Raw genomic sequence first — 144179 nt, forward strand, 5'->3', positions numbered from 1 at the left:
AAATTGGTACCTTTTGGTACTTTCTTTAAAGATGGAGCTAGAGTTTTGAAATTTGGCATGTATTTAGATTGTGAGAAATATGTGAGGGGTGACCAAATGTCTTATTCACAATTCGTAAATTTTTGTAGCAAAATTAGTATCATTTGGTACATTCTCTTCAGATGGAGCTAAAGGTCTGAAATTTGGTAGGTGCGTCATAGAAATATATGATGGTTGACTAAATGATTTTTTCACAATTCGTTAATTTTGGTACCAAAATTGGTAGTATTTGGTACTTTCTTTAAAGATGGAGCTAGAGGTCTGAAATTTGGCATGTAGGTACAAGAAGGAAATAAAAATGAGTGACTAATTGATCTTTTCCAAAATAGTAAATTTTGGTACCAAAATTGGTGCCATTTAGTATTTTCTGTTAAGATGGAGCTTGAGAAATTTGGCATGTAGGTACAACTAAGAAATATATGACGGATGATTTATTATTTTAGTAACACTTTCTGTTCAGATGGAGCAAGAGGTCTGAATTTTGGCATGTAGGTTCAACTGAAAAATATATGAATGGTGACTCAATGATCTATTCAAAATTCGTAATTTTTGGTACCAAAATTGGTACTATTTGGTACTTTCTTTACAAATGGAGCTAGAGGTCTGAAATTGGGAATACAGGTAGAACTAGGAAAAACCTAATGGGTGACTAAGAGCTTTTTACAATTCGTACATTTTGGTACCAAATTTGGTACAATTTTGTACTTTCTTTACATTTGGAGCTAGAGGTCTGAAAATTGGCATGTAGGTACAAGTGGGAAATACATAATGGGTGACTAAATGATCCATTCAAAATTCGTACATTTCGGTACCAAAAAGTGCAAAATAGTACGAAAAAGCTTATCTTCACCTACAGCGAACAGACACTGCTAAAATTTAGGAATTTGACAAACATTATCGCAGTCTTGACAAAAATACGACATGTGGAAGAAAAGGTACTTATTTTGGTGTAGTTAGTGACTTGAGAGAATATATTGGGCAACAAGAAAATATTTTTTATTCGAATATTTAGGTACCCAAACGTATTAAATTGTGCTTTCTAAACGGAGTGAGATAAAGCTCTGAAAATTGGAATACAATTACAAATATAAATTTTGGGTGACCAGAAGATTATTGAAAATCGTACATTTAGGTAATAAAACGTACAAAATGGTACATTCTTTACGAATTGAGCAAAAGCACTCAAAATTAAGATACAGTTACAACTCGACAGTAAATATTGGGCGGTAAGAAGGTATGTTTTTAATTCGTGCCATTAGATACTAAAATAACTTTCTTTACAGAGTGATCTTAAGCTCTCAAAATTGGGATACAGCTACGCCTTGACTATAAATTTTGAGCAACCAGAAGTTTTTTTTTTCAAAATCCTACATTTAGGTACTTAAACATACAAAATGGTACTTTCTTTATGAATTGAGCAAATGCGCTCAAAATTGGGATTCATTTATACCTTGACAATATATATTGGGCGTCTTAGTGATTTTTCGGATATATTGCTATTGTTGGTACTATTTGGTACTTTCTTTACAGAAGGAGACAGATTTCTGAAATTTTATACACAATTATTACAAAACTTCATAATTTTATAAATCGAGTGACTACCTAGGTTTTTGGATATTCATTCAAAAACGGCAGCAGCGAAGCGGATCACCGGGATGCTAGTAGTATATATATTTGAACAACACATAGATAAACCAATAAAGTAAAAAAGTTGCGAAGAGGATATATGGCTCTGGGCACCAGCTTCACAACATTTAAAGCACCATTCAATTCTAAATTACCACTTTAGAGTGTAGCGAAGCGCACCGTGCCAGTTAGTATTTTATAAAAACCCAAATCGTAGATATTGACAATGCAATTTTCTAACATATCTCCTCATATGTCAACTTTTCAAGATATGTATATATTTTTGGATTTTGATAATAAGCATTTTGAAAAAAGTGTCAATACATTACTAAAAAAAATTAAATTGATTTGCTTTCATGAGACATACTAATAGTATCATATACCAGAAGGCATCTGCGTAATAAAGTAAAATTTTTTTCTTCAAATCTATAATTGAGATAGTGAAAAGAAGTCTTGTGATTTATGAAGTCATATGACGCACAGTGGGAATGAATCGAAAAAAACTAGTAAAAAATATGTCATTTGAGAAATTTGAAGGCCCTTCGTGGTATGGGGGCTCTTGGCGGAACCCACTAGGGCCTTGAGCGTAAACTATTTCAAATTTTAAAGTGTTATCTCCATCCGTTTGCAAATGGCATATATTTTACTATTTTTTTGATTCTATCCCACTGTGTGAGATAATCTAAAAAACAGTAACTCTTGAGACGTATGAGTATTTCGATGAACTTCAACCGATTTTCAAATAAAATCAAATGTTGACGAAATTTTGTAACAAATACAAAATTCCACAGACTATGCAGAGCGAGTGCAAATAGGGCGCGTGCTTTTTGCACTCCAACCAAAGCTAGCACCTAAAAACGTCAATTTGATGGTAACCGATTAGGTACAATGGATTGATCTAATGGAAAGTTTAATCTATTTGTTCGTATAACTATTTTGCATTGGAAGAGGCAAGGGGAATAATATCTGCTCGGTGAAGGGTGGAGGAAACATTGGTCGCTGGTTCTGCTTATCGAAACCAAATACATCATTGGTCAGTTTCTATAAGGTGAAATCGATATGTTTTTTCGGTCCAAAAGGTCTCAAATGTGGTAATACACAGCAAAAAAAATTAGTTTCAGTTTCGTAATTGAATTCAAAGTTCAGTTTCAATTAAAAAATGGTTGAACCAATTAAATTTTTAACTGAACATTTCCTAAATTTCAATCACGATCGTAATGCAAAAATTCGCCGGTTCAATGAAAAAATGATTGAATCAATTATATTTTTGAATGAAAACATTTTTATTTTCAATTAAATTTTTGATTGATAAAATTTCAATGATATTTTTTTCTGTGTAGTACATTCGTCAGTGTGTATACTGCACATCCTCTGTAAAGAGTTTGAACTTTCCCGCTGTCAAAACGCAAATCACGATCCAACTATGATTTATATTAGATAGCTCGACATTCATACCGAATGTGGTCCAGATCGGCCCATATTTAGATATATGTAGGTACGATATAGACCAATATTCCGATTAAGGGTCTTGAAGGATTGACATTTAAAACGAAAATGACCCAGAACAGACTATATATACCATCTCCTGATTAATGGTCTTACGTTCATTAAATGTATGCCTTAGTATTGTATTTTCTCAAAAGGTTTGCATGCTAAGGCCCTTTTTATTTTCAATTAAATTTTTAATTGACAAAATTTTAATGATATTTTTTTTTTTGTGTAGTACATTCGCCAGTGCGTATACTGCACATCCTCTGTAGAGAGTTTGAACTTTCCAGCTGCCAACCCGAAAATCACGATCCAACTATGATTTATATTTGATCGGTCGACATTTATAACGAACTAGCCGAACAGGGCCCGCTCCGCTTCGCCTTCTTTAACTCTCTAAAGCGTTCGAATCCTGAACGCTTTCGAATCCTGAATATTGGGTCAAATAACCCATTTGACGTTTCTTTAGGGGGAAAAGCGCCACCTAGAGTTGAACGCAAATTTTAATGTCATATTCGTAATCTTCTCCCTAATAACTTTTATTTGAGTCCCATATAGACATTGTCCGCTAATATGTCCATTTGGGGGTATTTGGGAGTGGGCGACCTCCTATTACATGAACCTAATGTTTTATGCCATATTTCTAATCTACTTCCTAATACTTTTCATTTAAGTCCCATATTGACATGATCTTTGAATATATCAGTTTTGGGGTTGGAGGGCGCTGGTTACTTGGACCCAGATTTTAATACCATATTCGTTTTCTGGTCTCCAATACCTTTCATTTGATATCCTTTTTGCACCCATCGCACCACTTTCGGATATGGGTAGCGTTTTTGGGTATTTACCGATATGTAAAAATTATATAGCCTATGTTTCCTTCCAGAAAAACGTACACAATCTATGAAAATTTTAAAAAAATCGATTCAGCCAAGTATTATATAGACATAATTGGTCTAATGGCGTTTTTGAGGGGTGGCATGACCCCCTATACTTCAAACAGATTTTGTATGCCAGATTCGAAATCCACTCCCGAATACCTTTCATTTGAGCCCCATATTGAAATTAACTTTCAATATGTCTGTTTGGGGGAGTTTTGGTGTTGGGGCGGCCCGATGGGTACCTAGACTCAAATTTCAATACCATACTCGTATTCTACTTTCCAATACCTTTCATTTGATACCTATATTGTTCACTTTTGATTTTGGGTTGTGTTTTTGGTATAATGGGGAGGGTTCGTTCCCCTTCCGTAACCGAAAAATTATATAGCCTATGTTTATTTCCAGACCAACCTACACATTATGCGAACATTTCGAGAAAATCAATTCTGCCGTTTTTCAGTCTATACGGAACAAACAAACCGAGTCCCATATATCCGTGATTGGCTAATGTGCCCATTTTGGGCGTTTTTTGTGAGGTTGGGGTGATCCCCTATACTTCGACATGAATTTGTGTGCCAGATTCGTTATCTATCGGTCCACTTTTGATTTTGGGTGGTTTTTTTGGGGTAACGGTGTAGGGTCCGCCCTCTTCCGTTATCAATAAATTGTTAAGCCTATTCCTACCTCCTGATCATATACGTTATCTACTCCCGAATACCTTTCATTTGAGTCCCATATAGTCATGCTCGTCAAATAAACCTATTTTAATGGGTTTTGGGGCTGAGGCGGCCACCCACGTACTTGGACCCAATTTTTATTATGGAATTCGTACTCTACTCTTGAATACCTTTCATTTGAATCACATATTGTCCCGATCGGTTCACTTTTATTTTTGGGTTGTACTTTTAGGGTAAGGGGGAGGGTCCGCCCGCCTCTCGATATCAAAAAATTATATAGCCTATGTTTCCTTCCAGACCAACCTACACAATCTGGGAAAATTTCAAGGTAATCGGTTCAGCCGTTTTTAAGTCTATACGGAACAAACACAAATTGAATTTTATATATAAGATGTGGTCCAGATCAGCTCATATTTAGGTGTAGCTACGATATAGACCACTATGCCTATGCAGGGTCTTGAAGGGTTGGCATGTATACCGAAAATGGCCCATATCGAACTATTGTAGGATCTACTGATTAAGGGTCTTACGTTAATTAAATGTATGTCTTAGTATTGCATTTATTTAAAAAGTTTGCATGGTAAAACCCTTTTGTTTCTTCAATTTGGCAACCCTTGTCACACAGGTAGTTGTTTTTCGTTACATTTCAAATGTTAGCGTCACTCAAAAAAGGCACGAAATTAAACAAACCCAAAACAAAAGATTAAAGAGTTGTAATCGTCAGCCGTTCACTCTCTCTCTCTCTCTCTCTTCTGGCTCTCCCAATAGCAACTCACACACACATATGCAAATGCTAGACTGACTATCTCATAGATTCACAGATAGTGTCAAGATATTCATTTGGCCATTGTTCATGGCTCTCTATATAGACGACCACTTTAGTTGCGGGCAAACTAGTCCCAAGAAAACAGTTTGCATTTAAACGTAAACGGAAACAGTTCGCTGGGTGTCTCGATACAATAGCGACGGTTGAAATTTTACGCGCGGGCAAAATTATTTTTTAAAGCAAGAAAACAAAAGTGTCAAAACACACAAAAATAGTGGCGTTTCTTGGTGGATTATAATTTGCATCGCAAATCAAAAAAAATAAAAACAAGAGAAATAAATCTCATCGAATCATAAAAAGTAGGTGCTATTAATGGTGGATGTCTAGAAAAAACCAAACAAATTTAAATAAATATTTACATATATAAATATTTATTTTAATGAATTTTTTTTTAAATATCGTTCTCCTTCAAGAAGATGGCATATAGCAGCAACAAAAATATAGCATAACTGCTGCCACTATTTTACAAAAACAATCATCTGGCTCTGTTAAATAAATGAATGGTTGGATGGATGGATGGATTAGATTTATAGCAAGTGTTAAGTAGATTTAGATCTTCAAAGTTTTGTTAGCCATATTAACATAAATGTCACAAAATCCTCATAAAAAACTACGATATTCACGATTTGTTTTTTAAATTATCAACAATTTGTTTTCGTAATAGGCAAACTTTGAAAATGGGGACAGTGTTTCTTCGTTTTTTTAAATCAAAGAAAGAAAGACTCGTCTTAGGGTTAAGCGATATTTTTTTAGCTTATATTGTTGAAGTTGAACTCTATGACCTTAAGAAAGTCTATGTGAAAATTTAATGGAAATCAAGTAATAAATACAGCCGCATCCGAACCATGCATATTCACCACCTTGGATTTTTCAAATGATTTGTAGATCTGAATGAGGCTTATTTCGTGTTTTGGGTATTATCTTCATCTTCTTATATATAAAAATCAATTTGTGTTTGTTTGTGTGTTCCTTATAGACTCAAAAACGGCTGAACCGATTTTCTTGAAATTTTCACAGATGGTGCACAATGATCCCGTGGTGAAAATAGGATACTACATTTTTTTTTGATATATGAAGGGGGGACGGACCCTCCCCCTTACCCTAATTTTCAGAAACGCCAGATCTTGGAAATGGGTGGTGCGATTTAAGCCAAATTTTGTGCGCTTTCTTATGCAAATTTGCCCATGAACATTCCATAAAGGGACAAGTCCGATTCAATTTTAAGCTCAATGATAAGGGACCTCCTTTTTATAGTCGAGTCCGAAAGGCGTGCCGCAGTGCGACATCTCTTTGGAGAGAAGTTTTACATGGCATAGTGCCTCACAAATGTCGCCAGCATTAGGAGGGGATAACCACTGCTGAAAAATTTTCTGATGTTCCCTTCAGTATTCGAACCCAGGCGTTCAGAGTCATAGGCGGACATGCTACCCTCGTGTGCTTTCTTATAGTAACCTAAAAATCCAAAATTTAGTATCCACATTTCGGATGGGATACCTAGGGGGTCAGCCCCACCCCCAAAATTTACCAAAGATATATATAGACCAATCACGACAATATGGGACTCAAATGAAAGGTATTTAACATTAGAAAATGTATTTGATATTCAATTGTCGGACCAAGAGATTGGGGGACCACCCCAACCCCCAAAACATCCCTAAATCGGGCATATTTACCGACCATGGCAATATGGGAATCAAATGAAAGGTATTGGGTTGCCCAAAAAGTATTTGCGGATTTTTCATATAGTCGGCGTAGACAAATTTTTTCACAGCTTGTGACTCTGTAATTGCATTCTTTCTTCTGTCAGTTATCAGCTGTTACTTTTAGCTTGCTTTAGAAAAAAAGTGTTAAAAGAGTATATTTGATTAAAGTTCATTCTAAGTTTTATTAAAAATGCATTTACTTTCTTTTAAAAAATCCGCAATTACTTTTTGGGCAACCCAATATTTACGAGTAGAACACGAATTTGATATCCAAATGTGGGACCAAGTTTCTGGGCGTCCAATCCTTCCCCAAACATGACTTATTTACTGACCATGGCAATATGGGGCTTAAATAAAAGTAATTTGAGCGTAAAATACGAATATGATATCCAAATGTGTAACCAAGTGTTTTGGGGGTCGCCCCACCCCAACAACACCCCCCAAAGAGCACAAATTCAAAAGCATAGCAATTTGGGGCTCAAATGAAAGGTCTTTGGAAGTACCCAACGAATCTGATATCAATATTCGGGAAAAATGGTCTCTATGGGCCCAACCCACCCCATAACACCACCCAAATAGGAAATATTTGCTGACCATTGCGATATGCGGTTCCAATAAGAGGTACTTTAGAGTAGAATACAAAGCTGATATATATTTTCAGAGAAAGTCATTGAATGGCCATCCGCAGAATACTCCCCAAACCGGACATGTTTGCCGTATGGGGCGCAAGTGAAAGGTATTTTGGAGTAGACCACAAATCTGATATCAACATTCGGGACCAACTGTGTAGAAGACGCCCCCATAACAACCCCCAAGTAGGACGTATTTGCTCACCAAGACACTTTGGGTCTTAAAGATTATCCAATTATCATTGCTGACTTTTGCAATGATAATTGGAGATTAGAAAACGAATTTAATATGCAACTTTGAGTCAATGGGCAAAATGGGGTTCAAAATAATGATATTGAGAGTAGAGTGTTTGGGGGACAACCCCATTCCCCAAAACACACCTAAATCGGTCATATTTACCGACCAGGTCAATGTGCGGCTCCAATGAAAAGTATTGGGGAGTAGAGCACAAAATTGATACCCATTTTCGGGACAAATGTTCTGGGGGTCTATGCCTTCCCAAAAACACCCCACAAACAGCAATTATTTATAGACCATCGTAATATGGGGCTCAAGTAAAGGTATTTGGGAGTGTACCTTTTATTTGTTAGGAAACCGAAAGCTTCTCACATGTAAAGTCTTAAAGTGATTATACCACAAGAAGGCGTAGTGGTCTGAAATGGGTTAATATCCATGTTAAGTAAAAATATGTAAAGCATATGTCTGAAAAAACATATTCAATTCCATCCTAAATATTTGCTAAATTCAAGGTTTATTGTTCTAATTTAAAGTTTCTATAGGATTCTGGGCCACCTGCTTTTATGTCCCTCCATCTAACAAGGCACACAAATTAACGCAATAAAATACAAAACATATGGTTTACTTTTCATTTGATTTTAATTTTTCCTAATTCTATGCGTATGGTCCCAATTTCAAGAAATATTAAATCCGCCATAATGCTTTGGCTTTGATGATTTATAGCTCACAGAGCGTCAAAACACTGTGCGTTTACAATGTTGAGTCACATATATTTCCCATGGTGGACAAATTATTTGAAAGCTGCGTCTAGAAAAGCATGAATATAAATGGCTAAAACTTTAAATAAATTTGCTTATGAATAGTTTTTCGAAAAGCATATCTTCCTCTTCTTCTTCTTTTTATATAGAAAAATCAATTTGTGTTAGTTTGTCGGTTTGTTTCTTTATTCCGTATAGACTCAAAAACGGCTGAAGTGATTACCTTGAAATTTTCACAGATTGTGTGAGTTGGTCTGGAAGGAAACATAGGCTATATAATGTTTTAATATCGGAGGGGGGGGGGGGGGGGGGGGGGCGGACCCTCCCCCTTATGTCAAAAACACCACCCAAAATCAAAAGTGGACCGATTGGGACAATATGGGTATCAAATTAAAGGTATTGGGGAGTAGAATACGAATATGGTATTAACACTTGAGTCTAAGTTCCCAATTGGGCCGCCAGAACCCCAAAACTCCTCCAAACAGACATATTGGACGTTCATGTCAATCTGGGGCTCAAATGAAAGTTATTCTGGAGTCACGAATCTGGCATACAAAATCAGATCGAATAAAGAGGATCACCCCATACCCTAAAAACTCTTCAAATGGTCATATGAATCAATCATGACTATATGGGACTTTGTTCCTTAGAATCAAAAACGGCTGAATCGATTTTCTTAATATTTTCACACATATAATTTTTTCATATCGCATGAGGAGGCATTCAGAAATGATGACGTTCAAACAAAAATGCCAGTAATGAATTGCTGCGCAAACAGACAAGAACTTCGTGTGCCAGATTTATTTAGGCGCTAAAAGTTTCTGCACGAACAGCGTCGTCTTGCCACAGTTCTTGCTTCTCCAAGGGGAAGTACAAGTTTTTGGCCGTGTGTTAAAAGAGTGAAGGGCAACTCATCGGCAATCCCGACTCTCATTAAAGACGACCAGATATTTACTGACCCGGCTGAAAAGGCTGACATTTTTGCGGGAAATTCTGAAAAGTAAACCATCCTTGGGGCTGTTTGAGCGTGTCCAGAGGCAGGCGTTGGTGTTGATTGGAGATGGTAGGGTATCCAACTCTATTGTTTCCCCTGAACATCGTCGAAATGTGGCTTGTTTGGCGCTGTTCTATAGATTCCTCCACGGTGGGTGTTCTTCGGAAATCAGTCTTCTGCTTCCTGACTTGAGGTTGTTTTTCAGAAATACAAGATTTTCTATAAGCGCGCACCGGTTTGTAATCGAATGGCCAGCTCATCGGACCATGCACTACCGAGAGAATTCTTTTTTCGCAAGGACGGTTCGTATGTGGAATCGACTTCCGGCAGATGTTTTTCCCGCTAATTATGACATCCGGAAATTCAAAGCAAGTGTTAATAAACACTTCTCCCTCTTTCCCCTCCTATCCATAACTATCCTCTCCAACGCAATGCACTGCATATATAGGGGACATTCCCTGCGTGTAGGGCGATTGAAAAAAACAGAACGAATATGATGCAATTTTTCAGGGTAAAGTGCCGGTGGCGGCCCCAGGCCCAAAACACTCTTCAAACCGTTCATATTTATAATGAAAGGGATTTGGGAGTGGAGCAGGAATTTGATATCCTTTTTTAAATCGAAATGTCTGAGGTAAAATCGAGCTTAAACGAAAGGTGCTTGAGAGAGAAAAAAAGAGTTTGACATCCAATTGCCATGTGTTTGAAGAGCCGCCCACCCCAAAATACCTCCCTAATAGGAGGTATCTGCCAACCATGGTAATATGTGACCTATAACAAGTAAAAGCGTGCTAAGTTCGGCCGGGCCGAATCTTGTATACCCTCCACCATGGATCGCATTTGTCGAGTTCTTTTCCCGGCATCTCTTCTAAGGCAAAAAAGGATATAAGAAAAGAGTTGCTCTGCTATTAAAACGATATCAAGATATGGTCCGGTTCGGGCCACAATTAAATTATATTTTGGAGACCTGTGGAAAATGTCAGCCAATTCGTATAAGAATTGCGCCCATTGGGGCTCACGAAGTAAAATAGAGAAAACGATTTATATGGGATCTGTATCGGGCTATAGACCGATTCAGACTATAATAAACACCTTTGTTGGTGGTCATGAGAGGATCCGTCGTACAAAATTTCTGGCATATCGGATAATAATTGCGACCTCTAGGGGTCAAGAAGTCAAGATCCCAGATCGGTTTATATGGCAGCTATATCAGGTTATGAACCGATTTGAACCTTATTTGACACAGTTGTTGAAAGTAAAAATAAAATACCTCATGCAAAATTTCAGCCAAATCGGATAGGAATTGCGCCCTCTAGAAGCTCAAGAAGTCAAATCCCCAGATCTGTTTATATGACAGCTATATTAGGTTATGGACCGATTTCAACCATGCTTGGCACAGTTGTTGGGTGTCATAACAAAACACGTCGTGCGAAATTCCATTCCATTCGGATAAGAATTGCGCACTCTAGAGGCTCAAGAAGTCAAGACCCAAGATCGGTTTATATGGCAGCTATATCAGGTTATGGACCGATGTGAACCATACTTGGCACAGTTGTTGGATATCATAACAAAACACGTCGTGCAAAATTTGATTTCAATCGGATAAGAATTGCGCACTCTAGAGGCTCAAGATGTCAAGACCCAAGAACGGTTTATATGGCAGCTATATCAAAACATGGACCGATATGGCCCATTTACAATACCAACCGACCTACACCAATAAGATGTATTGGTGCAAAATTTCAAGCGGCTAGCTTTACTCCTTCGGAAGTTAGCGTGCTTTCGACAGACAGACGGACGGACGGACGGACAGACGGACGGACATGGCTAGATCGACATAAAATGTCACGACGATCAAGAATATATATACTTTATGGGGTCTCAGACGAATATTTCGAGTAGTTACAAACAGAATGACGAAGTTAGTATACCCCCATCTTATGGTGGAGGGTATAAAAAATTTATTTGGGAGTAGAATACGAAATTGATACTCATTTTCGGGACAAAGGCGTGGACCCCACCTTCGAACAGAACTTATTTACCGATCATGCCAATATGGGGCTCATATAAAATCTATTTTAAAGTAGAGCACGAAGCTTATATTTACTTTAAGGGCCAAGTGTCTAAACGAAAATATTTATCAATACGGTAATAGAGGACTCAAAAGAAAGGCATTTGGGAGTAGAGTAAAAACTTGCCGATTAACCAAGAAGGGCAAACTCCTCACACATCAATGAGTGTTTTCCGATTCAAGTTTAAATTCAATGATAAGCGACCTCTTTTTATAGCCGAGTCTGAATGGAGTGCCGCAGTGCGACAACTCTTTGGGGAGAATTTTTTACACGACCATGCTTGACATGGTACGTCGCTTATTAAGAGGGGATAGCCACCTCTGAAATTTTTTTCTGATGGTCTCGCCAGGAGTTCAGCTTTATAGTCGGACATGAAAATCTCTGCGCTACGGTGGCCTCCATGATTCAGAGATGCTGACCTCAATATAAGAAATATACAATTTTGGTCGGCCAGTTGGGGATTTGGTAGGTTTTATGAAAATTTTTGTTAGAAAAAAGTTTTCTTCAGTGCCAACACTGCTCACAATCTCTTTTTGAACAGTCTGTCGATCAGTCTTCAGTATGAAAACATTTCTATCCCATCAAACATAGGTACAAAAATAAACAAATTTTAATACTTAAGCAAATTTTTGCAAATAATTTTATTAAATAATACATTTTAAATTAATTTTAATCGGTTATTGCATGTTTGTTTACACATGTGCAAAATTAGTTTGCACTTTGAACCCCCCAAACCCACCATAACATACCAGCACACCACAGATTTCTGTTAATTAATTTCATTGCAAGGAATTTTTTTTTGGTTGGCGCAAAAGAAGCAAAAAAACCTAACAATTTTAGCACACAGCCACACGCACATACAAATGTGTGCGACAACAACAACATTCATATATTTTTAACAACGTGATCTTGACAATGAATATTGGAATTCTACAATAATTACACCACCACACACCAAAAACAAAAAAAAAAAGATTATACGAACATCATCTTACCTAATAACTGACATCAGCACAACGAAGAAGGCAGAAAGCAGAAATAAGAAATAAAAGAGAAAAAGAAAACGAAAAAACTATTTTATTTGTTTATAAACAAAAGAAAAAATAAAATATTTAATCAGTTTGAATTCGGTAGATACAAACAATACAAGACCGGTTTCAAACGGTGGCTAATAATCACTTTATAGCACTTGGGCTCTCTGAGACAAATTGAAACTGTTATAAATGCCATGTGTTATATGTGTGTATTGAAAGCACAATGACTTGTTGTTGATTTCTCACTCTCGCTCTCTTACTCTCATAGGTGTCGGGCAAGTGAGGTTAGTGCAAATTAAAACTACCTCCGTAATTGTTCTCAACAGGTGTTAATTACTATGAAATGTCGAAATATGATCAAATAAACAAACAGAATGAAACACTCAAATCGATAGCCTACGATTTATACTCTTGTATGGCATAGTCAAACGTTGATTTTGTTTTTGAATTTAGAGTTTCTTTCAGCTGATTTGTTGAGGCACAATGGGGGGAGTACTTCCAAAAAAAAAAAAAAAACATTGGTAATGTTAAAATACTCACAAATTTTGACTAAAGAAGACTTTTCAACCATATTAGGTGTGATGGCTTCAAGGGCTGTGAGTTGGTATGTTGTATTTGAATCGTATTAAAAGCGAAAACGAATCTATGATATAATTACCACATAACCAAGCTCGACAACCCTGCTAATTAGCTGTACTTTTCCCAATGCATGTCTTTTTGTGTAATGACACATTCTATCGGTGGCAAATTACACTTCTTCCGTACTACACATGATTTTGTGCATCTGTTGGAAGTTGTATTGATGTCTTCGAACGCCAATGGCTTTCGCTGTTGTTCCGTGTGCCCAGGTTCGAATTCTGGCCGGGCTCTGCCGAATTTTTCATCTTTCAAGTTTTTTGCCTGTTAGGGCGAGATCCTTAAATTTTCACAATTTTTGTTTGTTTCTCTTTCGAGACGAGCTCAATGATCGGAATTTCACCCATCTGATTTTATATCTGATTTCCTTTAGTTGGGAAACGGATCGATGGACAAAATATTATTTGTTTGAGTGGTAAATATTGACATAAATCTGTAAACAAATTTTAACGAAATTTTAAATAAAATTCAATTACTACTAAGTTTTTCCAGTTTTAAAATTTGTTTTTTATGAAAATATGTACAACAGTCAATACCGCATTTTGAAGAAAATTTCTATCACATCATGTTTGTACGACATTATTTGTAAAAATTAAAATTGGAACTAATTTTCTATGAAAAAAAAATGTATAAAATATTTTCATAAAAATTAAATTTCAAAAATATTTTTCAAAAAAATTTAAAAAGCTTTTTCAAGTTTTGTTTTCCTGTTAAGGCGAAGATCATTGTAATTTTAAAATTTTCGTTTCTTTCTCTTTTGAGACGAGTTCAATGATCGGAGATTTTTTTTGCAATGGAATAGGAAAGCCAGAGATAACCACACACACCAACCACTATGGCATGCGTTTCGTCATTTGTTTAGAATAACTCATCGGCCATATTAGGTGCAAAGGCTTCAAGGGCCGTACGTTGGTATGTTGTACTTATATGGTATTTTATTACGAAATATGATAAAAAATTTCGCAGATATGTTAAGATCAGTAACAAAACAATCCGTGTCAAATTCTGTGCAGATCGGTTGAAAATTGTAGCTACTACAGCCATTTAAGTGCAAATCGGACGATACATATACATGGGAGCTATATCCAAATATGAACCGATTTTGATGAAATCTTGCTAGTATGTTAAAATCAGTAACAAAACAATCCGTGTCAAATTTTGTGCAGATCGGTTGAAAATTGTAGCTACTACAGCCATTTAAGTGGAAATCGGGCGACTCATATACATGGGAGCTATATTTAAATCTGAACCGATTTTGATGAAATTTGGCAGATATGTTAAGATCAGCAACAAAACAATTTGTGCCAAATTTTGTGCAGATTGGTTGAAAATTGTAGCTGCTACGGCCATTTAAGTGCAAATCGGGCCATACATATATATGGGAGCTATATCTAATTCTGAACCGATTCTGATAAAATCCTGCACATATGTTAAGATCAGTAAAATCCGCACCTTATGTTGTGCAGATCGGTTGAAAATTGTAGCTACTACAGCCATTTAAGTGGAAATCGGGCGATACATAGATATGAGACCTATATCTAAATCTGAACCGATTTTTACCAATTTTTTTACCGATTTTTTGTGATATGTGCAAAATTTCGTGATGATTGGACAACCAATACGACCTGCACTTTGATTGCAAGAATACATGGACTCACAGACGAAGGGACGGACGGACATGTCTAAATCGTATCAGAAAGTAATTCTGAGTCGATCGGTATACTTATCAATGTCTAGCTCTTCTTCTTCCTTGCGTTGCTGTATAATCGAGGCCACTATAGGAAACCTAGATGGAATAGAAGAGGTTGAGGTGATCCTTGAGGTCGAGTGCGAGACACAGTTTTGGATTGACCGAACTCTGGTATTACCATCTGGGAGATCATGCTACACAGATGGAGGAGATGGGCCGGAGGGCTCGACTGCCTGACCATAATACGGTCTTGTAGGCGGTGATCCGGGCGATTACGGAATGCGTGAGGTGGTGTAGTGTTAACGCGAGGACGTCGAGTGTGAACATCTTTAAGAACTGTAAACTGGCCCTCAGGGCTATAACAAAAGCAAGACGATAAGGTCACAAATAGTCTTAAAGTGTAAGAAAAAGATTAACGCCTTCACTGAGGATCGCACGATACGCATTGTTTGGATGCCGGGCCGCAGAGGAGAAAGGGGGAATGAAAAAGCAGACAATTTGGCAGTGAAGGCCAGAGGACTGCAACAAACTTGGTTAACCCAAAGCCTTTCTGGTTGACGAAGTCCAAGTTAAGGTGGTTTAACACTGTGGAACAGCGAAACGGTCAGTAGGATGACGAAAATACTATGGGGAGATCCGGATTGTGAAAAGACGATGCTATTACTAAAAGGAAGTAAGAAGGAAGTCAATATAGCTTTTGGTATGCTAACGGGACATATAAGACTACGAGCTCACTTATGCAAAATCGGTGCGGCAAGTGATAGCATGTGTAGGGCATGTGGAGAAGATGATGAGACGTTGGGGCATTTCCTATGTCATTGCCTGGCTTTCGCGGCTAACAGACACCCGCACTTATGTGGGTACACAATACCAGATATGAACCATCTAAGGGGCGTGGTATGGAAAACAATTAAGAATTTTGTGAGTAACATGGAATACTTGACTTAGATTTTCTTTTCGAGGTTTCTTTTTAGTATTTAGAGAGCGCAACAACCCGATTACTGGCTTAGGTGTATGTCCATAGTGGCATGGGGTGGATTAATATCTGCACCCTCTATTCAACCTAACCGAACGGTTTTTTCATCAAGATACACATAGGCGGAATTTTTCACTAAAGCGTATATCAGTTAAGAGGTTTCGACTGTATATAAGGGTTGTAAATAAGTCTCTGACGCGTTTCGTTTTTTTCTTTTCAATTTCTTTGAAAATCTTCCACTGTATCGCAGAGGAAAAGGGTGTCAGGTTAACGAACGACCAACAATCTGTTGTCTGTCCATAAAAAGAAATTCACAAACATGATTTGGTCTTGAGACCCAGATAGCATGTTCCTACTACTCAGGTATGTACGAGTATGTAGGTGCAGCATAGACAATTTAGCGTCTACTTGTTTAAAGACCAATTCAAATGGAAACAGAAATTCAAAAACAACAAATCAAAGTTTCGCTTGAATTGAGGTGACCAAGAGAATTGGAACTTGGTAATAGGAGAATAGTTGTTGCGAATGCTTTCAATCACATTTTGATTTGGTTTTCATTTAAACCTTGTAAACCATTAAAATGGGATATGGGAAAAACTTGTTATCGACTAATTAAGATACTCATGAGTTTGATGGGAAAATAAGGAGGGGGATAGTATAAAAAGCCTCCTATAAAAATAAATAAGTAAAAATCTATGTATTGGGTTGCCCAAAAAGTAATTGCGGATTTTTCATATAGTCGGAACACAGAACACAGTTATTACTTGTATAAGTGGGCCAAATTTGAAAAATCCTTTTCAAAGGTGAAATCAGATGATGGCCTTAATTTTTAAGATTGCAATGCAAATTCTCCCATAAACTATCCAATGGGGATACTTCTTTCAAATCATTGAGTGCTGTCCGATTCAAGTTCAAGTTCAATGGTAAGGCATCTTCTTTTTATTGTCCGAGATGGGGACAGCTCACATTCAAGACGGCACTTCTGGTAGTCCCGGCAGATTGGAGGAAGGAAGACAAGTATCGACACATACGAAACAAACCAAGATCGAGCTAAAAGGAGAGGGTTTCATTTGGCTTGGGGCTCGAGAGATGGGGCGTGGGTATGGTGCGGAGTGTTGCGATTGGTCCCGGAGGGGCATCAATCATATCGATATAACCAAAGGAACTAAATCCCTCTTTGCACATCTGTGCAGGTGAACCGTGAAGATGGAATCGGTGGATGGCCGAGTCAGGATGCCATATGCCCTGGAATGCTGCGGCCGATCAGCTATCGATCTCGATGCACAATTAGATCGACGGACAAGCTCAGCTACATCGTTAATCCCACCCGTAGAGAACCTATTATACAACAATCTTATGTATACCTGCTTACCCCCATTTTCAAAAACGCCAGATCTCCGGGATGGGTGGTGTGACTTAATCGAAATTTTTTGTTTTCTTATATAACCCTAAAACAAAAAAAAAAATTTATATCCAAATTTTGAGTGGGTTGCCTAGGGGAGGCGCCCTACCTAAAACCCATCAAATATATATGTAGACCAATCATGACAATATGGGATTCAAATGAAAGGTATTTGAGAGTAGAAAGCGTATTTGTTATCCAATTTTGGAAATAAGTGTTGGGAGACCGCCCCACCCCCACAAAAACCCCCCAAATCGGACGTATTTACTGACCATAGCAATATGGGGCTCAAATGAAAGGTATTTGGGAATAGAGCATGAAATTGCTATCCACTTTTGGAAATATGTCTCTGAGAGTTCCCCCCACCCCAAACAGGACTTTTTCACTGACCATGCTAATGTGGGGCTTAAATGAAAGATATTTCAGAGTAGAGCACGAATCTGACTTTTTTCAGGGCCAAGACTCTATTTGGCTGCCCACCCCTTAAACACCCCCTCCGAAACCAGCATATTTGCCGAATATGGCAATATTGAGTTAAATGAACGATATTTGGGAGTATGAATGTGATATCAATATTTGTGACTAAGTCCCTAGAGGCATCTCCACTAGCATAATACCCACCAAATTGGATGTATTTTATGGCCATAACATTATGGGGCTTCAGCAATAGGTATTCAAGATTAAAGCATGATGCTGATATTTTTTGCAGTGCTAAGTGAGTGGGAGCCCTTTTGCCTCCCCACCCCTTACATGCCTCTCAAACCGGACATATTTCTCGACTGTGGCAATGCGGCTTCCAGTTGCTCACGAAGTTAAACCGGGAGATGGGTTTATATGTGAGCTATATCAGGTTCTTGACCGTTGTTGGAAATCATAGCATAACACCATGTGCAAAATTTCAGCCAAATCAGACAAAAACTGCGGCTTCTAGGGCTCAAGAAGTCAAATCGGCAGATCGGTTTAATGGAAGCTATATTAGGTTCTCGACCGATTTGAACCTTACTTAGCAAAGTTGTTGAAAGTCTTAAAAGAACACCGCATGCAAAATTTCAGCCAAATCGAACAAAAATTGAGGCTCTCAGAGGCTTAAGAAGTCAAATCGGAAGATCGGTATATATGGGAGCTATATCAGGTTATAGACCGATTTGAACCATATTTAGCAAAGTTGTTGGAAGTCATAGCAGAATACTATGTGCAAAGTTTCAGTTAAATCGGACAAAAATTACGGCTTTCAAGGGCTCAAGAAGTCAAATCGGAAGATCGGTTTACATGGGAACTATATCAGGTTCCTGACCGATTTGGACCGTATTTTTTTTCAACCAAATCGAACAAAAATTGCGGCTTCCAGAGGCTCAAGAAATCAAGTCGGGAGATCGGTTTATTTGGGGAGCTATATCTAAAACTTAAACTTAAACTTGAATCGGACTGCATTTAATGATATGTGAGAAGTTTGCCCCTGTTCTCTAGTTGTAAATAAAGGCGCCGTGGAGCGGGCCCGTTTCAGCTAATCTTATATATAAAATTCAGTTTGTGTGTGTTTTGTTTTTGTTCCGTATGTACCCAAAACCGCTGAACCGATTATATTGAAATTTTCACAGATTGTGTACGTTGATCTGGAATGAAACTTTGGGGCGGACCCTCCCCTTTAGGCCAAAAACACAACCAAAAATCAAAAGTGGACCGATCGAGACAATATATGTATCAAATGAAAGGTATTGGAAAGTTGAATACCAATATGGTATTAAAATTTATGTCTAAGTACCCATTGGGCCGCCCCAACCCCAAAACTCTCCCAAACAGACATATTGAACGTTCATTTCAATATTGGGCTCAAATGAAAGGTATTCGGGAGTAGATTTCGAATCTAGAATACAAAATCATATCGATATATATTGGGGGTAACGTCACCCTCAAAACCGCCATTAGATCCATTATGACTATATGATACTTGGGTGAAGTGATTTTCTTAAAATTTTCATAGATTGTGTACGGTTGTCTGAAATGAAACCTGGGCTATATAATTTTTAGATATCGGGTGGAGGCGGACCCTGCCCCTTATCCCAAAAACGCCACCCATATCCGAAAGTGGTTCGATAGGCACAATAAGGGTATCAAATGAAAGGTATTGGAGACCAGAAAACGAATATGGTATTAAAATTTGGTTCAAAGTACCCAGCGGGCCCCCCAACCCCAAAACTCCTCTAAACAGCTATATTCGAAGTTCATGTCAATATGGGACTCAAATGAAAAGTATTAGGCATTAGATTACAAATATGGCATATAACATTAGGTCCAAGTAATGGGAGGTCCCCCACCCCCAAATGCGTATATTAGCCGACTAGGCTATATGGGACTCAAATGAAAGGTATTTGGGAGTAGATTACGAATATGACATTAAAATTTGCGTTCAAGTCTAGCTGGCGCTTTTCCTCTTAAAGATATGTAAAATGGGTTATTTGACCCATTATGACAATGTGGGACTCAAATAAAAGGTATTTGAGAGTAGAAAACGAATTTGATATCCAATTCTGGAGCCAAGTGTTTTGGGGTACGCTCTAAAGCACCCCCCAAACTTGACTTCATTTCCGTTGGGATTAAAGAACGAATTTGATATCTATTTACAGTGCAAAGTGCTGGTGGCCGCCCCAGCCCCAAAACACCCTCCAAATGGTTCATATTTAATGGCCATTGCATTATGGGGGTCAACTTAAAGGGATTTGGAAATGCAGCACGAAATATCGAAATGTCGGAGGTGCCATCCCTTCCCTAAAAAGCACTTCTCATTACCCTAATTTTTAAAAACACCAGGAACCGTGCAGGGGCAAACTTCTCACACATCCATGAGTGCATTCCGATTCAAGTTTAAACTCAATGATAAGGGACCTTTTTTCTATAGCCGAGTCCGAACGGCGTCCCGCAGCGCGACACCTCTTTGGGGAAAATTTTTTAAACGACCATGCATGGCATTGTACCTCGCGAAAGGTCGACAACCACCGCTTTATCCGATGTTCTCACCAAGATTCGAATGCATTCAGCGTCATAGGCTACAATGGCACGAATTCAATATCCGCATTCAGGGCAAAGTGTCCCCATCCCTAAAAGATATTCGAGGGTTAAAGAAGGCGCAGCGGAGCGGGCCCGGTTCGGCTAGTTTAACATAAAAATTTCTTAATATCATGGAAAAGATTTCTACAAATTTGGAAAGTTATTCATCTTGAAATTCAGTTTAAAAAATCTTTGAAGAAAGCCAAAATTATTTTGCAGTGTGGGTTAAACCTCCCCCTTCTATGGAAGTGCTAACATAACAATGCTGCCAAAATTCAAATATCTAGCATTCCAAAAGTTTTATGATAATTAGGGAATGAGTGAGATATATTTCACTCCACACAATTAGAACCACATTCTTTGCTCTTTATTTCATGCGGTATGGACATTAGTTATGCCCAATAATTTCGAGTGTTGAAGCGGAAAAACTATTTTTTTTCACCAATTTACATGTGTCAATAGCTATTTCAATTAGTTCTGCGGCAAGGGAACGTGCCCTTCCCCAAAATAAATAAAAAAAACACTTGTTTGCTTGTTAGGTATGGCTTTACTTTACGTTCCATTCAATAATAAATTATTTAGAAATTTATTCAACAGTTTGATGGGAATAATTTAAGTGTTAGTTTCACCTATTTTTGTTTTAATGTTTGCAATTAGAATATATTTTTTTTTATAAAATGTAAGCTAAAATCACCTTAACTCAAATTTTCCCCACAGATTAGCTAAATTATAATATTTTTTGTCATGTTCGGTGGTTGTAAAATTTACATTTCGTTTTTGGTTTGTTTGTTGGTAATGTCAACAAACTTTAAATGGGTCATGCGTTTGGCAAATGTGTAAAACTATCACGTGTGGCTAGTTTTAATAGATTTTAATGGCTAATTTTATGAAACTTACCTTAAGGGCAATGCTTTTGTTTTTAGCAACACCGACCTAGAAAACAAAAAAAAATGTAATTCGCATAAGTTCATTGGCATGACCAAAATATTTTTATGATGAAAGACATGTTTCACAAAATACCCATTTTATGGTGCACAGTGGGCCATTGTATAATATTGGGTTGCCCAAAAAGTAATTGCGGATTTTTTAAAAGAAAGTAAATGCATTTTTAATAAAACTTAGAATGAACTTCAATCAAATATACTTTTTTTACACTTTTTTTTCTAAAGCAAGCTAAAAGTAACAGCTGATAACTGACAGAAGAAAGAATGCAATTACAGAGTCACAAGCTGTGAAAAAATTTGTCAAAGCCGACTATATGAAAAATCCGCAATTACTTTTTGGGCAACAATAGATATTAGAATAATTTTGGTATGTAAATTTAAAATGTTTACAACTTCGTGGGACCTATGCGACCAATTGTAACAAGGATGACATTATTTTTATACCCACCACCATAGGATGGGGGGTATACTAATCTAGTCATTTGATCTGCGATACCCTAGAGTACATATATTCTTAATCGTCTTGACATTCTATGTCCGTCCCACAATGGAATGAAAAAAACAAAACAAGTAAAAGCGTGCTAAGTTCGGCCGGGCCGAATCTTATATACCCTCCACCATGGATCGCATTTGTCGAGTTCTTTTCCCGGCATCTCTTCTTAGGCAAAAAAGGATATAAGAAAAGATTTGCTCTGCTATTAGAGCGATATCAAGATTTGGTCCGGTTTGGACCACAATTAAATTACACGTTGAAGAACTGTGTAAAATGTCAGCCAATTCGAAAAAGAATTGCGCCCTTTGGGGGCTCAAGAAGTAAAATAGAGAGATCAATTTATATGGGAGCTGTATCGGGCTATAGACCGATTCAGATCATAATAAACACGTATGTTGATGGTCATGAGAGGATCCGTTGTACAAAATTTCAGGCAAATCAGATAATAATTGCGACCTTTAGTGACTCAAGAATTCAATATCCCAGATCGGTTTATATGGCAGCTATATCAGGTTATGAACCGATTTGAAACATGTTTGGCACATTTGTTGGATATCATAATAAAATACTACGTGCAAAATTTCATTCCAATCGGATAATAATTGCGACCTCTAGAGGTTCAAGAAGTCAAGACCCAAGATCGGTTTATATGGCAGCTATATCAAAGCATGGACCGATATGGCCCATTTACAATCCCAATCGACCTACACTAATAAGAAGTATTTGTGCAAAATTTCAAACGGCTAGCTTTACTCCTTCGGAAGTTAGCGTGCTTTCGACAGACAGACGGACGGCGGACGGACGGACAGACGGACGGAAATGGCTAGATCGACATAAAATGTCGCGACGATCAAGAATATATATACTTTATGGGGTCTCAGACGAATATTTCGAGTAGTTACAAACAGAATGACGAAATTAGTATACCCCCATCCTATGGTGGAGGGTATAAAAAATGAAATGAAAATAAGTCTGCCATTTTCGAACGGATAAAGACATCTTCATGAAAGTGTACATGGTTATAGCTGAGATGTTAACCTGTTTATGTGCCCTCGAGCGCTCTAGGGCCCCGAAAATTTGCACGTAAAGAGGTTAACACCTCAGCTATAACCATGTAACATTTCATGAAGATGTCTTCATCCGTTCGAAAGTGCCAAACATATTTCCACCTATTTTTGTCTCCATCCCTCCGTGCGTCCGTCGGTCAAACGAATAAAGGTATATTCTTACGGTTCAGATTTGGCCATTGCGGTACAGATTTGGATATACATATGTATATTGGTCCTTCGACCTGACTTCATGGGTCTCTAGAAGTTGCAATTATTATCCGATTAGGCTAAAATTTTGTACATAGTGCTCTGTTATGACTTAAAACCATCTATGTCCAAATCGGTGTATAAACTCATATATCCCCCATATAAACCGATCCACGAATTTGACTTCTTGAGCCCTTAGAAGTCACAATTTTCATCCGATTTAGCTGAAACTTGGAACAAAAACTTGAGTTATAACTTCCAACATTCATGCCAAGTATGATCCGAATGGATCTATATCCTGATATAGCTCCCATATAAACCAATCCCCCGATTTGGATTCTTGAACCCTTAGAAGCCTGAATTTTCATTCGATTTTGTTCAAATTTCGAACAAAGACTTATGTTATGACTTCACACATCCATGCTGAGTAAGATCTGAATCGGTATATGTGCTGATATAGCTCCTATATAAACTGTTCCCACGATTTGACTTCCTGAGCTCTTAGAAGCCTCAATTTTCATTCCATTTGGCTGAAATTTAAAACAAAGACTTGCGTTATGACTTCCAACATCCATGCTGAGTATGATTCGATGATTCGTCTATATGCTGATATAGCTCCCATATAAACCGAACCCTGGATTTGACTTCCATTTGGCTGAAATTTGGCTTAAAACTAAGAATTGAGTTATGACTTAAAACATCCTTGCCAAGTATGATCCAAATCGGTCTATAAACAGATATAGGCCCCATATAAACCGATCCCCGGATTTCATTTCTTAAGCCCTTAGAAGGCTCAATTTTCATCCGATTTGGCTGAAATTTAAAACAAAGAAATAGTCAGAGTGTCAAATTTCAGCGAAATCGGATAATAATCAAGAGATCGAACTATATGCCAGCTATATCTAAATCTGGAGCGATCTGGGACAAATGAAAAGGATGTCGAAGGGCCTAACACAACTCACTGTCCCACATCGGATAATAAATGTGGCCTTTATGGGCCTAAGACCCTAAATCGGCGAATCGGTCTATATGGCAGCTATATCCAAATCAGAACCGATCTGGGCTAAATTGAAAAGGATGTCAGAGGGCCTAACGCAAGAAATTTGGGACAGTAAGTTGTGTTGAGCTTTTCGACATCCCTCTTCAATTTGGCCCAGATCGGTTCAGATTTGGTTATAGCTGCCATATAGACCGATCTCTCGTTTTAAAGTCTTGGTGCCATAAAAGCCACATTTATAATAAGATTTCGTTGAAATTTGGCACAGTGACTTAGGTTAGTCTTTTCGACATCCATATGGTGTATGGTTCAGATCGGTCTATATTTGGATATGGCTACCAAAAATACCAATATTTGTTCTACATAACATTGACTTGTACTTATTAGACTACTCAATATCCGTGTCGAATTTGGTCTAATGCAGACCATATTTCGTATAGCTGCTATGGGGGCATAAATTATGGATTTATCACCGGATTATGACGTACGGTGGTTTACATATATACCCGAAGTGGTGGATATCTAAAGTTCGGCCCGGCCGAACTTAACGCCTTTTTACTTGTTGGGGAGTAAAAATCTAAGGCGGAGAGTAAGTGAGAATATTGCTCTTGAACACTCTACTAAGGAACAAGGGCGAACTTCTCACTTATCAATGAGTGCAGTGCGATTCAAGTTTAAGCTCAATGAGAGGCCTGCTTTTATTGTTGAGTCCAAACGGCGTGCCGCAGTGCGACACCTCTTTGGAAATAAGTTTTGACATAGAATAGTATCTAACAAAAGTTGCCAGCAGTACGAGGGGAAAACCTCGCTGAAATTTTTTTTCTTCTGATGGTCCTGCCAGGAATCGAGCTCAGGCGTTCAGCATCACAGGCGGACATGCTAACCTCTGCGCTACGGTGGCTTCCAAGGGCGGAGAGTGCCCTACTTTGTTTAGAGAAAAGTTTATGTCTATGTAATAGAGCGGCGGACCATCAATGGGTATTTTTTTTGTTATTTTCCAGTAAAGTTAACATCGGGTGATATAAGCTCTTGGTAAGTACTTACAATTGTAGGTATCGCAATGGACGAAAACGTCTAAGTGAGTCCGATGACAGATTGCCACTAAAACCTAACCTACAACAAAGCCCTGCACAAAACGCTTCATTGGTGACTGTTTATGCTCACTGTGAACACTGAACCTTCATGATGTTGTATTTCAAGACTACTGAAGAGCGAGACACTGAAGATAAATACATAAAATAGAATAAAACGAACAAGTTGCTGTTCAGTAGATAATCTTGAAAAACAACCACTATTCAGTACTTGGGAGTATTTTGATCTCGAATTCATAGCCGCTGCAGTGAGTAATGAGAAATTACTCGCTGTCATTTTCAAAATATGAACTGATCACACAAATCGTTTGCAAACTGTGTGTTTTTACCCATGATTTTGCCAAAACAACCACATTGCCTTCGTACTACTAAAGCAAACGACAAGAAAAATAGTACTTTATCTGAAGCAAAATGTACCAAAATACATGCATTGTACATCGTGCACTCACTGAAATCCAAATCAATCATTCTTTTTGCTGAAAGGCTCATTTTATGCATTCACTCATCTCGTTGCTTGGTGTCTTATTTATCAGTTTTACTCAGTTCTCAATTGTCTCATACAATGCGGTATGCTTAAACGAAGAGTTCAGTTCTTGAAATACTCTATGAATGTTACAATGAATGTGTATTGAAGGCAGAAATGAATTGTCTTGCTCAGGTCTTTGACCTACAATTTAAGATAACTGAAATGTATCCAAGGAGGACACAAACATTTGGTAACATCAGGAGAACCAAGTGCGGGACTTTGAGGTTTCAATTATAACAGCGATTTATTAAGATCTAGTTGAGATTTACAGTATAGATTATATTGATTCAAAACTGGGAGAATCGGATGCTTGTTCTGTTAGGAAAAAGAAGGTTGAACCTAATATAACATATGAACTTGGGAAAGATTCCAGACGGGCATTCAATGAAAGTATTTAGGCACAAGAAGAACTTATAGTCGTTAATCCAATCGAAAAGTTGTACGAAAAACAAAGTTGACGTCCGGTTTTTATCGGGCTTGTATTGTATGGTGGAGAGAAAAAGAAGAATACATAAGAAACACAAGAGAGTTTTCATTGTGATAACAATGAATGATAGAATATTGTAGTCCATAAGTTTGGTACAAATAAGGGCGAAGTCCACTGACTCATAGCTAGTTTATTTATTCCATAATATTTCCATATAAGGTTACCAAATTTTCCACCAAGAACCTTGAATTATGCAACTCATATATCCCAAAATGGAATCAAGGTTAAAACGATTAATTTTCCTAGGCCAAGAAAGGCATGACGCCGACTGACAGCGATTTGTTTGCGACTTAAAAGTGCTGTCAGTTTTAAGCATGACATATTTATGATTTAAAAAGTCATTTTTTATTTGGACCATCCTTTTTAGCCTTGAAGCTGAATATTCGGTCACGCAACACAACAAATTAAAAGCTCATCAATTAGGTTTTTTTTTTTTTTGAAAAGGCAACTCGAACCTTTGCCAAAAACCTAAAAATGCCGAGAAAAAGATAGTATTTTTGCAACGCATTTTCCAAGAAGTAAAATTTAATAATTTCCTGTAATTAAAGTTTACGATTATGTTGTGGGCCATTGGGTGCTGAGGAATCACTGTGACACACGCAATTTTTTCATTTATAAGGATTTGAATATTTCGATTTTTTTTTTGATGTCTGCAGAGTGTCATTTGCGGCCTAGGGCAGGACAACCCTGATAATCATGTGAAGACAACATAGCAATCACTAAAAAAACGCCTAGGAAGCCTTTAAGTCTTCCAAGCCCATACCATTTGCCTTAGTTTTTTGCATGTTTATTACGCTCATTATGGGTTGGAGAAAGAACACCTTTAGCCTGCCAAACTAGCCCTGGTGGTCATGCAATATATTAATTCATATGGATATTGAACCTTAGCCATATGGAGGGAGATAAGTGCTGATTCGAAAACAGACCTACTCCATCTAGAGATGGCCCACTGTATGTTCTCATAATTATTTTAAACCAATTTTATTTTTATTTGATTACAACATGTTTTTTGTTCACAAAACGGACTAAGGCCCCCACGCCTAGCAGAAGAAGGAAAGGGGAAAAGAAAATTTGCGTGTAAAAATCTCATATCATTTAAATAAAGATTTAAAACGCACCAACCGCCAATGCCAGTGAGTTGGGCCCAATACCTCTCTCTGCACTAATTGAGGGTGGGCCACCAAGAAGATTATGGACAATTTCATCGGAGAATCACAAGCCCCACTGAAAGTCAACATCGACCATTAGGAAAACTTTGTGCGGGGAAAAATGTAATGTCTTGTACTTAACTTAATTGTCTTTGTCACTGAAATTCCACAATAAACCCAATACCATAGGCCATTGTTTAAATTGTCTATGAGTACATGAACCTCTGAATAGCGGTAGCTTCGAATGACACATCATAAACTTGTTTTGGATAATTTTTTGTTTGTTTCTTTTTTTTGCTTGTTTACCCCATCAGCGAACCCCATCAGTGAATTTCATTATTAATGTTTGAGCCCACCTTAACAAACTGAAGAATGAATAAATCTTTTTTGGTGATTTTGTGGTTTTGGTCAAATAATCAGGTAAAAAGGAAATATGAGTAACTAACAAAATTCGCTATGTATAAAAAAAGTTCCGAACAACGATGATCGAGAGACCGGTTTACATGGAGCTATACCAGGTTATAGACCGATTTGGACCGTACAGTTGGTTGTCATAACAGAACATCGCATGCAAAATTTCAGCCAAATCGGACAAAAATTGCGGCTTGTAAGGGCTCAAGAAGTCAAACAGGGAGATCGGTTTATATGGGAGCTATGTCAGGTTATAGACCGATTTGGACCGTACTTGAAACAGTTGTTGTCATAACAGAACGCTACGTGGAAAATTTCAGCCAAACCGGACCAAAATTGCGGCTTGTAAGGGCTCAAGAAGTCAAATTGGGAGATCGGTTCATATGGGAGCTATATCAGGTCATACACCGATTTGAACCGTACTTGAAAGAGTTGTTGAAAGTCATAACGGAATACCATATGCGAAATTTCAGATAAATCGGACAAAAATTACGGCTTCCAGAGGCTCAAGAAGTCAAATCGGGAGATCGGTTCATATGGGAGCTATATCAGGTTCTTGACCGTTTTGAACCGTACTAGGCACAGTTGTTGGAAGTTATAACAGAACACTACGTGGAAAATTTCAGCTAAACCTGACTAAAATTGCGGCTTGTAAGGGCTCAAGAAGTAAAATCGCGAGATAGGTTTATATGGGAGCTATATCTGGTTATAGACCAATTTGGACCGTACTAGACACAGTTATTGGAAGTCACAACATAAAACAATCTGGAAAATTTCAGCCAAATCGGATGAAAATTACGGCTTCCAGGGGCTCAAGAAGTCAAATCGGGAGATCGGTTTATATGGGAGCTATATCAGGTTCTTGACCGTTTTGGACCGTACTAGGCACAGTTGTTTGAAGTTATTACAGAACACTTTGTGAAAAATTTCAGGCAAATCTGACAAAAATTAAGGCTTCCAGGGGCTCAAGAAGTCAAATTGGGAGATCGGTTCATATGGGAGCTACATCAGGTTCTTGACCGTTTTGGACCGTACTTGACACAGTTGTTGGAAGTCAAAAAAAAACGCTACGTGGAAAATTTGAGCCAAATCGGATGAAAATTGCGACTTCCAGGGGCTCAAGAAGTCAAATCAAGAGATCCGTTTATATGGGAGCTATATCTTAATTTGAACCGATGTGGCGAATTTGCAATCTCCACCGACCTACATCAATATTAAACATCTGTATAAAATTCCAAGCTGCTAGCTTTACGCGTTCGACCGCTATCGTGATTTCGACAGACGGACGGACATGGCTAGATCCACTCAGAACGTCGAGACGATCAAGAATATATACTTTACGGGATCTTAGACGAATATTTCGAGGTGTTACAAACGCAATGACTAGATTAGTATTTCTCTATCCTATGGTATCGGATATAAAAAGGTGAGAATTTTAAAAATAGGATATTTCAAACAAAAAGAAAACAGGTAAAGAGGGATTAAGTTTGGCCGGACCGAACTTTGGATCCTCACCACCTCCAGTATATACGCAAACCACCTTTCGGCATAATCCGGTAAAAAATGCATTATTTATGCACCCACAGCAGCTTTATCGAAATAAAGTCTGATTTGGACCGAATTCGGCACGGATGTTGAGTGGTCTAATAAATACAAGTCACTGTTCAATTTTGGTTCATTATTGGTCTTTTTGGCAGCTATATCCAAATATAGACCGTTCTGAACCATATAGGATACGGATCTCGAAAAGCCTTAAATAAGTCCCTGTGTCAAATTTCAGCTATATCGGATAATAATTGCGCCTTTTTTGGGGGCCAAGACCTTAATTCGAGAGATCGGTCTATATGGCAGGTATACCCAAACTTGGACCGATTTGGGCCGTCTTCAAGAAAGATGTTGAAGGGCCTAACACAACTCACTGTCCCCAATTTCAACAAAATTGATAAGAAATGCGCCTTTTATGGTACCAAGACCTTAAATCGAGAGATCGGACTATATGACAGCTATATCCAAATCTGGACCGATCTGGGTCAAAATGAAAAAAGATGTCGAAGGGCCTTTCTTAACTCACTGTCCCAAATTTCAGCAAAATCGGAGAATAAAGGTGCCTTTTATGGGCCAAAGGCCTTAAATCGAGAGATCGGTCTATATGGCAGCTATATGCAAATCTGAACCGATCTAAAGTAGAAAATCTTGTGGCCCAACACAACTTACTGTGTCAAATTTCAGCAAAATCGGATAATAAATGTGGGTTTTATGGGTCTTAGACCTTATTTCGGCAGATCGGTCTGCCGAATTAATAAAACCTATGGGCCTATATCGAGATATAGTCCGATATAGCCCATCTTCGAACTTAGCCTGCCTTTGGACAAAAAGAGAATCTGCGCCAAGTTTCAGCGCAATATCTTTCTTTTTAAAGACTGTAGTGTGATTTCAACAGACTGAGGGACGCACGGACATAGCTAGATCGTCTATGATTTCTAGGACGATCAAGAATTTTTATATATTATAGATTCGGAAATGGACATTTCGATGTGTTGTAAACGGAATGACAAAATGGGTGGTGGGTATTAAAAGAAATTAGGAGTAATTTTCAAAATGATAATCACTCAACTATAGGAATCTAAAAAACGCAAGCTTCTGTCCGTTAGTATATAGGGTCTTAAATTGAAAAATAATATCGTTATTCCGAAGTTTCGCTTCTTTGGTTCGCAATCAATACCAAAGTTCTTCGAAGAACGAAAAATCCTTAATTTTTTTTCCTAAAAGGACATTGTAAGTTAAGGCTTTTCACATTGTTGCTTGCCACCTTGTACATGTAAATAATTGTTAACATGGTGAGTAGTTAAACACATCACTTTCTAGTGTTTACTCTTTAGTTTAATTCTTTGTTTACTATGGCTAAATTTATAGACCACTTGGGAGCAATTCGTTATTACCATATTTACTGGAGGGAATTTGCATTAGAATACGGTGATTGAATTCTAATGAGAACATGGATAAACTTGTAAATATTTTTTATACGCACCACCCTAGGACGGGGGTATACTAACCAGTTTATAAGACCTTGAAACACTGATCTGCGACCCCATAAAGTGTGTATATTCGGTATCGTCTTGACATTTTTAGTCATTCTAGTCCTGTCCGTCCGTCCGTACCTCCGTCTGTCGAAATCACTCTCGGGTAGAACGAATTAAGATATCCCCTTCAAATTTTGAACTTCAATCCAACATTTTAGAAAGGGCAAGAAAGTCAACTCTTGCCCTATACACCTGCAAGAGAGCCATTGGCAAAAGTTGGGGGTTTCCACCGCATGTTATGCACTGGGTATATACTGCAGTTGTCAGACCTGTAATGCTATATCGTGTTGTGGTCTGGTGGACGACGCTTCAAAAGTCCATCTACTGTTCAATACTCAACCTGATCCAAAGGATGCCTTGTTTGTGCATCACAGCCGCTCTGAGGACGACACCATCTAATGCACTGCAGTTAATGCTACATCCTGCCTGAACAGCTTTTTGATAAAAAGTACTGCACAACTAATCCTGATAGAACCGATTGGAACTACGAGATCCCTGGTAAAAGAAGTTACTTACACTTCTATGCGGAGGGTTTCATACTAGACGCCCTTGTGGGTTCTGGCGTCTGCTCTAAAAATCTAGAACTGGTCATATCGAAGAGGCTACCCGACCAATGCAGTGTGTATCAAGCTGAATTCATTGTAATTAAGAAAGTGGTGCAATGGTAACGATATGATGTCATAACGAAGATTGGCATAAATATCTTCTCAGACAGCCAGACAGCTGTCGACAATTTATATGAGCCTTTTATTGCGCGCGATCTTCTGACCTGCGAAACGGTAGGACGTGACCCAGATACTTGAATCCTATTATACCAGCATATATTGTCATAGACCTTTCTTCTAATTGACATATTATTCCGATCGAACTATACGTCCTATTGAAGGGTATTTAATGGGTGGGCTGGTGCCAGACTCTGTTCTAATTGTGCATACCAAATTCATAGTCAACTCGCAAAGACCTTTTATTCGTTACCCATTTTGTGACGTTGGACTTTTTTGCCCGTTTTGAGGGTTTTTGGGGTTGGAGAGGCCCCGTAGACACCTTGGACCAAATTCTTATAACAGATTTGTATTTAGCTTCCAAATATCTTTCGTTTGATGGGCATATTGTCCCAATTGGTAAATTTGTCCTGCTGGGGGGTTTTGGGCCCTCAGACACCAAAAAATAAATTTTTTTGTCCGATTTGTATTCGACTTTTAAATACTTTTCATTTGATACCCATATTGCTCAAAGAGGTTAAAGTGCCCTGTTCGGTGGTGATTTTGGGGGCCCCCGACACTTAGGGTAACATTTTAATGCCAAGTTCGTACTCTACTCTTAAACACTTTTAATTTGATACCTATATTACCCAAAGCGGTGAAAGTGTCCTCTTGGGGCTTTTTTTGGGGTGGAGGACCCCAAATTCGTACTCTACTCTTAAATACCTTTCATTTGATACCCATATTGTCCCAATCGGTACACATGTCCGTTCGGGTGGGTTTTGGGATGGGGCGTCCCCCCATGTTATACAAAATTTCGCTTAAATCGGTGCACACATCTCCGAAACAAACAAACAAAGCGCAACAATTTAATTTTTTATATAATAGATGTTCAAATCTGAACCTATATGGCCCATTTACAGTCCCCAACGACGTACATCAATATAAAGTATCGTAACATTGACCAAACGCAAACATTTTATAATTAATTAAAGGGAGTGATATGTGTTAAAACGACCTTCAAATCAATAGGTTCAAGTGATTTTTATACCCTCCACCGTAGGATGGGGGGTATACTAATTTTGTCATTCTGTTTGTAACTACTCGAAATATTCGCCTGAGACCCCATAAAGTATATATATTCTTGATCGTCGCGACATTTTATGTCGATCTAGCCATGTCCGTCCGTCCGTCTGTCTGTCGAAAGCACGCTAACTTCCGAAGGAGTAAAGCTAGCCGCTTGAAATTTTGCACAAATAACTTATATTAGTGTAGGTCGGTTGGTATTGTAAATGGGCCATATCGGTCCATGTTTTGATATAGCTGCCATATAAACCGATCTTTGGTCTTGACTTTTTGAGCCTCTAGAGGGTGCAATTCTCATCCGATTTGACTGAAATTTTGCACATAGTGTTTTAGTATCACTTCTAACAACTGTGTTAAGTATGGTTAAAATCGGTCCATAAACTGGTATATCTGCCATATAAACCGATGTGGGGTCTTGACTTCTTGAGCCTTTTGAGAGTGCAATTCTTATCCGATTGGAATGAAATTTTGCACGACGTGTTTTGTTATGATATCCAACAATTGTGCTAAGTATGATTCAATTCGGTTCATAACCTGATATAGCTGCCATATAAACCGATCTGGAATCTTGACTTCTTGAGCCTCTAGAGGTCGCAACTATTATCCGATTTGCCGGAAATTTTGTACAACGGATCCTCTCATGACCATCAACATACGTGTTTATTATGGTCTGAATCGGTCTATAGCCCGATACAGCTCCCATATAAATCGATCTCTCTATTTTACTTCTTGACCCCCCAAAGGGCGCAATTCTTATTCGAATTGGCTGACATTTTACACAGGTCTCCAACATATAATTTAATGGTGGTCTAAACCGGATCATATCTTAATATCGCTCTAATAGCGGAGCAAATCTTTTCTTATATCATTTTTTGCCAAAGAAGAGAAGTCGGGAAGAGAACTCAACAAATGCGCTCCATGGTGGAGGGTATATAAGATTCGGCCCGGCCGAACTTAGCACGCTTTTACTTGTTTTCAATAAACCGATTTTTACAATAAAAACGTTTTCAATTAAGCGAATTCGACTGTAGCTGCTATGGGCTCAAAATAATGCATTTTTCATCGTATTAAATGGAAGGTGGTTTTTATATAAATCCAATGTTGAAGGTATCCCAACATAGGCCTGGACCAACTTAACAAGTTTTCACTTGTTTTTTGTTATCTATTTCCATGCTGCCGATATTAACACCCTGTTTAATTTCAATTCTTAGACAGATGTTTTGAAGGCGACACACTTTGTTGCAAGTTTATTTAAATTTTCCTTCGAAAGATATATAAATCTTATCACCACCTGCGATGGCCACCAACGTTTTGATCATAATTTTTATATTTGTTTGGAATGCCACAAAAAAAAAATGGATTTCATATGTTTGCATATCAAAGGAATAAAATCATTTGATGAGACACACTCTTAGAACGCACTCACACCAAAGCCGCAATTGAAGATACATTTGTATGTTGCAGCTCGTGTGTCATTAGCTAGCTGGAATCTGTTATTTTCAGAATTCCCAACACGTTCCTCATTCCTCACATATTATCATAGCTCACGCCCACGGTAACAGCGTTTTGCTGCCGAAGGGAACAAGACACTGGAATTTGTTGGTGCATACAAAACACACAAAAAATGCATTGACACCCAAGAACCAAATGCATGGTGAGGATGAGGATGACAAACAATTGTGGGCAGCTCCTCCATAACAGTTTTGATGGCTTGACGTAGAACTACTACTTGGAGGAAATGCATAAATTAGTGTTCAAATACATGAGTGTTTGGTATTCGAATGATGTTTGGATACCATTTTGTCCATGACAATACAAAGGGGCAATTAACCGTAGCACATTTAATAGCATTGACATTGTGTTCTTGTTATTATTGTGGTTGGTATTGGTGTTGGAGATTGTCGATTATCTAGCGGGCAGCAGGGTCTTGGGGATCTGGAAAACTATTTTCATACCAAATGATTTTTTTTGGGTCTAAGGCAAGTATGGCCCCAGTTGTACGTGTGTGTGTGTGTGTGTGTGTGAGTGTTTGTTTGTTAACACATGTCGGCATTATAAAATCTGTTATTTATTGTCGTATATTTTGATGGTGTCAATCTATCCATCCCTAGTGGAATAATTATTAAATCAGATTTGTGTTGATTTCAATTTCAATTTGATGTGAAATGAAAATACAAACGTTTCTCTTTTCCATAGTAGTCGGTTACCCATTAAAGGTCATTTGTCAATCAATTATGATTACATTAGAACTGGGCATCAGATCTTCATGCCTTGGATATCACATCAAAAGAATATCACATGTGGCCCACTCACTCACTCACTCACTTCCTAATGGTTGAGATAAGACATTGGTTAACTATTAGAAACATATCGCTTTTGTGTAACCGGTTACAATGCCAGTGATGAGTAAGGAATTCTAAGAACAATTTGATTTTACTCCAAACTTTTGAATGACATAAGAGCTAGATACAAAACACAGATTAGTTGCTGTTACTGAATCGTTGTGTCATCAACATAAAGGGTGATTTTTTTGAGGTTAGGATTTTCATGCATTAGTATTTGACAGATCACGTGGGATTTCAGACATGGTGTCAAAGAGAAAGATGCTCAGTATGCTTTGACATTTCATCATGAATAGACTTACTAACGAGCAACGCTTGCAAATCATTGAATTTTATTACCAAAATCAGTGTTCGGTTCGAAATGTGTTCAAATTTTGACAAATTTTGTTCAGCGATGAGGCTCATTTCTGGTTGAATGGCTACGTAAATAAGCAAAATTGCCGCATTTGGAGTGAAGAGCAACCAGAAGCCGTTCAAGAACTGCCCATGCATCCCGAAAAATGCACTGTTTGGTGTGGTTTGTACGCTGGTGGAATCATTGGACCGTATTTTTTCAAAGATGCTGTTGGACGCAACGTTACGGTGAATGAACACATTTCGAACCGAACACTGATTTTGGTAATAAAATTCAATGATTTGCAAGCGTTGCTCGTTAGTAAGTCTATTCATGATGAAATGTCAAAGCATACTGAGCATCTTTCTCTTTGACACCATGTCTGAAATCCCACGTGATCTGTCAAATACTAATGCATGAAAATCCTAACCTCAAAAAAATCACCCTTTATATACATCATTATACAAAAATACAGTAACAAATATTTTGTTAAATGATTGTATTGGGTTGCCCAAAAAGTAATTGCGGATTTTTTAAAAGAAAGTAAATGCATTTTTAATAAAACTTAGAATGAACTTTAATCAAATATACTTTTTTGCACTTTTTTTCTAAAGCAAGCTAAAAGTAACAGCTGATAACTGACAGAAGAAAGAATGCAATTACAGAGTCACAAGCTGTGAAAAAATTTGTCAACGCCGACTATATGAAAAATCCGCAATTACTTTTTGGGCAACCCAATATAAAAGATATACTCTTTGGAAAGCAAAATGTTTTAACCTTTTGGCATAATGGCGATTTTGTGGTACATACTCGAAATTTCATCAAAATCGAATAAAAAATGCTCCATTTATGGGCTCAATACTCCGTATTGGGAGACCGTCTATATAGCAGCTATATCCAAATATGGTCCGATCTGGACAATATTCAACAAAAAGATTTAAAGGGGTACCGGTACCCGCTGTGCCAAATTTCATCGAAATAGGATAAACAAGCAAGAGCGTGCTAAGTTGGGCCGGGCCGAAACTTATATACGCTCCACCATGAATCGCACTTGCCGAGTTGTATGCGCGGTATCTCTTTTTAGGCAAACAAAGAATATTGAATAAGAACTGTTATGGGAGCTATATCAAGTTAGAGTTCGATTCGGATCATAAGTAAACTGAATGTTGAAGACCATAGTTAAAGTCATTGTGTAATATTTGAGTTTATTCGAATAAGAATTGTGACTTGTAGGGGATCAAATAGCAAAATCGGGAGATCGGTTTATATGAGAGCTGTCTCAAATTATTGAACGATTCAGACCATATTAGACACGTATGTTGAAGATCATGAGAGAAGCCGTTGAACAAAATGTCTGCCAAATCGGATGAGAATAGCGCCCTCTAGAGGCTCAAGAAGTCAAGATCCCAGATCGGTTTATATGGCAGCTATATCAGGTTCTATACCGATTTACACCATACTTAGCACAGTTATTGGAAGTCATAACAAAACACCTCATGCAAAATTTCAGCCAAATCGGATGACAATTGCGCGCTTAATTGGCTCAAGAAATCAAGATCCCAGATCGGTTTATATGACAGCTATATCAGATAATGAACCGGTTTGAATCATACCTAACACAGGTGTTGGAAGTGATACCAAAGCACCATGTGCAAAATTTCAGTCAAATCGGACGAGATTTGAGCCCTCTAGAGGCTCAAGAAGTCAAGACCCAAGATCGGTTTATATGGCAGCTATATCAAAAAATTAACCGATTTGAACCATACTTAGCGCAATTGTTGGAAGTGATACCAGAACACCACTTGCAAAATTTCAGTTAAATCGGACGAGAATTGGGCCCTCTAGAGGCTAAAGAAGTCAAGACCCAAGATCCGTTTATATGGCAGCTATATCAAAAGGCCACCGTAAGGTAGAGGTTAGCATGTCCGCCTATGACGCTGAACGCCTGGGTTCGAATCCTGGCGAGACCATCAGAAAAAATTTTCAGCGGTGGTTTTCCCCTCCTAATGCTGGTAACATTTGTGAGGTACTATGCCTTCTCTCCAAAGAGGCACGCCGTTCGGACTAGGCTATAAAAAGGAGGCCCCTTATCATTGAGCATAAGCTTGAATCGGACTGAACTGATTGATGCGTGAGAAGTTAGCCCCTGTTCCTTTGCATTTATATCAAAACATGGACTGATTTGGCCCATTTACAATCCCAACCGACCTATACTAATGAGAAGTATTTGTGCGAAATTTCAAGCGGCCAGCTTTACTCCTTCGAAAGTTAGAGTGGTTTCGACAGACAGACGGACGGACGGACAGGGCTAATAGACTTAAAATGACATGACGATCAAGAATATATGTACTTTATGGGGTCTCAGACCCATATTTCGAGGTGTTACAAACAAAATGACGAAATTAGTATACCCCCATCCTTTGGTGGAGGGTATAAAAATGCTCCTTTTATGGGCTCATTGCACAATATCGGGAGATCGGTATATATGGCAGCTATATCCAAATATGGTCCGATCTGTGTCACATTTGGCAGGAATCGGTAGGGGTTTACCAGAACACACTGTATGAAATTTCATTGATTTCGGAGAATAAATGAATCTTTTATGGCCTCAATACCCTATATCGGGAGATAGGGTGGTCCGTCTAAGGGCAGCTATATCCAAATATAGTCTGATCTGAACCGCACTGCACAGAAATGAATAGGGAGGCCCCTATACCAGAACTCACTGTGCCAAATTTCATCGAAATCACATGAATAATTACCAATTTATTGCCCCAAGGCTTTAAGTCTGGAGATCGGTCTATATAGCGGCTATATATAACTAAAATCCGGTTTTATGAGATCAGAAGTTTAGGTTTATATACAAAGAATATGAAATCATCAAAAATAGTTTGGAAAATTTTTTTATATCCAAGATATCTGCAAAATTATAAATGCCAACATAAATACCCAAAAAAGGTTTTTATTGGGTATTTGCCCAATAAATACCCAAGCGTTAGGTATTTACCCGGTAGAAACCCATCTCTATAAATGACCTATTACGGATGCTGACTGAGGAGGAATTTGAGCTCGTCTGCTATGCAGACGATGTTAGAATACTTTTAAGGGGTAAAGATCCGAACCAGCTATGCAGAAGGGCCGAAAGGGTCGTGCATATGGCACATGACTGGGCTAGACCCAAAGGTCTCAATGTTAACCCAGAGAAGACCAAAATATGCCTGTTCACGGGGAAGACGAGGGTGGGCCAATTTAACGCACCACGTTTCCTCAATAAGACGATTTCGGTCATTTAAAGTCTTGGCCCCATAAAATGCACATTTATAATCCAATTTCGCTGAAATTTGAGACAGTGACTTATGTTAGGCTTTTCGACATCCGTGGCTTTAGTAGTAGAGGCATCAATACACGCTAGTTATCCATGACGAGGTGTTGCTGTACTGGCGCTACCGTGTGATTTGGTGGTGTGCATGCCTGGCACCTGCCTTGCCCATGTTGATCCTGCAGTGTATGCTCTTTGTTGTTTCCCGTTGTGTTTTCGGTTCTCATCTGTGAGGATGGCCGCGTTGAGTGTTGAGTCCCTTGTTGGAGCTGATATATGAGGCGTAGCCCGTGAGGGCTGCCGTGTCCTGTATATCGTTCTGTTATATGTTGTTTTTATGCATACACATGAATGCTGGCTGTTAGGTGGGCTTAGGGCGGTTCTTTTTCACAGGTGACCAGTGTCAGGGGTTCAACTGGTAGTAGTCTTTTAAATCTGGGTCGACGGGTATCAGGAGCCCCCTATGGGGAGTAACGAGGTGGCTGTGTTTTGCACCCGAATCGCAGGTAGAGCATAGGCTCGGCGTGGAGTTGCGTTTTCAACCGGGTGCCGTGACCCATAGATCGAAAGGAGTTTTAGGAAGCGCTCCGCTCACCTAACCAAGGAGGCGAATACGTTCAAACACGTGGGATCAAATTGGTACTCATGTGTAGGTTACTACATGTGCGGGCATTGGTAGACGCATTGTATTCACCCTTGGGCCTCACAGGCTTGCGCCATGATGCCAGGCATCTGCGTTAAACGGGACATTAGTGTGTTCCCTTTGAAGTTTTGAAGGGCTAAAGCAAACTTAAAATCAACAATTCTTCTCTATCACACTAATGACATGTTTAACTATGATGTTGAACAACATTTAGCGGTTTATTCAAACAAACAACAAACACTTAATACTTAAAGGGAAGATTATACAAAATTGATACGAACAACACCCAAAAACCACAAAATACATATGAGAAATAAATAAAAATATTTTCATTCATACGCACTCTTAGAAATATTTAAAAAAAAAAAAAAAAACATCACGACTAAACGCCACATGAAAAGCTAGACAAATGGCTGGGCCATTATAAATTAATTTCATAGCTTTTCGTATGCTGCAAAATTTTAACATGAAATTGGGTGAAAATAGTGCTTGGACTAATTCAACATGACTTAGCAAACTAAAATCATGAAATTCCTCCTCGTTATTTATGAAGAGGCGACATACATACCAAGAGAATGGTACGTCGTCTGCCTCTAGTCTTCATATCTACTATGTTTAAATGCCCACACATAAAAAGAAATTTATGCTTGAATTTTTTCCTTCATTATGAGAATCGAGTTTTTTTCTGTACCCACTCACCACATGGGTATTAATGCAGCCGCCCCAAAGAGTTATGTTTTGTTTATTTTTTTTTTTTTTTTTTTTCAATTTAAATTAAGAATTTTTCTAAAAGCAAAAGTTGCTGCGTCTATTTCAAGGTCTTCAACATTAGCCATGACCAAATGGGCAGACGACAAATGTCAGACAGCAACCAGCAGCAGCAGCAGCAGACATGTTGAGTCGTCTTGCTTGCATTGCTTGTCTGGAGAATAGGTTACAAACTTCTTTTTCCCAGGAAACTCATTAAGTTTTCAACTCACAAGCACATATGCCAAGAGTTGGTTATCTTTAATTTCCTTTGGTAGGGATTTTTCCTTTATTTACATCGAAATCGAATAAAAGAGAAAAATATTTGAAAATTTCGTTAATCGTCAATTGAGTTTCGATACAAAGCATTGTGTCCATGTTTGTATGTTTAGCTACATTAACCGGAAACAGCAAAGTTTGATAAGTATTCAAACATTACAGAAACTTTATGTTTTTTTTTTTTGCCTAGAATATAATTAAAGGTGGAAACTACCATGAGTTTATGCACCTCTTCGAGGAAGAAAGGAAGACAGTTTGTCGTGAAGAATAAAAATAAATTCATTTTGTTAAACGGCTATAGTAGGCGCCTCTTTTCTATGATATACTCTTTATGAGTAAAGGAATCATACTGAAATTTATGTTTTAATGTAGCATTTTTATAGCCCCATTACATAAACGGACCACCAACGGGCATTGTTTAGCAAGCCTACTTATTGCTCTAAATTGAAACTTTTTTTTGGCTATATTTAGCCCTACCTCACAAGTGATGAAAATAGGTTGGGTTAGGTTAGGTCGAACAAGTAAAAGCGTGCTAAGTTCGGCCAGGCCGTAGATCGCATTCGTCGAGTTCTTTTCCCGATATCTCTTTTAGGCAAAGAAAGGATAAAAGAAAAGAATTGTTATAATATTGGAGCCATATCAAATTATGGTCCGATTCGGACCATAACTGAATTGAATGTTGGAGACCATAGTAAAAGTCATTGTGTAAAATTTTAGTCCATTCGGATAAGAATTGCGCCCTTTAGGGGCTTAAGAAGTGAAATAGGCTGATCGGTTTATATGGGAGCTGCATTAGGCTATAGATCGTTTCAGACCATATTTGACACGTATGTTGAAGGTCATGGGAGAAGCCGTTGTACAAAATTTCTGCCAAATAGGATGATAATTACGCTCACTGGAGGCTCAAGAAGTCAAGAGCCCAGATAGGTTTATAAGAGAGCTATATCAGGTTATGGACCGATTTCAACCATACTCAACACAGTTGTTAGAAGTCATAACAAAACACCTCATGCTAAATTTCAGTCAAATCGGATGAGAATTGTGCCCTCTAGTGGTTCAAAAAGCCAAGATTCAAGTTCGGTTTATATGGAGGCTTCATCAGATTATGGACCAATTTAAACCATACGTATTACTCAAGAAGTCAAGACCCCAGATAGGTTTATATGACAGATATATCATGTTATGGACCGATTCCAACCATTCTCAACACAGTTGTTAGAAGTCATAACAAAACACCTCATGCTAAATTTCAGTCAAATCGGATGAGAATTGTGCCCTCAAGTGGGCCAAGAAGTCAAGATTCAAGATCGGTTTATATGGCGGCTATATCAGATTATGGACCGATTTAAAACATACTTGGCACATTATTGGAAGTCCTAACCTAAGCCATCGTTCAAAATTTCAGCCAAATTGGATTAGAATTGCGCCCTCTAGTGGTTCAACAATCAAGAGTCAAGATCGTTTTATATGGCGGCTATATCAGGTTATGGACCGATTCCAGCCATACTCAACACGGTTGTTGGAAGTGATAACAAAACACGTCATGCAAAATTTCAGCCAAATCGGATTAGAATTGCGCCCTCTAGTGGCTCAAGAAGTCAAGATTCAAGATCAGTTTAAATGGCGGCTTCATCAGATTATGGACCGATTTAAACCATACTTGGCACAGTTGTTGGAAGTCATAACTTAACCCGTTGTGCAAAAATTCAGCCAAATCGGATTAGAATTGCGCCCTTTAGTGGTTCAAGAAGTCAAGATCGGTTTATATGACGGTTATATCAGATTATGGACCGATTTAAACCATACTTAGCACAGTTGTTGGAAGTGAAAATCCAACACCTCATGCAAAATTTCAGCCAAATCGGATGAGAATTGTGCCCTCGAGTGGCTCAAGAAGTCATGATCCAAGATCGGCTTATATGGCAGCTATATCAAAACATGAACCGATATAGCCCATTTACAATCCCAACCGACCTACACTAATAAGAAGTGTTTGTGCAAAATTTCAAGCGGCTAGCTTTACTCCTTCGAAGCTTAGTGTCCAGTGACTTTTATTTGGTCCAAAATCAGACCATATTTGGATATAGCTGCTATGGGTGCATAAATAATGCATTTTCACTGGATTATGACGGAAGATTGTTGTTGTTGTTGTTGTAGAAGTGTGTTATACACTGAGGCGCCAGCCCTTGCCGATGAAGATCTTTCTCGGGTCAATCCGGTACGTGCAACCGGCTGCCATGGGATTGATGACGAAAGGTGGTTTACATATGTACCCGAGGTGCTGGGTATCCAACGTTCGGCCCTGACGAACGTTTAGCCTTTATACCTGGTGGTACTGGCTTACCTGTGCGCTTCAATTGAGAGTAAAAGCTTGCTAAGATCGGCCGGGCCCAAAATAAGTTCGCCCGAAACGAAATTTATACAAAATAAATTAAGCTGTAGGGCATAATGTTATTCTACATACCGAACTTCTGTCAAACCAGCAAAAATTTAACCTTCTAGGAACCGAACCAGGACGATCGAAAGACCGGTTTACATGGGAGCTATATCAGGTTATAGACCGATAATCGAACAAAAATTGCGGCTTCCAGGGGCTCACGAATTCAAATCGGGAGATCGGTTTATATGGGGGCTATAACCAAATCTGAACCGATATGCTCCATTTGCAATCCTCAATGACCTACATCAATATTAAGTATCTGAGTAAAATTTCAAGTGGGTATCTTTACGCGTTTGACCTCTTTCGTGATTTCGACAGACGGATGGACGGATGGACGGACGGACGGACGTAGCTAGATCGACTCAGAACGTCGAGACGATCAAGAATATGTATGCTTTATGGGGTCTTAGACGAATATATTCGATGCGTTACGGAATGACTAGATTAGTATACCCCCAACCTCTATGGTGATGGGCATAAAAACGGATTTAGTTAAGCTTCATGTACTCCAACCGCACATATAGGACTACGGGCGCACTTAGTTGTTGCAAGTGGGAAAGATGGCAAGTATAGGCACAAATTAGTAATCCTTCTAATAAACCAAATGGTCACGAGCCAGAATTCATGATGTACTACGCTACTGTACTCAAAGTGGACAATCAGAAAACCTTGATGTTCAAATTTACATGGGGTTCTTTTTATACCCACCACTATTGTATACTAATCTAGTCATTGCATTTGTAACACCTCGAAATATTGATCTGCGACCCCATAAAGGATAAATACTCTCGGCATTCTGAGTCGATCTAGCCATGTACGTCGAACTCACGATAGTTTCGACAGACGGAAGGACGAAGGGACGGACAGACGAACATGGCTAGATCAATATTTCGAGGTGTTACAAACGGAATGGCTAGATTAGTAGGAGGCGCAGAGATCAGCATGTTCGCCTATGACGTTGAACGCCTGGGTTCGAATCCTGGCGAGACCATCAGAAAAAAATTTCAGCGGTGGTGCTCTACTAATGCTGGCAACATTTGTGAGGTACTATGCCATGTAAAAACTACTCCCCAAAGAGGTATCGCACTGCGGCACACCGTTCGGACTCGGCTATTAAAAAGGAGGCCCCTTATCATTGAGCTTAAACTTGATTCGGACTGCACTCATTGATATGTGAGAAGTTTGCCCCTGTTCCTTGGTGGAATGTTCATGGGGAAACTTTGAATTTACTTCTTATTGATGAAGGTCGTTGGGGATGGACCATATTCAGTTCAGATTTGGATACAGCTCCCTTATATTTTGCTTTTTTCCTTGGCATCTAGAGTGTGCAGTTTTTTAAAGATATTGATCATATTGTTCTTTGTGAAGGTTCTTTTTCGTGAATTGCACCATTAGCTGTGAAGTGCTTTGAAAGTCTCAATTTTTTGACAAAAATAAGTGTGCGAAAAATCGAACAAATAAATAGAAAAGTGACCAAGTAAACAATGTACATATACCGAATTTGTTTTAGCTTTTTAATAACAACAGCAACGCATGTTTGCAGAAATTGATAGTTTTGTGGCATACTCCTAAAAATCGAAAATTCTCTAAACATTGCTAAATAAATAGAGAAATTATAAAAAAAAAAACCTATTCACTCTGCCCATCCCAAAATTTGCCAAACAGCCTTGCAAACACATTTTTTCAGAAATTTTTTTTTTTGAAAAAAAAAAAATATAAATAATTTGCAACAAAGATTCTCTGATTGAAAATCATAGCAAATATGGTTTCCTTTTTTGCAAAATCTATTTGAATTTTACAAAATTTTCATTATGAATGTTAAGGTTAAGTGGTGGTGGTGGTCACCGCCTTAGATTCCAATGATTTAAAGTTATTTATTTTTTATTTTCATTATAGTTTTTGTGTATGCTGCTGTTGTTGTTGTTGTTGCTATTTTTGACGACACAACAAATGGTTTTTGTGAATTTGTGCCAAAAAGTAGCGATTTCAAATGAGGCAAAAACTAGAAATGCTGAACATTCTGCAAATGAAGCCACACAGCCAGCCCGCCAACCAGCCAGTCAGCCATCCATGAAGGAATTATCTGCTTTAATTGTATTTTTATGATTAGACATTAGTTTTTTCTTCTTCCTACTTTTTTTTTTTGGGTCGGATCAATTCCATTGAACGTGCGCTTTCTTCTGTTTATACCAATTGAGGCAACATTTAAGGAATGTGCCTATTTTTGCTGAAAGCCAAAAATGCACACAAAGCCATTAACCCAAATGGGGGGGCGGCGAACGAACACTTGTTCTATTTCAAATCTTTGCGTTATTAAATGTGCACTTTTAATTAAAATTTACAACAATGTTCTTCTTTTCTAAATCTTTTTTAAGAACATGTATTTATATTTACATATGAGAGAGTATTGCCATAAATTTCAAATATTTCTATTGTCTCTTTCAGATATCCGTCAGTTTTTGTTCTTTGTGCGAGAGATCATAATTTAAATGTAAGTATGAATGCATCATGTCCCACTTCCAATATTCTTTTTGATTGCTTGGGATCATAGATGGAGGTGTTTGCTATATTTATACGTTCATACAGTGGCTGGGAGTAACATAACTTTTGAAGAAAATCTTGTAAAAATTTAATTTCTAAAGAAAATAGTTCCAACTGTTTAAAATTCACACTTTATTCTTAAATACCTATCAATGGATATCAATATTGTCCCAAATCCCAATTTGGGGTGGAGCGTCAGATTCCAGGGATCAGTCCAATGTTGCCCCGATCGACCCATATATAGTATTGAAGGGTATTTAGTGGATGGGCGGTCCCCAGACTCTTCTAAGATTGTACACTAGATTCATAGTCTACTCCCTAAGACCTTTTATTTGATACCCATTTTGTGATTTTGGTCATACATGCCCGTTTTTAGGGGCTTTGGGATTGGGGAGATCTCGTAGATACCTTGGACCAAATTCTCATACCAGATTCGTACCCTACTTCCAATTACATTTCATTTGAAGCCCACCCATATTTCCACAATCGCAAGATATGCGTCAGATTCCAGGGATCAGATTCGTACTTTACTATCCTAGACCTTCACTTTAAGTCCAATATTGTCCCGATCGACCCATATGTCGTATTGAAGGGTATTTAGTGGATGGGGGTTCCCCAGACTCTTCTAAGATTGTATACCAGATTCATAGTCTACTCCCTAAGACCTTTTATTTTATATCCATTTTGTGATTTTGGTCTTACGTGCCCGTTTTGAGGGGCTTTGGGATTGGGGAGGTCTAGTAGACACCTTGGACCAAATTCTCATACCAGATTCGTACTCTACTTCCAATTACATTTCATTTGAAGCCCACCCATATTTCCCCAATCGATAGATATGCCATTTTTGGGATTTTTTTTGGTATAATAGAGGCGACGATAGGAGGTTTCCGTCCGGATACCTGAGATGAACCTTGAAGTCGAGTGCGAGTCACTGCTGCCATCGGCACAGTCTTGGATTGACGGAACCCTAGTATTGCCATCAGGAAGATCATGTTACACGGATGGATCAAAGCTATAGGGCAGAGTGGGTCTGGGGGTTTACATTGAGAACCCAGGGACTGAGATCTGTTTTAGACTGCCTGACCATAATACGGTCCTGCAGACAGATATCCGGGCGATCATTGGTGCTAACGCGAGACGTCGAGTGGGAACATCTTTATCGACAGTAAAATTGCCATAAGGGCAATAACAACCAGGATGGTAAGGTCACAAACAGTCTTGCAGTGTAAGAAGGAGATTAACGCCTTCTCTGAGGATGGCGAAATCCGCATCGTTTGAGTGCCGGGCCATAACGGAGTAAGGGGAAATGAAAGGGCAGACGATTTGGCGGTGAAGGCCAGAGGACTACCGTCAATAAAATAACCCGACACAACAAGCCGATTACTGGGGCGGATTAACATCTGCACCCTCTTTTCAACCTAACCTAACCCAAGTTTTAGTCTACTCTTAAATACCTTTCATTTGGTACCCGTATTGTCGCAATCGGCAAACATGTCTGTTTGGATGGGTTTTTAGGTGGGGCGTCCCCCCAGATTATAAGACCCCAAAGTTGTATATCAATTTTGTGTTACCATAAGGCGGCATACAAAATGTTTGTTTAAATCGGTGCAAACATCTCCGACATCTGGTGTTTTCGAAAATTGGGGTAAGGAGAAAAGTGCGCCCTGTTTTCACCAGTGAGGTCAATCTCTATCATTTGTGAAAATTTCTTGAAAATCGGTTCAGCCGTTTTTATACCCACCACCATAGGACGGGGGTATACTAACCTAATCATTCCGTTGGTAACAACTCGAAATATTGATCTAGAAACCCATAAAGTATATATATTTTTGATCGTCTCGACATTCTGAGTTGATCTAGCCATGTCGGGCCGTCCGCCCGTCTGTAAAAATCATGTTAGCGGTCGAACGCGTAAAGCTAGCAGCTTGTAATTTTGCACAGATACTTAGTATTGATGTAGGTCGTTGGGGATTGCAAATAGGTCATATCGGTTCAGATGTGGATATAACTCCCATATAAACAGATCCCCCGATTTGACTTCTTGAGTCCCTGGAAGCCGCAATATTCATCCGATTTAGGTGAAATTTTGCACATGACTTCATTATGACTTTCAACAATTGTGCCACGTACGGTCCGAATCGGTCCATAAGCTGTTATAGTTCCCATATAAACCGATCTTCCTAAAAGCCGCAATTTTTCGTTCGATTGGGCTGAAAATTTCCACATAGTGTTCTGTCATGGCTTCCAACAACTGTGCCAAGTACGGTTCAAATCGGTCAAGAACCTGATATATTGTAGGTTCCATATAAACCGATCTTCCGATTTGACTTCTTGAGCCCCTGGAAGCCTCCATTTTCATCCGATTTGGCTGAAATTTGGCACATAGTGTTCTGTTATGACTTCCAACAGCTGTGCCAAGTACGGTCCAAATCGGTCAAGAACATGATATAGCTCTCATATAAACCGATCTCCCAATTTGAATTCTTGAGTCCCTCGAAGCCTTAATTTTCATCCGATTTGTCTGAAATTTTGCAGATAGTGTTCTGTTATGACTTCCAACAACTGTGCCAAGTACGCTTCAAATCGGTCAAGAACCTGATATAGCTCTCATATAAACCGTTCTCCCGATTTGATTTCTTGAGCCTGTGGAAGTTTAAATTTTCACTCGATTGGGCTGAAATTTTGCACGTAGTTATGACTTCCAACAACCGTGACAAGTACGGTCCGAATTGGTCTATAATATGATATAGCTTCCTATTAAACCGATCTCCCGATTTGACTTCTAGAGCTCCTGGAAGCCGCAATTTTCATCCAATTTGACTGAAATTTTGCAGATAGTGTTCTGTTATGTCTTTCAACAACTGTGCGAAGTATGGTCCAAATCGGTCAAGCACATGATATAGCTCCCGTTAAAACCGATCTCCCGATTTGACTTCTTGAGCTCCTGGAAGCTTTAACTTTCATCCGATTTTGCTGAAATTGTGCATGTAGTGTTCTATTATGACTTTCAACAATGGTACAAAATATGGTCTAAATTTGTCAAGAACCTGATATAGCTCCCATATAAACCGATCTCCCGATTTGACTTCTTGAGCCCTGGGCCCTAGAAGCCTCATTTTTCATCCGATTTCGCCGAAATTTTGCACATAGCGTTCTGTTATGACTCTCAACAACTGTGCCAAGTACGGTCCAAATGGGTCTATAACCAGATGTAGCTTCCATATTTTAGCAGAATCCATGGTGGTGAGTTCCTAAGATTCGGCCCGCCCGAACTTAGCACGCTTTTCCTAGTTGTATAAGTTAAATATATTTTTTTTATAGAAATTTGTAAAAAAATGTTTTTTATCATTTGGAATTGTATTTCAGAATTTGTTCTTTTTCACAAAATGTTTAAAATGAAAATAATTTTCAAAAACAAATGCTTGAACACCCGATTCTCACAGGGCCGTTCAGTATTTCACCAGTGTATTGAAACTATATTCAAAATCTATACCCATTATTTATCTTCAATGCTGAGTTTCTTCTCCATTTTGCTTTGCAGTAAAATTGACCAGATCCCCCATTGAATTTATGTATTCTTTTAAAATTATGGACACACAAATCCTAAACATAATTCGATTTCTCCCCCTCTTAAAAATATATTCCCAATGAAATTCCCAAGGAATTAGAAATGAAATAATAAATAACAAACAAATTTATGTATGCTGTAACCACTGTTCTTTTGTGTTTTTGGGTTTTTTTTTTAAATTTGTTATTCCTCCATTTACCATCAATAGCATACACTTATGTTACCATAGAGAAAATAAAGTGTCTGTCTGTTGGGGCCATCAGTTTCAAAATCATTTTTAAAACAATCCATCTGTCACTGTGGGGCTACAGTTTTGCACTAACAAAACCAAAAAAAAAAAAAAACGAGAGCTCTTTATACCACACACGCATAATTTCTATGACCGATCATATCAGAATTACGCTCGATGATCAGTCGCAAGTCCGTCAGCCAGTGATGAGTGGCATACAGCCACACACTGTAAGCGAGCGAGGGCGGTCATGTGTGGATCTGGGGTGACTAAATTATTCATAGAATTGACATTAATTTTGTTGACCCCAAGTCCATCAATTTATATCAATCTGCCACGGATACATAATTGTGACGAAATGTTTTGTGGTGGTAAACGTATGCTTTATTTCAGCTGAGAAGTCTTCAAAAGGGAAGGTGAACGATTAGAAAAGGTGGCTCCAGAAAATGTTTTAAGGACCCTAATCATTTTAAATAGCAGTAGCTGAACCAAAAAGTAGGCAAAATCAAAGTTTGACAAATTTGTGTAGAAACTTAAATATTCTCTAAATATGAATTTGAATAAAATTTTCTTTAATGTTTTCTTCAAAAACAATATTTTGACAAAATTTTTATATAGAATTAAAATGGTGATAAAACGTCTTTAAAACTAAAATATTCTTTTATTATTGTCTATAATAGAAAATGAAATTGTTCCGCTTTGTTTGTCTGTTCCGTAAAACGGTTGAACCGAGTTTCATGAAATTTTCACAGAGTTTGTAGAGTTTGAGCCTAAGATGCAAACAGAGTACTAAATTTTTTGATATTCGAAGGGGGGCGGACCCTCCCCCTTACACAATTTTCAAAAACGTCTGATCTAGGAAAAGGGGGCAGCGATTTAAGCGAAATTTTGTATGTCACCCTAGGGTACCCCAAAACACTATATTGGTATACAATTTTTGGGTTAGAAAATCTGGGGGGGACGCCCTATCCCAAACCCCACCCAAACGGACATGTTTACCTATTGGGACAATATGGGTATTAAATGAAAGGTATTTAAGAGTAGAGTACGAACTTGGCATAAAAATGTTTACTATTGATGTAGGTCGTTAGCGATTGCAAATGGGCCATATCGGTTCAGATTTGGATATAGCTCCCATACTGCCGATTTGTCTTCTTGAGCCCCGGGAATCCGCAAATTTTGTCCGATTTAGCTAAAATTTTGCACAATGTGTTTCGTTATGACATCCAACAACTGTGCCAAGTGCGGTCCAAATCGGTCTATAACCTAATATAGCTCCCATATAAACCGATCTTCCGATTTTACTTCTTGAGCCCCTGGAAGTCGTAATTTTTGTCCGAGTTAGCTTTTGTAAAATGTTGCGCATAGTATACGGTCCAAATTGGTCTATAACCTGATATAGCACCATATAAACCGATCTCCCGATTTGTTTTCTTGAGTTTCTGGAAGCCACAATTTTTGTCCGATTTGGGTGAAATTTTGCATGCGGTGTTCTGTTACGACTTCCAAGAACTCTGCATATAGCTGGAGCCCCTGGATGCCACAATTTTATTCCGATTTGGCTAAGATTTTGCTCTAGCATTTTGTAATAATTTCCAACAACTGTGCCAAGTACGGTCTAAATCGGTCTTTAACCTGATATAGCTCCCATATAAAACGATCTCCTAATTTGATTTCTTGAGCCCTTAAAGCCGCAATTTTTGTCCGATTTGGCTGGAATTGAGCATGTAGTGTTTCGTTATGACTTCCAACAACTGGGCTAAGTACAGTCCATATCGGCCTATAACCTGATATAGCTCCCATGTAAACCGATCGCCCGATTTGACTTTTTGAGACCTTCAAAGCCGCAATTTTTTGCCGATTTGGCTGAAATTGAGCATATAGTGTTTTGTTATGACTTCCTACAACTGTGCCAAATAAGGTCCAAAATAAATTGATATAGGTCATATGTTAACCGGTCTCTCGATCATCCTTGCTCGGTTCCTAGAAGCTTAAATGTTTGCTGGTTTGACAGAAGTCCTTTAGGTAGAATAAAATAATGCCCTTGAACTAAATTTATTTTGTATACACTTTTAGCAGAATCCATGGTGGTGGGTCCCAAGATTCGGTCCGGCCGAACTTAACTCACTTTTATTTGTTTCCTGTTAAAGAGGTTTTAACGATTCTTCAAAAAAAAAAAAAAAAAAAATCGGGAACTCTCTTTTTCTGGTGTTGGTGTCTGAACTACCACAATGGACGTGGTGAGCATTAGGGTCACGTACCTTTCCTACAAATCAATTCACATTTGACGTCCTCAAGCCACTGGATCAATGTCACGTCTATCTCATTCTTGTTTAAATGAGGAATAATGTGGTTCGTACCCACTACGCAGTGATGATGATTAATCTGAATAAAACTAATCATCATAAACATACAGTGGCGCTGCCTCGATTCTACATAACCAAAAATAAGTGTAAGATTGAACTAATAACATTCAAACCACGATTCGCAAACACCAGTACCGATTCGTCAAAAACTGGACGGCAATGCTAAGTGCGTGGTCCAGGCAAAATGATCCCACCACCATCCGAATCTCTATTCCAACGAGAACTCTCATAATTTCGGTTAGTCTTGCCCGGCCGTCTCTTGAAAATTACCATTAGGCTGGCAAATTGTCATTAGGCTGGACTCCCATATATGGGGTGGAGTTTCCAAATCATCTTTGGAACTTTGGGACCGCTTTTATTGGCGACGGACGTGGATTCAACTCTATTTTTTCCCTTGAGCAAGGGTTGTTTGACACCATTCTATCGATACTTCCATGGTATGCGCTTCCCAGCTTTCAAACATCTTTTATCAGATGTAAGGATGCTCGTCGGAAATACAAGTCCATCTAGTTGTGTTTGATTGGCCAGTTGACCAGACGGAGAGAATTCGTTTTTTGCCAAACTGTGCGTTTGTGGAATCAACATCCTGGCAATGTTTTTCTACCTGAGATAAACTTTTCCAAGCTTTCATGTTATAAAGCACTAAACCTCTGGTAAATACAATGCGTTTACCAACACCAGTCGGACTCACATGCCACTGAAGAATTTGTCAATCCAGGTTCGAGTCCCCCGGCCTATATTGAAATTTTATGTAATTTTACACCCACAAACTTTAATTCTTGTTAGAGACGGCATATTCTTAGGAATCTCAAGAAAGTCTTTACCATAAAGGATGACCAATAAATAGGACGAAAGTTTTTATTGTCATCTGATACGGGTGTCCTTTTCCTGCTTTTAGGATAGAATGTTTGTGTCAATCCATCCCACAGGTATACATGACATGCTGATAAAAGTTGAGTTTATCTCCCTAAACTGGATAGCTGGTCTTGGGTCATAGCTTGTAAGTAAACTGGTGATACGTCATCTAGATTTGGCGATTTATTTGCCCCAATCGCCCCAATGATTTTTGAATCACACACAATTTCCTCAACAATCCCCGACGAACCCAAAAACAATTTATTCCACAGCCACGTTATTCGTTGGAAAGTATACCGCGAAGTGGATTTATAGTATTTCCTCATTATAGTATACAGATAAAAATAATTTTGAAAAACAACAACTTTGGTCGAAAAAACAACTACGAAAGTTGTTAATTTTCCTGCAACAATTTATTTTGAATCTCGACGAACCACAGTACAAATTTGTTGTTGAAAGGCATTCTTTGCAAGCCGACATATAACAACAACAACAATATATACATAAGCAAGGTAAAAAAACCATCTAACCAGCTAACGCATGTGCTTTGCTTCGGGTGGTGGTGTTTTTGTTTTCTTTGTTCGGCTCGCGCTGCATTGGCTCGTTCGTTTTACTGCTGCTCTCCGATTTTCCTCCGTCACTCTCAACTATTACCCTTAAAAACAAATTTTAATAATTTTGGTGCCGCCGAATATTGAACTCATGATCTCATGTTTGGTAGTCTTGCACGCAAAAATAAAAAAAATTATTGACCGACCGGGGGAATCGAACCTGGGTTAGCAAGTCATGAACGGTTTGGGAGTTTTGTGCGCTACATAGTAGTACGCCTATTTGAACAACTATCTTAACTAATGAATTTGTTGAAAGTCCAAAAAAATTCAATAATTTTGACTGTCAAGTCTCTTGTAGAGATTTACTTACGTACTTCAACAAGAAATGTCTTCGATTCAATGCAAATATTCGTTGGGAATTTCACATACTAATTTGGAAGTGGGTTTTTGCTAAGAGTTATTTTTTTCTGTGTAGTGTGGAGGCTAGAATCTTCAATGAACCACAGATCTCGGATGTATCTTCCAAAAAGCTGCAGAACGCCATTTAGGATTTTTCGAGCCTTTTTGGTATCACCACCACCTATCGTCTTATTGAGAAGTCTTTTGCAACCCTAACTCAGGCCAACCAGTTCAACCCTGGAGGTCGCTGTTTGTCGCTTGACCATCATTTCAATGGGAGTAAAATTCCTTTTCAGGTCCAAACGGTATAGCACTCTCGAATGTGTACCGAAACTTAGCACTAGCAATATCGGTACAAGCAGTGTTTTTCAAAATCAGTTGGATCAAACAATTAGATTAAGCTGTTGCTGCTCTAGCAAAATTTACTAAAAACATTAAATTTCAATCTCCACGAAAATTTTGTAGAAAACTAAAATTTCTACGAAATCTAGTATTTGCTGATTATTTAGCTTGTTTTACAACTAAGGCATAAAATCGACAAAAAAGTAAGACATAAATTCTTTGTTTTGTTATAACAACCACAGTCGTCATAAAAACTTTTCCGTTTGTTAATAAAAATGTTGCCTTCAAACCAAATAAAAAAAAAAACTTTGTAGTTTTTGCAAAAAATTTTGTTTTCCCTAGTTTCTGAATATGGTAACATAGACACAGAAAGTTTTCCAATTTTTTTTCGATTGGTGATACTTTTTGATGACGTGGGTAGTGTGTTGGTGGCCACGCTCATGGATGGGGGATGTTGACGGCGACCTAGAAATATCAAAAATAGTTTTTCTTATGTTTGGTTTTCCTAAACAAAACACAACATTTGTCCGCAATTATTTCTAAAATAATTTTTCCTCTCGTGGTTTTCATTTCATTTCGATCACAATTCAAGTGTATGATGGTATGAATTATACATTCGTTTCTGAATTGGCGGAGGGAGAATTATGGGTTCAATGCTGAACGCCTAGGAATTATAGACCATATTTTGTAAGAATTAATGGAATTTTAAATTGTTGCATCAAGGAAAGAGTTTGTAATTTAAATCATATGACTGACAGTGGTATGACGTTTGGAGGTTTGTTTTTTTGGAAAGAAAAGTATTGAAGTCTTGAGAAGAAAACTAAGAGAACTACAGATTGGGGGTAAAAAGGTGAGGTTAGGTTAAAAAGAGGGTACATATTGGGTTGCCCAAAAAGTAATTGCCGATTTTTCATATAGTCGGCGTTGACAAATTTTTTCACAGCTTGTGACTCTGTAATTGCATTCTTTCTTCTGTCAGTTATCAGCTGTTACTTTTAGCTTGCTTTAGAAAAAAAGTGTAAAAAAGTATATTTGATTAAAGTTCATTCTAAGTTTTATTAAAAAGGCATTTACTTTCTTTTAAAAAATCCGCAATTACTTTTTGGGCAACCCAATATATTAATCCGCCCTATGCCACTATGGATATACACCTAAGCCAGTAATTGGCTTGTTATGCGCTCTAATTACTAAACCTCCAAAAAGAAAATCAAAGTAAGGAATTCGGTGCTTATTTATTATCCATGCCACGCCCCCAAGTTGGTTCATGTCTGGTATTGTGTCCTCACCAAAGTACCGGTGTCTTTTAGCCGCAAAAGCCGTGCAATGACAAAGGAAATGCAAATGCAAATACAATACAATGTCTCATCATCTTCCCCGTTATGACACCAAAAGCTATACTGACCTCCTTCTTACTTCATTTCAGTAATAACCTCGTCCTCTCACGTTCCGGATCACCCCATAGGATTTTCGTCGTCCTACTACCGACTGTTTCGCTGTTCCACAGTGTTACATGAGCGTTCGTCGCCCACGCCCTTAACTCGGACTGCGTCGACACGAAAGGCTTTGGGTTAACCAAGTTTATCGACGACAGTTCTCTGACCTTCACCACTAAATCGTCTGCCCTTTCATTCCCCCTTAAACCGTTAAGACACGGCACCCAAACAAAGCGGATTGTGCCATCCTCAGAGAAGTCGGTTAATCTGCTTCTCACACTGCAAGACTGTTCGTGCCTTACCCTCGTGGTTGTTATTGTCCTTATGGCAATTTTACTATCGATAAAGATGGTTACATTCGACTTCCTCGCGTGAACTCCACACCACCTTACGCACTCAGTAATCGCCCGGATCTCCGCCTGCAGGACCTTATTATGGTCAGGCAGTCTAAAACAGATCTCAGTCCATGGGTTCTCAATGCAGACGCCCAGGCCCACTCTGTCCTCTAGCTTTGATCCATCCGTGTAACATGATCTTGCAGACGGCAGTACTAGGGTTCCGTTAGTCCAAGACTGTGCCGCTAGCCTCGCACTCGACCTCAAGTGTCGTCTCAGGTATTCTATCGGAAACTTCTTCCCTTCCTTCCAGGTTTCCTATCGTCGCCTCGATTATACCGCGATGTTAAGAGCTGTTCCTATCCTCAATCCATTATCCCATCGCCTTAAGTCTAATAGCTGCAGTGGCTGCCTCACACTTAATCAGTATTTTGATGGGTCGGATATCTAGAATAGTCTACAGGGCCCTAGTGGGCGCCATCCTATGCCAAGACAACTTGTTCTCTGAACCTGTTGTATGGACCTTATGTTGCTCTTTTTCTCCATAGCAGTCCACCGAACTACTGAGGTGTAAGTAAGTATTGGTCAAATCACGCTCCTGTAGGGTCAGTGGACTATCCTAGGATTCAGGCCCCATTTCCAGCCAACGGCCCGTCTACATAGTGGCCAACATCTATGAGCCGTCTCAGTACGCTCCTGAATGAGACACATCCAATTCAGTTTCCTGACCGAGATCACTCCGAAGTATTGGACCTTATCAGATATCGATATCGTTTTTTGAGGAAACATGTGACGTCAAATTGGCCTACCTTCGTCTTCGTCGTGAACAGGCATATTTTAGTCTTCTCTGGGTTAACATTGAGACCCCTGGGTTTGGCCCAGTCATATGCCATATGCAAGACCCTCTCGGCCCTTCGGCATAGCTGGTTCGGATTGTTACCCCTTAGAAGTACCATAACATCGTCCAAATCCCTCCTCAGTCAGCATCCGTAATAGGTCATTTATGGTGGTCACCCAAAGAAGTGGCGATAAAATGCCTCCTTGTGACGTGCCTTGTGTCACTTTCCCCCTAATATTTATGTCATGGGACCCGCAATTTATCCACCTGTTCTAGGCACGCTGTGAAAGTAGTGGCCAGATGAGGCGCCAGATAGACGGCCTCCTTTTGTAGTAACGCCGGAAATATTCCATCAGGTCCGGCAGACTTAAATGGTTTAAAGCTCCTTTGACCATAAATTCAGTTATGATAAACCTTCGATCAACCTCATTATTCTAAGATTCCGGTGTCTCTGTGAGTCCCGTCGTATTCTGTGGAAAATGCGTTTTCATCAATGTCCTCCGTTATCTCTGCTCTCAATCCCATGTCGCCTACTAACGTTTCAGTTTGGACATGGGTTTTTGAGAGAAACTTTTTCATCTTGGCGGCGTCATAAATGCTATCGACCTGGTCGCAGAAAAGCTTGCAGGAGGCACGTTTTGCCGCTCTGGTAATCTTTTTGTATTCCTTGAGTCGTGTGTAATACTCTGTTACAAAGACTGTGGGCTTCTTTCCCAATATTGCAAATCTCCTCGGTCTTATAGGGATTTTTTGTGCTGTTTTCCTGTCACGAAGAGGACAACTATATTCGAAAGAATCCACTAGTGCGGTCGTAATCCTATTGACATTGTCGTTAATGTCTTTTAAGTTTGGAAAATCTATATTATTTTGCCCAAGTCTTCTTGTGAGTAGTCTTCCGAATTTTTGTCAGTTGGTTTTCAACATATTACGGAAGCTTATCGGTGCTGGCCGTGCTATTTTAAAACTTAACCTGGAGAAGTAATGCTCCATATAGACCCTCCAATCCTGAACCTCATTGATTAGATTTTCTGAACATATCGTCACATCTAATACCTCCTCCCTAATCCTATTAAAAAATGTAGCGGAGTTATCAATATCGAGTGTTATTAGGTCGCAAAGAATAATTGGTAGTTGATATGGTTTAGTCCAGAAACTTTGTTCCGGGTCTACCATGGCTCCTGAATTAAGGCAATATGAATATTGCACTTGCGGATTTTCTCCATCAGAGCCTGGGTAGCTGTCTCGCTCCGGTGGAGATTTATATGGACGACCTAAATCATTGGTCCTCCATTTGATGGGCTTCTTGGGAGTGGGTGATGGTCTCAATGTCTGCTCCCTGTTCTTTAGGTTGCGTTGAGTACCCCATCACTGCACTGCCTGATGTTCCAATATTAGGATCTTTGCCTATACTAGTCTTTCAAATCTAGAGTAAATGGGCTTCTTGGGAGTAGGTTATGGTCTCATCGTCAGCTCCTTGTGCGTTAGGCGGTATTGAGTTCTAAATGGGTTACTATTCAATATTGCCTAACGAGATGCCTATACATTATTAGACAATATTCAATTGTATTGGTATGCTGACTTCTAATAAGGTTGCAGAGACACTGATGATGCAAACAGCAGAAATCAACCAAATGAATTGGTAATATCAATAAACAAAGAAAATGTCCTCAAAAAGAGTTTGAATGAAAGAATAGTCTAATGAAATGAACACTTGATTATTAGAAATCTTAGCTGAGGGTAGGTATTTGGACAAAAATTGCGGTTTGTAAGGACTCAAGAAATCAAATCGAGAGATCGGTTTATATGGGAGCTATATCAGGTTTTAGTCTGATTTAAGTTGTACTTGGCACAGTTGTTGAGAGTCATAACAGAACACTATTTGGAAAATTTCAGCCGAATCGGATGAAAATTGAGGCATTCAGGGGCTCAAGAAGTCAGATCTGGAGATCGATTAATAAGGGAGCTATATATCGGTTTCTTGACCGATTTAAATCGTATTTGGCACAGTTGTTGGAAGTCATAACAGAATACCACATGCAAAATTTCAAGCGGCTTTACGCGTTCGACCGATGTCGTGATTTCGACAGACGGACGGACGAACATGGCTAGTTCGACTCAGAATGTCGAAACGATGAAGAATATATGTAGTTTATAGGGGTTCAAGATCAATATTTCGAGGTGTTGCAAATGGAATGACTAGACAAGTATACCCCCATTCTATGGTGGTGAGTATAAAAATACTAAAAATCAATTTCAAATGATTTTTAGTAGATTTTTGTCAGTGCACTAATAAATATAGCCTACACCACCACCATGGTACAAAGTATTATAACTTAGTGCATTTTTTTGTTACATGCAGAAGGTAGAGAGATGGACCCATTGATAAGTATACCGATCGACACAGAATCACTTTTTGATTCGATTTAGCTATGTCCGTCTGTCTGTCCATGTTCATTTTTCTACATACTACAGGTTCCAATTTTCATCAAATCGTTTCAAACTTGGCACATGCAGTTTTTTTTTTGGCTTAGAGACGAAGGCTACTGATATTGGAAAAAATCGGTTCAGATTTGGATATAGCTACCATATATATGTTCATGTAATTTGAACTAATATTGCAATAATGTGGCCATTTGTTGACCGATTCCATCGAAATTTGGCAGAAAGGATTTTCTCTTAAATGTTGACATTGCTAATAAATTTCATAGAAATCGGTTCAGTTCAGATATAGCTCCCATATATATGTTCGTCCGATTTGGACTAATATTGCAATAATGTGATAATTCGTGGACCAATTAGATTTGGCAGGAAGGATTGTCTCTAGACATTACTGGTGAGTTTTATGGAAATCTGTTCAGATTTAGCTATAGCTCTCATATATATATATCGCCCGATTTTCACTCCTAGAACCACTACAAGCGCAATTATTGACCAATTTTCCCAAAATTTTGAACAACGCTTTTCTCGACGACTTCCACAATATGTGTAAAGTTTAGTCGAAATCGGTTCAGATTTAGATATAGCTCCCACATATATATTCGTCCGATATTGAGAAATATAGCAATAAAGTATTCATATGTTAACCGATTCTGGCAGGAAGGATTTTCTTAAGGCTCTCGACATTACTCGTGAATTTTATGGAAATCGGTTTAGATTTACATATAGCTGCCATATATGTATATAGCCCGATTTTCACTTCCATAGCCACTGCAAACGCATTTATTGACCAATCTTCCCAAAATTTTGAACAACGCTTTTCTCGACGACTTCCACATTTTCACTTCTAGAGGCACTGCAAACGCATTTATTGACCAATCTTACCAAAATTTGTGCAACGCTTTCCTCGATGATCACCACAATATCTTGGAAGTTTGCTCGAAATCGGTTCAGATTAAGATATAGCTCCCATATATATGTTCGTCAGATTTTGAAAAATTTTGCAATAAAGTGCTCATTTGATTACCGATTCTCTCAAAATTTGGCAGGATGGATTGTCTCTTGACTCTCGACATTACTAATGAATTTCATAGAAATCGGTTCAGGTTTAGATACAGCTGCCATATATATATATCGCCCGATTTTCACTTCTATAGCCACTGCAAACGCATTTATTGACCAATCTTTCCAAAAACTTGTACAACGCTTTCCTCCATAACCACCACAATATCTATGAAGTTTCCTCGAAATCGGTTCAGATTTAGATATAGCTCCCATATATATATTCGTCCGATTTTGAGAAATATTGCAATAAAGTGCTCATTTGTTAACCGATTCTCTCGAAATTTGGCAGAAAGGATTTTCTTATAATTCTTAGTATTTCAGGTGAATTTTATAGAAATGGGTTCAGATTTAGACATAGCTGCCATACATGTATATCGTCCGATTTTCATTTCTAGAGCCACTGCAAACGCATTTATTGGCCAATCTTGCCAAAATTTTGCACAACACTTAGTTTATTTAAATTTGCCAAATGTTTGAATCTTTTTTAAGAAATTCAATACTGTTCGTGTTGGAATGCGTTGATTACTCATTATGGAACCTTGAACATATCACACTACATGTTTTTACCCTTTGAAGACTACAATGAAAAGGTCGCTGCCATATTGCATCTCCAAATAATGCGGATAAAATCTAAATTCTGTTTCATCGCTCGTGGTTCATCTCCCATGTGCAAATCATCTGCAGTAGTCATAGGTTGCAAATAGTTTTTACATTAGGTTGCAAACATTTTCATACTGTTCCTAACCAAGGGTAGCTTATCTTAATTGCAATTTTGTGTTCTTTAATAACTTAACTATTAAATTAATTGTCCATTACATATCATGGATTATTGCTGACATTCATATGTAACCAAACAATAGTCTTCTTTTATAAGAGTGTGTGTATGTGTGTGTGTGTGTGTGTTTGGTTTTCTTCTCGATGAGATTACAGTCAATATATTTAACGCCAATTTGAATGCTTAAATGCTGCCTGCCAATAAATGTGTGTAAGTTCATTCATAGTCTTATCAATTTGATAATGAAGTACTTTATAAGTCATGGGAACATTGTTGCTGAATAATTCTCTCATATGGCCGTCATAAAGAATTTCATATTCGCAGCATGATCAGAGAATATCTGAATATGAAGTTGATCTATGAAATAGGTTTCATTACATTGTTGGGTTGAATCATTCATTGATGATGTAAGAAGAAAGATATTATCGAGGTGGTAGGGAAACGTATGGTTGTGGTGGTAAACATTAGAAAAAAAATCAAGCAAAAGTGCGTAAATTTCGACAGTGGCGAATCTAATATACCCTCCACCATGGGACTACAGTTGACAAATGACATCATTATTGCAAATTACCCAAATCTGAAGAACATATGTATGGAAGCTATATGTAAATCTGAACCGATTTCGCAAACTTCTTCGATATTGTGGTAGTCGTCGAAGAAAGCGTTGTGCGAAATGTTGGCAAGATTGGTCAATAAATGCGCTTGCAGTGGTTCTTGGAGTGAAAATCGGGCGATATACATTTATGGCAGCTATATCTAAATCTGAACCGATTTCCATGAAACACACCAGTAATGCCAAGAGTCATAAAAAAATCCCTGCCAAATTTCGAGATAATCTGTTGACAAATGAACACTTTATTGCAATTTTTTCGCAAAATCAGACGAACGATATATATGGGAGCTATATCTAAATCTGAACCGATTTTGAGCAAACTTCTAAAATATTGTGGTGGTCTTGAGGAAAGAGTTATACAAACTTTTGGGAAGATTGGTCAATTAATACGCGTGCAGTGACTCTAGAAGTGAAAATCGGGCGAAATATATATGACACGTAATACATGGAAATCTGAACCGATTTCCATGAAACTCACCAGTAATGTCGAGAGTTATAAAAAATCCTTCCTGCCAAATTTCAAGACAATCGGTTAACATATGAATATTATATTGCAATATTTCTCGAAATCGGACGAACAGCTAAATGGGAGCTATATCTGAATCTGATCCGATTTCGAGAAAAACTTCATAGATATTGTGGTGGTCATTGAGGAAAGCGTTATATAAAACTTTTGGGAAAATTGGTCAATGAATACGCGTGCAGTAACTCTAGGAGTGAAAATCGGGCGAAATACATATATGGCAGGTATATCTAAATCTGAACCGATTTCTATGAAATTCACCAGTAATGTCGAGAGTCATAAAAAAATCCTTTATGCCAAATTTCGAGAGAATCGGTTATCAATTGAGCACTTTATTGCTTTATTTCTCAAAATCGGACGAACATATATAAGGGAGCTATATCCAAATCTGATCCAATCTTTTTCCAATTTTAATAGGTCTCAATGCCAAAACAAATGTATGTACCAAATTCGAAGGCGTTCGGATGAAAATTGCGACCTGTAGTTTGTACACAAATTAACATGGACAGACAGACAGACGAACATAGCTAAATCGAATCAGAAAGTGATTCTGAGTCGATCGGTATGCTCATCAATGGGTCTATCTCTCTTCCTTTTAGGTGTTACACACAAATGCACTTAGTTATAATACCCTGTACCACAGTGGTGGGGTAGGGTATAAAAATAAGTCGTTAAAAATTTCAGTCAAATAATTGCGCCCCCGACAAGTCGGTCGATCGGTTTAAATGGAAGCTATATCTGGTTATAAAGTTTTTGGGACTACACTTGGGTAGGCTGTTGGAACCCATAGCAAAACTTTAGATCAGTTTCAGCCAAATCGGGTGGTAATTGCGCCTTCTAGAGGCTCAGGAAGTCAAATCAAAAGATCGGCTTATATGGCAGCCATATCAGGTTATGAACCGATTTAAACCATACGCTGCACAGTTATTGGAACACATCGTGCAAAGTTTCAGTCAAATTGGATAATAATTGCGCCCTCTAGTGGCTCAAGAAGTCAAGATTCGTACCGATTTATATGGAAGCTATATAAGGCCATTAACAGATTTAGATCATTCACAGTTATTGGAAATCAGAAACAGAGCAACTCATGTGAAATTTCAGCCAAATCCAATAATAATAGCGCCCTCTGGAAGCTCAAGAATCAAGACCCGCGACCCGAGATTTTTTTATTAACAGCTATATCAGGCTATTAACCGATTTGAATTATTCACAGTTATTGGAAGTAAGAACCAAATCCGATAATAATTGCGCCCTCTAGAGGCTCAAGAAGTCAAGATCCGAGATCGGTTTATATGGTACCTAAATCAGGCTATTAACTAATTTAGATTATTCTTGGCAGATTTATTGGAAGACAGAACAGAACACCTCATGTGACATTTAAGCCATATCCGATAAGAATTGCGCCCTCTAGAGGCTCAAGAACAAAAGATCGAAGATCGGTTTATATAGCAGCTATACCAGGCTATCAACCGATTTAGGTTATTCTTGGCACAGTTGTTGAAAATCGGAACAAAGTACCTCATGTAAATTTCAGTCAAATCGGATAAGAATTGCGCCCTCTAGAGGTTGAGGAAGACAAGATCGAATATCGGTTTATATCGCAGCTATATCAAAACATGGGCCGTTGAAGCCCATTTAAAATCCCAACCGATCTACACTAATATATTTTCAAGCACCTAGCTTTACTACTACCTCCAAAGTTAGCCTGCTTTCGACAGACAGACAGACGGACGGACATGACTTAATCGACTCAAGAGGATCTATAATACTTTGTTGAATATCAGATCAATATTTTGATGTGTTACAAACGGTATGACGAAATAAGTATACCCCCATTATACGTTGGATTGTGGTATAATTAGAAAAAGTAATTACAAGAAAAACTAAGTGGCTTTTAATGAATGAATGCCAAGGTTTGGGTTAAACGGGATGCCTACGTTACTGTTGAATTCACTCGGTGCTCAGTTTGGCTCATTGTGATACATGTGATAGTAAAAATTAAGTGAAGGAGAAAATGTTAAAAGTTGTAAAACCCTAGATCAGACTTAGAAATCAGCTAAGGGAATAAAATAAGAGATCAGGCGCAAATGTCTATTCAGAAAGCCTACATGAACATATGTGTATCCCACCGAGGAGCTCTGGTCCACACCAAATTTGGTGTGTCAGAAACAGTGGCTTACGCCACACATACACAACCGCATGGAGAATCTTATCGTTGCTACTTCTGGTTAACGACCCATTAGGCTCCAATCATCGGGTATGCGTTCTTCTAGCCAGATCGTGCAGGCGAACTGATGTATATGCTTTATTAGCATATCCCCTCTGATCTTAAATTGTTCAGAGGGCAAACCATCGGCTCCTGTTGCCTCGTTGTTTTTCAGTCGGGTCACTGCTACCATTAGCGATTGGTTCTGCGGTATGCTTTTCGTCGCTATTGCCACTAGCAGCTGGTAAAAGTGTGCTTTCCATATCTCAAGAACACTTTCTGTATCAGTAACCTGATTTATTTTTTTGTCATTGCGGGAGTATGTCCCTGCATCAAAGCCTTCGGTTTGATATTGGACTCTTTGGACTTTATTCTGACTCCTGTAGATTTTAATTCACTCGCCCTCAAGTCTTTCCATTTCTCTTTTTCTTTCTCTCCCCTCTCCCTTTCTTCCGAAATCTCGGTTTCCGGAGTAAGGATTTCGCGGCATTTTCCAAGAAGAGTGCAATGATTTGCCACTGTGGTGTTATATTATCGAGACAAGGAGTGCTTCCATCAAGCAATTGGGTCAGTCGAGTGGAGTTTGCCGTTGCCATTTGTTGTGTTTGCAGCTTTTCAATATCCAGCTTCCGTCCAGTGTATTTTTCGCGACATTCACAAACGGGTGCGAACCTTTGCTGGAACAAGGTACCCAAATCTACATATATTAGATGCTCGGATCGATTGTACAAGATGTACACGATGGATGCCTGCCATCTATCACAGCGTGATCAATTTGGTTGCCCACTTCTTGATTTGGGGACAACCATGCGGCTTTGTATATTGTTTCATGTCAAAACTACCATGTTTTTTTCGCGGCAAAATCTATTAGCCTCAACCCGTTATCGGATGTTATCTCGTGGAAGCTTAATTTTCCGACTGTTGGAGCAAAAATATTTGCCTTCCCTATCTTCGCATTAAAAGCTCCCAGAACGATTGTAATATCATGGCAGCAGTCGTATCTTCTCTCTGGGAGCTCCTAGAAAATATCCTTGATCTGCTCATCCTTGTCTTCCGTTGGCCCAAGGGCACAAACTCCTCACCGAGACTCTCCTCTCGAAATCGATGACTGCAGCCGCATTTGCACCCACTCTGCATACAACCTGTGGACGCGCCCCTTAGCTTTCAGCTAACTCAGCTTTCAGCTAAGCTTCCCGTGATAACGTTAAACACCACTGAAGTCGGAGCTCAAAGTTTCAGCCCGTGTGGTGCTCACAGTTATGCCTTGTGGGCCGGGCATAGAAGATGTAGACGTGAAAAATGTCAACCCAAAGTAACAAAATTGCGCTCTCTAGGGGTTCAAGAGGTGAAATCAGGTGATCAGTTTATATGGGAGATATATCAGGTTATGTACCGATTCGAGCCATATAAATCGAATAAAAATTGTGCCCTCTAGAAGCACAAACAGTATAATCGGGATTTCGGTTTATTTGGGAGCTTTAAAGTGGGATCAATTTGGCTCATTTATAATCACAACCGACCTACATTAACGAAAAGTATTTGTTGCAAAACTACGTCACCTCCTCTTTTGTTCGACCTGATTTTTAATGTCATACTCGAAATAGAATCCCGAATATCTTTCATTTGAGTCCCATATTGATATGAAGATAGTTTGGGGGGTTTCAGGGGAGCACACCCTCCCCCTCCACATATCTGAACATTGGAAAGTCTATTGCTTCTTCCAGACCTATTGCAGCATTTCTCGAAAATTTCAAGAAAACCGGTTCAGCCGTCGTCAGGTCTATTCGAGCCGTGGGGACAAGTGTTAGTGTGCGTAACATTTCTAAGCCCATGGGCTTATGCTATAGTACACGCACACAAATATGTGCAATAGTGTGTGTGTATTTGCCCGCCTTTGGCCTATATGGAACAAACAAATTTACAAACCTATTGAAAAACAAACATAAATACTAACAGGCACAAATTAGTTTTTCTAAATAGCCGGTAACCGAGTTGGTAGCGTGCTCGGATTGCCAGAGCGGGGGTTTTGGGTTCGATCCCCACCAGAAACCTTGGTCTGTCGCTACTGTGATATCACAATGGACTAAGTGAGTCTGTTAAGGACTGCCACTCTTATCTAAGCTACAAACGGAATGACGAGGTCAATATACCCTCCATCCTATAAAGTTTGAACCAATGGCCTTGTGCCACATCAAACGGATAGCTTTTTATTGATGTTTATCTTTAGGGTTATCAAATGGGCCTTATAAACCAATTTTGAATTCTAGGGCCCTTAGAAGCCCAACAGCTGAGAGGTAATGTCTGATACCTAGAAATCTTAATTTTAGCCCTAATCGGCTACATATACTTATTTATGCCCTCCACCATACACACACACACATATATCGAAGAAAACAAATACAGATCCATAACAAGTAAAAGCCTGCTAAGTATGGCCGGGGCGAATTTTATATGCCCTCCAGTTGTTGGAAGTCATAACGAAACACCTTATTCAAAATTTCGACCCAATCGGATAGGAATTGCGCCCTCTAGAGGCTCAAGAAGTCAAGACCCAAATCGGTTTATGTGACAGCTGTATCAGGTTATGGACCGATTTCAACCATTCTTAGCACAGTTATTGATAGTCCATAACAAAACACCTCATGCAAAATGTCTAGTGGCTCAAGAAGTCAAGATTTGAGATCGGTTTATATGGCAGCTATATCAAAACATGAACCGATATGGCCCATTTACAATCCCAATCTATTGGGTTGCCGAAAAAGTAATTGCGGATTTTTTAAAAGAAAGTAAATGCATTTTTAATAAAACTTAGAATGAACTTTAATCAAATATATAATTGCCATTTTGTTCGATAACCTTTTGCCATCTTCCTGGCAAATTTCGTATTCCACGCTCATAGAACTTCTGGCCTTTATCTGCAAAAAACTGAACCAAGTGCGATTTTATAGCCTCATCATTGCCGAAAGTTTTACCATTTAAGGAGTTCTGCAAAGATCGAAATAAATGGTAGTCTGATGGTGCAAGGCCAGGGCTATATGGTGGATGCATCAAAAGTTCCCAGCCAAGCTCACTCAGTTTTTGGCGGGTGACCAAAGATGTGTGCGGTCTAGCGTTGTCCTGGTGGAATATGACACCTTTACGATTGACCAATTCTGGTCGCTTCTCCTTGATGGTATTCAATTTGTCCAATTGTTGACAGTAAACATCCGAATTAATCGTTTGGTTCCTTGGAAGCAGCTCAAAATATACCACACCCTTCCAATCCCACCAAACAGACAGCATAACCTTCTTTTGGTGGATATCAGCCTTTGAAGTGGTTTGAGCTGGTTCACCATGCTTGGACCATGATCGTTTTCGACTAACGTTGTTGTAAACAATCCATTTTTCATCTCCAGTTATGATTCGTTTTAAAAACGAATCGAATTCATTGCGTTTAAGGTGCAAATCACAAGCGTTGATTCGGTTTGTTAAATGAATTTCTTTCAATACATGTGGTACCCAAATATCAAGCTTTTTCACCAGCCCAAGACTTGTTTTGTGATAATGAATGTCTGATTTTGGTATATTTAACTTCTCTCCTATCTCACGCTCAGTTACATGACGATCCAATTCGATTAATGCTTAAAATTTGCTTAAAATTTGTCAACGCCGACTATATGAAAAATCCGCAATTACTTTTTGGGCAACCCAATACCTATAGGAGGAGTTAAAAGCAGAAAGACGAAATACGTATACCACCATCTTATGATGGAGAGTATAAAAAGATGAATCCCTATTATGAATCAATCCTCCAATTTGATTTCTTAGCCCTTAAAGGTCTCAATACTCTCTCCAGATATCTCCAGATATCACTGAGTACATGGTATGTCTGGTGGTGTGTTCCCAAGGTTCGGCCTGGCCGAACTTAGCACATTTGTTACTGGTTTTTATCTAAATGTCGATATACAATTAAGGAAGAGCTCTTAATTGCCCCACAATCTCTTAGATATAAATCAAGAATACATGTTATTTGTCACAATTTGGTTTTTTTATGTATCGATTGTCTGTCAACCAAATCACTGATATCATAATGCCTTTGTTTACTTATTCATAAACAAATAGAAGACTTAAATAAATAGTTAATAATAGTGTCAAATTGATCAATTAGATGTCAATTGGGTGGCGTGTACGTGGGCGATATTAAATAAATGGTGTTTATGGACGATTTCATTTACTCACTTCTATAATTACTTGATTAAAGGCCATAGCAACGATGGTAGATGACTATTAAAAAGATATTAAAGGAATAGCATTCAGCAGTGGTTGATAGACTTTGAAATTGTTTATGGAGGTATTTTTATGGACTCTTTATAATTGTTTATGTATGATAGTTTAACATAATTGATAGTTGGCCTCAGGTAGTTTCCTCGAATATCTCCCTAAGAAAGGTAGCCCACCCCGAAAGATGAGCTCACTCGGAGGCCAGAAAAAGGAACAAGTAAGAGCGTGCTAAGTTCGGCCGGGCCGAATCTTTATACCCTCCACCATCGATAGCATATGTCGATTTCTTTGCGCGGTATCTATTTTTAGGAGCTATATCAAGTTATGGTCTGATTCGGACCATAAATGAATTGAATGCTGAACATTGTCGAAGCCATTGTGTAATATTTCAGTCCATTCAGATAAGTATTGCCCCTTGTAGGGGCTCAAGGAGCAAAATCGGGAGATCGAGAGTTTATATGGGAGCTGTATCAAACTATAGATCGATTCAGACCATATTGGACACGCATGTTGAAGATCATGGGAGAAGTCGTTGCAAAATTTCTGCCAAATCTAATGAGAATTGCGCCCTCTAGAGGCTCAAGAAGTCAAGATCCCAGATCGGTTTATATGGCAGCTATACCAGATTATGAACCGGTTTAAAGCATACTTAGCACAGTTGTTGGAAGTGATACCAAAACAACACGTGCGAAATTACAGCCAAATCGGATAGGAATTGCGCCCTCTAAAAGCTGAAGAAGTCAAGATGATCGGTTTATATAGCAGCTATATCAGATTATATACCGATTTGTGCCATATTAAGCACAGTTCTTGGAACACATGCCAAAACACCATGTGTAAAATTTCAGCCAAATCGGATGAGAGTTGCGCCCTTTAGAGGCTCAAGAAGTCAAGATCCCAGATCGGTTTATATGGCAGCTATACCAGGCTATGAACCAATTTAAACCATACTTAGCACAGTTGTTGGAAGTGATACCAAAACAACACATGCGAAATAACAGCCAAATCGGATGGGAATTACGCCCTCTAAAAGGTAAAGAAGCCAAGACCCATGATCGGTCTTATGGCAGCTTTATCAGGTTATGCACCGATTTTGACAATACTTAGTACGGTTGTTGGAAGTGATACCAAAACACCACGTGCAAAACTACAGCCAAATCGGAAAAGAATTGTGCCCTCTAAAAGCACAAGAAGTCAAAACTCATGATCGGCTATGGCAGCTATATCAAAATATGGACCGATTTGGCCCATTTACAATCCTAACCGACCTACACTAATAAAAAGTATTTGTGCGAAAGTTAGCGTGCTTTTCACAGACAGACGGACGGACATGGCTAGATCAACAAAAAATATCACGACGATCAAGAATATATATACTTTATGGGGTCTTATGATGTATAATTCGAGGTGTTACAAACAGAATGGCGAAATTAGTATACCCCCATCCTATGGTGGAGGATATAAAAAGGAAAAAAGAAGAACTGGTGAAAAAAAATCATGATTATGGAATATACTGGGTGCTAGCGCCTATCCATCACGCCGTCGTGCGAGTGCTTCCCCTGAGCATAAGCCCACACTCACTCAAGTATTGACTCGCCAAGTAGCAGACATTGGTGCTCCGCGTCTGCGCATGCATGACGGAGTGTTGAAGATCTGAGCATAAGCCCACACTCACTCAAGTATTGACTCGCCAAGTAGCAGACATTGGTGCTCCGCGTCTGCGCATGCATAACGGAGTGTTGAAGATCTCATCGCGTCTCTCGCCGAATCAAATCCGAGTCTGGGCATACATGTCGAAGATTTCACAGTCTGTGCATGCATGACAATGTTGAAGATCTTATCGCGTCCCTCGTCGAATCAAATCCGTCTAATTCATGTATCTGAGGAGACTCGCCACAGACACATCTGCAAGTTCGGCGAGATCAGAGAAGATCTCTCCTCCCTAAATGAAAAGTCTATGCCCGGGCATGAGCAGAGCAGGTGTTCGATCGTCTCCTCCTCATCCTCATCAAGACATCGTCCACAGTAGTCGTTGACTGCGACTCACATGCGCTCAGCCATGTGGCCTATCTCATCGCGTCCCTCATTGAATCAATCCCGCGTCTGCGCATGCATGACAGCGTATTGAAGATCTCATCGCTTCCCTCGTCGAATCATTACCGTCTTATTCACATATCTGAGCAGGCCCGCCAGAGACATATCTGCAAGTTCGCCGAGATCGGAGAAGAATCGTCTCCCTAGATGGAAAGTCTTTAGTGACCGAGTCCAAGCATTTTCCTCTTCCGGTCTAAAGCTGGCCAAATTGTCCTGACAATTCGAAAAACATCCACTGACTCTCACCTTATCCCCGCCTCCGCATGGCCATTTCCTCTGCTATGTTTAGTAATTCGACAAAAGGCGCAAGAACGCATACAGGCCAGCCTGCCGTGGAGGATCTCCTCTTGGCATACTGGTCCGCCTTTTCATTTTGCAGGACACCAATGTGTCCCAGAACCCAGGTTAATACAACGCCATGAGCCTGGAGCCCGTTTAGGGTTCCCAAACACTTTGCCACGCACTTTGGCCGCCTCTTCATTTCGCAGGACACCAATGTGTTCCGGAAGCCCGGAGCCCGTTCAGGGTCCCCAAACACTTTGCGATGCACTTTGACCTCATCGTCCTTGAATTCAAGACGTTGAGGACCGCCATACTGTCCACATATATCCCGAGTTTCGAAGGTGGCAGGTTCATCCTCAGGCTTTCCTTTGCGGCCAATGTATGCACTTGTTCGGCAATCTAAATGACAAACCGATGTTGAGTGTCTCCGAGTAATGCCCCAGTACCATTCCTGACCCCATCCTGGAGCCATCAGTGAAGGCCGAAGTCTCATACACAGCTCCCACCTCCCACATCTCCCTTCCTTTAAAGCGACTCCGGAACAACCTTTACCGAATTAGTCTTGGAGAAGGCTAATCTGAGACCACCATTAATTAATTTTGTGATTGAAATCGATTTTTTTTTCTGTGCAGGTGCGAAACGCCCATACTCTCTTCGCCTCGTCAAAAATGTCGCCGATGAGATCTTCAATAGATTTGTCTCTTCAGGGTATTACGATCTCCTGACCGTTGTCTTCTTCGTGGTTGCCTAGAAAATGTGTCTCCACCATTAATTCCACCGTCTCTTGGTTGTTCTCGGTGTGAGCTCCATCTTCTATTCTCAGAGATTTTTGGCTTACCAGAATCCTTGAAGAGCACTTAGGGCTTCACTAGTGCCCACAAAATCTCCGCAGAATTTTGCGATGACTAAAAAATTGGCGGAATTATTCAGGAAGCTCTACGTGCAACAGTAAAGTTGGCTTCCTAAAGTGGTCTAGGTGTAAATGCGTGCGAGACAGGAGTACTTCTTTTAAGCAGGAGATACAAGTTGCCTACAGTGGCACCTGTCTCCTTGGGAGTAAAGAACGTTCCATTTACAGAAAGCGTAAAATACGTGAGTGTTTTTCTGAACAGGAAATTGAACTTCAAATCAAATATTTTGGAAAGGGAAAGAAAGGCAACTCTTGCCCTATACACCTGCAAGGGGCCATTAGCAAAAGTTGGGGGGGTTTAGACTGCGCTTCATGCATTGGGTATATACTGTAGTTGTCAGACCTATAAAGTTATATGGTGGCAATAGTAGTAGCAGTGTGTGGTACACTGAGGCGGCAGCCCTTGCCGATGAAGGAATTCATCAAGTCAATCCGGTACATACAACCGGCTGTCATGGGATTGATAATGTTATATGGTGTTGTGGTCTGGTGGACGGCACTTTAAAAGTCCACCTACTGTTCTTTAGTAAACCAGATTTAAAGGGTGGCTTGTTTGTGCATCACAGCCGCACTGAGGACGACACCATATGATGCACTGAATTTAATGCTACATCTATAGCCTCTGGACATAGTGGCTAGACAAATTGCTGCGACCACTGCCGTGAGGCTAAGGGAGCTTTCTTTCTTTCTTTCCTTGATACAATGTTCGATGTTCTAGGCAGTGTGGATTACACCCTACCTTCTACTGCTTCTGTGGTATCAAAATGGACGAAAACGTTTGAGTGTGACGCAACTTAAACCTAAGTTAACCTAACCTAATCAATGATCAGAGCAATAACAACATTCTTGAAATGAGATAAACATTCTAACTTTTTCGCAGTTAACAGACACTGGCACTTAGTTAAGGAACAATACCAAATGTGAGTGGAATGGAAGAAAAATTGGGGATTTTATAAGTAGCACAGAATTTTTCCACTTTGTCACTTTTTTAGTTTTCAGAGCACGTAATAAATCGTTGCCATATTGGTCAAGGTATAGAACCCAATCTAACCTTACCTGACTCCTTTATTCTATTCGTTGTGACTCCGTAATTGCATTCTTTCTTCTGTCAGTTATCAGCTGTTACTTTTAGCTTGCTTTAGAAAAAAAGTGTAAAAAAAGTATATTTGATTAAAGTTCATTCTAAGTTTTATTAAAAATGCATTTACTTTCTTTTAAAAATTCCGCAACTACTTTTTGGGCAACCCAATATGATTCCAAAAAACATTTTCAACGTGAACAATATAATTTCACAAAATCAATCCCAAAATAGACAAAACTATCTTGTTATCCACCATAAAATTTACGTGGAAAACCAATTTAAGGAAAACAATAAATTTATTAACCAAAACTTGACCTTACATGTCAACAATGTGAGTAATTTATAGGACTTTACAGAAACATTTTCATTCATTATTAGATAAACAAATCATTCATACTTGCACATACATTGGAATGCTTATAAATGAATGTTCGATTTTTTGTTTGTACAATAAAGTACAAAATATTTTCGAATTTATTTTCTAACAAAATAAGTCCATCATACGCTACAAAGTGAAAGACCCTGTCTGGCCCATCATAAATATTGGCTGTAGTAGTAGTTCAACCACATTTAACAGCATTTCATTGCTAATGGTCTAGGTGTCATTGCTTTGGACAGCATTGACGTATAGAACTCACTAAAATAACCCATGGGCCATGGCATAAAACTGATAGTTTTTTTTTTTTCAATTTCTTTCAATTTTAGTTTTCTTATTTGAATTTTTGATAACCATTTGTTTATTTGTTTCTGCCTAATGTTTGGGTTTACAAAGGGGAAAAAAATCTAAAACCAAAATTAAAAGCAATAATTATTTTGTATTCGAATTTACATTTGTTTACAAACAATAAAAAGACCTGGCAAAAATACACATGGGTGCAAATAGGGATGTAATTGAAGTAAAATATAAAATGGCATAAGACAACATCTTTATGACGAACTCTATAGAATGGGGAGGGGGTATACAAATCGAGTTATTTCTATTGTAACACCTCGAAATATTGATTTGCGATTTAGCCTTGTCTGTCCGTACGTCATTCGAAATCAGCCAAATTATAGCTAGGCAGGTATCATAGTTGGTGGGGAATAGTTGAAGGGTGTCTTTGTCACAGCTTCAGTTTTGAAGAATAAAATCTTCCCATACCCATTACCAGATGATCAACATCGTTTGAAAACACCGTCTATCTGATATTTCATTCTTTGGTAAATTTTAGGGACTTTATTACGCTTTCAGTTTTCCTTTAAGTAAGTCCATTTGCACTTAAGTCGTAAAATGTAATGCAACCAAATCTCTTAATGAACATTTTAAACTCATGTCAGATACAACATTTTGCTTTTTAACTGAATTTATTTTGTATTTACATTGCATATATAGTACGAGTATTGTATATTTTCACAAATGTGTTTATTTTTTCTACCTTTAGTTTTTGGCAACATTTCTGCTCAGCTCTATGTCAATTATCAGTTCAACACTATCATCTTTAGTACACATTCGCTTTCATTATCTTTAGTTGAATGAAATATTTGTTTCTTTAAATAGATTTAGAATTACAACACGTTTACCAAGTTTTTGCTATTTACTTTGTGTTAAAAATCAAACACTTGACCGCTGATAATAGAACACACCGCATACTAAGGTACCGTATATTAAGCCGTATATTAAGGTCGCCCAGCACAGAGGAATGAAATATGGAAAATCTAAATGAATTTTAAGATTATCATTAAACCCCAATGTGTTAAATATAAAAAAATGCCAAACAATAATATGTATAACTAGCATCCCGGTGATTCGCTTCGCTAGCCCCGCTTTTGATACCCCCTTTGAAGTATAGGACTTCCAAAGCCCTAGGTAGTCACTCAATTTATAAGATTATGAAGTTTTGTAATAATTTGTGTATAAAATTTCAGAAACATCGGAAAAATTATTAAGACGCCCAAAATATATATTGTCAAGGTATAAATATATTCCAATTTTGAATGCTTTATCTCAATTCGTAAAGAAAGTACCAATTTGTACGTTTTAGTACCTAAGTGTACGGTTTTGCAAAAAAAAATCTCCTGTTCGCCCAAGATGTCACTGTATCCCAATTTTGAGAGCTTAAGATCACTCTGTAAAGAAAATACCATTTTGTGTTTTAATATCTAAATGCATGAGCTAAAAACAAATCTTACCGCCCAAAATTTACTGTCAAGGTGTAACAGTATCTTAATTTTGAGTGCTTTAGCTCAATTTGTAAAGAATGTACTATTTTGTACGTTTTAATACCTAAAAATATACGATTTTGAATAATCTTCTGGTCACCTTAAAATTTATAGTAAAGGTGTACTTGCATCCCAATCTGAGAGCTTTCACTCTATTAAAAAAGTACCATTTGGTACATTTGAATACCTAAATATACGAACAAAAATATCTTCTTTTTGGCCTAGTTGCTTCCACATGTCGTATTTTTGTCGAGACAGCGATAATGTTTGTCAAATTGCCTAATTATAGCAGTCCCCGTTCGCTGTGGACAAAAATAAGCTGTTTCATACTATGTTGAACTTTTTGGCACCAAAATGTACGAATTTTGAATGGATCATTTCGTCACCCATTATATATTTCCTTCTTGTACCTACATTCCACATTTCAAACCTCTAGCTCCATCTGTAAAGAAAGTACCTAATGGTACCAAAATGTACGAATTGTAAAACGATCATAATCATCCACCATATTTTTCTAGTTGTGCCTGGGTGCCAAATTTCAGACCTCTAGCTCCATCTGTAAAAAAAGTACCAAATGGTACCAATTTGGTACCAAAATGTACGAATTGTATAGCGATCATAGTCACCCATCATATTGTTTCTAGTTGAGCCTGCGTGCCAAATTTCAGACCTCTAGCTCTTTCTGTAAAGAAAGTACCTATTTTGGTACCAACATGTACGAATTTTTAATACATTATTTAGTCACCTATCATATATTTCCTAGTTGTACCTAAATGTCAAATTTCAGACCTCTACCTCCATTTGGTAAGAAAGTACCAAATATTAAAAATTTTGGTAGCAAAATGTTCGAACTGTGAAAGACCATTAGTCGCCCATTATATATTTCAAAGTTGTATCTAAATGACAAATTTCAGACCTCTAGCTCCATCTGAACAGAAAGTACCAAAAGTTTCCAATATTGGTACCCAAATGTACCAATCTTTAAAATAACATTTAGTCACCCATCATATATTTCATGTAGGTATAACTACATGCCAAATTTCAGACTTACAAATATTACCAATTTTGGTACCAAAATGTTTGAATTATGAAAAAAATCAAGTATTCACCCATCACATATTTTTAAGTTTTACCTATATGCCAAATGACAGACCTTAAGCTCCGTCTGAACAGAAAGTATGAAATAGTACCAATTTTGGTACCAACATTTTCGAATTGTAAAAAAAACCATTAAATCGCTCTTTATATATTTCTAAGTTTTACCTACAATACATTCCAAATTTCAGACCTCTAGCTACATCTGCACAGAAAGAACCAAATGATACCAGTATTGGTACCAAAATGTACGAATTGTAAAAATATCATAGTCACCCGCCATATTTTTTTTAGTTGTGCCTGTGTGCCAAACTTTAGACCTCTAGCTTCATCTGTAAGGAAAGTGCCAATTTTTGTACCAAAGTGTACGAATTTTTAATTGATAATTTAATAACCCCTCATATATTTCCTAGTTGTACTAAATACCAAATTTCAGACATCTACCTCCATTTGGTAAGAAAGTACTAAATGGTACAAATTTTGGTACCAAAATGTTCGAACTGTGAAAAAACCATTTTTTCGCCCATCATATATTTCTAAGTTTTATGTACGTGCCAAATTTTGAGACCTCTAGCTCCATCTGCACAGAAAGTACCAATGTTTCCAATATTGGTACCAAAATGTACCAGTTTATGAAAGAACATTTAGTTACCCATTACATGCCAAATTTCAGACCTCTAGCCCCATCAGAACAGAAAGCACCAAATGGTACCGATTTTGCTACCAAAATGTATGATTTTTGAATAGATCATTTACGAACCCATCATATATTTTTTAGTTGTACCTACACGCCAAATTTCGGACCTCTAGCTCCATCTATAAAGAAAGTTCCAAATTGTACCAATTGCGGTACTAAATGTACGTTTTATCCCGTTACGAGTACAATTTTTCAATTTGTCTTTTTCAGCCTCATCCTTTTGCACCAGATGTTTTCTAAGGCAAATTTCAAAATTCTACCTCTATACATCCGCCCTGTACAGAGTTCACGTATTTCGAACCTTTTTGTTACTTTTTCTTTTTTTACCTTAATGTACCCACTTCTGGTACGATTTTCCAAAATGTTTTTCACCATACCTTCTTTTTGCGAGACGCTCTTTTATTTGACCTCAAGAACATAATTCTAGCCCACGCAGTTCGCTCTGGGCAAATATATATTATTTCGTACTTTTGGTACCTTTTAGTACATTAACGTACAAATATCACCAAAATCCAGCCTTATCCGGTGCCTTCGATCCAAGATCAATATTCGTTGAAAATTTGATGATTCTAGCTTTAGCCGTTTAGACTGGGCGATGATCAGTCAGTCAGTCAGCAATAAATCAGACACTCAACTCTTTTTATAGCATCCACCTTAGGATGGGGAGTATACTAATTACGTCATTCCGTTTGTAACACCTGGAATTATGCATCTCAGACCCCATAAAGTATATATATTGTTGATCGTCATGACGTTTTAAGTCGATCTAGCCATGTCCGTCCGTCTGTCGAAAGCACGCTAACTTTTGAAACAGTTAAGCCAGGCGCTTGAAATTTTGCACAAATACTTCTTATTAGTGTAGGTCGGTTGGGATTGTAAATGGGCCTTGGGTCTTGACTTCTGGAGCTTCTAGAGGCAGCAATTCTTATTCCATTTGACTGAAATTGTGCATGAAGTGTTCAATAATTTTCTTGTTTTTTTCATATTTTCTGGTTTTAATTGTTTGCTAATTTAGAATTTACTGAACTATACCCGTTCTATTATACAACATATGTTTTCCATTGTTCAAAACCGTTTAAGTACTATTGGGTATGCAAGTTTGTACCACTTACTCGCGTGCAATCAATTGTCCGATTATAAACGATGTGTGTTTGATGGTTTGATACTAAGTACAGAATGTTTATTTTCTTAATAGCTAATAAATTTCAATTTCGAATTATTGTCTATTCTTCAAACTAGTATTGAATAACTTGCAACTTATGAGCGTTACAAAATTCGCATATGTTCACTTTGGTAAATGATGATAAGTGGATGGGTTTTTTTCAATACTTTATCTGGAAAAGTTTAACCCTTTAAAGCCGATTGGATCGAACAATACGCAACAAGTGCTAAGTTCGGCCGGGCCGAATCTTGGGTACCCACTACCGGTATAATCGAGGCAACGATAGAAAAACTGAATATAATGGAAGAGGTTTCGGATCGGATGCCTGGGACGACACTGCTGCCAGCGGCACAGTTTCGGATTGGCGGAACTCTATTTTTGCCCTCTGAGGACATTGAGGACCCCCGAGATCGCTTTACGACTGTTAAACCATAACATTGTTCTGAAATGCAAAGATATGGTTTAAGGTGTTATGGTGTTAAGGTGGTATGATTTTAAGTCTGGGACGTCGGGTAAGAACTTCTTTACCGACAGTATACTGGATGGATCAAAGCTAGAGGACAGATTGGGCCTGTGGGTCTTCTTTGAGGACCCCTAAGATCGCCTTACGACTGTTAAACCATAACATTGTTCTGCATGCAGAGATATGGGCTAAGGTGCTATGATTTTAAGTCTGGGACGTCAGTTAAGAACTTCTTTACGGACAGTATACTGGATGGATCAAAGCTAGAGGAAAGATTGGGCCTGCGGGTCTTCATTGTGAACCCTGAGATCGATTTCCGATTGTTATGGTTCTGCAGGCGGAGATATGGGCTTAGGTGCTATGGTGTTAAGGTGGTATGATTTTAAGTCTGGGACGTCGAGTGTGAACTTCTTTACGGACAGTATACTGGCCACCAGGGGTATAACAACCAGGACGAAACCTTACTAACTGAGTTAGTATTTGAATTATTTTGGTCTCAAGAAGTCACATCGGGATATCGGTTTATAGAGGACAATATCTGTTTATAGACCGATTTGGATCATACTTGAAATGGATGTTGAAAGTCATTACACAAGTCTTTGTTCCAAATTTCAGCCAAATCGGCTTCTAAGGGCTCAAGAAGTCATATCCGGGAATGGGTTTCTATGAGTTCTATATCTGTTTATAGACCGATTCGGATCATACTCGGCATGAATGTTGAAAGTCATAGCTCAAGTCTTTGTTCCAAGTTTCATCCAAATCGGATGAAAATTGAGGCTTCTAAGGGCACAAGAAGTCATATCCGGGAATCGGTTCATATGGGGGCTATATCTGTTTATAGACCGATTCGGATCATACTCGGCATGGATGTTGGAAGTCATAGCTCAAGTCTTGTTTCCAAGTTTCATCTAAATTGGATGAAAATTGACACTTCTAAGGGTTCAAGAAGTCAAATCTGGGGATCGGTTTATATGGGGGCTATATCTGTTTATAGACCGATTCGGATCATACTCGGCATGGATATTGGAAGCCATAGCTCAAGTCTTTGTTCCAAATTTAAGCCAAATCGGATGATAGTTGAGGTTTCTATGGGCTCAAGAAGTCAAATCCAGGGATTGGTTTATATGGAGGCTTAATCCAAATGTGAACCGATATGGCCCATTTGCAATCCCTAACTACCTACATCAATAAGAAGTTTCTGTGCAAAATTTCAAACGGCTAGCATTACGCGTTCAACCGCTATCGTGATTTCGACAGACGGATGGCTAGATCGACTCAAAATGTTGAGACGATCCAGGTCATCAAAGATCAATATTTCGAGGTGTTACAACGGAATGTCTAGATTAGTATACCCCCATTTTATGGTGGTGCGCATAAAAATGGAGTTGTCTTAGGAAAATTTAAGCTAAAGTGAACGAAAAATCCACTCTACAGTAACACAGCCAGAAGGTCAAAGTGTCGAGGTAAGCAAGTTGTACGCATTTCATAGAGGTACTTTCGTAAATTCTTCCAGAAGCGGCCAGATTTTTAGAGCTGGTTCTGTGGACAATTGCCGGGTCAAAATGATCTCAGTGGGTGAGAAGAAAATACTAAGAAGACACAAGAAAAGAAGTACAGAATAATCAACTTGCAACGCGGGGCTACAACAACAGTAGTGGGGTATAAAAAGGAGTTTAGTTTGGTCTGACTACAACGGATTTTGCTAAAAAAAATTAACATTCTGTTTGGCACCCATCAAAACATCTTCCCGCAACCCTAAACAGTATAAAAAGTATTTCGAAATCACGACAGTGTTTGAATGAATGAAGCCATCCGCTAAAAAATGTTGCACCAACACTTCTTATTGAAATAAGTCGTTAAGGATTGCTCCTCCCCACGTTTCTTTTTGGGGTAAATTATGGTACCATTCTCGTATTAATGATGCATCATTGAATTAACACCACCATCTAGGTAATTACCAAATGCAACTGGACTTCCCACTATTGAAATAAAATACAAAGTTTTGTTTAGTATAAATTAAAAATGTACGAATTTTGTTTAAACCATCCGGTATCAATAAAAACAAATTTGTACATAACTCATTACACTAGTCAACAAAAAAAAAAAAACAACAAGTAATAACGCGTTAAGTTCTTATTTACCCTCCACTATGGCTCATATTTGACACGTTCTTTAAATAGTTTTTTCAAATACATAGGTGATAAATCTGCAGATACAGATGGACAGTACTTTTCATGACTATAAAAAGTCATACAAAAATACCACGTTTAAAATATCAGCCAAACAAGTATGCCCCCTAGAGGCTTAAGAAGTCAAATCGGGCGAACGGTTTATATGGGAGCTATGCAAAATGCAAATTTTGCCCATGAACAGTCTACTAGGGAACAGCGGCAAACTTCTCACATATCAATGAGTGCAGTCCGATTCAAGTTTAAGCTCAATGATAAGGGGCCTCCTCTTTATAGCCGAGTTCGAATGGCGTGCCGCAGTGCGACACATGTTTGGAGAGAAGTTTTTACATGGCATAGTACCTCACAAATGTTGCTAGCATTAGGAGGGGATAACCACCGATGAAAATTTTTTTTGATGGTCTTGCTAGGATTCAAACCCAGGCGTTCAGCATCATAGGCGGACATGCTAACCTCTACGATACGGTGGTTATAAACCTATTTGGACTACACTTGACACAGCTGTTGGAACCCATAGCAAAACTTTACATAAAAAGTTTCAGCCAAGTCGGATAAGAATTGCGCCCTTTAGAGGCTCCAGCAGACAAATCAAAAGATCGGTTTGTACGGCGGCTATATCAGGTTATGAACTGATTCGGACCATTTATATCACAGTGATTGAAAGTCAGAACAAAACACCTCATGCGAAATTTCAGCCAAATTAGATAAGAATTGCGCCCTCTAGAGGCGCTAGACATTTAAGATTCGACAGTTTAAGATAACAGTTATATCAGGCTATGAAGCGATATGGACTATTCTTGGTACAGTTTTTGAAAGTCAAAACAAAACACAACATGCAAAATTTCAGCCAAATTGGATAAGAATTGCACCGCCCTATAGAGGCTCAAGAAGTCAGATCTGACGATCAGTTTATATGGCAGCTATATCAGGTTATGGACCGATTTGATCTATTCTTAGCACAGTTATTGAAAGTCAGAACAAAACACGTCATGCTAAATTTCAGCCAAATCGGATAAGAATTGCGCCCTCTAGAGGTTCAAGAAGTCAAGACCCGAAATCGGTTTAAATGATAACTATATCAGGTTATTGACCGACTTGGGCCCTTATTGGCACAGTTGTGGGATATCGAGACAAAACACCTTGTGCGGCAATTCAGCCAAATCGCATAGGTTAGAACCTAAAGTGGAACTTCTTCTAACTGCTGGTGCGGGACACACACACAGAAGGTGTTCTATAGCCTCTTCTTCCTCGATGTCCCTACAGCTACAGCAAAAGTCGTTGCTGGCAACCTTCAGGTAGGGTGTAATCCACACTGCCTGGAACATCGCATATTCTATCAAGGATAACACAGTGTCCGTAGCCGCCACATGACTAATGAGAAAGCTCCCTTAACCTCACGGCAGTGCTCGCTGCAATTTGTCTAGCCACAATGTCTAGAGGAATAAGATGTAGCATTAAATTCAGTGCATCAGATGGTGTCGTCCTCAGTGCAGCTGTGATGCACAAACAAGCCATCCTTTGGATCCGGTTAAGTATTGAGCAGTAGGTGGATTTTTAAAGCGCCGTCCACCAGACCACAATACCATATAGCACAATAGTTCTCACAACTGCAGTATATACCCAATGCATGACACGCGGTCTAAATCCCCAACTTTTGACAATGACTCTCTTGCAGGCGTATAGGACAAGAGTGGCCTTTCTTGCTCTTTCCAAAATGTTGGATTCAATTTCCTGTCCAGCTGTCCATGTGGAAATGCTGTTCTCATGTTGAGGCATAGAAAACCATAGAACACATCTACCATGATCGTGTTGAGCACTAGCAATTGGAAGAAATTCCATTTTAGATACATATTTCTCTCGGACCGTGCTCGATTAATAGAGCGAGAGTTGTGGGTTCGAGTCCCATCGGAGGATTTGGTCTGTCGCTACTGCGGTATCACAATGGACCAAAATTGTCTGATTCTGTATAAAAAGACTGCCACTCCAACTTAGCTAACTTGGTATCCAAAAAACATCAAATATGGTGGCTGTTTGGTCTTCCTTTTTTTATACCCTCCACCATAGGATGGGGGTATACTAATTTCGTCATTCTATTTGTAACTACTCGAAATATTCGTCTGAGACCCCATAAAGTATATATATTCTTGATCGTCGTCACATTTTATGTCCATTTAGCCATGTCCGTCCGCCTGTCCATCTGTCTGTCGAAAGCACGCTAACTTTCGAAGGAGTAAAGCTAGCCGCTTGAAATCTTGCACAAATACTTCTTATTAGTGTAGGTCGGTTGGGATTGTAAATGGGCCATATCGGTCCATGCTTTGATATAGCTGCCATATAAACCGACCTTGGGTCTTGATTTCATGAGCCTCCAGAAGGCGCAATTTTTATCCGATTGGAATGAAATTTTGCACGACGTGTTTTGTTGTGATGTCCAACAACTGTGTTAAGTATGGTCCAAATCGGTCCGTAACCTGTTATAGCTGCCATATAAACCGATCTTGGGTCTTGACTTCTTGAGCCACTAGAGGGCACAATTCTTATGCGATTTGAATGGAATTTTGCACGATGTGTTTCGCTATGACTTCCAAAAACTGTGCTAAGTATGGTTCAAATCGGTTCATAACCTGATATAGCTTCCATATAAACCGATCTAGGGTCTTGACTTCTTGAGCCTCTAGAGGTCGCAATTCTTATCCGATTGGAATGAAATTTTGCACGACGTGGTTTGTTATGATATCCAACAACTGTTTCAAGTATGGTTCAAATCGGTCCATAACCTAATATAGTTGTCATATAAACCGGTCTGGGGACTTGACTTCTTGAGCTTATAGAGGGCGCAATTCCTATCCGATTTGGCTGAAATTTTGTACGACGTGTTTTGTTAAGATATCCAACAACTGTACTAAGTATGATTCAATTCGGTTCATAACCTGATATAGCTGCCATATAAACCGATTTGGGATTTTGACTTCTTGGGCCTCTAGAGGTCGCAATTATTATCCGATTTGCCTGAAATTTTGTGCGACGGATCCTCTCATGACCATCAGCATTCGTGTTTATTATGGTCTGAATCGGTCTATAGCCTGATACAACTCCCATATAAATCGATCTCTATATTTTACTTCTTGAGCCCCCAAAGGGCGCAATTCTTATTCGAATTGGCTGACATTTTACACAGATCTCCAACATATAATTTAATTGTGATCCGAACCGGACCATATCTTGATATCGCTCTAATAGCAGAGCAAATCCTTTCTTTTATCCTTTATTTGGCTGAGAAGAGATGCCGGGAAAAGAACCCGACAAATGCGATCCATGGTGGAGGGTATATAAGATTCGGCCCGGCCGAACTTAGCACGCTTTTACTTGTTTCTTGTTGCATTGTGTAATTTGTGTCATATTTAAAATTTGATGCTTATATTATTAACAATTATGGCCATGCTATTTATTCTTTAAATTTGGACAAAGCAAGTTGTATATCCGCCATAGAATTATAACCGTTTTTATGAGGTTGTTTTGTTTAATAATTAAAATCCAATAAAATTGTGTATTCATTGTACATCGAGGTGGTTGGACCTTTTTTGGCTTACTACGAGTTAAAACTAATTCTGTGCGCACAAAACCACAATACTTTAACAATTTAAATGCTCTTGGGCATTTTTGCTGTAGGAAATATTAAACAAAAAAGGCAATCTATTGCCTTAATTTGGTAATAACCAAATTGTTGATAGTTTTTTTGGATTACTTTTTTATGAAAAAAAGAAAGAAAGAGATCAAATTTTATTCCAACTGATAATAAATCGTATTTTCAATAGTGGATGTATGCAGTAAGACTATTACTTAGAAACTTTGCTTCCACTGAAATGCCATCAGCACCCTATTGCCTATGAAAATCCTTTTTCTTGGTCGCTCAAATGAATTTACGTAGTTAGTCATTTCATTTCCTTTTCTTGGTTATTCTTTTCTTTGCTTTGATTAAGGTGAACACCATGGCTGAGTGACGTAGTCCTTTGAAGACATTGTGGTGTCTCATTATAAATTTAAATATGATAAATAAGTATTACATCTAAGATAACCTTGAAATCATAACTCTGAGCCAAGGAAATTCCAAAAGAAAGTGAAAATTGTGAGCACACATTAGCTAACAAACCCTTTTAATAGATTTTGAATTTTGATTATATGCGACTTGTTAGTGTGCTCGCATGGAAGCCTAATGCCTAGTATACGAATGTGAGTACAATTCACCAAAATGTTGAAAGCACATGGAAATTAGTATTGCACAGTGGGAAAACTAAAGAAAAAAAGTCTAAAGAAAATATTGGGTTGCCCAAAAAGTAATTGCGGATTTTTTAAAAGAAAGTTAATGCATTTTTAATAAAACTTAGAATGAACTTTAATCAAATATACTTTTTTTACACTTTTTTTCTAAAGCAAGCTAAAAATAACAGCTGATAACTGACAGAAAAAAAGAATGCAATTACAGAGTCACAAGCTGTGAAAAAATTTGTCAACGCCGACTATATGAAAAATCCGCAATTACTTTATGGGCAACCCAATACCTATATAAATAAAACATGCAATCTTTTTATATAAAATTCAATTTGTGTTTGTTTGTTTCGTATAGACTCAAATAGGGCTGAACCGATTACCTTGAAATTTTCACAGATTGTGTAGGTTGGTCTGGAAGGAAACATAGGCTATATAATTTTTTGATATCGGACGGGGGGCGGACCCTCCCCCTTACCCCAAAAGTACTACCCAAAAATAAAAGTGAACCGATCGGGATAATATGGGACTCAAATGAAAGGCATTCAGGAGAAGGGGACGAATTTCATATTAAAAATTGGGTCCAAGTAACTGGGTGGCCGCCCCAACCCCAAACCCCTTAAAATAGACTTTTTGGACGATCATGACAATATGGGACTCAAATTAAAGGTATGCGGGAGTAGATTGCGAATATGGTCAGGAACGAGAAATAGCCTTTATAGTTTGTTGATTTAGGAAGGGGGGGGGGGGGGGGGGTGGTCCCTCCCCCTTTACCCTAAAACAATACCCAAAATCAAAAGTGGACCGATTGGGACAATATGGGTTACAAACGAAAGGCATTAAAAAAAAAAGAATACGAATATTGTACCCATTGGACCGACCCAACCCTAAAATTCCCCCAAACACACAGTGAACGGTTTTGGAGATTATAAAGCGAATATCGTATTAAAATTTGGGTCCAAGTACCCAGCGGGCCTTCCCAATCCAAAAACACCTCTAAACAGATATATTCGACGTTCATGTCAATATGGGCCTCAAATGAAAAGTATTCCACAGTAGATTACAAATATGGCATAAAAAATTAGGTCCAAGTAATGGGAGGTCGCCCCACCCCCAAGTAGCCCCAAATGGGCATATTAGTCGACCCTGTCTATGTGGGACTCAAATGAAAGGTGTTTGGGAGTAAATTACGAATATGACATTAAAATTTTAGTTTAAGTCTAGGTGGCGCTTTCCTTTACAAAAATAAGTCAAATAGGTTGATTGAAAGGTTTTTGAGAGTAGAAAACGAATTTGATACCCAATTTTGGAGCCAAGTGTCTGGGGGTACACCCTAAAGCGTCACCTAAACTGAATTTAATTTTCGATTATGGCGCTCAAATTACCTAATTTCCTATCTGTCGAAAGCCCGTTAACCTTCGAAGTTGTAAAGCTAGGTGCTTGAAATGTTACATAAATACTTCTTATCAGTGCAGGTCGCTTGGGATTGTATATAGGCCAAATCGATCTATGTTTGGTATAGCTGCCATATAAAGCGATATCGGATCTTGACTTCGTGAGCCAATAGAAGGGGCAATTCTCATCCGATTTTGCACCAAGTGTTTTATTTTGACCCCCAATAGATCTGCCAAGTATGGTCTAGATCGGTTAATTGACTTTCAGCCAAATATAAACCGATATCGGATCTTGCCTTCTTGAGCCTCTAGAATGCTCAATTCTTATTCGATTTGTCTGAAATTTTGCACGAAGTGTTTAATTTTGATATCCAACAACTGTGCTGGGATCGGTTTATTAACTGATATAGCTGCCATATAAACCAATATCGGATCTTGATCTCTTGAGCCTCTAGAGGGCGCAATACTTATACGATTTGGCTGAAATTTTGCAGGAAATGTTTTGGTTTGAACATCAACAACTGTGCCAAGTATGGTCCACTTCGGTTCATAACCTGATATAGCTCCGATATAAACCGCTTTCGGATCTTGACTTCTTGAGCCGCTCGAGGGCGCAATTATTATCCGAAGTGGCTGAAATCTTGCACGAACATTTTTATTCTAACTTTTAATAACTGCGCCAAATCGGTTCATAACCTGATATAGCTCCCATATAATCCATTCTCGGATTTTGACTTCGTCGGAAGCACGCTAACTTTCGAAGGAGTAAAGTACGTGGTACATACGTGAAATTTTACATAAATGCATCTCATCAGTGCAGGTAGGTACGTACGTAAAGTCTTACATTGATACATCTTTTCAGTGAAGGTCGGTTGGGATTGTAAATGGGCCAAATCGATCAATGTTTTGGTATAGCTGCCATATAAACCAATATCGGATCTTGACTTCTTGAGCCTCTAGAATGCTCAATTCTTATTCGATTTGTCTGAAATTTTGCACGAAGTGTTTAATTTTGACCCCCAACAGCTGTGCCTAGTATGGTCCAGATCAGTTCATAACCTGATATAGCTCCGATATAAACCGATATCGGATCTTGACTTCTTGAGACGCTAGAGGGCGCAATTATCATCCGATGTGGCTAAAATAATAATGAAAAAATAAATGGTTCAAATCGGTTCATTAACTGATGTAGCTCCCATATAAACCGATCTTTTGACTCCGTGAACCTCTAGAGGACGCAATGATTATCCGATTTGGCTGAAATTTTGCACGTATGTATGATTTTTAACATACGTGTTAACTATGGACTGAATCGGTCCATAACCTGATATAGCTTCCATATAAACAAATCTCTCAATTTTATTTCTTGAGCCACCATAGGCCATTTTTCCCCCCAAAATAAGATCTAATATAACGGGACAATTTTTTTTTTTACAAGTATCATTCGTCTGTTTTAAGCCAATCCAAATTGCATGAGGATACCTCTTTAGACGTCTTTAGACAAAATTTTAATGAAATTTTCTCTAAAGACGAAATTTTAATCAAATTTTCGCCAAAGACAAAATTTTAAGACGATTATTTTTTGTCAAGCACTCTTGAGGTTTTGTTTAAATTGTTCCATTGTGTATTCATGTGGGCTTGTTTCTTATGTTATAATAAGATTCTTGCGATGGCCCACAGTCCTTAAGCCACTAAAAGGAGTGCCTACAGCCATAAAGCCTAGGCTGTTTGGCTACCGACTTAAACACTTTCAACATGCAACGGCGTTTTTCTTGCTTTTTCGCAAATGTCCAACAATCTTCAACACATACTCGAGGAAAATAAATAAATTATGGGGCTCCTCAAAGGTATGGGGGGAAAGGACAAAACTGGGAGCAGTATAGCGCAGTCAATCAAGTGGAAAAAGTGTTAATAACATATTTTCTGCTAAGGTGCTCGTAGCCATTCTATCTAAATCACATTTAAGTTATGAAAATAAATGAAGAAATTCCACTGCCACCTACCAATAAATGGTGGCCCATCTGCATGCTTGTGGCAGTTGTATTGACCTTCGCTCTAGTTTAGAGCGAAGTAAGAAACGTAAGAAAGACATTAGGGTCATTTTAATGAATATTGGGGTTGTTTGGATGGCATAATAACTGCTTGCCCTGGACATAATGTGGTTATTTAATGAGATGTTTGACCTCGTTTTGGCCCCGAAATGGATGTCTGAAATGTCATTATTGAAATTTTGGCATTATTGATAAAACAAAATATATTTATGAATAATGAAAGCTCATTAGCTTTTTCTTCTTCTTTTCTTTTATTTTGACTTCTATTCCTCAATTGAAGTGAAAAAGGTATTTTCTATAACTCTTCTCCTTGTTTTTCCTCTCCCAAATAGCAATGAACTTCCTGCTAATCACCACCACCTGCCTATTGGCGATATGCTGTACACAAATAGGGGCTCAAGATGACTATTGCTTTGGCAAGGATACCATGAGACCTCAGACACGTCATTTTACCTCCAAGACAGCCTATCAAATTGCTAAGAGTACCAATATGGATAAACAGTATTTGGTGCCTGGATGTACGCCCCAAAAGATATGGATTCTACATAGACACGGTACCAGACTGCCATCGAAGAGTACCATACAAAAGGCTCCACGTTTGGAGCAGGTAAGTTGGAGGGGATGTTGATAGGGGATGATTTTTTGAAATAAAACTTTGGTTTTTTCTTTACAGTTGCGTGATGCAATTGCCGATAACTATCGCGTTAAGGCCGAACTGCCTGACAATGCCTTGTGCAATGAGGATTTGATAGCCATCAAAATGTGGAAATGGAATGCCAGCATTACCCCTGATATGGAAAATTATTTGACTGGACAAGTGAGTAATGGAGCTTTATATAAAAATGTGTCATCCAAGCGCTTAAAGGAAATCCAAACGGACGGTCAGACAGATAGACGGACGGACGAATGGGCTTATCTTTCTTTCTCTCTCTCTCCCTCTCTTTCTATCTTCATTCTAAATAAAAAAATGCTCGGTTTCTTATGCCCAATATATTCATGATGATTTACTGATATAAGTACCACCTAAGTATCTTTGGGTACTATGATTAAAAAATGGAATATTGCAGGAGACTTTGGCTTAAATCGAAAAGTGTAAAATTAGCACTTATGTGAAGGGAAGATAGGTAGAGACAGCTGGAAATGCTGCATCCAGGAGCATACTGAGAAGGCTCGCAGATGTTAGGCACTGTTTAGATCGAAATGAGGCCTAAATCCGAGGATAGTCAACTGACTCTATCGCAGCCTTATTAGACCAATTCTTACTTGCGCTTCTGTAGTTTGATGGGCGACGTTAGAGAGAAAATGCAACATAAGGATATAAAAACAGTTTCAGAGAACGTGTTGCCTAGGCATAGGCGGGGCGATGAGCATTGAAGACTATTCTTGATATCTTATCCATGGACATACAGATTAAGCATGAAGAAGACACTGTGGCTGTGTGAGACTTACGGCGAGTGAAAATGGATAAATGATAGGAGCTGGTATAATCGAGGCGACGATAGGAATACTGGATGAAATGGAAGAGGTTTCGGATTGGATGCTAGAGACATAACTTGACGTCGAATGCGTGGCACTGCTGCCAACGGCACGGCCTGGATCGAAGGAACTCTGCTATTGCTATCTGAAAATGCATGGTGCTCTAATGGTTCAAAGCTAAAGATCAGAGTGGTCGTGGGGGTCTCAACCCCCAGAAATGAGTTTCCGACTATCTACCGTTATCGCCAGGATCTCCGCCTTCTGGCAATCACTGGCTGCGTGAGGTGAAATGGTGGAGAACGTCAAGTGTGAAAATCGTTATGCGCAGTAAATTGGCCATCAGGGGTATACCTAATAAAACGGTATGATTATGAACCGTCTTGTAGTGTAAGAAGGACATAAACGCCTTCACTGAGGATGGCACGATCCACATCGAGTGAGTGCCGGGCTATAGTGGTGAATGCGAAACCTTGCGGGCGACGCAGTCCAAGCTAATGGCGTGGGCAATAAATGCTCATGTATCACTGTTGAGCAATCAGATGGTCGGTAGAACGACTCATAGTGGGATAGAATCGAAAAAAAACCCAGTATATAGTATTTCATTTGAGAAAGGATAGAGATAACTCTTTGAAACATAATGGGTCCTGTGTCTATATTTAGATAGCACAAGTAAAAAGGCATTTATGTGGTTGCCCAAAAAGTAATTGCGGATTTTTCATATAGACAAATTTTTTCACAGCTTGTGACTCTGTGATTGCATTTTTTCTTCTGTCAGTTATCAGCTGTTACTTTTAGCTTGCTTTAGAAAAAAAAAGTGTAAAAAAAGTATATTTGATTAAAGTTCATTCTTAGTTTTATTAAAAATGCATTTGCTTTCTTTTAAAAAATCCACAATTACTTTTTGGGCAACCCAATAGTTCGGCCGGGCAAAACTTTGGATGTCCACCATCTCGGGTATATATGTAAACCCCCTTCCGTCACAATCCAGTGAAAATTGGATAACTTATTCACTCAAATATAATATAATAAATCACTGTTCAATTTTGTACAACAAAATATTGGTCTTTTTGGCAGCTATATCCAAATATAAACCTATCTGAACTATAAAGGACACGGATCTATATGACAGCTATATCTATATAATCTGATCAGACTCATATGTGGGTAGGGTGTCGTGAGGCTTAAACCAAATCACTATACCAAATTATCCTTAATCGGCATATCGGTCCATATGACATCTATATCTAAATATCTTTCGATCCTTACTATATTCGGGTCAGATGGCGGGTGGGGGTCATTGATTCAAATTTCAGCGAAATTGGGTAATAAATGCAGCTTTCATGGATTCCAGACGCTTAAATGGCAGATCGGTCTATATGGCAGCTATATCTAAATATAGTCCGATCTGTACCATACTTGGGTCGGATGTTGGGAGGCTTAAAACTACGCTCTGTTTCAAATTTCAGCAAAATCGTTTAAAAAATAAAGCTTTTATGGGCTTTAGACCCTTTATCGGGAGATCGGTCTATATGACAGCTATATCTTAATATGGTCCGATCTGAACCATATTTAAGTCCGATGTTGGGAGGCCTAAAACTACTCACTTTCTCAAATTTCAACGAAATCGTTTAAAAAATAAAGCTTTTATGGGCTTTAGACCCTTTATCGGGAGATCGGTCTATATGACAGCTATATCTAAATATGGTCCGATCTGAACCATATTTAAGTCCGATGTTGGGAGGCCTAAAACTACTCACTTTCTCAAATTTCAACGAAATCGTTTAAAAAATAAATCTTTTATGGGCTTTAGACCCTTTATCGGGAGATCGGTCTATATGAAAGCTATATCTAAATATAGTCTAATCTAATCCATATTTGGGTCAGATGTCAGGGTGCTTCAAATTACTCACAGTTCCAAATTTCAACAACATCAGTTAAAAAATTAAGCTTTTATGGGCTTCAGACCCTTAATCGGCAGATCGGTCTATATGGCAGCTGTATCTAAATATAGTCGGATCTAATCTATATTTAGGTCAGATTTTGGGAGGCTTTAAATAACTCACTGTTTAAAATGTCAGCGATCGATTAAAAAAAAGCTTTTATGGGCTTTAGACCCTTTATCGGCAGATCGGTCCATATAGGAGCTATATTCAAATATGGTCCGATTTGGTCCGTTCAAGAACTTTACCAGCGTGCATCGAAACGACGTACCTGTGCCAAATTTCAGCTCAATATCTCAATTTTTGAATTCCGTAGAGGGATTATAACAGACGGACGGACTTCGTTAAATCGTCTTAGAATTTTAAGACATCCGAAATATATATATATGCCTTATAGGATCGGAAATCGATATTTCGATTTCGGAATGACTAAATAAATATATACCCCCTACCCTATGGTGGTGGTTATAAAAATATCGATAGCATCATTTTGAGAGTTAACGAGTTGCTCAATTGGGAATTTTTTTCTCGCCAGAGAAAACAATATTTGGAAATTCACCACGTTCGTGCAGGCGCAGCAACTGCTTTGCTCTTTTGAGTCTATCTTTGTTTTGCCTTGGTGTTCACAATATCGTATGCCTTTTGTAAGTTGTAAGAATTTTCCTACATGTTGCATACATTCAGGGGATATTTTCACTGACATTGCAGCGCGGGTTTCGTTGAATTCTAGCCCTCACTCGCCGAACCATTTTAGGTGTTATTTCATTTGGTGTTTTTGGAACACCACCAGACATTTGGCAACGCTACCAGTATCGTTATAACGGTTTATGGTGCGATGCAGAATCATTTTGTTCACTTTGAGATGTTTGAGATCGCCAACAATAGCCGACAGTTATTATGCAGCCAAATATGACGCAATCACGCAATTACTCTTGAACTCAGAAGCAAATGTTTTTAGTGACTTGTAAATATTGGTTGCCCAAAAAGTAATTGCGATTTTTTAAAAGAAAGTAAATGCATTTTTTAAAAACTTAGAATAAACTTTAATCAAATATACTTTTTTTACACTTTTTTTCTAAAGCAAGCTAAAAGTAACAGCTGATAACTGACAGAAGAAAGAATGCAATTACAGAGTCACAAGCTGTGAAAAAATTTGTCAACGCCGACTATATGAAAAATCCGCAATTACTTTTTGGGCAACCCAATAATATACCACTTTGTGGCAGCTACCCTATATCAATTGATATAGTCCTCTTATAAATCGACCCCTAAATTTGGCTTCATATAGGCTCTGCATACTAGACTGCCATAGATGTGTTAATATCGCCTGCTGTTTGTTGATATGAAGCCAATAATATCGTTTTTATACCCTCCACCATAGGATTTCGTCATTCTGTTTGTAACTCCTCGAAATACTCGTCTAAGACCCCATAAAGTATATATATTCTTAATCGGCATGACATTTTTAGTCGATCCTGCTATGTCCGTCCGTCTGTCTGTCGAAAGCATGCTAACTTTCGAAGGAGTAAAACTAGCCGCTTGAAATTTTGCACAAATACTTTTTATTAATGTAGGTCGGTTGGGATTGTAAATGGGCCATATCGGTCCACGTTTTGATATAGCTGCCATATAAACCGATCATGGGTCTTGACTTTTTGAACCACTAGAGGGCGCAATTCTCTTCCGATTTGGCTAAAATTTAGCATGACGTGTTTCGGCATGACTTCCAACAACTGTGCTATGTATGGTGGAAATCGTACCATAACCTCATATAGATGTCATATAAACCGATGTGGGATCTTGACTTCTTGAGCCACTAGAGGGCGCAATTATTATTCGATTTGGCTGAAATTTTAAACAACGGTCCATAACTTGATATAGCTGTCATATAAACCGATCTGGGATCTTAACTTCTTGAGCCTCTAGAAGGCGTAATAACTATCCACTTTGGTTGAAATTTTGAACAACGGCTTATCCCATAACCTCCAACGTAGGTGTCAAATTGCGGTCCGAATGGGTCTACAGCCTGATACAGCACCCATATAAACCGATCTCCCTATTTTACTTCTTGAGCTTCTAGAGGGCGTAATTCCTATCCGATTTGGCTGAAATTTGGCATGCAGTATTTTGTTTAGACTTCCAACAACTGTACTAGGTATGGTGCAAAACGGTCCATAAACTGATATAGCTGTCATATAAACCGATCTGGGATCTTGATTTCTTGAGCCTCTAGAGGGCGCAATTATTATCTGATTTGACTGAAATTTTGTACAACGATTTCTCCCATGACCTTCAACATGCGTGTCAAATATGGTCTGAATCGGTCTATAGTCTGAAACAGCATCGATCTATAGCCTGAAACAGCACAACAGAGATACCGGGAAAATAATTGGACAAATTTGATCCATGGTGGGGAGGTATATAAGATTCGGCCCGGCGGAACTGAGCATGCTTTTACTTGTTTTTTGTTTTTTTGTTATGATATCAATGAATGAATCACTACTATGTTATGGTTTTCATTCATAATATTTCTAAAAGTAGATATTTTTATTGTCGCTGGCTTGTTCGGTGGCTAATGGTGTTAATTGCTCTACATTAAATGCCTTGTCAATATAAACAGCCAATAATGATTATAAACAAAATAGAAAAAGACAACATACAAATTCCATTTGCTAAATAATAATAACAACGTTTTATTGTAATGGGTGGAGGCAATAGAGCAATAGTTTTGTACAGAATATTCGCACAGAAATGCAAACTGTTTGCCATGGCTTTCGAAATAAGATATTATCCGAATTATTTCAAATGTTAAGGGTGTTAATGGTGTTAGTGGCTAGGTAATTCGCGAAATACCTCAACGGGTGGCTAGCATCTTAATGTGGCCCTGTGTATGTGAACTTCGTTCACAATAAATTGGGGTGCCTGATAAATGGCTCAAAGAATACAAATTCAGCGAATGGATCCCCCTTTTGCACTATCATTCTCAGGTTGCTAAATAAATTAACGGTTGAACAACCAGGCGCATATCGTCTGATCACTCACATCAAGAATGATGGATCCATCCACGGTCCGTATTTGCCATGGGTGATAGTTGGCATGGATATACTTGATATACAAGATATCAGTTAACTGAAATACATTTTTAGGCTTCGAAAGGATCAAACAGTAAAATGGCAGGATCATAATACACCTCGATATATTATCTCTAACGGCCTAGAATAATGAGAAGTAAAAATGCAAATTTTGCCTTTGAACATTCCACCAAGGAACAGGGGCAAACTTCTCACATATCATTGAGTGCAGTCCGATTCGAGTTTTAAGCTCAACGATAAGGGGCCTCATTTGTATAGTCGAATCCGAACGGCGTGTCGCAGTGCGACATCTCTCAGTAGAGAAGTTTTACATGGCATAGTACGTCACAAATGTTGCCTGTATTAGAAGGGAAAAACCACCGCCGAAAATTTTTTTTCTAATCGGTCCCGCCAGGATTCGAACCCAAGCGTTCAGCGTCATAGGCGGCCATGCTAACCTCTGCGCTAAGGTGGCCTCCGAGAATAATGAGAAGTATCTACGCCAAATATCAAGCCGATAACTTAATGAATTCCAGCGCTATCATGATTTTAAGGTACAAACGGACATGGCTAGAACAAAACTCTCAAAAATACCAAAAAAACCGTCGCGAAGTTAATATTTATGGTGTTGCCGAGCCCGTATTATCAGAATCTAGGTGGTGGATCCCCAAGACTCAACACGGCTGAGTTAGAAGTAGCAATACCGCGTCTTCGGCCTCGCAAGATGCAAGCCTTGGGGGTAAAGCCAATCCTTTGCCCCTAACATCATCTGCCGTAGTTTGCGGTTTGCACCTCCATGTCTGTCCTGTTATGCAAGTAACTTCTCAATATTCTCATCAGATACACCGGGATAATAAACTCCTCCCTGAGTGTATGGAGGAGGATAGATTATCTGAGGCTATTGAAGGCGTTTTTCTCATTAAGTGTGGCCAAGAGGACAATCGGCCTAGAGTAGTGGTGCCTTTGCTATTTTCAGCACATCTCTGAGAGCTCCGCTTGTGGGCATTCCTGCCCTGAAGCCATGTTGTCTCATTGGGAGTGCACCTCCTTAACGATGGCATACTTTATATGTCGTTCTAAAGGGTGATTTTTTTGAGGTTAGGATTTTCATGCATTAGTATTTGACAGATCACGTGGGATTTCAGACATGGTGTCAAAGAGAAAGATGCTCAGTATGCTTTGACATTTCATCATGAATAGACTTACTAACGAGCAACGCTTGCAAATCATTGAATTTTATTACCAAAATCAGTGTTCGGTTCGAAATGTGTTCATTCACCGTAACGTTGCGTCCAACAGCATCTTTGAAAAAATACGGTCCAATGATTCCACCAGCGTATAAACCACACCAAACAGTGCATTTTTCGGGATGCATGGGCAGCTCTTGAACGGCTTCTGGTTGCTCTTCACTCCAAATGCGGCAATTTTGCTTATTTACGTAGCCATTCAACCAGAAATGAGCCTCATCGCTGAACAAAATTTGTCAAAATTTGAACACATTTCGAATCGAACACTGATTTTGGTAATAAAATTCAATGATTTGCAAGCGTTGCTCGTTAGTAAGTCTATTCATGATGAAATGTCAAAGCATACTGAGCATCTTTCTCTTGGACACCATGTCTGAAATCCCACGTGATCTGTCAAATACTAATGCATGAAAATCCTAACCTCAAAAAAATCACCCTTTAAAAGCTTGATGGCCATATCCAGCGTTCAGAGTGGCCTGTGTGAGGACGACAATGTGGGATCACGATGCAATTGCTTATCAGCACCAGGTTTTTGCCCTTCCATAATTCCGGAAAAACGCCTTCCTATAGCCACCAGCTAAACATTCTCAAAAGATATAAAAGTCTGTTTTTAGCTATCTGCCTGATGACCTGACCTGATGATCATATTGGGTTGCCCAAAAAGTAATTGCGGATTTTTTAAAAGAAAGTAAATGCATTTTTAATAAAACTTAGAATGAACTTTAATCAAGTATACTTTTTTACACTTTTTTCTAAAGCAAGTTAAAATTAACAGCTGATAACTGACAGAAGAAAGTATGCAATTACAGAGTCACAAGCTGTGAAAAAATTTGTCAACGCCGACTATAAGAAAAATCCGCAATTACTTTTTGGGCAACCCAATAAAAGGGCTTATGTTGTCAGTGGGCTCTTCATAAACTTCATATCTATACGGTCGTGTCGGCGGAAGACTATATTGTTCTGCTGTCCATCAACGCTGTTAGCCTCCGTGTGCTGATTTTTTCCCAACACATTTAGGTATCCGAGGCCACAAGTGTTTCGTTTAATGTCTTCTCTTAATTCCTCCCACTTTTCTTTCTTGCTCCTTTCTATTACGGCAGCAAGTAACTTTTTTTGCCTCCTTATACAGAGCGTGTTCTATCTCAGCCGGGCTCCTGCGGAGAGTTCTTTGTATCTCCATCTTAGTTTAAGGCAGTTACTTCATTGCTCAGCTATCGTATCATTCCGCCAATGTGCTGCAGTTCTATTTCCCCTAGGCCGTTAGAGGATTGGCAAGGATTTCTTGTATTCGTCCTCTATGATGCCCACCACTCATCCCACTGTCGACAGAACATATAGTGCATCCTCTTACAGCAGGGTTTGCGGGTCAATTCCCGCTAGGAGTTTTAGAGTGTCGAACTTGTTTCTGTTCCACTTTCGTGTGCTTGCACTCATTCCATCATTGGCTATGTCTCTTTCAGTATCAAAGGAGAACATAATACTGTTATCTTTCCGATGATTTCTTCGGAGACAAGAGTGATATCCGGTGTAGTGCCATCATCGCCTGCAATCGCCTGCTACTATGTAATGCCCATCTAAATTTTGGCCTTGTGATAGTGTCACAAGGGGTGAGATAGCAACTTAACAACATGAAGTGATCTAGCAGCACCCATTTACAGTCTGGAATCTAAATAGATGGCAGCAGTTTTCGTGGGATCCTCGAGCCATAATACTTGATTTATTCCCCTTATAACTATGCGTCTGGCACGTTTTTCTGCGACTATTTGCGATAGGAGATCATATGCCACCTTACTCCTGTTCATGTTGGCCTATAGTATTTTTAGAATGCCTGATATGCACCTTCTTTACATCTTCCTGAGCCAGGTAGTTCATCTGTCGGGATATTTTTTGAATTTATAGTATTTCAGAGGGTTGTTGTTGTAGCAGTTTGTACAAAATTTCTTTTCGCTCGGAGAGAGACAACATATACGAGAGAGTTTGCCCATGAAGAGAGCAAACAAGTAAAGCGTGCTAAGTTCGGCCGGGCCGAAACTACCACCATGGATTCTGCTAAAAATTTATACTAAATAAATTAAGTTGTAGGCCATGATTTTATTCTACATACCAAACTTCTGTCAAACCAGCAAAAATTAAAGTTTCTAGGAACCGAACAAGGATGATCGAGAGACCGGTTTACATGGGAGCTATATCAGGTTATAGACTGATTTTGGCCGTACTTGGCACAGTTGTTGGAAGTCATAACGATTTGGCTACAAAATTTCGCCAAATCGGACAAAAATTTGCGGCTTATAAGGGCTCAAGGAGTCCAACCGGGAGATCGGTTTATGTGGGAGCTATATCAAGTTATAGACGGATTTGAAACGTAGTTGACACAATTGTTGGAAGCCATAACAGAACACTACGTGCAAAATTTCAGCCAAATCGGACAAAAATTGCGGCTTCCAGGGGCTCAAGAAGTCAAATCGGGAGATCGGTTTATATTGGAGCTATATCAGGTTATAGGCCGATTTGGACCGTACTTGGCACAGTTGTTGAAAGTCATTACAGATTACTACATGCAGGATTTCAGCCAAATTGGACAACATTTGCGGCTTCCAGAGCTCAGGAAGTCAAATCGGGAGATCGGTTTATATGGGGGCTATATCAGGTTATAGACCGATATGAACCGCTCTTAGCACAAATGTTGAAAGTCATAACAGATTACTACATGCAGGATTTCAGCCAAATTGGACAACATTTGCGGCTTCCAGAGCTCAGGAAGTCAAATCGGGAGATCGGTTTATAAGGGAGGCTATATCAGGTTATAGACCGATATGAACCGCTCTTAGCACAAATGTTGAAAGTCACAACAGATTACTATATGGAAGATTTTAGCCAAATCGGACAAACATTGCGGCTTGTAAGGGCTCAAGAAGTCAAATTGGGGATCGGTTTATATGGGAGCTATATCAGGTTTTAGGCCGATTTGGACCGTAGTTGACACAGTTGATGGAAGTCTTAACGGAACACTACGTGCAAAATTTCAGTCAAATCGGATGAAAATTGCGGCTTCCAGGGACTCAAGAAGTCAAATCGTGAGATCGGTGTATATGGGAGCTATATCTAAATCTGAACCGATGTGGCCATTTGCAATTCCCAACGATCTACATCGATAGTAAGTACCTGTGCAAAATTTCAAGCGTCTAGCTCTACGCGTTCGACCTCTATCGTGATTTTGACAGACAGACGGACGGACATGACAAGATCGATTCAGAACGACGACACGATCAAGATCATATATGCTTTATTGGGTCTTAGACGAATATTTTCAGGTATTACAAACGAAATGACTGAAGAAGTCAAAGATCGGTTTATAGGGGAGCATTTGCAATTTCCAACTATCTACATCGATATTAAGTATCTGTGCAAAATTTCAGGCGGCTAGCTTTACGCGTTGGACCTCTATCGTGATTTCGATAGACGGACGGATGGACATGACTAGATCGATTCAAAATGACGAGGCGATCAAGAATATATATCCTTTATGGTATCTTTGATGAATATTTCGAGGTGTTATAAACGAAGTGACTAGATTGGTATACCCCCATCCTATTGTAAAGCTTCTGTCAACAAACTGACTCTTTTTATTATATTTTTCAATCAAACAACATTAAAGAAACAAGCTAGTCTACTTAGTTTCATCAAAAGTTTCTTATAAATACGAGTGTAATATGATAACTTGTTATACTCGTATTTATAAGAAACTTTTGATATGTGCCCTATACCATTGCAGCGATAGCAACGTTCCGACTCCTCTGGGCAGGCACGAGCAAAATGACCAAATTGATTACATTTGAAACACTTTTCGCGATTGTTTCCGCGTCTCATATCACGTCCACCTCCGCCACTGTAATATGATACTTGTTATACTCGTTGTAATATGATAACTTGTTATACTCGTATTTATAAGAAACTTTTTTTCCACCGTTTTCTAAAGATTCAATTTGGTTTCGAAGAGCCAACATTTCTTGCTTCAATCTCAAAACTCTAATTTCACTCTCTAGTTCATCAGCTTCACGGGATAAAACGCTTGAACGAATGAAAGGGTCTGTTACCTGTGATGGAACAGAAGGTCTAGAAAATTGTCCTCGAAGTAAGTTTGCAGGAACGGAAACTGAGGAATAATTGACGGAGGGTACGGAAGAAACAACACAAGAAGATACGGAAGGAGGTACGGAAGTTTGTGTTTGCGGAAGAACATCACAGGACACGCCAATTGCTCTATTGTTAAAAGCGACACCCAATGTATTTGTATTCATTAAATCGGAAATAACTGATGAAGTCCGGGCGGCAGAAACAAAAGCAGCAGTCCCTGAAGTACCAGGAAATTGTCTTTGAACTGTATTTACAGGAACGGAAGCAGAAGAATTATAGACGGAAGGAGGCACTGAAGTCTGTGTTTGCCGAAGATTTGCACAGGATACGCCAATTTCGCTGTTATTAAAAGCGACACTCAATGTATTTCTAGATATTAAATCTGTTGAAGTCCGTGCGGCAGAAAAACAAGCGGCAGTTCCAAGAACCAATTCAGTTTGATTTGTGGACTCACCATTACATTGAAATGACTGAAGCAAATTTTCAGGATCGGCAGTTGCGGAATTAATAACGGGAGTTTCATTCAAAGTATTGGATGACATTGTAGTGACAGTTACAGATGAATTCCCAGCAGAATCAGAAGAAACCACATTTCCAGAAGGCAATTCAGTCTGCTTTGATGGACCACCGTTAACTTGCAAAGAATCATATAATGTTCTCAATTGTGCAATTGACGCTGTTTCTGGAAATTCCACATTTGAAGCTTTTAAAGCTGAAAGAATTCTTTCTCGAGTAGGGCGTGAATCCATATTAAAAAAAAAAAGAATTTTTTTTTTTGAGTCTTCTTTTTTTTATTTATTTTTTTTTTTTTTTGGGAACCCCACACCTGAATTGTAAAGCTTCTGTCAACAAACTGACTCTTTTTATTATATTTTTCAAACAAACAACATTAAAGGAACAAGCTAGTCTACTTAGTTTCATCAAAAGTTTCTTATAAATACGAGTATAACAAGTTATCATATTACACTATGGTGGTAGTTTTATACCCACCACCATAGGATAAGGGTATACTAATGCCCTAAAGTTGAAAAAGTAGGGGAAAATATGGAAATTATTTTGGATTTTAGAAATTCTTGCATATTTTCAAAAAATAATGGCTTGTGCATCAATATAGGAACTTGTCCATGTATTATAAGTTCGTTACATGAATAATATGTAACAAATAAATTATGAATGGAATTATGAAAAAATTCCTTAAAAATTTTTTTCTGTGTAACCATTATTTTAAGCTAGCCATGGCATGAACAATTTAACATAGTTGACCATTATCAATGTATATTAATTTGAAACTTCTCATAGAAAAATTTTGTCAATGTTTTTCTTTATTTTTTAAAAATTATTTTTTCTTTTCTTGAAGGGCTACGAAGATCTGCGCGGCACTGCCAAAACATATCAAAAATATTATCCCGAAGTTTTAGTCAAGGATTATAGCAGCGACTATTACAAAGTAAGTAAAAATCAAACAAAAATTGTGAAGTGAAGTTTTTTCTATGCCTTTCCTAAACCCCTTCTAGTTCCGTCACACTGATCTACAACGTACAACTGAAAGTTTCAAGGCCTTCGCTGAGGGTTTATTCGGCCCCAACAATGCTGCTAAATCTGATGATATTCCCGAAAAAGATTTACTTTTACGTCCCTATGACTACTGCCAATCATGGAGCAGTCAAAACTTCAAAGGTGCAGGTTCCGAATCGGCCAAGTTCCGCAATTTGCCCATTTGGAATCAGACAATGTATGATATATCAAGACGTTTGGGGTACGTTGAATATTGTGCTGGATATAATTTATTTTCTATTTGAGTTGCTAATTTTTTCTAAAATTTGTTTTTTTTTTAAATGTCATTTTATACAGCTTTAAATATACTTTGGAAACAGAAGATATCGAATTGATGTACGATATGTGTCGTTATGAGCAGGCTTGGCAGGTGGATCGTACTAGTGTGTGGTGTGCGGTAAGTTTTAATTGGATTTATTAGGTATTTTTCAATTTAAGTTGGCAACTAAGTTTAGTGAACATAAATTTGATGAAGAAAAGGTTGAATGCAATTCTCCCGGTTTGGATAGTAATATGATGTAGGTTATGACATATTGGGTTGCCCAAAAAGTAATTGCGGATTTTTTAAAAGAAAGTAAATGCATTTTTAATAAAACTTAGAATGAACTTTAATGAAATATACTTTTTTTACACTTTTTTATTAAAGCAAGCTAAAAGTCACAGCTGATAACTGACAGAAGAAAGAATGCAATTACAGAGTCACAAGCTGTGAAAAAATTTGTCAACGCCGACTATATGAAAAATCCGCAATTACTTTTTGGGCAACCCAATACAACTAAAAATATCATTTAATATTTGTTGGCAGTTTTTGACTGACAACGCTTAGAGCTTATATAGTATTTAATTAAAAAGTCTGTGTTCTAAATTTCGGGCCCGAGGGCACCCCCCCTTGCTCTATATGTTCGTCCGATTTTGAGAAATATTGCAATAAAGTGCAAGCAGGAGGGATTTCCTTATCGCCTGATTTTCACTCCAAGAGCCATTGCAAGCGCATTTATTGACGAATCTTGCGAAAATTTTCCTCGACGACTACCACAAATCGGCTGCTCGAAATCGGTTCCGATTTAGATACAGCTCCCATCAGGGACGTAGCTAGGGGGGGTTTAGGGCCGCGGGCCTTTTTTTTAACCAAGGTGGATTGAGATAAAACAGCACCTGCTGAATTATATCCCCATAAATTATTTTTTTTTAATATAGAAATAGAATCAAATCCAATAAGACACTAAAATGAACTCCAGAAATCTCACTCCTAAGAGAAAAATTGAGAAAATTTTTATTGGATATATTTTAATATAATCAAGTGAAAGCGTGCCAAGTTCGGCCGGGCCGAATCTTATATACTCTCCACCATGGATCACATTTGTCGAGTTCTCTTTCCGTCATCTCTTCTTTGACAAAAATAGGATAAAAGAAAAGATTTGCTCTGCTATTAGAGCAATATCAAAATATGGTCCGGTTCGGACCACAATTAAATTATATGTTGGCGACCTGTGTAAAATGTAAGCCAATTCGAATAAGAATTGCGGCCTTTGGGGGGAGAGGATCCGTCGTACAAAATTTCAGGCAAATCGGATAATGTTCTTCCATGCGATCGAAATGAAACACCGCCGCTTTCATTGATAGCTTTTATTGAACTAACTTTGACATAAGTAAGGAATGAAAAGAAAAAGAAAATGCATCTGGGTTGCCATAATTCACAGAATAAAATAAGATTACCAATTTATATAACAGATAATAATTGCGACTCATAGAGAATCAAGAAGTCAAGATCCCAGATCGGCAGCCATATCAGGTTATGAACCGATTTGAACCTTTTATGACACAGTTGTGGAAAGTCATAAAAGGTTATGAACCGATTTGAACCTTATTGTTGTTGAAAGTCATAATAAAGTACGTCATGCAAAATTTCAGCCAAATCGAATAGGAATTGCGCACTCTAGAAACTCAAGAAGTCAAGTTCCCAGACCGGTTTATATGACAGCTAAATCAGGTTATGGACCGATTTCAACCATACTTAGCACAGTTGTTGGATATCATGACAAAATATTTCGTGCAAAATTTCATTATTTCAAAATTGCGCCCTCTAGAGGCTCAAGAAGTCAAGATTCAAGATCGGTTTATATGACAGCTACATCAGGTTATTGACCGATTTGAACCTTACTTAGCACAGTTATTGGAAGTCATAGCGAAACACGTTGTGCAAAATTTCATTCCAATCGGATAAGAATTGCGCCCTCTAGAGGCTCAATAAGTCAAGACCCAAGATCGGTTTATATGGCAGCTATATCAATTTATGGACCGATTTGAACCATACTTGGCACACTTGTTGGATAACATAACAAAATACTTCGTGCATTCATTTCATTAAAATCGGAAGAATTGCGCCCTTTAGAGGCTCAAGAAGTTAAGACCCAAGATCGGTATATATGGCAACTATATCAAAACATGGACCGTTATGGCCCATTTACAATCCCAACCGAATTATAATAATAATAATAAGTATTTGTGCAAAATTTCAAGCGGCTACCTTACTCCTTCGAAAGCTAGCTTGCTTTCGACAGACCGACGGACGGACATGGATAGATCGACATGTCACGACGATCATGAATATACAGGGTGGCTGATGAATATTGCTACAATGATGAATATTGCTACATTTTTTTTTCGGTGTATGGAATACATTTTTCTTTTATTCATGTTAAATTAAATTATTAAATTAATTATTAAATTATTATTAATTAAATTAATTAATTAATTAATTAAATTAATTATTAAATTATTATTATTAAATAGAAAAAAAGTTATTACATTTTTTTTTGGTAGCGGCTTTCATCAGCCACCCTGTATATCCTTTATGGGGTCTCAGACGAATATTTCGAGTAGTTACAAACAGAATTAAAAATTGGCGAATTTCAACAAGCCAATTTCCCCCAAAAACATGACCTTTTTTTATACCCACCACCGTAGGATAGGGGGTATATTCATTTAGTCATTCCGTTTGCAACACATCGGAAAATCAATTTCCGACCCTACAAAGTATATATATTTCGGATCGTCGTAAAATTCCTAGACGGCATGTATCTGTCCGTCTATCCGTCTGTCTGTTATATCACTTTATATCCTTCAAAAATTGAAATTTTGAGCAGAAATTTTGTACAGATGCGTCTTTTTGTTGGACGCTCGTTAAGTTCTTGAACGGCCCAATTCGACCATATTTGGATATAGCTGCTATATAGACCAATTTTCCGATAAAGGGTCTAATGCCCATAAAAACTTTATTTTTTATCCGATTTTGCTAAAATTTGAAACGGTGAGAAGTTTACGGCTTCTCCTCAAGTAGTTTAGGTTGACCCAAATATGGTTCAGATCGGACTATATCTAGCTACAGCTACCATATAGACCGATCTCCCGATAAAGGGTCTGAAGACCATAAAAGCTCCCGATTTCGCTGAAATTTGCAACAGTGGGTTATTTTAAGCCTCCCAACATCTGAACTAAATATGGATTAGATCGGTTTATATTTAGATATAGCTGTCATATAGACCGATCTCCCGATAAAGGGTCTGAAGCCTTTTTAAGCATTATGAAAGCATTATTTATTACCCGATTTCGCTGAAATTTAAAACAGTCGGTTATTTTAAGCCTCCCGACATCTGACTTAAACATGATTCAGATCGGACTATATTTAGATATAGCTGCCATATAGACCGATCTGCCGATGAGGGGTCTGAAGCCCAAAAAAAGCTTTATTTATAACCCGATTTCGCTGAAATTTGAAACAGTGAGTTTTTCTGAGCCTCACGATATCCGACCTTAGTATAGTTCAGATTGGTTTATAATTGGATATATCTGCCAAAAATACCAATATTTTGTTCTACAAAACGGAATTTTGTCATATATATATATATATATATATATATATATATATATTAGACCGCTCAATGTCCGTGGCGAATTTGGGTGCTTAAGTTATCCAATTTTCACCGGATTGTGACAAAATTGGATTTACATATATACACGAGGTGGTGGGTATCCAAAGTTCGGCCCGGCCGGACTTTATGCCTTTTTACTTGTTTTCTTTGGAACTCGGAGCGTTAGTTAGGATCGAAATCTATCAGTCAAAAGCAAGCAGCATTGATTCTAGTAGAAATTTAGAAATATTTTTTTTTTAAATTTTAAAATTTCCTTTTTGAATTATTGATTTTCTTCCAAAAAAGACATTCTACAGTGAAACGAACTTATTACCCACCTTAAGTAAGGAAATGTGTTAAAATAGTATTAGTCGGGGAACTTTTATCTATGAGAAAAAGTTTTATACAACACTTGTCGCTTGCCGGTAGATCATTTGACATTATTTATTTATTTATTTATTTCATCTACCGAGTAGAAATTAGTGAGCAAAGAAAGAAAAAGGTTTACAACTGCAACAACTTGGAAATCTATTCGTACTTCTGATTTCAAAATCTACCATCTTTTCTTATTTTATCTCCAATAAATTAGGAAAATGTTAGGACTTATAAAAACATGATGCATATTATAGCCATATACGGCAATAGTTGGATGCAATTTTAAAATCGGATTTTCGATCGATTTTCATAAAGTTCGTAGGACTTCAAGGTGGATTAATGAAGGTGGTCTCACGCGAACAGTTGAAAACAGCCCGCCTGTTTGACGGTATTCAAATGTCAGTTCTGTGTTTACATTCTCAGCAAAGTATCCGATTTTTTTTTTGAGGTTTTTTTACAAACAGAAAAACTTTTAGCAATTTTCGATTTTGAAAAAATGAGGGGTGCCCCCACCCCAAAATAAAATCCTGCCTACGTCCCTGGCTCCCATATATATGTTAGTTACATTTTGGGTAATTTGCAATAATGTTTTCATTTTCCAACCGTAGTTATTATAGTTTGAACATGTTTGCTCGAAATTTGATACGGAGTGTTCAATAACCCATCTGAAAACCAACGCTGTCCATCAAAATTGGATATAGCTCAATTATTGTACTTGTAGGGTAGGTGTAGGGTATTATACAGTCGCCACCGCCTGGCTGTTGCCCTTCCGTACTGGTTTTATAATATGTTAATGAGCAATTTTTCATGTAAGCGACATATCGCGGTCACGCCAAAAATGCAAACAAAGGCGGTCTCATCTCATAACGGTTCATGGTACAGTTTCGACATTTAGAGGATATGTAGTTCGATATCCTCTATCGGCAACAATTAGAAAAAATGGAAATTCGAAAAAATGTCGCTTACATCACTTTCGCCGGAAGAGCTCTATATTTAAATAAAGAGGTCTACCTTGAAGTGAATCTCGATAAGATTGTTTTTTCTTTACTCGTGTGTCGACATTTTCAATGACGTATAATAAATTCTGAATTGTGACTAATTGATAAAAAAATGCCAATTATTTTAAACACTTGTCAAAGATTAGATTTGTTTTTCATTTATTGTAAATGCATTAATCACTAAACATAAATAATTGGGAATGTCAATTGTTTGGAAGCAATCATTTGAAATGTGGCCTATGTTTGACGATTCCAAGAATTAATCAATCATAAATAAAAGATGTTAGTGTTGATACCATTGGGAATTTAATATTCCTTAAAAATAGTTAGCGTGGTGAATATCTTCTAAAAGCAAGGTCATTTTCCTAGATACTCTCAAAAATACCTTTAACGAAAATAACTATTTGACGCAGATAAGAAATTTATAGTTCGGCCTATGTCATTAAATCAGTTTGTTTTGATTAAAACTGTACTCGTTCCCCAATAAATCGCTAAAGTATTGCGTCATTTATAAGTGTTTTTGATACGATATCTCCTAATCTAATATCAAGTTCAGGGGATTTTTCGGAAACAATTCTACAGTCTTATCTGCAGACTATAATAGTATATAAGTACAAATTAATTAGACCGAGGCTATGCTTCATTTTATTAAACTATACGTCATTCTAGCCATGCTGTAGCTTCCTAGAATAATTTTCTGAACAAGTATAAGGTGTAATGTTGTATTGAATGTCCACCATGGATGATAGCCAATTTTTTCGTATAGAATACTTTACTAACTTACTATAATTGGGTATGACAGAACATTTGTTCCTCTAGCCGAACGTAGAATAGCGCTCCAAGCGCCTCGATCTTCTGCGCTCATTCCAAATTCTCTGACACCAAGTTTCGAGGTGTCTCCCACCACTTGATCTTTACATCGGGCTTTTGGTCTTCCCGGTTTGCGTGTTCCAACGAGTTGGCCTCCAAAGACTTCTTTGCTGAAGCTTCTTCATCCATTTTGACAATATGACCTAGCCAACGCAGACCTTGTATTTTGATGCGTGTTACTATGGTATCTTCGTCATACAGCTCATATAGCTCGTGGTTCATACGTCGCTTATATTCTTCATTGACGCAAACTGGTTCATATATTTCTCGAAGAATCTTTCTCTCAAATACTCCAAGCACTGCCTCATCTGCTTTCACAAGTACCCATGCTTCACAAACATATAACAGCACGGGTAGTATCAGTGTTTTGTATAGTGTAAATTTCGTCTGTCGGGAGATGGCCTTGTTTCTGAACTGCTTACTTAGTCCAAAGTCAGTCAGTATTATTTGTCAGTATTATTCTTCGCTTTATCTCAAAACTGGAGTCATTCGGCGGTGCCGAGGTAAATAAAGCTTCGTATAGAATAAAACCGGGAAATTTTCACTCAAATTACGATAAAATAACCCGTCCTCCATGCTTATTCAGAAAATTCATATATTAAAAATTTATATTAACCATGTAACAGCTTGAAATATTTGTCTGAGATCCTATAAAGTATATATATTTTTGATCGTCATGACATTTTAAGTCGATCTAGCCATTACCGTCTGTCTGTCTGTGGAAAGCTCGCTAACTTTCAAAGGAGTAAAGCTTGGCGCTTGTTAGTCTGGGTCGGTTGGGATTGTCGTGGCTCAAATCGGTCAGTGTTTTGAGCGCTTTGTTTCGATTTTCAATAATTGTGCCAATTATGGTCAAAATCGGTTCCACGTAATCGAAAATATATCTGGCGTCATGTCCCAGATATTTTTTCGAACTCGTGTAGTTAAAAGGGTTCTTGAGAATCTAGACGTAAATAAATCCCCGGGCCCGGATGGCATATCAACACTTGTCGTGCGCAAGTGTTCTTCAACGCTTGCTAGTCCATTACGCAAAGTTTTCAACTTTGCCTACCATGCGGGAGTCTTACCGGCGCGTTGGAACGTTCAGTCAATACCAAAGAAGGGTGAGGCTAACAAGCCTGCGAATTACCGGCCAATTGCGATATGCTCCGCTCTCTCCAAGGTTATGGAAAGCATGATTAATCTCCATCTTGTGAGGTAATTAGAGTCTAATGACCTTCTTAGCGACCAACAGAATGGGTTCACTCTACGGGCGACCTTATGGTATTTCTGTCAGAGTATTGGAGTCGCTCAATCCACAAGTTTGGTGAGAGTAAGGTTGGGGCTGTGGATTTATGCAAGGCATTTGATAGGGTCTGGCATGGTGCACTACTATCAAAGCTTATCGCATTTGGTGTCGGTAATGGCTTCGTTCGATTTATTATTTCGAACTTTTTCAGAGAACTTTCTCATCTAATGAGCATAAATTGACCACAGGTGTACCCCAGGGCTCTGTCCTTTCTCCTTCTTCTCTTATTTTCATCAACGATGTCTTGAGTCAGACATCGAATCCGATTTACTCATTTGCGGATGACAGTCATCTCTGTCATTCGTACTCATTTGACCATAGGCCGAGCCCTCGAGAGATTGAGGACAAGAGGCGGGTTATGGACGATACACTCTGTCGGGATTTGCTGGCCATATCTGAGTGGAGTCCAATGTATGGGCTGGAGCTTCGAAATAATCCTTGGAACTACTGGACCGTGTACAGAGGAGGGCGATGGCATTGATTGGGGACAGTGGGGTATCCAACTCTATAGCCTCCCTTGAACGTCGTCAAAATGTGGGTCGTTTGCTACTGTTTTATCGGTACTATTTTGGTGCGTGTTCGTCTGATATTCGTCTGATTATTCCTGACGCAAGGATGTTTGTCAGAAATACTAGACATTCCAGGAACTCACATCCTTTTGTTATTCATTGGCCAGCGGAGCGGACAATACATTACAGAGAGAATATGTGGAATCGACTTCCGGATTATGTTCTTCCCACCCACTATGATATCCAAAAATTTAAGACAAATGTCAATAAATACTTAGGCCCATAAAAGGAGCACTTATTTTCTGATTTCGCCAAAATTTATCATAATGAGTTATAATAGGCTCTTTGACATCCATGTTGAATAGGAACCATATCAGTCCTAGTTAGGATATAGCTGCCATACATAACGATCTCCTGATTTAAGGTGTTGGGCCCATAAAAGACGCATTTATTATCCGATTTCACCAAAATTTGGCACAATGCGATCTATGAGAGTTGGATCTAGCTGTAATATATTCCGATAATTTGGCACAGTGAGTCGCATTAGGCTTTCGGCATTTGTACATGGTATGGTCAAGATTGGGCTATATTTTGATATAGCTGTCATATATTCTGACCTCCCGATTTAAACTCTTCGGCCTATAAAAGGAGCATTTATTATCCGCTTTCGCTGACATTTAGCATAATAAGTTGTGTTAGGCCCGTGTTCAATACGGCCCAGATCGGTCTATATTTGGACATAGCTGCCATATGTACCGATCTCACGATGTAAGTCTTGGGCCCATAAAGGAGCATTTACTATCCGATTTCGCTGAAAATGTAGCACACTGGGCTATATTTGGTTATAGCTGCCGTATAGAATGATCTACTGATTTTGGGTCCTAGACCTGTATAAAGGCTCATTTAGTACAATGAGTTGTATTAGATTTTTTTTGACTATTTTTGATATATGTACACTCATAGCAAAAAGTTTGCTGAAAATAGCAAACACTGTCTGCTGTATAAAAGTAGTTCGTTTTGCTGCTATTGTAGCAGTAGTTCTGCTATTACAGCAATTGTTCTGCTATTGCAGCAGTTGTTCTGCTATTACAGCAGCAGTTCTGCTGAAAAGTCTGTTGTTTGCTGAAAATGACAGCGGCTTAATTATGAAGGGGATGTTAGAGAAAACAAGCAAAAGCATCGTAAGTTCGGCTGGGCCGAATCTTAGGAACCCACCACCATGGAATCTGCTAACAATTTATGCAAAATAAATTTATTTGAAGGGCATAATTTTATTTCACATACCAAACTTCTGTCAAAACAGGAAAAATTAAAGTTTCTAGGAACCGAAGAAGGATGATCGATTGACGAGAGCAATATCAGGATATAGACAGATTTGGACTGTAGTAGGCACAGTTGTTGAACGTCGTAAAAGAACACTACATGCAAAACTTCAGCCAAATCAGACAAAAATTGCGGCTTGTAAGGACTCAAGAAGTCAAATCGGGAGATCGGTTTATATGGGAGCTATATCAGGTTATGGACCTATTTGAACCGTACTTGGAACAGTTGTTGAAAGTCATAACAAAACACTACATGCTCAATTTCAGTAAAATCGGAAAAAATTGAGGTTTGTTAGAGCTCAAGAATACAAATCGGGAGATCGGTTTATATGAGAGCTATATCAGCTATATAAACCGATTCAGACCGTATTTAGCACAGTTAATGGAAGTCCTAATTGAACACCGCATGCAAAATTTTAGCCAAATTGGACAAAAATTGCGGCTTCTTGAGTCTCAAGAAGTCAAATCGTTAGATCGGTTTATATGAGAGCTATATCAGGTTATAGAACGATTTGGGCCGTACTTAGCACAGTTGATGAAAGTCCTAACGGAACACCGCATGCAAGATTTCTACCAAATCGGACAAAAAATGCGGCTTGTAAGGACTCAAGAAGTCAAATTGGGATATCGGTTCATATGGGAGCTATACTTACTTGGCTCGATAATTGGAAGTCATTGTAAGGGCGCAAGAAGTCAAATCGGGAGACGGGTTTATATGGGATCCATATCCGGTTATAGATCGATTTGGACCGTACTAGGCGCAGTTGTTGGAAGTCACAACAGATTATTACTTGGAAATTTCAGCCAAATCGGACAAAACTTGCAGCATGTAAGGGTTCAAGAAGTCAAATCGGGAGACCGGTTTATATGGGAGCCAAATCGGACAAGAATTGCGCCATGTAAGGAATCAAGAAGTCAAATCGGGAGACCGGTTTATATGGGAGCTATATCAGGTTATAGACCGATTAGGACCGTACAGTAGTTGGAAGTCTTAACGGAAAACTACATGCAAAATTTCGGCAATGTCGGACAAAAAATGCGGCTTCCAGAGGATCAAGAAATCAAATCGCCAAATTTTTGATATGGCGACCTCCATCTCATATTTGTCTACGAATTTGAGTTTCAGATACATATGTATCCTTTTCGAAACCCATTTTGTTTTGCAGGGTGACCCCAAGCCACAACTGCTCTAAAATTGGTGGATATCTATCTGTAGAACCCGGCTCATAAACAGGGTTCAGATTCTTTAATGCTGTTGCTTATTGTCTATGCTCGACAGGGGTTCATAATCATAAGAGTCGTAAAATCTTGCCATGATTACTTTTCTAAAACATTCAGTTGTGTGTGAGATAAAAGGAAAAACAATTTTCCTAGGGGCCCAGGACACTTCCAATGTGGATACTTGCAGTGTGGCCGATTTTTCCTTTAGATGTTACCCCAGTTTTCTCCTTTATCGTTAGGGTACACCCTAAGCTTTATCCAAGTGATTGACAATTACGAACAGGGTTTCTCGGGTTCAGTCTTGGATTTACGCCTTCCTAGACTCTGTCAATATAAATAATAACCATGTACAAAAATAATGTAACATACACTTGTGTCTAATAAAATATCTTCTCTCTCCCTCTATCTTTTTGCAGGCCTTCACTGCTGACCAAGTCACCGTTTTTGAATATGAAGATGACTTGAAGTACTACTACAAATCTGGCTATGGTTTCGAGGCTAATTCCCGCCTAAACTGTCGCGCTGCTCAGGATATGATCACCCATTTGGGCAGCAATTCAATGCCCAATGTTGTCACCTACTTCGGACATTCCACCGGCGTTCAGACGCTCCTAAATACCTTGGGCATTGATAAGGACGAAGTACCTCTGTTGGCCAGCAACTTCAATGATCAAAAGGATCGCAAATGGGCAACATCGCGTATTGATCCTTTTGCTTCCAATTTTCTAGCTGTCAAATATCATTGTGATGCCGAGACCGTCAACAAGGAGAAGGTTATATTTTTCGTCAATCAAGATGCTGTCGACTTGAGCTGGTGCAAAGTGGGTCTGTGCAATTGGTCCGATGTTTTGGATCGCTACAGCAATCTGATAGATGCCAATTGTGATTCGTATTATTGCGGTGATGGTGCCACCGCTGTCAGTGTTTCATTGGGAGCCCTCCTGATGACTGCCATTGTTTACTTAATAAATGTAATGTAGGTGCACGGCTATGAAGAGAAAGCTGCCTGGTAGCTGCGCTTAAATGTATATTTTAAAGTCTTTAGTTCTATTCTTAAAACAAAAAGAGATAAACTAACAAAAAAAAAACCAAAAAAAAAAAAACGATTATCTTTATGATGCAAAGGTTTTAATGTATTTAGTTTAATTTATAAATATTCACAGTTCTATGCAAAAGTGTACAAATCTTAACGTAGTTTGTTCAGTCGAAAAAACAAATTCTTCTTTTTTAACATTTCACCCAAATTTGTTTCATTTAATTTTTAAATATTTGATGTAACGATTCTTTTTTTTTTTTTTTGCATACCTTAAGTGCTCCTGTTCATCTTACCACTTTGTATTGCTTAGTCTTTATTATCAAAACTTTGAAAGAAAAGCTTTATTATTTTATAAAAAACAAAAAAATAAATAAAAAAACAAAGCATGGGAAGTTCTTGAATGTACAACAAAATACATATCAAGGAATCTATACATTCCACAGAACCTTATGATGGTCTTGGATGGATGGAACAAGTAAAAGCGCGCTAAGTTCATATTTGAGTCGAAATGTCTCCCCTCCCCTTTTTGTATTCTCACAGCCATCAAAAACAAAACATGGTTTCTATTGTTGGGATCGGGTGCCGCGGGGGCCGCCCAAAACCCGCCAAATGGATATTTAGACCAATCACGACAATATAGAACCACGTTGGGGAGCCCTACCCCAAAATACCTCCTATTGTATAAAAGCAATTTGGGTTGAAAATTGATTGATTTTCCTGAAATTGATAATAATTTTAGGGACAAAGACCCTGGGGTCCACCCCACCCTCAAACACAACTCATTTACCGACCATTCCATTAAGGGGCTCATACGAAATGTTTCTGAAAGTAGAGCATCTTATATTTACTTTAATGGTCAAGTGACCAACCCCCGAAATATCCCCTAAGCCGGAAATATTTACCAATATGGTAATATAGGGCTCAAAAGAAAGGCATTTGGGTGTAAAGTAAAAATTTGCCCAGGAACCGAGCAAGGGCAAACTTCTCACACATCAATGAGTGTTTTCCGATTCAAGTTGAGTTTATCAATGATAAGGGCCTTTTTCATAGCCGAGTCCGAACGGCCTCACCACCAAAAATCCCCCCTTACCGAGAATTTTTACCGACCATAGCAATATAAAGCTCAAGTGAAAGACCGTGCCAGCTCCCCCAAACAGGACTTATTTTCTGACCATGCCTGTATACGTCTCAAATAAAATAGGAGAGTGAAAGAAGGCGCAGCGGAGCAGGCCCTGTCCAGCTAGTTAAAACTATTCCTGATCTGTTTGTCTTTCTCTCCACTCTATGGAGCATGGTGGCAATAAGATTTTTATAAAAGAGTTTCCGGATTGAGCTATAGTAGAACGCGATGTTATTGCGACGTCTCTCCCAATCCATTGCACTTCCTGTAAGGCAGTAATATCGGCCTTGTACTTTTTCACTACTTACGTCAGAATGTATACTGCTCCTTCTCTATAATGACACCATTGACCACTAGTTATCGAAACCTCAAAATGACATGAATATTATTAAATTTAGCATTTTCTGAATCATAATCCCTATAAAATACAATTTAACCATTATTTTGATGGTGTTAGTTACTTTGTACATTATTGGTTTGTGCCTTGACTAATAGTCAACTTATGTAGTTGGGAAAATGTTGCATATTCTAAGGCGTAAGCAAAAAGTCACAAGGTTTTGGTCAATGCTAATAAGTCCTATGGATAAAATATTCATAGATAAAGAATAGGAAGTTCACACCCAGACTGGTTGGTGGCGCTTGTGAATATCCATTAATGAGAATTATCTACAAGCTAAATTCAATGGCATGATGTTTGCGTAGTTTGCTATTTCTAAATATCCATTATTTACTTTCCCGTGAAGGCAACTATGCCTTAATGCACGTACATATATAGGGCTTCGGCAGTGTTAGCTACCAATATGTGCGTCTTTTTATACCCACCATCATAAGATGGGGGTGTACAAATCTATTCATTCCGATTGTAACACCTCGAAGTATTCGTCTAAGACCCCATAAACCATGAACTAGCCTTGTCCGTCCGTCCGTCCGTCGATATCACGATAGCGGTCGAACGCGTAAAGCTAGCCTCATGCAATTTGGCACAGGTACTTAGTATTGATGTAGATCGTTAGGAATTCCAAATGGGACACATCGGTTCAGATTTAGATATAGCTCCCATATAAACCGATCTTCCGATTTGACTTCTTGAGCCGCAATTTATGTCCGATTTAGCTGAAATTTTGCGCGAAGAGTTCTGTTATGACTTCCAACAACTGTGCGAAGTACGTTCGAAATTGGTATATAACTTGATAAAGCTCCGATATAAACCGATCTCCCGGTTAGGATTCTTGTTTGAACTGTTGATATTTTTGGAAAAAGAAATTACTCAAGGATAGCTACGATATCCAGTGGAGCGGCATATCTAGAGTCCGGGAGTAGTATTTAAATGGACTCCAAAGACCCAACTGCTGCGGTGGTGGTATCAGGCCGTAGCATGTTGTTGCATACTGAAACCTCGACCGGTGGAGCAGTTGCTCCAGGCTCCAGGGGCTTTTGACGAAGGCACCTAGATGGAGTCTTAAGGACAAGACCGAACTTATTCTATATTCACATGCCTATAATTCGCCTAGGCCATCCCCGGCAAACCAACACGCTCTTTAAGAGGTTCGAATAATAGAAGACTCATTGCTCTCAGGTTTATTGAGAGGCTTGCTGCGAATGATCCTAAGACTCTCACTAATAGGGAGAGGGACTCCCTAAATTGGGCTCGGGTATTCGCAACCCCAACGATTACGTGTCTAGGTTGGCAAACTCCACCGCAGACAGCTGCGGTCACCTGGAGGACATCCCATACCTAAAATAACTAGGGCGAATAATAGAAAGATGGGCCCAAGAACCTTTGCTAATGTCGCTAGGGAAAGTTTGGTGGTTCTTCTCCCTTGTCGCCATTGGTCGACAAGAAAGAAGAACAGGGCTGCATACCTAGGAATAATTGGAGTGGGATAGTCAATGAACTGTCATCAGTATACTCCGATGTTCTTGCGGAATTTTCTGGGTCTCCTCCAGTTTGTGATGATGCAGGCTGGTATCAGGGCCGATACAGGCTAATTGCCTTCGGGGATCAACGCTCGATTCGAATGTATCGTTGCGCCCTAAAAAAGATTGGTGTGATCTGGCCAGGCGCAGCACTGGATTTAGTGAAGAAGGAAGATATTCCTTCTCGACCAATGGCGCATGCTTGGATACCAAGGATTCCCTCAGATCCTGAATCCATACTTGGAAGACTAAGGGAATGTTATCCAAATAAAAGATTGGTAGATTGAATGAGGCTGATGGTGATCGAAGTAGTATTCGTACTGAACTGCAGCTATCTCGCAGAGATGAACAAGTCTGAAGATGTTGTATCCTACGGATTCAACATGTTAGGTCTACAGAAGTGATGGGTTTGGAGAATCGGGAGACGACTCAACAGTTGTTGCTGAACACTTGCCTGAGGAACTTTCGACCACATCGAAACTGAAAATCCCCCTGCCACAAAATCGAGACAGGAGGGGAAGGCTTCGAAACGGGACCGGACAAGCACTGTGTGGGTGGGTCACCCAGTTAGACAGGGCTTAAGGTGTGCTCCAGCGGGGAAGCACGGAACTAAAAAAGTACTTCGACAGCAGCAGCTAATGAAGCATCTATTGAGCAATCGTCCACAACGCAAGTGTCTTGAGGAAGAGAGGTCCACAGCTTTCTCACCTGCTCTTGGATGTGTATGGAAGCTCATCAAGACAAGATTTAACGAATCTTGTGAGGATGGACTCCTGGCAGAATCAGAAGACAAGGCTAACACAAAAGTGGAGGAAGTTCTGAATCCAGACTATGGTCCAGTTTCTACAGATGAATCTTCATCATTGTAAGGCCGCTTCGGCGGCACTAAAGGTCCTCTTGATGGCAGGGGTACTTGACGTAGTTCTTATCCAGGAACCATGGGGGTGTGGAGGAATGGTTCGTTGACTGAGAATTCCGGGATTTAAACTAGTCAAGGACAAGAGGAATGGGAGACACAGAGCCTGTATTGTTGCAAAGAGTAATCGAAATGTTTTTCTTCTTCCGTCGATAAGAACTGAAGATTCAGTAGTAGGCTTTCCTATATATGGCAGATTCGGAGATGCTGCCTTCAAACCTTAAGTCGATGATTGAAGCCGCTTTTGTGGGGAAGAAGAGCCTCATAGTAGGAAGCGAGGTTAATACACATCACCAGATATAGGGAAGTTCGAATGTCAACGAAAGGGGGCGAACTGCTTATCTGACGATTTGTAATAAAGGGATTAAACCGACCTTTATTGCCAGGAACAGGCAGGAGGTGCTAGATATTACCTTTGTATCGAAATATATATTGTAAGTGGGAAAATATGCGACTGGGAAGTGTTGGATGACCACAGCTTTTCTGATCATCGTTATATTAATTTTAGCCATGCAGAAATACTGCAGAAGTGGTCCCTCGGCTAAACAGCAGAAAGGCGGATTGGAATAAATTTCGGTACAAATTCTACACGTCTTTCCTTTCTAGACCAGAAAAGAAAGTGGAAACTGCGGTGAATATAGACATAATGGTCAAGCGGATCATGAAGGTCCTGAATGACTCGCTTGTGTCCGCGTGCCATAGTGCCAAGCCAAGGGGCAAACATCTACCGCCATGGTGGACTCCAGAGCTGGTTGGTCTAAGGAAGGACTGCAGAAAACTTTTCAACTGAGCGAAAGCCACCAGAGCACCACACGATTGGGATATCCATAAGACTGAGCTAAGAAAATATAAGGGCGAGCTGAGAAAGACGCAGAACAAGTCCTTGATGGAATTCTGCAGCACTGTTGAGGATACATCTGAAACCTCTAGGCTCAGGAAGATTCTACCCTCTAGGCCTACTACAGTGGGGTATATTCAGAAGTCAGAAAATGTATGTACAATGTCTAGTGAGGAAACACTAGAACTACTCATTGGAACACATTTCCCGGGAAACTCTCCAACGGACAACGTGGCGCCAGAAGAGGTATGCATTTGTCGGAGGTTATTAGGGAAATTGTGTGGACGATAAGAAGTTTCGACTTCTTTAAGTCGCCAGGCCCTGATAATGTATCAGCGGTTGAATTACAAGCTGTGTCTTATAAACTGGTTTCCTTGCTTAGGGAGATATACTCTGCTTGTATCAGCATGCCATATATACCTGTGGGATGGAGGGACACGAAGGTCATTTTCATTCCGAAAGCAGGAAAACCTTACCACACGAAGACAATTCGTCCTAATTGTCTGTCATCCTTTATACGGAAGATTCTTGAGAAGCTGAAAGGAACAAACCCACAGATCCCTGAAGATTGCCAGTCTCGGCAGTAGCATGCATATAGTTCAGGCAAATGCACTGAAACAGCCCTTCACGACCTAGTCAACTACATAGACGGTTCTCTCGATGTCACGGAATATACAATGGTGGCATTTCTTGACATTGAAAGTGCTTTCAATAAATTAAAACCGACGTCAATCATGAAGGAGTTAGAGTTTCTAGGCATCAACTCTACAGAAAGAAAGTTTATTAATAACTTACTTACTAAAAGATGCATTACGGCAGGCTTGGGATCTGTGGATCTAAAAAGATGGGTTAGCAGAGGAACACCTCAAGGAGGTGTACTGTTTCCTCTACTTTGGAATATAGCCATTAACAATATATTATCATCTCTGGAAGAAAAAGGCGTAAAACTGGTCGCATATGCTGATGACATGGCAATTGCGGATAGGGGAAAGTTTTCCAGCACTCTAAGCGAAGTGGGCTACTTCGAAGTGGTCTAGGCGTCCAAGACAGAAGTTGTTTTTTATTTCAGCAGAAGATACAAGTTGCCTACAGTGGAACCTGTCTGCTTGGGAGGAGACAATGATCCACTTGCGGAAAGCGCAAAATACCTGGGTGTTTTACGGGACAGGAAATGTAACTTCAAATCCAACATTTTGGAAAGGGCAAGAGAGCCATTGGCAAAAGTTGGGGGTTTAGAACGCGCGTCATGCATTGGGTGTATACTGCAGTTTTCAGACCTATAATGCTATATGGTGTTGTGGTCTGGTGGACGGCGCTTCAAAAGTCCACCTGCTGCTCAATACTTAACCGGATCCAAAGGATGGCCTTTATGTGCATCACAGCCGCACTGAGGACGACACCATCTGATGCACTAAATTTAATGCTACATCTTATGCCTTATGGACATTGGGGCTAGACAAATTGCTGCGACCACTGCCGTGAGGTTAAGGGAGCTTTCTCTTTGATCATGTGGCGGCTACGGACACTGTGTTATCCTTCATACAATATCCGATGTTCCAGGCAGTGTGGATTACACCCTACCTGAGCCGCTGTACCAGAGCTGAGTACTGTACCACTATTTCTGATAGAATCGATAGGAACTATGATATCCCTGGTAATAGAAGTTACATAAACTTGTATACTCATGGTTCCAAACTAGACGGCCAGGTGGGCTTTGTAGTGTACTCGAAAGATCTAGAACTAGTCATATCGAAAAGGTTACCCAACCACTGCAGTGTGTACCAAGCGGAGTTCCTTGCAATTAAGGAAGTGGTGGTATGGCCAAGATATAATGTCATAACGATGATTGGTATATTTTCAGACAGCCAGACAGCCAGGCAGCCATTAAATCCCTGAAGAAAGAATTTCTGAACACAAAAACCTCCCTCCACTGTCGCAGATTAACCAAGGAGATTAGTGAACAGTCCAAAATTCACCTGTTCTGGGTGCCGGGGCACAAAGATATCCCAGGGAATTGTAAAGCGGACGAACTTGCGAGACTAGAATCTACCAAACACATTCCAAGGAAGCTGAAAGCTGTGGTTTCTACAATAAGTTTTCAGGACCAGGCTCGAAGGACAACGAATGATAGATGGTCGCAAATAGGGGGCTGTGAGCATTTCAAAACTATGTGGCCTAATCTAGACTTGAAGAGGTCTACAGCACTATATCTTGATATAGCCGGACTATATCGTGATATAGCCCCCATATAGACCGATCTGCCGATTTAGGATCTTAGGCCCATAAAAGCCACATTTATTATCCGATTTTGCTGAAATTTGGGACAGTGAGTTGTGTTAGGACCTTCGACATTTTTCTTCAATTTGGCCCAGATCGGTCCAGATTTGGATATAGCTGCCATATAGACCGATCTCTCGATTTAAGGTCTTGGGGTCATAAAAGCCACATTTAATATCCAATTTTGCTGAAATTTGGGACAGTGAGTTGTGTTAGGCCGTTCAACATCCTTTTTAAATTTGGTTCAAATCGGTTCAGATTTGGATATAGCTGCCATGTAGACCGATCCGTCGATTAGGGTCTTAGGCCCATAAAAGCCGCATTTTTTATTCGATTTTGCTGAAATTTGGGACAGTGAGATGTGTTAGGCCCTTCGAAATTTTTCTTCAATTTGGCCCAGATCGGTCCAGATTTGGATATAGCTGCCATATAGACCGATCTCTCGATTTAGGGTTTTAGGCACATAAAAGCCAAATTTATTATCCGATTTTGCTGAAATTTTGGGACAGTGAGTTGTGTTAGGACCTTCGACATTTTTCTTCAATTTGGCCCAGATCGGTCCAGATTTGGATATAGCTGCCATATAGACAGATCTCTCGATTTAAGGTCTTGGGGCCATAAATGGCGCATTTATTGCCCGATTTCGCCGAAATTTCGAACAGTGAAATACCTTAGGCCCTTTGACATCTGGTTTCAATTTGGCTCAGATTGGTCCATATTTGAATATAGCTGCCATATAGAACGATATCTCGATTTTATGTCTTGGCCCCATAAAAGGGGCATTTATAATCCGTTTTTACTGAAATTTGATATAGTGACTTATGTTAGGCTTTTCGACATCCGTGTCGTATATGGTTCAGATCGGTCTATATTTGGATGTGGCTACTTAAAAGACAAATATTTTGTCGTGCAAAATTGAACAATGACTTGGACCTATTAGACCACTTAATATCCATGTCGAATTTGTTCCAAGTCGGACAATATTTCGATAAAGCTGCTATGGGGACATAAATTATGCATCTTGCGCCTTTTATGGGTCGAAGACTTTAATTCGAGAGATCGGTATATAGTCTCGGTCTATAGTCCAAATCTGGACCAACCTGGGCCAAAATGCAAAAAGTTGTCGAATAGCATAACACAACTCACTGTCCCAAATTTCGGCGAAATACGACAATAAACGCGCTTTTTATGGCCCAAAACCTCAAATCGAGAGATCGGTCTATATGGCAGCTAGATCCAAATCTGAACCGATTTGAGCCAAATTGAAGATGGATGTCGAGTGGCCTAACGCAACTGACTGTCCCAAATTTCGGCGAAATCGGATAATAAATGTGGCTTTGATGTGCCTAAGACCCTTAATCAGTGGATCGGTCTATATGGGGGCTATAGCAAGAAATAGTCCGATATAGCCCATCTTCGAACTTAACCTGCCTATGGACAAAAAAGAATCTCTGCAAAGTTTCAGCTCAATATCTCTATTTTTAAAGACTGTAGCGTGATTTCAACAGACAGACGGACGGACATGACTATATCGTCTTAGATATTTTCGCTGGTCAAGAATATACTCGTGTAGGTCAACTAAATTTCCCATGAACATTTCACTAAGGAACAGGGGCAAACTTCTCACGTATCAATGAGTGTAGTCCGATTCAGGTTTAAGCCCAATCATAAGGGACGTCCTGTTTATAGACGAGTCCAGATGGCGTGCCGCAGCGCGACACCTCTTTGGAGAGAAGTTTTGGCGAGTTGGTCTCGCCAGGATTCGTCAGCGTCATAGGCAGACATGTTAACCTCTGCGCTACGGTGGCCTCCTAAGGCCATTCATCAATATTTCAAGGTGTTACAAACGGAATGACGAAGTTAGTAGACTTTCATTCTTTGGTGAAGGTTATAAAACACCTGTAAACAGTTTTATTTATAAGCCTTCTAAGAAGAATTCATACAAAGGTCAGAATCCTATTCTATGAGTACAACATGATTGTGGCACGTGGTGGCCTCTTATAAATGGTGAAGGTGAGCACGTAACGTGCTAATTGAGGATGTCACAACGCAGTTCACTCTCCAGCATCATAATTCACTAGAGCATGTCAATGATACATTGGCAGACGTTTAGTCATTTTTCCGTGTTTATTTAGTCTGAGTCTGATTTCGAAAATGGCCTCAATATGAAAGGTCTTCGCCGTCGTCACCGTTGTCGCATTAAGTCGTTGCAAACGAGTGAAGATGCTTGAAATTTGACGTGATGCCTTTGACAATGATATTCGGTTAGTGGCCTTAGAATCCTGTCTGGTATGATTTTGGTTGGATCCTTGATTAAATGCTGTCCGCATTTTGGGGCAGATGTTAGTTACACGGCACTTTCAAGCCTATGTTTGTGCGTGTGTGTGTTTTGGCCTTTAACCTTTTTTTTGCCGAAGGATTCCAATAATGGGAACATCACAATCACGTTTCCATCAACCTGCAGCCCTTTTGCATGTAGGATTTTGACAGATTTATCACATGGCATCATATAATGCAGACATGTCAATGACAAACGTTTGACGAATTTTTGACATTCACATGTTACGAGTAAATCTGTTTTGTTTTTTTTTTTTTTATTGGCAGAGGGGTTGACAAGGTTGTTACAATTCCACATAATGCTTATGCAGATAGAATATCATTACGAAATTCCGAGAATGAATTGTGAAACTAGAAATAGTAGGGTTTTATGTAAATTCAGTAACAGTCATCATGGGATGGGGGTCTGGTAGGGTGATCCATAAACCGATTTTGCTGGTGAAAAGGCAACATGCTATTAAAACTTTCTCTAGGGACTAAATTTCATTGAAAACTTCAATGAAATTTTCCATATGAAAAAGCAAAATTTGAGGGACTTTTTTTCTCAAGACAAAATTTTAAGGAAATTTTCTCAAAAGATAATATTAGGGTGAACTTTTCTAAAATGTCAGCAAAAATTTTCCTTAACACGAAATTTAAATAGAACTTTTGCCTAAAGATAAAACTTCAGTAAAAATTTTCTTTAAAGACAAAATTTCAGTGAAAATTTCCTTAAAGGCAAAAATTGTAGTGAAAGGTTCTCTAAATACAAAATTTCCGTCCGTCTGTCTGTCGAAATCACGATAGCGGTCGAACGCGTAAAGCTAGCTGCTTGAAATTTTGCACATATACTCGATATTGATGTAGGTCGTTGGGGATTGCAAATGGGCTATATCGGTTCAGATATAGCTATAGCTCCCATATAAACCGATCTCACGATTTGGCTTCTTGAGCCTCTGGAAACCGCAATTTTTGTCTGATTTGGCTGAAATTTTGCATATAGTGTTCTGTAATGACTTCCAACAACTGTGTCAAGTACGGTCCAAATCGGTCAATAACCTGATATAGCTCCCATATAAACCGATCTCCTGATTTGACTTCTTGAGCCCTTACAAGCCGCGATTATTATCCAATTTGGCTCATATTTTGCACATAATGTTCTTTCATGACTTCCAACAACTATACCAGGTACGGTCCAAATCGGTCAAGAACAGGATATAGCTCCCATATAAACCGATCTCCCAATTTGACTTCTTGAGCTCTTGGAAGCCGCACTTTTCATCCGATTTTGCTGAAATTTTGCACAAAGTGTTCTGTTATGACTCCCAACAACTATGCCATGTACGGTCCAAATCGGTCAATAACAGGATATAGCTCCCATATAAACCGATCTCCTGATTTGATTTCTTGAGCCCTTACAAGCCGCGATTATTATCCGATTTGGCTGAAATTTTGCACATAATGTTCTATTATGACTTTCAACAACTATGCCAAGCACGGTCCAAATCGGTCAAGAACAGGATATAGCTCCCATATAAACCGATCTCCCGATTTGAATTCATGAGACCCTGGAAGCCACAATTTTCATCCGATTTGGCTGAAATTTTGCACATGCTGTTCTGTTATGACTTCCAACAACTATGCCAAGTACGGTCCAAATCGGTCAAGAACAGGATATAGCTCCCATATAAACCGATCTCCCGATTTGACTTCATGAGACCCAGGACGCCACAATTTTCATCCGATTCGGCTGAAATTATGTACATGGTGTTCTGTTATGACTCCCGAAAACGGAGCCAAGTAAGGTTCAAATCTATGGATAACCTAATACAGATCCCATATAAGCCGTGTTCTGTTATGACTCCCAATAACTGTGCCAAGTACGGTTCAAATCGGTCAAGAACATGATATAGCTCCCATATTTTAGCAGAATTAATGGTGGGTTCCTAAGATTTGACCCGGCCGAACTTTGTTTGTCTGTCCGTCCGTCTGTTGTAATCACTCTAGAGCTTTCAAAAATTGAGATATTAAGCTGAAATTTGGCACAGATGTGCCTTTTTGGATGCTGGTTAAGTTCTTGAACGGGCCAAATCGGACCATATTTGGATATAGCTGTTATATATAGCGATTTGCCGATAAAGCGTCGAATGCCCATAGAAACTTTATTTTTCATCCGATTTGGCTGAAAATTTATAAAGTGAGTAGTTAAAGGTTTCCCGACAACTGACCCAAAATATGGTTCATATCGGACTATATTTAGATATAGCTGTCATATAGACCGATCTCTCGATATAGGGTCTGAAAACCATAAAAACTTTATTTATTACCCGATTTCGCTGAAATTTGGAACAGTACGCAGTTTTAAGCCTCCCAACATCCGACCCAAATATGGAACAGTTCGGGTCATATATAGATATAGCTACCATATAGACCGATCGCCTGATAGAAGGTCTGAAATCCATAAAAGCTGCACTTATTACCTGTTTAAGCTGAAATTTAAAACATTGGCTTATTTTAAGCCTACCGACATCTGACGTAAATATGGTTTAGATTGGACTATATTTAGATATAGCTGTCATATAGACCGATTTCCCGATAAAGGATCTGAAGGCCATAAAAGCTTTATTTATTACCAGATTTCGCTGAAATTTAAAACAGTGAGTTATTTTAAGCCTACCGACATCTGATCTAAATATGGTTCAGATCGGACTATATTTAGATATAGCTGCCATATAGACCGATCTCCCGATAAAGGGTCTGAAGCCCATAAAAGCTTTATTTTTTATTCGATATCGCTGAAATTTTAAACAGTGGGTTATTTTAAGCCTCCTATATTTAGATATAGCTGCCATATAGACCGATCTCCCGATAAAGGGTATGAAACCCATAAAAGCTTTATTTATTACCCGATTTCGCTGAAATTTAAAACAGTGGGTTATTTAAAGCCTCCCGACACCTGCCCTTAATATGGTTCAGATCGGACTATATTTAGATATAGCTGCCATTAAGACCGATCTCCCGATAGAGGGTCTGGAATCCATAAAAGCTGCATTTATTACCCGTTTAAGCTGAAATTTAAAACAGTGGTTTATTTTAAGCCTCCCGACATCTGATCTAAATATGGTTCAGATAGGACTATATTTAGATATAGTTGCCATATAGACCGATCTCCCGATAAAGGGTCTGAAGCCCATAAAAGCTTTATTTTTTATCTGATTTCGCTGAAATTTGGAACAGTGAGTAGGTTAAGGCCTCCCAACATCCGATCTAAATATGGTTCTGATCGGACTATGGTTAGATATAGCTGCCATATAGACCGATCTGCCGATAAGGGGACTGAAGCCCATAAAAGCTTTATTTATTACCCGATTTCGCTGAAATTTAAAACAGTGAGTTTTTCTGAGCCTTCCGATATCCGACCTTAATATGGTTCAGATCGGTTTATAATTGGATATATCTGCCAAAAGGACCAATATTTTGTTCCACAAAATTGAATAGTGTCATATATATTAGATTTGATTAATTTGGGTGCTTAAGTTATCCAATTTTCATCGGAATGTGACAATATACCCCAGGTGGTGGGTTCCCAAGATTCGACCCGGCCGAACTTAGCACGCTTTTACTTGATTTATTTTTTTAAATGTTCTCTGCATCCTTTTTAAATCAGTAGAAATAATTTCCAATTTATCACACGCATATTTAAGAATTTCCCCTCCTTGGTGTTGTTGACTTTAGCGGCCTTGAGAGAAATTTGCTTCGCTTTTAAGCACAAAAATAATGCCATGTAAGACAGCATCGTAAATGCTTTAATCCTCTCGCTGAAGCAATGCGTAACACAACAAACATCATTTAAGTCTGCGACATGAATTTCAAATCCTACTTTGCATTGAAGGGAATACGTTGAACATTGTTTGTGTGTGTATATTTGTAATCATCTTTCAGGCCATTATTTTTTTAATGCCTTTCGACTAGCTGGTGACTGTTAAATAACGTATCATCTCTTTAAATGCTAACAAAAATAGACATTTAATAGCGTACATGCCGAAATATTGCTTTCACTGCTATTACTCCCGCCCTCTCGCAATGGCTGTAAGGTGGATTAGAGCCTAAGAAAGTGCCAAGGTAACAGATATGGCGTGATTGAAAGTTTTGGTAACATATCGTCTTGACTCAGGGGGTTAACGATGGAATTCTGATAATTGAAATGCATTCGAGTGCGGTAACTGCCATAAAAATTACTGTGCCACGATTTCTGATAGAATCGATTGGAACTACGATATACCTGATAACGGAAGTTACATAGACTTCTATCAGGATGGCTTCAAACTAAAAGATCCAGGTGTGCTTTGGGGTGTATTCTAAAGATCTAGAACTGATTATATCGAAAAAGTTACTCGACCATTGCGGTGAGCATCAAGCGGAGATCCTTGCAATTAAGGAAGGGGTGGAATGGCTAAGATATAATGTCAAAACGACGAGTGGCATAAATATCTTCTCAGACACCCAAGCAGCTATTAAATCCCTGAAACACAAAAACCCACCCTCGACTGTCGCAGATCTTTCAACGAGATGGCTGAACAGTCCAAAATTCAACTGTTCTGGGTGCCGGGCCACAAAGATATCCCAGGGGATTGTAAAGCGGATGAGCTTGCGAGACTAGGAACTACCCTACACATTGCAGGGACACTGGAATCTGTGGGTATGACTCTAGCGGCATGTGAGCTAAGTTTTCAGGATCAGGACCGAAGGAAAACGAATGATAGGGGGTCACAAAGAGTGACCTAATCTAGACTTGAAGAGATCTACCGCTTTGCTGTCATTAGCTAGAACAGACATCTCAGTCATTGTGTCTGTCATCACAGGTCACTGTCTAATCGGAAAACATGCTGACCGACTGAAGATTGCCAGCAACGACTTTTGCAGAATCTGTGAGGATATAGTAGCGCAGAGGTTAGCATGTCCGCCTATGACGCTGAACGCCTGGGTTCGAATCCTGGCGAGACCATCAGTAAAAATTTTCAGCGGTGGTTTTCCCCTCCTAATGCTGGCAACATTTGTGAGGTACTATGCCATGTAAAACTTCTCTCCAAAGAGGTGTCGCACTGCGGCATGCCGTACTCGGACTCGGCTATAAAAAGGAAGCCCCTTATCATTGAGCTTAAACTTGAATCGGACTGTACTCATTGATATGTGAAAAGTTTGCCCCTGTTCATTAGTGGAATGTTCATAGGCAAAATTTGCATTTGCAAAGTTATCTTGAAGACTTTTTCAGCGTTTTGTAGGTAAGTGGTAAGTGTCCTCAAAAATAACAAATAAAAGCATGCCAAGTTCGGCCGGGCCGAATCTTGGAAATCCACCACCTTGGATTTTGCTAAATATTTATATACAATTCATTTTATTCTACATACCAAACTTATGTCAAACCAGCAAAAATTAAGGCTTCTAGTACCCGAACAACGACGATCGAGAGACCGGTTTACTTGAGAGCTATATCAGGTTATAGACTGATTTGGACCGCATTTGGCACAGTTGTTGGAAGCTCTAACGGAACACCGCATGCAAAATTTCAGCCAAATCGGATAAAAATTGCGGTTTGTAAGGACTCAAGAAGTGAAATCGGTAGATCTGTTTATATGGGAGCTATATCAGGTTATAGAACGATTTAGACCGTGCTTAGTACAATTATTGAAAGTCATAAAAGAACACTACATGCAAAATTTTAGCCAAATCCGACAAAAATTGCGGCTTCCAAGGGCTCAAAAAGTCAAATCGGGAGATCGGTTTATATGGAAGCTATATCCAAATCTGAACCGATATGCCCGATTTGCAATACGCAACGACCTACATCAATAGGAAGTATCTGTGCAAAATTTCATGCGGCAAGCTCTACGCGTTCGACCGCTATCGTAATTTCGACAGACGGACGGACGGACATGGATACCCGACTCAGAGTTTCGAGACCATCAAGAATATATATACTTTATTGGGTCTTAGACGAATATTTCGAGGTGTTACAAACGGAATGGCTAGGTAAGTATAACCCTTCCTATGGTGGTGGGTATAAAATCAAGTAAAAACGTGTTAAGTTCGGCCGTGCCGAATTTTGGATACCCACCACCATGGATAAATTAACCATCCACTTTAATAACAACCCCACTACCAAATGCGTAGTAATATGCAAATGGGTCTGAATATCTGAATCATATTTGAATCAGGTCCCGATTAATCTTATACAAGTCACAGATTTGCCGAAATCGGACAACACACCCGCTTTTTGTGGGATTAAGACCCTAAATTGGAAATCGGAAATAGACCGATATTTATAAGGCAGCTATATGGACCATATTTGAGTAGTATATCGGGAAGCCTAATACAAGTTACTATGTCAAGTTTCTGCGAAATCGGGTAATAAATGCTGTTTTTATGGGCTTAAGACACTCAATCGGCAGATCGGTCTATATGACAGCTATATCTAAATATTGTCCGATCTGGACCATATTAAGGTGTAATGACTAAGGGCTCAAAACAACTCACTTCAAGTTCAAGTTTCAGTGTAATCGGGTTATAAATGCAGCTTTTATGGGCTCAAGACCCTCAATCGGCAGATCGCTCTATATGGCAGATATATCTAAATATAGACCGATCTGTACCATATTTGAGCCGGATGTCAGGAGGCTTAGAAAACTCACTGTTTTTAATTTCATCGAGATTGGATAATAAATACGCCTGTTACGGGCTTGAGACCCCAAATCGGTCTATATGACAGCTATATGCAAATATGGTCCGATATGGGCCAACAACTTCCTGTTTCAAATTTCAGCGAAATCGGACATAAAAATTGCGGTTTTTATGGCCTTAGGACCCTAAATCGCCAAATCGGTCTATATGTATAATCCGAATTGGCCCCTTCAAGAACTTAACCTGCGTGTAGAAGAACTACGAGTCTGTGCAAATTTCAACTCAATATGTAAATTTTTAAGGACTGTTGAGTGTTTACAACTGACGGACACACGGACGGACAGACATACTGGCATCTTTAAATCGTCTTAGAATTTTACGACGATCAGAAATATATTGTATATGCTATGTAGAGGTTACTTTTTAGTTTTTAGAGCGCACAACAAGCCCATTGCTGGCTAAGGTGTATGTCCATAGTGACATGGGGCGGATGAATATCTGCATCCTTTTTTCAACCTAACCTTGTAGGGTGGCAAATGGATATTTCGATGTGTTACAAAAGGAATGACGAAATGAATATACCCCCTATCCTATGGTGGCGGCTATAATAAAAGTATTTAAGCTAGTTTTTTCAATAAAGTCTAATCAATGAAAATACTTTTTTTAACCAAAAAATTTGAAAAATCCAATTTTTTCAAATTTTTATACGCACCACCGAAGGGTGGGAGAATATTCATTTTGTCATTCCGTTTGCAACACATCGAAATAATCGTTTCCGACCCTATATAGTATATATATTTTTGATCAGCGTAGAACTCTAAGACGATCTAGCCATGTCCGTCACCTAGAGCCTCTGCAATCACATTTATTGACCAATCTTACCAAAATATTGCACAACGCTTTCCTCGACGACTGCCACAGTATCTGAGGAGTTTGCTCGAAATCGGTTCAGATTTAGGTATAGCTCTCATATATATGTTTGTCCGATTTTGAGAAATATTGCAAAAAAGTGCTCATTTCTTAACCGATTCTGTCGAAATTTTGCAGGAAGGATTTTCTTATGACTCTCAATATAACATAGAAATCGGTCCAGATTAAGATATAGCTGTCATATATGTATGTGGCCAGATTTTCACCCCAAGAGCCAATGCAAGCGCATTATTTGACCAATTTTGCCAAAATTTTGAACAACGCATTTCTCGACGACTACTACATTATCTGAGAAGTTTTTCTCGAAATCGGTTCAGAATTAGCTCCCATATATATGTTCGTCAGATTTTGGGTAATTTGCCATAATGTTGCCGTAGTTTTTACAGTTTGAACATATTTGCTCGCCGAGGTCCATCAAAATTGGTTCAGAATTGGATATAGGTCCCACATTGTATTTGTAGGGTAGGTAGGGTACAGTCGGCACCGCCCGACTTTTGCCCTTCCTTACTGTTTTTTTTTCTGATTTTCTCCTACCATGCAACGATGCAATTTTCCAACATTTTCTTGTTAAAATCCCTATGCTTGAATATTAATCAAGCCATTTAGCATAGGGTATTTGCTTTGAATTTGGTTGGGCTATGCATAATGGGTCTTCGCCAAAGCCATATCTCAGTGATGCGTAACACTTGTACCTGTTTTGCGCACGTGAACTGTAATAGGATTTTTCATATTCCTCCAATAATAATTCTGCGATAGCATAAAGGCTCATCAGGAAATTATTACCCTTACCCCTAACCAAAAAACATTTCAGCAGCTTCCATGTTGCCACTTACATAAAAGTTGCTCAATTTTCCAAATTCCATATGGGAGGAATGGCTCACTTCATCATTACCTTGCCTCATTGTAAATGCTTTGGCGCTTGAATGTGCTACCGAATATAATTTTTGTTTTTATACCCACCACCGAAGGATGGGGGTATATTCATTTTGTCATTCCGTTTGCAACACATCGAAATATCCATTTCCGACCCTATAAAGTATATATATTCTTGATCAGCGTAAAAATCTAAGACGATCTAGACATGTCCGTCCGTCTGTCCGTCTGTCTGTTGAAATCACGCTACAGCCTTTAAAAATAGAGATATTGAGCTGAAACTTTGCACAGGTTCTTTTTTTGTCCATAAGCAGGTTAAGTTCGAAGATGGGCTATATCGGACTATATCTTGATATAGCCCCCATATAGACCGATCGGCCGATTTAGGGTCTTAGGCCCATAAAAGCCACATTTATTATCCGATTTTGCTGAAATTTGGAACAGTGAGTTGTGTTAGGCCCTTCGACATCCTCCGTGAATTTGGCTCAGATCGCTCCAGATTTGGATATAGCTGCCATATAGACCGATCATCCGATTTAGGGTCTAAGTCCCATAAAAGCCACATTTATTATCCGATTTCACTGAAATTTGGAACAGTGAGTTGTGTTAGGCCCTCTGACATCCTCCGTGAATTTGGCTCAGATCGGTCCAGATTTGGATATAGCTGCCATATAGACCGATCATCCGATTAAGGGTCTAAGTCCCATAAAAGCCACATTTATTATCCGATTTCGCTGAAATTTGGGACAATGAGTTGCGTTAGGCCCTTCGACATCCTCCGTGAATTTGGCTCAGATCGGTCCAGATTTGGATATAGCTGCCATATAGACTGATATGCCAATTTAGGGTCTTAGGCCCATAAAAGCCACATTTATTATCCGATTTTGCTGAAATTTGGGACAGTGAGTTGTGTTAGGCCCTTCGACATCCTCCGTGAATTTGGCTCAGATCGGTCCAGATTTGGATATAGCTGCCATATAGACCGATCATCCGATTTAGGGTCTAAGTCCCATAAAAGCCACATTTATTATCCGATCTTGCTGAAATTTGGGACAGTGAGTTGTGTTATGCCTTTCGACATCTTTCTTCAATTTGGCCCAGATCGGTTCAGATTTGGATATAGCTGCCATATAGACCAATTTCTTGATTTATGGTTTTGGGCCCATAAAATGCTTATATATTATCCGATGTCGCCAAAATTTGGGACAGTGAGTTAAGATAAACCCCTTGACATACTTCTGTAATATCGCACAGATCGGTTCAGATATGGATATAGCTGCCATATTGACCGACATCTACATTTTAGGTTTTGGGGCCATAAAAGACGCATTTATTGTCCGATGTCGCTGAAATTTGAGACAGTGAGTTAGGTTAGGCTCTTCGAAGTCCTCCTTCAATTTTGCCCAGATCGGTCGAGTTTTTAATATAGCTGCCATATAGACCGATATCGCGATTAAAGGTCTTGGCCCCATAAAAGGCGCATTTATAATCCGATTTCACTGAAATTTGACACAGTGACTTATGTTAGGCTTTTCGACATCCGTTTCGTAAATGGTTCAGATCGGTTTATTTTTAGATATAGCTAGTGTACTTTTAGTATTTGGTCCAAATCGGAACATATTTTGATATAACTGATATGGGACATAAGGTATGAAATTTCCACCGAATTTTGATGAAAGGTGGTTTACATATATTCCCGAGGTGGTGGGTATCCAAAGTTCGGCCCGGCCGAACTTAACGCCTTTTTACTTGTTTCTCTTCGTTCGGCAAATGCTCATTACACGGCGAATGCATGCCATTGAGGATAGCATCCGCACTGCCAGATAGACAGGCATTCAGAAGAGAAGGACTAACAGATTACTGCCAGGGGCAGCGTTTACCAACTTCATACATGTTTCAGCAGTGCCATTGTTGAAATCGTACTCGTGTATGTACTCGTACCTTGTGTTGTGGTTCGGTAAAAACACGTACTTGTTTTAAGGGCTCCCCCCACCCTTCTCTTGCTTGAAACCCCATTTTCCTCTTTTTGCCCACTTCAGGGACATAGACTCATTGAAGCGGAAGATTTTTTTTCCACAGTTCTACACTTTTTACACCTTTAGGCTATTTATTATGATTTTATAATTGCATTTCCTACATGCCAAACTTTTTTTTAATTATAATTTTAAATTTGATGTGCAGTTATGCGTGAATAAACACAAGTCGTTCATTTCATACACATACATATGAATATGTATGTATGCAAGTTTAATATGATAAGAGGTGTGCCTTAGTATGCGGTTGTGGTGAATTCTTGAGGTTTATTGGTATTAATAAAACTGAAATTAACTGTTATGTCAAAATCGGAATTGATAATAATCACGATTAATTAGCATAAGAACCAATGGCATGTTATACTCGTACTATGGAGGAAGGAGTGTAATTGGAGGATGGAAAATTCCATTTACATAAAATGCATTATGTTATTAGGAAATACTTGGAACACAATCATTATTAAATCATTATTAAAATTTTAATTAAAATTAAAATCATGTGAAAATGTGATATTGGTTTCGCTTGATTTTAGCCACTTTTTAATAAAATTATTGTTTAAAGTTTTATGAAAAACAAGTAAGGCAAGGCAAAAGTCGGACGGTGACGGCTATATAATATCCTACTCCTATCCCATAAGTGGAAATTGGGTCATATATATATAACACCTGAACCGAATTTGAAGAACTTTGGTGATGGTTTTCAGATGAATTTTAAAACAATCCGTTCAAAATTTCCAGTATATGTATGTGCAAAATTTAACAAAAATATCAACAGTCTAAAGAGAATTATATGTGACAATCGGTTAACAAATGACCACATAATTGACCTTCCAGTGGCTCCAGAAGTGATCATCGAAAATTTTAATCGTGATATTTTTTGAAACTTCCAATATTCCTGACAAATACTTTCCATCTCAGTCTGTACATGTATCTCAAAAGTCATTCAAAGAACGTGTCAAATGCGATCCATGGTGGAGGGTTTAGTAAATTCGGCACGGCTGAAGTAAAGGTGCTATTACTTTTTGTTCTAATACCCACCACCATCGGATGGGGGTAGACCAATCTGGTCATTCTGCTTCTAAAACCTCCAAATATTGATCTGCCACCCCATTAGGTTTTTGTAGGGACGCTACAAAAGTAGTCCGATAGGGACAGCGAAACAGCGCCATATTTTTGCCGCTCTTTTCACATTTCTCTTCAGTAAGGTTTGCCATTTCATGATGGAGAGATACACGAGCCAACAATGAGACGAAATGTTTACTACCGAAATTCGCAGTCAGTGTTCTCAACGCGCTACATACAATTTTGCGATGAGACTCATTTATGACTGAATGGCTTCGTCAATAAGCAATATATGTGTTATTAGTCGGACGACAATCCACACTTATTCCATGAGTCATCATTGCATACCGAAAAAAATACGGTTTGGTGGCCGGTTTATATGCCGGCGGCGTCATTGGGCCGTACTTCTTCCGTGATGATCAAGTCCGCCGCGTAACTGTGAATAGGAATCGCTACCGTTCAATGATAACAGAATATTTTTAGCCCCAATTGGATGATATGGACTTGGAGGACATGTAGTTCTAACAGGACGGCGCCACATAACAAATGTAACAATCAATTTATTGGAAACCAAGTTTGGGGAACATGTTATCTTACGAAATGGTCCAGTCGATTGACCGCCTCGGTCGTGCGATTGGACCCCGTTAGACTTTTTCCTGTGAGGCTATGTCAAGTCTATGGTCTATGCCAACAAACTAGGGATGATTGATGAACTCCGTAGGAATATTGAATGCGAAATTGCAGCCGTATCGGCCGATTTATGAAGATTATCGAAAACTGGAGGCCTCCGTATACAAAAGAAACCATACATAATGGCATCGAACGTACATTCATATAAATAAAGAATTTCATTGATATCCATAAACGTTCTTGTCTTATTTTTAAAAAACTATATTTTGATCGTCTCGATATTCCGAGTCGATCTACCTTTGTCCGTCCCTTCCTCCGTCTGTCGAAATCACGATTGCGATCGAACGCTTAAAGCTAGTCACTTGACATTTTGCACATATTCTTCTTATTGATGTAGATCATTTAAAATGGGCCGTCTCGGTTCAGATTTGGATATAGCCCCCATATAAACCGATTCCCGGATTGACTTGGGACCCCCTGCAATTATGACTTCCAATATCTGTGCCAAGTATGATCCAAATCGGTCTATAAACTGATATAGACCTCATAAAAACCGATCCCCGGATTTGCTTTTTAAACCCATACGAGTAGAAACCTTAGATTTTAATTTTTTCTTACTGCGGTTGAATAACAAGACCCAAAGTTTCATTTGAAAGGCATGTTTCTACCATTGCAAAAAAATTGCAAATTTTTGCCCATAAACATCCCATTAAGGAACAGGGGCAAACTTCTCTCTACCATTGTACTGCTAACTAACTAGTGAGTAGGTGGAACATGTAATCTTTTGGTGGCATCGCAAGCTGATGAGGCCCCTGACGAAGGCCGAAATCGCGATCCTTGCAACCCGCCCCCAATACATTTAACACACCACAATTGCTGAGATTATTTAAAGGTTTTTTGTTGTTGTTTTGCTTTTCTATTTGAAATAGAAGCAGGAAATAACAATGCCAAGCGCACTTTGTTCAACCGGGCCGAATCTTATATACCCTCAACCATGGATAGTATTTGTCATGTTCTTTGGCCTATATCTCTTTACAGACAAACAAAGGATAATAGATAAGAATTGCTAAACTATTTCAGCTATATCAAGTTATGAGCCGATTTGGGCCATACTTGGTTTGGCTGTTGGAAACCAAATTGGAATTCATTGCGCAAAATTTAAGCCAAATCGGATAAGAATTGCACCCTATAGTGGCTCAAGAAATAAAATTGGATATCTGTTTATATGGGATCTAATTCAGGTTATGAACCGAATTGGACCATACTTGGCACAGCTGTTGATGGCTAAACCTAAGCTTAAGTTGATGGCTAAAATTTGAGCCAAATAGGATAATAATTGCGCGAGCCCTCTAGCGGCTCAAGAATTCAAGATCAGAGATCGCTTTATATGGCAGCTATATCAGGTTATGAACCGATTTTGACCATACTTAGCATAGTTGTTAGAAGCCAAAATAAAACAAGAAGTCAAGATACGAGATTGCTTTAAATGCCAGCTATACCAAAACATGGGCCGATTTGGCCCATTTACAAACCCAACCGACCTGCACTAATAAGAAGTAATTATGCAAAATTTCAAGCACTTAGCTTTACTCCTTCGAATGTTAGCCTACTTTCGACAGAAGGACGGTCGTACGGACAGACCGACGGACATGGCACAATCGATTGAGAAAGTCAAGACGATAAAGAATATATATACTTTGTTGGGTCTCAGATCAATATTTTGATGTGTTACAAACGAAATGACAAAATTAATATACCCCCATTCTATGGTGTAGGGAAAAATTACAGCCAAATCGGATAAGAATTGCATCCTCTAGTGGCTCAAAAAGTCAAGATCCAAGATCAGTATGGTCCATTTACAATTCCTAGCGACCTACATTAAAAACAATTATTTGAGAAAAATTTCAAGCAGCTAGCTTTACTTCTTCGAAAGTTAGCGTGCTTTCGACGGACAGACATATGTACGGACAGACGGATGAACATGGCTAAATCGACTTAAAATGTCATGACGATCAAGAATATATGTATAACTAGTTGACCCGGGCCCGTTCCGTTGCGCCTTCTTTTACTTTATATTGAACAAAAGTTTCCTTGGAATATTTATTTTCTACAAAATGCTACGAAAATAGTATATCGCTTGACTAAAAAAAATTGCTGTTTGTGGGGTATTTTTGGAATGGGGTTGACCCCAGAAAGTTGGTCCCGAAAGTGGGTATCAATTCTTGCTCTACCCCCCAATACATTAATCTCCACATTAACATGGTCGGTAAATATGGTCAATTTAGGGGTGTTTTGGGGATTGGGGTGGTCCCCCAAACACCAAACCCGGAAAATATATCAGCAACGTGCTCTATTCTCATGTATCTATATATTATTTCTTTGAACCCCATATTGCCATTAGCCTCAAAATTGGATACCAACTTCGTTTTCAAATCTCATTTAAACTTCTTAGTGCAAAAGTCAGCAAATATGTCTGATTTGGGGTATTGGCCCTAAAAACTATAAATATTTAGTTCCACTCTCTTTACGACCCAAATTGTCTTGGTGAGCAAATACGTCCTATTTGGGGGTTGTTATGGTGGTGGGACGTCCCCTAGACAGTTGGCCCTTAATGTTGATATCAGATACGTGGTCTACTCCCACATACCTTTAATTTGAGCCCTATATATCCATAGTCGGCAAACTTGACCGGCTTGGGGGGGTGTTTTGAGGGATGGGCGGCCACTCAGTGAGTTGGCCTTGAAAATGTATATCGGATTCGTGTTCCACTCTAAAAACTCTCTTATTTGAGCCTCATATTCCAAAAGTCAGCAAATACTTACTATTTGGGTGGTGTTGTGGGGGTGGGGTGGCCCCATAGACACTATTCCCAAATATTGATATCCGTGCTTTACTCCCAAAGACCTTTCATTTGAGCCCCATATGGCTATGGTTGTAAATTTGTCCCCTTTGGGGGAAGTTTTTGGGGAGAGGCGGCCCCAAACACTTGGTCCCATATTTGGATAACAGATTCTAATTCTACACTCAAATACCTTTTATTTAAGCCCCATATTCCCATGGTCAGTAAATAAGTCCTGTTTGAGGGGTGTTTTGGGTAAGGGGTCCACCCCCCAGAAACGTGGTCCCACATTTGGATATCAGGTTCGTATTCTACTCGCAAATACCCTTCATTTGAGTCCCATATTTCCATGATCGGTAAATATGGACGATTTAGGGGTGTTTTGGGGGTTGGGTGGTGTTGTGGGGGTGGAGTGGCCCCATAGACACTTTTCCCGAATATTGATATCAGATTTGTGATTTACTCCCAAAGACCTTTCATTTGAGCCCCATGTGGCTATGGTCGTAAAGGTTTCCCCTGTGGGGGAGGTTTTTGGGGAGAGGCGGCACCCCATTTGGATATCAGATTCGTATTCTACTCGCAAATACCTTTCATTTGAGTCCCATATTGCCATGATCGGTAAATAGGTCCGATTTAGGGGTGTTTTTGGGGGTTGGGGTGGTCCCCCTAGCACTTGGTCCGACAATTGGATATCAGATACGTTGTCTTATCCTAAATATATGTTTGGTAGGTTTTAGGGTGGGGCGGTTCCCCTAGGTACCCCATCCGAAATTTGGATACCAAATTTTTATTTTTAGGGTACTATGTGAGAGCACACAAAATTTCGCTTAACTCGCACCACCCATCTCCGAGATCTGGCGTTTCTGAGAATTAGGGTAAGGGGGAGGGTCCGCCCCCCCTTCAGATATCAAAAAATATACTACCCTATTTTCACCACGGGGTCATTATGCATCATTTGTGAAAATTTCAAGAAAATCGGTTCAGCCGTTTCTGAGTCTATAAGGAACACACCAACAAACACAAATTGATTTTTATATACAAGAATTCCTTTAAATTTTACACCATGACTTATATAAACTTTCCGGTACCTGAATCGAATATGATCCAAATCGACCCATAGTTGGAAATTAATATAGATATATATATATAGACTTATAAAAAAATAAGATAATAAACATATCTATGGTGGTGTGGCTACCCAGGATTCGGCCCGTCCGAACTTAGCAAATGTTTACTTGTTTTCAATTAAATTATTCAATTGGATACAACAAGTGAAATATTTTTGTCAGAACCTCTTTTCAGATGTATGTTTAACCTATGTATGTATACCATCTGTGTTGGCATCCCCATTTTGTAACTAGTCGCAATTTAGTTCTTGCCTTGCAGCGCATTCCTGTCAGTTCATATTAACTCGACCATTATCATAGTGAAAACGTTCTTAGTGCTTCAATAGTCACATTAGCTTCGCTTCATTAGAGCAAACATTTGGGATATTCACACCTCGTGCCAAAGAAAATTGCGACCTGCCAAAGGATTTAGTTAATGGCAAACATCTCATTTGTTGATGGTTAATGGTTTACTTCACTGAACACCGCCACCATCATCTCTACTAGCGGTAGCTGCTTCAATCAAACCCAAATGAAGTGGATGCTCTTACCTTAAATGCCAGCCTTGGGCTCTCAGCTATTTCAAGGCATACCAATGCATGCGTGAATGTCATCATGTGGTGGTGGCTTTGAGGGCATGTAACTGACAGTGCTGCCCAGGGTGTAGTTTTTGGTCATGATGTGGCATTTGGTTTAGCATTAAGACACCATACAAGTACTGCCGTAAGATAATGGCTATAAGCCTCCACCAACATTAACATAATTGTGGGCAAATGCGGCATTTTAAGCGGAGCACTAAAGGCAATGACGTTAGAAAGTCAAATGCATTTAGCTTTGGAATACAGTCGAACAATTGAAATTATGATTGACCAATAGATGGTAGGCAGGTCCTTTGCCGCTAGACCTTTGAAGGTTGCAAACATGAATGCAGAGATATGCTGGGCAACGGATAGTAAAGAAAGCATGGACGTCGTGGAAAGGAGAAAATTTGTCGTAAAACGACATATTTCAAGAATTTATTGGATATTGCTTGCAAACTCAAAAACCCGAATATACATTGAACCTGTAAAAATGTGTTCAGTTCGGCCGGACCGAATCTTGGGAACCCACCACCATGAGTTGTACTAAAAATTTACACAAACGTAAAAATTTCTGCCAATTCATCCAAAAATTAAGCTTTTTTGAGCAGTAGAAGACTAACCGGAAGATCGGTATATACAGAGGCTATATCAGTTTGTAGACGGTTTTGGAACGTACTGGTTACGTTGGTTGAAAGTCGTAACAAAACTGTAAGTGCAACATTTCAGCCGAATCGGAAGATCGGTATATATAGAGGCTATATCAGTTTGTAGACGGATTTTTATCATTCCTGTTACGTTGGTTGAAAGTCGTAACACAACACTAAGTGCAACATTTCAGCCAAATCGGAAAGCAACTGCGGCTTCCAGGGGCTCAAGATGTCAAATCGGAATAACGGTTTATAGGAGCTATATCAGGTTATAGACCGTTTTGGATCGTACTTAGCACAGATGTCGTAACAGAAAACCACATTCAAAATGACAGCCAAATCGGATAATAATTGCGAATTCCATGGGCTCATGATCTCAACTAGGGAGATCGATTAATATGACAAAATTGTAAGCGGATATCTTTATTGGTTCGGCCGCTATTGTGATTCTGACAGACGGACGGATGGACATGGGTTGGTAGACTTAGAACGTCAAGACGATCAAGAATATATATATTTTATAGGGTCGCAGATCAATATTTCGAGGTGTTACGAACGGAATGGCTAGATTACTGTATTGTCTGAAAATCTTAACTTATAATAAAAAGACACCTTTTATTATTTTTTGTAATATCTGAAATCCTAAGACCTTACCACATTCCGACGCCCTTGAACCAGGCTGGTCTATGCATGTGCATATGGACCATTGAAATGAAATAAATGTCATTTCGTTTCAATCAATGGATGGTCAAGGAATGGTCATTAACATTGTGATTGAAAGCTTGTTGGTTCATTGGTTTAGTGCCTTTTGCCAATACAAGGACATAAAATTACCGTTAACATTTGTTTGCAACTAACAAGTCCCCTGAGGTAATGTTGAGTTTAGTTAACTTTCCCGTGAAATTACCAGCCCTTGTATTAGTTCGAAATAGTCTTAGCCGGAAAAATGCTTGAATGGTACACTTAGATCTAATGGAGCAACTAACTTTTATTAACAAAAAATTGGTATTTAACAACTTGTTGCAAGTTTACTTTTGTTGGGAGGGGGGTCCAAAAATATTAAGTATGAAACTAGGAATATTGGCAGTTGGTGACACTTACGTATACACTGCCATATGATGTTGTGGTCTTAAACAGCTATCGAACATAACTTAAATGCCTGCTAATAAAAGAACACGCTACCTGGTATGAAGTTTGCCAAAAGTTTCCATGTCTAAATATGGGAATTGCTATTTTTATTGATGTATTACTAAATGCTATTAAGGCACTCATCTTAGTTTCCGTTTTAGGAAGAATACATTTTTGATATATGAGTAGGCAGGTTTTAGATATTTTTGTGTGTGGCTTTTGCAGGAATGGAAAATGTTGTAGTAACAGTTTAAAGAGAACAATTAAAAAACGCTAAGTTCGACCGGACCGAATCTTATATACCCTCAACCATGTATCGCAATTGTCAATTTGTTTGCACTGTTTCTCTTAATAGGCAGAAACTAAGCAGGCAAAAAAGTGATAACTGCGGCCGGGCTAAATCTTGGGAACCCACCACTATGGATTTCGCCAAAAATTTACCATTATTAAGTCAGTTTGTACTTGAATTATTTTGTAATGAATCAAATCCAGAACTGATTAAGGCTTCTACTCGTTAGGGTCAAATACGTCAAACCCGGGGATCGTTTTATGGGGAGGCTATCTATTGGGTTGCCCAAAAAGTAATTACGGATTTTTCATATAGTGACTCTGTAATTGCATTCTTTCTCTGTCAGTTATCAGCTGTAACTTTTAGCTTGCTTTAGAAAAAAAAGTGTAAAAAAGTATATTTGATTAAAGTTCATTTTAAGGTTTATTTAAAAATCCGCAATTACTTTTTGGGCAACCCAATATATACATAGAAATGAATTTGTGTTTGTTTGTTCCGTATAGACTCAACAAGTAAAACGGCGTTAACTTCGGCCGGGCCGAACTTTGGATACCCATCACCTCGGGTACATATGTGAACCACCTTTCGTAAAAATCCGATGAAAAATGCATAACTTATGCCCCATAGCAGCTATATCGAAATATGTTCCGATTTGGATCAAATACTAATAAGTACAAGTCATGTTCAATTGTGTACAACAAAAGATTGATCTTTTTACTAGCTATATCTAAAATTAAACCGATCTGAACCATATACGATACGGATGTCGAAAAAACTAACATAAGTCAATGAAATTGGATTATAAATGCGCCTTTTATAGGGCCAAGATTTTAAATCGAGAGATCGGTCTATATGGCAGCTATATTCAAATCTGGACCAATCTGAGCCAAAATGAAGAAGGATGTCGAAGGTCCTAACACAACTCACTTTCCCAAATTTCAGCGATATCGGACAATAAATGCGCCTTTTCAGGACCCAAAACCTTAAATCGAGAGATCGGTGTATATGGCAGCTATATTTAAATCTGGACCGATCTGGACCAAATTGAAGAAGGACGTCAAAGAGCCTAACACAACTCACTGTCTCCAATTTCAGCGACAACGGACGATAAATGCGCCTTTTATGGCCCCAAAACCTTAAATCGAGAGATCGGTCTATATGGCAGCTATATTCAAATCTGGACCGATCTGGGCAAAAATGAAGAAGGATGTCGAAGGTCCTAACACGACTCACATTCCCAAATTTCAGCGACATTGGACAATAAATGCGCCTTTTATGGGCTCATAGCCTTAAATCGAGAGATCAGTCTATCCAAATCAGGATCCATCTGTGTCACAAATTTTGGCAAAATCGGATAATAAATGCCCCTTTTATGGGCGCAAGAACTTAAATAGAGAGGTCGGTCTATATGACAGCTATATCCAAATCTCTACCGATCTGGGCCAAATTGAAGACAGATGTCGAAGGGCCTAACTCAACTCACTGTCCTAAATTTCAGCAAAATCGGATAATAAATGTGGCTTTTATGGGCCTAAAACCCTAAATCGGTGAATCGGTCTATATGACAGCTATAGCCAAATCTGATCCTACCTGGATCAAATCGAAGGGCCTAACTCACTGCCCTAAATTTTAGCAAAATCGAATTATAAATGTGGCATTTATGGGCCTAAGACCCTAAATTGGTGGATCGGTCTATATCAAAATATAGTCCAATATAGCCCATCGTCGAACTTAACCTGCTTATGGACAAAAGAAGAAGCTGTGCAAAGTTTCAACTCAACCTCTCTATGTTTAAAGACTGTAACATGATTTCAACCGACAGACGGATGGACATGGCTAGATCCTCTTAAATCTGATGGCTAGTTCGTCTTACGCTGATCAAGAAAATGTATATACTTTTTAGGGTCGAAAATACATATTTCGATGTGTCGCAAACGGAATGACAAAATGAAGATACCACCATCCTTCGGTGGTGGGTATAAAAACGACTGAATAGATTACCTTGAAAATTTCACAGATTGTGTGTGTGTGTCTGGAAGGAATCATAGGCTATATAATTAGTTGATATCGGGAGGGAGCGGACCCTCCCCCATACCCCAAAAGTACTACCTAAAAATAAAAGTGGACCGATCGGGACTATATGGGATTCAAATGAAAGGTATTCCGGAGTAGAGTACGAATTTCATAATAAAAATTGGGTCCAAGTAACTGGGGGGCCGCCCCAGCCCCAAATCCATGTCAAAGTATAGGGGATCATCCCACAAACGCCCAAATGCCCCAAATGGGCATAATACTTTAGGGGACTTGGCTGAACGGTTTTCCTAAAATTTTTAAAACCAAAGTGGACCGATAAGGACAGTATGGGTATCAAATGAAAAGTATGCGGTAGTAGATAACGAATCTGGCATACAAATTCATGTCAAAGTATAGGAGGTCACCCCACCATTATAAAAACGCCCGAAATGGGCACATTAACCAATCATGGCTATTTGACACTCGGTTTGTTTGTTTGTTCCTATAGACTCAAAAACGGCAGAACCGATTTTCTCGAAATTTTCGCATATTGTGTAGGTTTGTCTGGAGGGAAACATAGGCTATATAATTTTTTGATATCGGATAAGGGCGAACCCTCCCCCATACCTCAAAAACGCAAACCTTAAAACGGGCATATAGGCCGACCATGGCTGTATGGGACTCGAATAAAAGATATTTGGGACTAAATTGCGAAAATGACAATAAATTTTGCGTTCAAGTCAAGGTGGGGCTTTGCTTCTTTAAAATACGTCAAATAGGT

General features: G+C 38.9%; 1 protein-coding gene across 1 annotated transcript; it reads left to right on the forward strand.

The window, feature by feature from the left end:
• Nucleotides 1–5578: 5578 nt before the first annotated feature.
• Nucleotides 5579–113272, forward strand: LOC106087349 (multiple inositol polyphosphate phosphatase 1). The gene is made up of 8 exons (XM_013252365.2): nt 5579–5836; nt 45481–45526; nt 88586–88860; nt 88927–89070; nt 101479–101568; nt 101636–101877; nt 101973–102072; nt 112586–113272. Exons 3-8 carry the CDS (start codon nt 88588–88590, stop codon nt 113147–113149), a joined length of 1413 nt encoding a protein of 470 aa, XP_013107819.2. The 5' UTR covers nt 5579–5836; nt 45481–45526; nt 88586–88587; the 3' UTR covers nt 113150–113272.
• The last annotated feature ends 30907 nt before the right edge of the window (nt 113273–144179 follow it).

The sequence above is a fragment of the Stomoxys calcitrans genome, chromosome 1 (genome assembly GCF_963082655.1).
Source record: "Stomoxys calcitrans chromosome 1, idStoCalc2.1, whole genome shotgun sequence".
In the NCBI taxonomy this organism is placed as follows: domain Eukaryota; kingdom Metazoa; phylum Arthropoda; class Insecta; order Diptera; family Muscidae; genus Stomoxys; species Stomoxys calcitrans.

Bases quoted from the DNA above. Each gene is read 5' to 3' on its own strand.
- LOC106087349 (XM_013252365.2), top strand. From the start codon at position 88,588: ATGAACTTCCTGCTAATCACCACCACCTGCCTATTGGCGATATGCTGT. The intron at 101,878-101,972 runs GTACGTTGAATA...CATTTTATACAG, and splicing joins GATATATCAAGACGTTTGGG to CTTTAAATATACTTTGGAAA. The intron at 102,073-112,585 runs GTAAGTTTTAAT...ATCTTTTTGCAG, and splicing joins GTACTAGTGTGTGGTGTGCG to GCCTTCACTGCTGACCAAGT.